Below are 144,179 nucleotides of genomic sequence, written 5' to 3' on the forward strand. Positions count from 1 at the left end.
TATTCCTGTCCTGCCCCTAGGTTCTTCAGAACCTTTTATTTTTTTAAATTAGATTCCATATATATGTGTTAGCATACGGTATGTCTTTCTCTTTCTTACTTACTTCACTCTGTATGACAGACTCTAGGTCTAACCACCTCACTAAAAATAATCCAATTTCATTTCTTTTCATGGCTGAGTAATTTTCCATTGTATATATGTGCCACATCTTCTCTATCCATTCATATCTCGATGGACACTTAGGTTGCTTCCATGTCCTGCCTATTGTAAATAGAGCTGCAGTAAACATTTTGGTACATGACTGTTCTTGAATTATGGTTTTCTCAAGGTATATGCCCAGTAGTGGGATTGCTGGGTCATATGGTAGTTCTATTTTTAGTTTTTTAAGGAACCTCCATACTTTTCTCCAGAGTGGCTGTATCCATTTACATACCCACCAACAGTGCAAGAGGGTTCCCTTTTCTTCACACCCTCTCCAGCATTTATTGTTTATAGATTTTTTTGATGGTGGTAATTCTGACTGGTGTGAGGTGATACCTCATTGCAGTTTTGATTTGCATTTCTCTAATGATTAGTGATATTGAGTATCCTTTCATGTGTTTGTTGGCAATCTGTATATATTCTTTGGAGAAATGTCTGTTTAGGTCTTCTGCCCATTTTTTGGATTGAGTTGTTTGTTTTTTTGATATTGAGCCACATGACCTGCTTGCATATTTTGGAGATTAATCCTTTGTCATTTGCTACGTTTGCAAATATATTGTCCCATTCTGAGGGTTGTCTTTTCATCTTATTTATGGTTTCCTTTGCTGTGCAAAAGCTTTGAAGTTTCATTAGGTCCCATTTGTTTATATTTGTTTTTATTTCCATTTCTCTAGGAGGTGGGTCAAAAAGGGTCTTGCTGTGATTTATGTCATAGAATGTTCCACTTATGTTTTCCTCTAAGAGTTTTAAGGTGTCTGGCCTCATATTTAGGTCTTTAATCCATTTTGAGTTTATTTTTGTGTATGGTGTTAGGGAGTGTTCTAATTTCATTTTTTTACATGTAGCTGTCCTGTTTTCCCAGCACCACTTATTGAAGAGGCTGTCTTTTCTCCACTGTATATTCTTGCCTGCTTTATCAAAGATAAGGTGACCATATGTGCATGGGTTTATCTCTGGGCTTTCTATCCTGTTCCATTGATCTATATTTCTGTTTTTGTGCCTGTACCATAATGTCTTGATTACTGTAGCTTTGTAGTATAGTCTGTAGTCAGGGAGTGTGATTCCTTCAGCTCCGTTTTTCTTTCTCATGATTGTTTTGGCTACCTGGGGTCTTTTGTGTTTCTATAAAAATTGTGAAATATTTTGTTCTAGTTCTGTGAAACAGGCCATTGGTACTTTGTTAGGGATTGCACTGAATCTGTGGATTGCTTTGGGTAGTATAGTCATTTTCACAATGTTGATTCTTCCAATTCAAGGACATGGTATATCTCTCCATCTGTTTTGTATCATCTTTCATTTCTATCATCAGTGTCATAGTTTTTTGCATACAGGTCTTTTGTCTCCTTAGGTAGGTTTATTCCTAGGTATTTTATTCTTTTTGTTGCAATGGTAACTGGGAGTGTTTCTTTTATTTCTCTTTCAGATTTTTAATCATTAGTGTATAGGAATGCAAGAGATTTCTGTTCATTAATTTTGTATCCTGCTACTTTACCAAATTCATTGGTTAGCTATAGAATTTATCTGGTAGCATCTTTAGGATTCTCTATGTATAGTATCATGTCATCTGCAAACATTGACAGTTTTACTTCTTCTTTTCTGATATGGATTCCTTTTAGTTCTTTTTCTTCTCTGATTGCTGTGGCTAAAACTTCCAAAACTATGTTGAATAATAGTGGTGAGAGTGGGAAACCTTGTCTTGTTCCTGATCTTAGAGTAAATAGTTTCAGTTTTTCACCATTTCTAACAATGTTAGCTGTGGGTTTGTCATATATGGCCTTCATTATGTTGAGCTAGTTTCCCTCTATGCCTACTTTCTGGAAAGTTTTTATCATAAATGGGTGTTGAATTTTGTCGAAAGATTTTTCTGTACCTATTGAGATTATTGTATGGTTTTTATCCTGCAAGTTGTTAATATGGTGTATCACATTGATTGATTTGCATATATGGAAGAATCCTTGCATTCCTGGGATAAACCACACTTGATCATGGTGTATGATCCTTTTAAGGTGCTGTTGGGTTCTGTTTGCTAGTATTTTGTTGAGGATTTTTTCATCTATGTTCATCAGTGATATTGGCCTGTATTTTTCTTTCTTTGGGACATCTCTGTCTGGTTTTGGTATCAGGGTGATGGTGGCCTTGTAGAATGAGTTTGGGAGTGTTCCTCCCTATGCTATATTTTGGAAGAATTTGAGAAAGATAGGTGTTAACTCTTCTCTGAACATTTGATAGAATACGCCTGTGAAGCCATCTGGTCCTGGGCTTTTGTTTGTTGGAAGATTTTTAATCACAGTTTCAATTTCAGTGCTTGTGATTGTCAGTTTATTATTTTCTATTTCTTCCTGGTTCAGTCTCAGAATGTTGTGCATTTCTAAGAATTTGTCCATTTCTTCCAGGTTGTCCATTTTATTGGCATATAGTTGCTTGTAGTAATCTCTTATGATCCTTTGTGTTTCTGCAGTGTCAGTTGTTACTTCTCCTTTTTCATTTCTAATTTTATTGATTTGAGTCCTCTCTTTTTCTTGATGAGTCTGGCTAATGGTTTATCAATTTTGTTTATCTTCGCAAAGAACCAGCATTTAGCTTTATTGATCTTTGCTATTGTTTCCTTCATTTCTTTTTCATTTATTTCTGATGTGATGTTTATGATTTCTTTCCTTCTGCTAACTTTGGGGTTTTTTTTTTGTTGTTCTTCTTTCTCTAATTTTTTAGGTCTAAGCTTTTGTGTTTTATTTGAGATTTTTCTTGTTTCTTGAGGTAGGATTGTATTGCTATAAACTTCCCTCTTAGAACTGCTTTTGCTGCATCCCATATGTTTTGGGTCATCACGTTTTCATTGACATTTGTTTCTAGGTATTTTTTGATTTCCTCTTTGATTTCTTCAGTGATCTTCTGGTTATTTAGTAGCATATTGTTTAGCCTCCATATGTTTGTATTTTTTACAGTTCTTTTTCTTGTAATTGATATCTAGTGTCATAGTGTTATGGTCAGAAAAGATACTTGATACAATTTCAATTTTGTTAAATTTACCAAGGCTTGATTTGTGACCCAAGATACGATCTATCCTGGAGAACATTCCACGAGCACTTGAGAATAAAGTGCATTTTGTTGTTTTTGGATGGAATATCCTATAAATATCAGTTAAATCTATCTTGTCTATTGTGTTATTTAAAGCTTGTGTTTCCTTATTGATTTCCATTTTGGATGATCTGCCCATTGGTGAAAGAGGGGCGTTATAGTCCCCTACTATTATTGTGTTACTGTCGATTTCCCCTTTTATGGCTGTTAACATTTACCTTATGTATTGAGGTGCTCCTATGTTGGTGCATAAATATTTACAATTATTATATCTTCTTCTTGGATTGATTCCTTGATCATTATGTAGTGTCCTTTTTTGTCTCATAATAGTTTTTATTTTAAAGTCTATTTTGTCTCATATGAGAATTGCTACTCCAGCTTTCTTTTGATTTCCATTTGCATGGAATATCTTTTTCCGTCCCCTCACTTTCAGTCTCTGTGTGTCCCTAGGTCTGAAGTGGCTCTCTTGTAGACAGCATATATATGGGTCTTGTTTTTGTGTCCATTCAGCCAGCCTGTGTCTTTTAGTTGGAGCATTTAATCCATTTACATTGAAGGTAATTATCAATATGCATGTTCCTATTACCATTTTCTTAATTGTTTTGGGTTTGTTTTTGTAGGTCTTTTCCTTCTCCTGTGTTTCCTGCCTAGAGAAGTTCCTTTAGCATTTGTTGTAAAGCTGATTTGGTGGTGCTGAATTCTCTTAACTTTTGCTTGTCTGTAAAGGTTTTAATTTCTCTGTCAAATCTGAATGAGATTCTTGATGGGTAGAGTAATCTTGGTTGTAGGTTTTCCCCTTTCATCACTTTAAATATGTCCTGTCACTCCCTTTTGACTTGCAGCGTTTCTGCTGAAGGATCAGCTGTTAAGCTTATGGGGATTCCCTTGTATGTTATTTGTTGCTTTTCCCTTGCTGCCTTTAATATTCTTTCTTTGTATTTAATTTTTGATAGTTAGATTAATATGTGTCTTGGTGTGTTTCTCCTTGGATTTATCCTGTATGGTACTCTCTGCACTTCTTGGACTTGATTGACTGTTTCCTTTCCCATGTTAGGGAAATTTTCAACTATAATCTCTTCAAATATTTTCTCAGTCCCGTTCTTTTTCTCTTCTTCTTCTGGGACCCATATCAATCGAATGTTGGTGGGTTTAATTTGTCCCAGAGGTCTCTGAGACTGTCCTCAATTCTTTCATTCTTTTTCTTTATTCTGCTCTGCAGTAGTTATTTCCACTATTTTATCTTCCAGGTCTCTTTTCCATTCTTCTGCCTCAGTTATTCTGCTATTGATTTCTTCTAGAGAATTTTTAATTTCATTTGTTGTGTGTTCATCATTGTTTGTTTGCTCTTTAGTTCTTCTAGGTCCTTGTTAAACATTTCTTGTATTTTCTCCATTCTATTTCCAAGATTTCGGATCATCTTTACTATCATTACTCTGAATTCTTTTTCAGGTAGACTGCCTATTTCCTCTTCATTTGTTTGGTCTGATGGGTTTTTACCTTGCTCCTTCATCTGCTGTATATTTCTCTGTTTTCTCATTTTTTTAAAATTACTGTGTTTGGGGCCTCCTTTTTGCAGGCTGCAGGTTCGTAGTTCCTGTTGTTTTTGGTGTCTATCCCCAGTATGTGACGTTGGTTCAGTGGCTTGTGTAGGCTTCCTGGTGGAGGTGACTGGTGCATGTGTTCTGGTGGGTTGGGCTGGATCTTGTCTTCCTGGTGGGTAGGGCCATGTCTGGTGGTGTGTTTTGGGGTGTCTGTGAACTTAGTATGATTTAGGCACCCTCTCTGCTAATAGGTGGGGTTGTGTTCCTGTCTTGCTAGTTGTTTGGCATTGGGCATCTGGCACTGGAGTTTGCTGGCCGTTGGGTGGAGTTGGGTCTTAGTGTTGAGACGGAGATCTCTGGGAGAGCTCTCACCGATTGATATTTCGGGGATGGGAGGTCTCTGGTGGTCCAATATCCTGAACTCGGCTGTCCCACCTCATAGATTCAGGCCTGACCCCAGGCTGGAGCACCAAGACACTGTGAGCCCCATGGCTCAGAAGAAAATGGAGAAAAAAAGAAAGAAAAAAAATTTTAATAATTAAAAAATAATAATAATAAAAAGGAAGAGAGCAACAAATCAATAAACAAATCCACCACTGATAACAAGCTCTAAAAACTAAACTAAGATAAACATAAAAATCGGAAACAAATCAGTCACAGACAGCAAACCCCAAGTCTACAGTTACTCCCAAAGTCCACCGCCTCAATTTCAGGATGACGCATTGTCTATTCAGGTATTCTACAGATGCAGGGTACATCAAGTTCATTGTGAAGATTTAATCCACTGCTCTTGAGGCTGCAAGGAGAAAATTTCCTTTCTCTTCTTTGTTCGCACAGCTCCTGGGGTTCAGCTTTGGATTTGGCCCCACCTCTGCATGTAGGTCACCCTCTGGTGTCTGTTCCCCACCCAGAGAGGAGGGTGTTAAAGTAGCGGCTAATTAGGGGGCTCTTGCTCATTCAGGCTGGGGCAGGAAGGGGTATGGTAGTTAAAATTGGAATGCGGGGCAAGTCTGTGGTGGCAGAGGCCAGCATGATGTTGCAATAGCCTGAGGCATGCCGTATGTTCTCCCGGGGAAATTGTCCCTGGATCACCTGACCCTGGCAGTGGTGGGCTGCACAGCCTCCCCGGGGGTGGGGGGCTGGGGTGTGTGTGTGTGTGTGTGGTGTGGATAGTGACCTGTGCTTGCACACAGGATTCTTGGTGGCTGCAGCAACAGTGTTAGCGTTTCATTCCCATCTCTGGGGTCTGAGCTGATAGCCGCAGCTTGCGCCCATCTCTGGAGCTGGTTTAGGCGGTGCTCTGAATCCCCTCTCCTCGTGCACCCCAAAACAATGGTCTCTTGCCTCTTAGGCAGTTCCAGATTTTCTCCTGGGCTCCCTCCTGGCTAGCTGTGGTTCACTAGCCCCCTTCAGGCTGTGTTCATGTCGCCAACCCCAGTCCTCTCCCTGAGATCTGACCTCCGAAGCTCGAGCCTCAGCCCCCAGCCCCCACCCCCGCTGGTGGGTGAGCAGACAAGCCTTTCAGGCTGGTGAGTGCTGGTCGGCAGTGATCCTCTGTGCGAGAATCTCTCCGCTTTGCCCTCCGCACAGCTGTTGCTGCACTCTTCTCCGTGGCTCTGAAGCTCCCCTAACCATACCCCGTCTCCACCAGTGAAGGGGCTCCCTAGTGTGTGGAAACTTTTCCTCCTTCACAGCTCCCTCCCAGGGGTGCAGGTCCTGTCCCTTTTGTCTGTTTATTCTTTTTTCTTTTGCCCTACCCAGGTACGTGGGGACTTTTTTGCCTTTTGGGAAGTCTGAGGTCTTCTGCCAGCGTTCAGTAGGTGTTCTGTAGGAGTTATTCCACATGTAGAGGTATTTTTAATGTATTTGTGGGGAGGAAGGTGATCTCCATGTCTTACTCCTCCACCATCTTGAAGATCCCTCCTGGTCTTTATCTTTTAGAAATAAAGAAGAAAAGCCTCAAGAGTAAACAAGGAAATAACACTACCAGAATTTTATTTTATAGAAGTTGCTTGGACTATAGTCTAAAGAATAGATTGGTGTGGAGGAAAGCACAGTTGTCAGGAGACTTGTTAGGTAAGGAAATAGAGAGCAATTAGGGGGAGTCATGGACATAGGGAGGGGTGGACTGGTGTGAGAGATACTTGGGAGGGAGAATTATCAGGACTTGGTGATTGGATGTAGGAGTTAGGAAGACCTCAAGGGTCCCTCTCAGTTTTCTGATTGGAGCAATGGATGGATGATGGGGCAATTCACTGAAAGACAGCACAGGAGGAGGAGCATTTTTGAGAGAGAGACCAGTTCAGTTTTGGACATGTTGAGATTCAGGTGCCTGTGAACCATCCAAATGAAGATGTCAAGGAAAGAGTTGTATATAGGGGTCTGGAGTCTAGAAGAAAGCTATCTGTTGGAATTTAGGAGTTATTTATATATGAATGGTATTTGAAGTCTCAGGGTGTGATTGCCGAGTGAAGGAATATGATATGAGGACAGCCTAGGATAGAGCCTGTGGTGGATGCTGTGCTGCCAGATAGATCCCCCTTCAGGATGGAAAGTCTTTTGTCCCTTGGCTGTTGGCTGACAGCCTTAGCTATTAACCCTCTCCAGGAATTGCCCTTGGCTGAAGAGTGACACTTTGGCCAAGGTCTTGCCCTCTTGGGAAGGGCGTTCACTTGCATCTCAACTCAGGACAACTATGAAGGGCCATCCCAGCTTTATAGGTACTTGTGAGATTGGCTGAGGGCTTTGTTGAGACTGTATCACCATTCAAGTTCTCCATCTAACCAATTCTGCTTCCTTCCCTTCCCTTCTTTATCCTGAGAGCGCTGCTGAATAAACTTTCTGCATTCAAACTCTCAAAATTGGCTTTTGGAGAAACCTGTCCCACAACAGAACTTTCCACTCAGTTGAGACTTATTTTACAGCATAGACTGGGAAGTATTTTGTTAGATGAGACAGATGAGAGGATCGATCATTTAACAGGAAGAGAGCCCCTTGGAATGCCTTTTAAACCATACATTTCCAGGCAAAATTTAAAAAATTCTCAGAAAGCCTTTATTCTTATCAGCTTATTTCTTTCTAAGTGGATCCCCAGCCCTTAATTGGAATGGTTCTTTGTAAGCCTTCCTGTATCAAGCTGATGTCAATTTTCACCCCCAGGGCTTGCCTCCTTTACAGTGTCTCCTTCTTCATCTATTTCTAGCCAACCAGAGGAGACATTTGCACTGGGTTTTCTGCCACTTGCCTTTCTGCTTCTCTATTGTTCTTTTTCCCTTTAAATCAAAAGTAGGCAGTGTCCCGTTCCCTTTTTAAGAAGAAAGAGAATCTCAAGCTTTTCATACCTTTCTGACTGATGTTATTTGAAATTTAAATATAGAGCTCCTAGCAATAATATGAGCATAGCTTCCTTTTATGCTTGCCTCTGGGAGAGTCTTAGGACAGATTTCTAAAAAGCTTATATTCCTATCATACCATTAAATTTGGAAAAAATTCTTAAACTGACAACTAAACAAGATTTATAATGAGACACCTAAAGGGTTTTAAAAAAAATTAATTAGTTAATTTATGGCTGTGTTGGGTCTCTGTTGCGGCACGTGGACTTTCTCTAGTTGTGGCGAGTGGGGGCTACTCTTCATTGAGGTATGTGGGCTTCTCGTTGCAGTGGCTTCTCGTTGTGGAGCACAGGCTCTAAGCACATGGGCTTCAGTTGTTGTGGACATGGGCTCAGTAGTTGTGGCACACGGGTTTAGTTGCTCTGTGGCATGTGGGATCTTCCCGGATCAGGGCTCGAAACTGTGTCCCCTGCATTGGCAGGCAGATGCTTAACCACTGCACCACCAGGGAGTCCCCTAAACTGCTTTTAGGGACCTCCCTGGTGGTCCAGTTGTTAAGCATCTACCTGCCAGTGCAGAGGACACAGATTTGACCCTTGGTCAGGAAACTAAGATCCCACATGCCATAGGGCAACTAAGCCTGCATGCTCTAGTGCCTGCATGCCACAACTGTAGAGCCTACATGCCACAACTACTGAGCCCATGTGCTCTGGCGCCTGCGCCACAACGAGAGAAGCCCACCCACTGTAGCTCTGTAGCAAGGAGTCTGAACGCCACAACGAAAGATTTCGCATGCTGCAGAGAGGGTCCCGTGTGCTGCAATTTGGACCCAATGCAGCCAAAATAAATAAATAAATAAATAAATAAATAAATAAATAAATAATTTTTTTAAAAGGTTACTTAACGTGACCTAGTCAAGAAATAAAGTCCAATTATAAAAGACCAGTAAGAGCAAAATACAAACAACAGAAGGAAGGGGTTGCAATTATATTTTACATAGAGAGGAATCCAAATCATGAAATATTAAATAGGACTAATAGGTTATTTTACATCTATAAGCAAAACCCATAAGAAGATGTGGCATCATGAAACTTTGTAGCTTTAATGCAAGGAGAAACATCACAATACTGGAAAACAGCAACACCCCTCTCTCATTTCTTGACAGATCAAGCAAGTAAAAAAGCAATGAAGGTATAGAAGATTTAAATAACTTAAGGAACAGACTTTATTTAATAGTTATGTATAAAAATCTGTATTTATATATTTATATAGAATATGACTTCTTTCCTTATGCTAAGAGAATTTTAACAGAAATAGTTCATATGTTAGGCTACAATGAAAATTTACTACATTCCCCAAAGCAGAAAATAAACAGAAAACACTCTTGGACTACATGTAATGAAACCAGAAATTAGTCTCAAGAGATGTAAATTAGTAAAAATGAAAACCAAGCATTTAGGAATTAAAATGAAACAATTATTTTACTGAATGACTCTTGAGTCAGAGAAGCAAATCTTCAGTTATACAATGTTTGAAGGAGGATAATAAAAAAGCAGCACTAATCAGAGAGATATTAAAGTAATAACATTAATTTATTTCATTATAGAACAGGAAGAAAGTAAATCAATAAACTAGATATTTGTTCCAGGAAGTTCAAAAGAGAAAAATGGAATACAAACAAGGGAATGAAGAATAAGAAAATAATTTTAAAAATAAGTTAATAAATTATAAAACTAAAAGAAAAACCCCTGAACTAGTTATAAAAAATGCTTATCTAATAATTGAATAATAAGAGTAAATATTTTTCACTTATAGGTGTTGTTCTAAGCAAAAAAAAAAAAAAAATATATATATATATATACATACTCATCTAATCCTTATAATGAGCCTATGAAGTATTACTTGTACTCTCAATTTACAATGAAGACATTGAGGCACAGAGAGGTTAAGTAACTTTTACCCCAAATCAGAAATCTAGCAAGTGACAGAGCTGAGATTTGACCCCAGAGAGTCTGGCTGCTAAGACTATGTCCTTAATTCTCACACTATACTCACATTTATGAAGGAAAATAGTTACAAGCTCATGGAAATAATAAATAGCAATTTAAAAATTTATAAGTGAAAACAATCCATATGATATTATGCTAAAAACATGGGTAATTTAAACATATTCTTTATAAGTAATATATGGTAACAGTCACCTGGAATTATCAGGTAATGCTCAAAAGAATAACTATTTCTTTGTTTCATCCAAGCCAGTGCCTATACCCTACATTAAGTGTGTATTATTAATTTAAAAGTAAAGTTGATAAACTAAACTGTTCATCGGGGAGAGCGGTATACACACATCTGTTTTGGTTTTTTTTTTTTTGAGTGCTCAACACTCCTTCCAACTTTTTTAATACTCCCTTCCTTTCTTCCAAGAAATGGCTTTGTCCCCATCAACCATCTGGTTTGAGTAGGGGGTCATCTTCAGATCTCATTTCTCTTGTCAGAAATGGGCACTGGATTCAGTTGTGCCTACCAGAGTCCTTCATTGGAAGTTTTGAACTTAGGACCTCAGAGAACAAGTCTCATGTTGTTCTTTGGTATGAAGGAGAAGATTATCTTAGCAATATTTCAGCTGAGAACAACTAAAATTTTGGTTAAAATAAAACCAGCTGCTTGAAACAACGATGAGATACCACTACATGCGTATTAGATTGGTTAAAATTCAAAACACTGACAGCACCAAATGCTGGTAAGAATGTGGAGCAAGAAGGACACTCATTCATTGCTGGTGGGAATGAAAAATAGTTCAAACACTTTGGAAGACGGTTTGGCAGTTTCTTTCAAAAGTAAATGTACTCTTACTGTTCTATCCAATAGTACTGTTTTTGGTATTTATCCAAATGAATTGAAAACTATGTTTACATAAAAACTTGCACATACATGCTTAAAGTAGCTTTATTCATAATTGCCAAAACTTGGAAGCAACCAAGATGTCTTTCAATAGGTGACTGGATAAATAAACTGTGGAACATCCAGACAAGGGAATACTATTCAGTGGTAAAAAATGACCAGTCGAATCATGAAAAGACATGAGGAACTTCAAATGGATATTGCTAAGTGAAAGGAGCCAATCTGAAAGGGCAACATACTGTAAGATTCCAACTTTATGTCATTTTGGAAAAGTGGAATTTATAATCTGTGGTTTCCACAAGGGATTTTTAAGGCAGTGGAACTCTTCTGTATGATACTGTAATAATGAGTATATTACATACTTGTACTAGTGGATACATTAAACATTTGCCAAAACTCATAGAATGTACAACACAAAGTAAACCCTAATGTAAACAATGGATTCTAGTTAATAATAATGTATAAATATTGACTCATCAATTGTAACAAAGGTACCACACTAATGTCAGATGTTAATAATAGGAGAAATTGTGTATGTGTTTTGCTGTGTGTGCATGTGTGGGATGGGTGGTGACAGGAGAGAGGATATATGAAAACTCTGTACTTTCCACTTAATTTTTCTGTAAACGTAAAACTGCTTTTAAAAACAAATCCTGTTAATTAAAAACAAAATAAAGCCCCAAAAAGCTGTTTGAAAGAGAGGGACCAATGAAGCAAGGAACTGAAGAGCTATGGTTCTGGAGGGAAGTTAATAATGGATTGGGGCAAGCCTCAGATTCTCTACTGCTTTCCTCCTTCACACTGCCAATTCTTGATGGCAGACCTAGAAGCTGAGAAGAAAGCAGTGGCCAAGAGCTTTCAGCAGTCTCTTGGGACTGGGGAATCAAACATTGGAGTTCATTGCTACCAAGATATCCAGGACTGGAAGGGGACATGTTCCCAGAGAAAAGGGAACTGCTGAGCAGTCAGCCCAAACTTCTCTACCAATTTTTTTCCTCAAGGTGTTTTCTGATTCCTAATCTGTACTTGAGACTGATGGCCCAAATGTAAAGTGGATATGAAGAGGTTAAGAAACTTAAACAGAACATTTGAAGCCTCCTGGTGCCACAAGAGACAACAATTGGAGTTCAATGTCTGCCTTGGAGGAGGAGTCTTGGTAAATGACCTAGGCTTCTGTTTGAAACCCCCAAGGGACCGTTGAAACCCCATATTGACCAGAACTTACAAGAACTGAACTCAGCCTCTATCTCAATCCCTAAGTGAACCAAGGTGAATTGCTCCTATTTAACTCCCTGTGAGAATTAAAGTAATTTAACTTTGTTAGAAGAAAATAGTATCTAGTTCCTTTATATGTTTTTTCATATACAATGTAAGACATTCAATAAAAAATTAATAGGCATGCCATAATCTAATTAGTAAAAGTCAGGAGAGAAAAAAACATAATAGAGATTCACATGAGATACAGATACTAAAATTATCAAACATGGATTTAAAAATATATGTGAGTAATAGCATCAAAAAATGACAAGATGCACAGTGTCACCAAAGACCTGAATTTGATAAAAAGAACTATAAAAACTATTTAGAAAAAATTTAATAACTAAAATCAACAACTCAATAGATGATTTAACAGTAAATTTGATAAACAGAAAATAAAACCCATAAAGATTACACAGATGAAAAGATTAGTCAAGTGGAAGATAGAAAATATTTAAAGTATGTAGAGGAAAAATAAAAATAGATGGACAATGCAGAAAATACTATAAGAGATATTGGACAAAATCTAAAGCATATGTAATTAGCAAGCCAGAAAAAGGATAAATTGGTGCTAATAAATATCTGAAGAAATAAAGTAACAGGAAATCAACAGAGAAAATCAATGAAACCAAAAGATGATTCTTTGAAAATATCAATAAAATTAATAAGCTTCTTACCAAGGTAACAAAGAAAAAAAAGAGGGAAGAAATAAATTACTAATATCAGAAATAAAAGAGGGTACATCACTGCCAATCCCATGGATATTAAAAGGATTATAAAGGAATACTATGAGCAACTCTTTGCTCACATATTTGATAACCTAGATGAAATGGACCAGTTCCTTGAAAGACACAGAAAAAATAGATAATCTGAATAGGCTTGTATCTATTAATGAACCTGAATCAATAATTAATAACCTTCCATAACAGAAAGCACCAGGCCCACATGGGTTCACCAGTGAATTCTACCAAATACTTAAGGAAAAAATGATACCATTCTCTACAATCTCTTTCAGAAGATAGAAGCAGAGGAAAAACTTCCAAACTCATTATCCTAGTCCTAGTCTAGAATCATCCTAACGCCCAAACCAGACAAAGACCCTACCAAAAAGAGAAAACCACAAACCAATATCTTTTATTGAACATAAATGCAAAAACCTCAATAAAATATTAGCAAATTGAATCCCATAATGTATAAAAAGAATTATACACCCAACCAAGTGGGATTTATCCCAGGTATGCAAGGCTGGTTCAACATTTGAAAATTAATGTAATCCATTACCTCAATAGGCTGAAGAAGAAAGGTCACATGTTCATTTCAATAGGTGCAAAAAAAGCATTAGATAATATCAAACATCTATTCATGATAAAAGCTCTCAGCAAGCTAGGAATAGAGGGGAACTTCCTCAACTTGATTAAGATTATCTGCAAAAAACTACAGCTAACATCATAGTTAATGGTAAGAAACTGGAAGCTTGCCTACAAAGATCAGGAACAAGGCAAGGATGTCCCCTCTCACCACTGCTTTTTGACATCATACTGGGAGTACCAGATAATACATTAAGACAAGAAAAGGAAATGAATGGTATACAAGATGGGGAAGGAAAAATTAAAACTGTTTTTGTTTGTAGATGATATGATTGTCTATGTAAAAAATCCAAAAGAATCAACAAGAAAATTCCTGGAATTAATACTCAATTACATCTAGGTTGCAGAAAACACATTAAATAGGCAAAAGTCAATTGCTTTCCTATATACCAGCAATGAACAAGTAGAATTTGAAATTAAAAGCACAATACCATTTACAGTATCACTAAAATATGAAATGATTAGGTATAAGTGTAACAAAATATGTACAAGATCTATATGAGGAAAATAACAAAAATCTGATGAAAACAAAAATATGATGAAAGAAATCAAAGAACTAAATAAATGGAGAAACATTCCATGTTCATGGGCAGGACAAATCAATTTTTTCAAGATGTGGGTTCTTCTTAACTTGATCTATAGATTCAATGCAATCTCAATAGAAATCCCAGAAAAAGTTATTTTATGGGTATCAACAAACTGATTCTAAAGTTTATGTGGAGAGGCAAAAGACCCAGAATAGCCAACACAATGTAGAAGGAGAAGAACAAAGTTGTAGGACAGAAACTACCTGACTTTAAGACTTACTGTAAAGCTGCAGTAATCAAGAGAGTGTGATACTGGTGAAAAAATAGACAAGTAGGGCTTCCCTGGTGGCGCAGTGGTTGGGAGTCCGCCTGCCGATGCAGGGGACATGGGTTTGTGCCCCGGTCCGGGAAGATCCCACATGCCACAGAGTGGCTGGGCCCGTGAGCCATGGCCGCTGAGCCTGCACATTCAGAGCCTGTGCTCCTCAACAGGAGAGGCCACGACAGTGAGAAGCCTGCGTACTACAAAAAATAATAATAATAATAATAATAGACAAGTAGAATAATGTAACAGAATAGAGAACCCTGAAATAGGGCCTACATAAATATGACAACTGATTTTTAATAAAGGAGCAAAGGCAATAAAATGGAGAAAAGAGTCTTTTCAACAAATGATGCTGGAACAATTGGGCATCCATATGCAAAAAAAGAAAAGAAAAAGAATCTAGACACAGATCTTATACCCGTCACAAAAATTACCTCAAAATAGACCAAAGAGCCAAATGTAAAGTGCCAAAATATACAGCTCCTAGAAGATAACATAGGGGAAATTATAGATGACCTTGAGTTTGGTGTTGACATTTAAGATACAGCAACAAACAAATGGCTCATGGAAGAAAGAAGTAATAAGCTGGACTACATGAAAATTAAAATTTCTGCTCTGCAGATGACACTTCAAGAGAATGAAAAAACAAGTCACAGACTATGAGTAAATATTTGCAAAAGTTGTATCTAATCAAGGATTGTTAACCAAAATATACAAAGAATTCTTAAACAGTAATAAAAAACCCAATTAAAAAATGGGCCAAAGACCTTAACTGACACCTCCACAAACAAGATATATGGATGGCAAATAAGCATATGACAGCACCAAATGCTGATGAGAATGTGGAGCAACAGGAGCTCTCATTCATTGCTGGTATGAATGCAAAATGGTACAGACACTTTGGAAGAAGTTTGGCCATTTCTTACAAAAGTAAACATACTTTTATCATTTGATCCAGCAATCGAACTCCTTGGTATTTACCCAAATTAATTGAGAACTTATGTCTACACCAAAACCTGCAAACAGATGTTTATAGCAGCTTTATTCATAACTGCCAAAACTTGAAAGCCACAAACATGTCCTTCAGTAGGTGAATGGATAAACTGTGGTACATGCAGACAATGGAATATTATTCACACTGAAAAGAGATGAGCCATCAAGACATAAAAAAACATGGAGGAAACTTAAATGCATATTACTAAGTGAAAGAAGTCAATCTGAAAAGACTACATACTGTAGGATTCTAATTATGACATTAGCAAACAGGCAAAACTATGGACAGAGTGGTTGCAAAAGATTGGGGGGAGGCTGGTGAATAGGTGGAATAAAGAGAATATTTAGGGCACTGAAACTACTCTGTATGATAGTTTAGTGGTAGATGCATATCAGTATAAATTTGTGCAAACCCATAGAAGGTACAACACCAAGAGTGAAATTTAATATAAACCATGGACTCTGGGTGATGATGATGTGTCAATGTAGATTCATCAATTATAACAAATGTACCGCTCAAGTGGGGGACGTTAAGAATGGGGGAAGTTATGAATGTGTAGGGGCAGAGGACACATGGCAAATCTCTGTACCTTCCATTTAGTTTTTCTGCTCTAAAAAAATAAAATCTATTTAAAAAATGAGTTAAGAAAATTTTTCTAATCTGACAAAAGACATCAAACCACAGACCCAAGAAGTACAATGAACCCTATTCAAGATAAATTAAAAACGCATTTTGGTACATCATAATAAAACTTCTCAAAATTAAGCCATGAGAAATATTAAAAGGATACAAAGTAAAAAAGAAATATTATTTCAAAGGAGAAACAATAAGATAGACAGTTGCTTTTTCAAGAAAAATGAAAACAATATGATACCACCTTTTAAAGTGCTGAAAAATAAAATCAACTGCCAACCAAGAACATTATACCGAGCAAAAATATCCTTTTTAATAGAAAGCCAATGTCAATCGAAAATGAGGGATCTTATTACAATAAAGCTATACTAAAGTAAATACTAAAGACTATTCTCTTTGAGAATAAATTTTGGAATAAAAATGATCCTAGATGGAAGTGCAAAATTCAGGCAGCAATAAAAAGTGATATAAAGGATAAACATCTGGGTAAATCTAAATGAATATTGACAATAAAACTTAATTAAAACAATAATCTATGGTGGGGAGGTTGGTTCAAGGTGACAGAGTAGAAGGACATGTGCTCACTCACTCTTGCAAGAGCACTGGAATCACAACTAAATGCTGAACAATCATTGACAGGAAGACACTGGAACTCACTAAAGAAAAAAAAAATACCCCACATCCAAAGACAAAGGAGAAGTCACAATGAGATGGTATGAGGGGCGCAATCACAATAAAATCAAATCCCATAAACTCTGGTGGGTGACCCACAAGCTGGAGAACAATTATACCACAGATGTCCCCCCACTGGAGTGAAGGTTCTGAGCCCCACGTCAGGCTTCCAAACCTGGGGGTGCAGCAACAGGAGGAAGAATTCCCAGAGAATCAGACTATGAAGGCTAGTGGGATTTGACTGCAGGACTTCGACAGGACTGGGGTAAACATAGAATCCACTCTTGGAGGGCACAGGCAAAGTAGTGTGCACATCAGGACCCAGGGGGAAGGAGCAGTGACCCCATAGGAGATGGAACCAGACCTACTCTCCTGCAGAGGAGAGGGGTGGCTATGGTTCACTGCAGAGACAAGGACACTTATAGCAGAAGTTCTGGGAAGTACTCCTTGGCATGAGCCCTCCCAGAGTCCACCATTAGCACCACCAAAGAGCCTATAGCCTTCAGTGCTGGGTAACAACCAACAGGAAGGGAACTCAGCCCCACCCATCAGCAGACAAGTGGATTAAAGTTTTACTGAGCACTGCCCACCAGAGCAATACCCAGCTCTACCCACCACCAGTCTTCCCCATCAGGAAGCTTGCACAAGCCTCTTAGATAGCCTCATCCACCAGAGGGCACACAGCAGAAGCAAGAAGAACTACAATCCTGCAGCCTGTGGGACAAAAACCACAACAACAGAAAGACAGACAAAATGAAAAGGCAGAGGACTATGTACCAGATGAAGGACCAAGATAAAACCCCAGAAAAACAACTAAATGAAGTGGAGATAGGCAACCTTCCAGCAAGAGAATTCAGAATAATGATAGTGAAGACGATCCAGGACCTCGTAAAAAGAATGGAGGCAAAGATCAAGAAGGTGCAAGAAAATGTCTAACAAAGACCTAGGAGAATTAAAGAACAAACAAACAGAGATGAACAATACAATAACGGAAGTGAAAAATACACTAGAAGGAATCAAGAGCAGAATAACTGAGGCAGAAGAATGGATAAGTGACCAGGAAGACAGAATGGTGGAATTCACTGCTGTGGAACAGAATAAAGAAAAAAGAATGAAAAGAAATGAAGATAGCATTAGAGACCTCTGGGACAACATTAAACCCACTAACATTTGCATTATAGGAGTCTGAGAAGAAGAGAGAGAGAGAGAGAGAGAGAGAGAGAAAGACCCGAGAAAACACTTGAAGAGATTTTAGTTGAAAATTCCCTAACGTGAGAAAGGAAATAGCCACCCAAGTCCAGGAAGCACAGAGAGTCCCAGGCAGGATAAACCCAAGGAAGAACATGCCTAGACACATAGTAATCAAACTGACAAAAATTGAAGGCAAAGAAAAACTGTTAAAAGCAACAAGGGAAAAATGACAAATAACATACGAGGAAACTCCCATAAGGTTAACAGCTGATTTCTCAGCAGAAACTTTACAAGCCAGAAGGGAGTTGCACAATATATTTAAAGTGATGAAAGGGAAGAAACTACAACCAAGATTACTCTACCCATCAAGCATCTCATTTAGATTTGATAAGTCAAAAGTTTTACAGACACGCAAAAGCTAAGAGAATTCAGCACCACCAAACCAGCTTTACAACAAATGCTAAAGGAACTTCTCAAAGTGGGAAACACAGAGAAGAAAAGGACTTACAAAAACAAACCCAACATAATTAAGAAAATGGTAACAGGAACATATATATTGATGATTACCTTAAATGTGAATGGATTAAGTGCTCCAACCAAAAGACACAGCCTTGCTTAATGGATACAAAAACAAGACCCATATATATGCTGTCTACAAGAGACCCATTTCAGACCTAGAGACACATACAGACTGAAAGTGAGGGTATGGAAAAAGATATTCCATGCAAATGGAAGTCAAAAGAAAGCTGGAGTAGCAATACTCATATCAGATAAAATAGACTTTATAAGAGACAAGGAATGACACTACATAACGATCAAAGGATCAATCCAAGAAGAAGATATAACAATTATAAATATATATGCACCCAACATAGGAGCACATCAATACCTAAGGCAAATGCTAACAGCTATAAAAGATGAAATCGACAGTAACACAATAATAGTGGGGGACTTTAACACCTCACTTATACCAATGGACAGATCATCCAGACAGAAAATTAATAAAGAAACACAAGCTTTAAATGACACAATAGACCAGACAGATTTAATTGATATTTATAGGACATTCCATCCAAAACCAGCAGATTACATTTTCTTCTCAAGTGCACATGGAACATTCTACAGGATAAATCACATCTTGGGCCACAAATCAAGCCTTGGTAAATTTAAGAAAATTGAAATCATACAAAGCATTGTTTCTGCCCACAACGCTATGAGATTAGAAATAAATTACAGGGAGAAAAATAAAAAAAAACACAAACACATGGAAGCTAAACAATACATTACTAAATAACCAGGAGATTGCTGAAGAAATAAAAAATACCTAGAGAAAAATGGCAATGAAAACATAATGATCCAAAACCTATGGGATGCAGCAAAAGCAGGTCTAAGGGAAGTTCATAGCAGTACAATCCTACCTCAAGAAACAAGAAAAGTCTCAAGTAAACAATCTAACCTTACACCTAAAGGAACTAGAGAAAGAAGAACAAACAAAACCCAAAGTTAGTAGAAGGAAAGAAATCATAAAGGTCAGAGCAGAAATAAATGAAATAGAAGCAAAGAAAACAACAGCAAAGATCAATAAAACTAAAGTCTGGTCCTTTGAGAAGATAAACAAAATTGATAAACCTTTAGCCAGACTCATCAAGAAAAAGAGGGCGAGGACTCAAATCAATAAAATTAGAAATGAAAAATGAGAAGTTACAACGGACACTGCAGAAATACAAATCATCATAAGAGACTACTACAAGCAACTCTATGCCATAAAATGGACAACCTGGAAGAAATGAACAAATTCTTAGAAAGGTATAAACTTCCAATACTGACCCAGGAAGAAATAGAAAATATGAACAGACCAATCACAAGTAATGAAATTGAAACTGTGATTAAAAATCTTCCCCCTCCAAAAACGTCCAGGACCAGATGGCTTCACAGGTGAATTCTATCAAACATTTAGAGAAGAGCTAACACCCATCCTTCTCAAACTCTTCCAAAAAATTGCAGAGGAAGGAACACTCCCAAACACATTCTACGAGGCCACCATCATCCTGATACCAGAACCAGACAAAGATACTATGTAAAAAGAAAATTACAGACCAATATCACTGATGAATATAGATGCAAAAATCCTCAACAAAATACTAGCAAACAGAATCCAACAACACATTAAAAGGATCATACACCATGATCAAGTGGGATTTATCCCAGTGATGCAAGGATTCTTCAATATACACAAATCAATCAATGTGATACAGCATATTAAATATTGAAGAATAAAAACCATATGATCATCTCAGTAGATGCAGAAAAAGCTTTTGACAAAATTCAACACCCATTTATGCTAAAAACTCTTCAGAATGTGGGCATAGAGTGAACCAACCTCAACATAATGAAGGCCATATATGACAAACCCACAGCAAACATCATTCTCAATGGTGAAAAACTGAAAGCATTTCTTCTAAGTTCAGGAACAAGACAAGGATGTCCACTCTTGCCACTAATATTCAACATAGTTTTGGAAGTCCTAGCCACAGCAATCACAGAAGAAAAAGAAATACAAATTGGAAAAGAAGAAGTAAAACTGTCACTGTTTGCAGATGACACGATACTATACATAGAGAATCCTAAAGATGCCAACAGAAAACTGGTAGAGCTAAGCAATGAGTTTGGTAAAGTTACAGGATACAAAATTAATTCACAGAAATCTCTGGCATTCCTATACACTAACAATGAAAGATCAGAAAGAGAAATTAAGGAAACAATTCCATTCACTATTGCAACAAAAAGAATAAAATATCTAGGAATAAACCTACCTAAGGAGGTAAAAGACCTGTACTCAGAAAACTATAAGACACTGAGGAAAAAAATCAAAGATGACACAAACAGATGGAGAGATATACCATGCTCTTGTACTGGAAGAATCAATATTGTGAAAATGAGTATATTACCCAAAGCAATCTATGCATTCAAAGCAATCCCTATCAAATTACCAATGGCATTTTTTACAGAACTAGAACAAAAAATTTTTTAATTTATAGGGAGACACAAAAGACCCCGAATAGCCAAAGCAATCTTGAGGGAAAAAAACAGAGCTGGAGGAATCAGACACCCTGACTTCAGACTATACTGCAAAGCTACAGTAATCAGACAACATGGTACTGGCACAAAATCAGACATATAGATCAATGGAACAGGATAGAAAGCCCAGAGGTAAACCCATGCACCCATGGTCAACTGATCTATGACAAAGGAGGCAAGCATATACAATGAAGAAAAGACAATCTCTTCAATAAGTGGTGCTGGGAAAACTGGACAGCTACATGTACATGAAATTAGAACATTCCCTAACACCGTACACAAAAATAAACTTAAAATGGGTTAAAGAACTAAATGTAAGACTTGAATCTATAAAACTCTTAGAGGAAAACATAGGAAGAATACTCTTTGACATAAATCACAGCAAGATCTTTTTTGATTCACCTCCTAGAGAAATGGAAATGAAAACAAAAAGAAACAAATGGGACCTAATGAAACTTACAAGCTTTCACACAGCAAAGGAAACTATAAACAAGACGAAAAGACAACCCTCAGAATGGGAGAAAATGTTTGCAAATGAATTAATGAACAAAGAATTAATCTCCAACATATATAAACAGCTCATGCACTTCAATATTAAAAAAACAACCCAATCCAAAAATGGGCAGAAGACCTAAATAGACATTTCTCCAAAGAAGACACACAGATGGCCAAGAAGCACATGAAAATCTGCTCAACATCACTAATTATTAGAGAAATGCAAATCAAAACTACTATGAGGTATCACCTCACACCAGTCAGAATGGGCATCATCAGAAAATCTACAAACAGCAAATGCTGGAGAGAGTGTGGAGAAAAGGGAACCCTCTTGCACTGTTAGTGGGAATGTAAATTGATACAGCCACTATGGAGAACAGTATGGAGGTTCCTTAAAAAACTAAAAATAGAACTACCATATAACCCAGCAATCCCACTACTGGACACATACCCAGAGAAAACCATAATTCAAAAAGACACATGCACCCCCATGTTCATTGCAGCACTATTTACAATAGCCAGGTCATGGAAGCAACCTAAATGCCCATCGACAGATGAATGGATAAAGAAGATGTTGTACATGTATACAATGGAATATTACTTAGCAATAAAAAGGAATGAAATTGGGTAATTTTTAGAGTCGTGGATGTACCTTGAGACTGTCATACAGAGTGAAGTAAGTCAGAAAGAGAAAAACAAATATCATATATTAGCACATGTATGTGGAATCTAGAAAAATGGTACAGATGAACTGGTTTACAAGGCAGAGATAGAGACACAGATGTAGAGAACAAATGTATGGACACCAAGGGGGGAAAGTGGGGTGGTGGTGGTGGTGGGATGAATTGGGAGATTGGGATCAACATATATACACTAATATGTATAAAATAGATAACTAATAAGAACCTGCTGTATAAAAAAATAAAATAAAATTCAAAAGAAAAGAAAAGAAAAGAAAAAATCTGTAGTGGGTTTTCAATATATGTATAATGTAAAATTTATGGCAGCAGGATCTCAAAAGTAGTAGAGTGTGGTTCAATTGTTCTAAGGTCCTTGAAAAATAAAAATTAATTTATATTAGACTATAATAAATCAAAGTTGCACATTGCAATCTGCAATTTAATGAGCAAAGTAATAAAAAGAATAATTAAAACAAATGTAGGTAAAACTAACAAAATATTTTAATAACACAAAAAAATAAAAAAGGAGAAAGGAATAAAGAATATATAGGACACATAGAAAAGAAATAGTAAGATGGTAGATTAAACTCAGATATATCAATAATTAGATTCAGTGTTAGCAAGTCAGTAAAAAGACAAAGATTTTCAGATTGGATAAAATTTAAACCCAGGTATATGCAGCTTGCATGGGGCATACCTCAAATATAAGAACACAGAGAGATTGAAGATTTCATCAAAGGCTGAAAAAGTATTTCCTGTACAAACATTAACAAAAGAAAGCTGGTACATCTATGCTAACACCAGATATAGAAGACTTTAAGACAAGATGCAGCTGAAGAGATAGAGGATAGTTAATAATGACAAAAAAGGGTTAATCCAACAGAAACAATTCTAAATTTGTATCTACTTAATTTTGTACACTCAAATATGTAAAGCAAAAAGTAACAGAAATAAAGACTTCCCTGGTGGTCCAGTGGTTAAGAATCCTCCTTCCAATGCAGGAGATGTGGGTTCAATCCCTAGTAGGGGAACTAAGATCCCACATGTCACGGGGCAACTAAGCCTGTGCACTGCAACTACTGAGCATGTGGGCCACAACTAGAGAGAAGCCCGTGCCACAATGAAGAGTCCATGTGCTGTAACTAAGACCCAACACAGCAAAAAAATAAATAAATAATTTTAAAAGGGATTAAATAACTAACAGAAATAAAAGAAGTAGGTAAGTCCACAATTACAGTAGGAAACTTTAGTACACCTATTGCAGTTATTGACAGAACAAACAGATGAAAAAAATCAATGTGCAGATTTGAACAATATGATAAACAACCCTAACCACGTTGACTTATACAGAATCCTGCACCCAACAATTCAAGGATACTCATTCTTTTCAAGTGCACATGAAACATTTGACAAAATTGGCCATAGGCTGAGCCATAAAGTCTGTTTTAATAAATTTCAAGGGAATAAAATCCTAAATAACATTTTCTTTGATCACAGTGCAATAAGGTATTCATTAATAACAAAAGAGATATCTAGAAAAATCCCCAAATGTTTGGGCATTAAACAGTACTCTTTAGAGAAAGGGAATCTCACTATCCATTAAGAGGCAATCCTGAAGGCTGTTGTTAAACTTAACTTTTGTTTTATGGAGGAAAATGATCTGAGAAAATAAAGTCAACACAGAGAGAAGCAGAAAAAAGATAGACAAATTAATCAATTGATCCATCTCTGTGGTCCCTACAGTTGGACTATTTGAGCAAATACATTTCTGATTCAATATAAGGTGACTCCACAAACTTGTTATTTGAAATCACAAGAGTCCTGATTAATGACAACACACAGGAAAGTTTTTCCTCACCTGACCTCTGCTCACTTCTTTTATTTCTTCTGCAGCTTTAACTCCATGCTCTGAACTCTGAACTCCAGCCAGACCAAACTACTCTGCATTCCTGGGAATTGTCCAAGCCTCAGAACATGTCTCTACCCTCTTTGCCTTCCTGTCTCTTATTTGTCCTCGGATCTCAGCTAAGACTTCCTCTGGGAAATCTTTCCTGTTCCTAGGCTAGTACTGGGTAGTGGAATCTCAGTAATCTTACTGTAGTCTGTGCTTCCCTTTATTATACTGGTCATGTTAGTGTCTGGATTCAGAGAGACTTCCAATTTTGTGACTTACTAGCTGCTTGACATTGGGCAGTCACTTCTATGAGTTTGATTTTTTTTCTTTTGTAAAATGGGGGTAATAACAGTATCTACACTATAAGGTAATTGTGAGAATTTAATGGTATACATGGTAAGTGCTTAGACTATTGCTTGGCACATAGTAAGTACTCAAAAAATGTTAAATATTATTATCATTATTTCAGAAGTTTGTTGTGAAGTGTAAGAGAAAATGCATACAAAATCTTTATCACAGTACCTGGCACACAGGAAGGACTAGGTATCTGCCTGCTAGTTGAGACTCTTAGTGGACTGTGACTTCTTCAAGATCTGGAACCATGTTGGAGGTGGGTTCAAAGCCCCATGTCTGACCTCATCATCCATGCTTTTTCCACTTCACATTATTGCCTCTGGGAAGTAGGTGAAGTTTACCTTTAAAGCATTTTAAGCTTCTTTCTTCCATTTAATCATGCTCAATTTCTTTCTCTATGAAGTCTTGGAAGGGGTCATAAAGATTCATTCATTCACACAAAGGTTGATTGACTTAATTATGTCCTCTTCTAGGACTCTAGTGGCTCATGATATTTGAACATCTTTTAATGTGTTTATTTGCCATCTATTCATTCTCTTTGATGAAGCATTTGTTTCAGCCTTTTGTTCATTTTCATTTTTTTTTTTTTTACTGTTGAGTTTTGAAAGCTCTTTATATGTTCTGAATACAAGTATTTTGTCAGGTATATATAATTTGCAAATATTTTCTTCAGTCTGTAGTTTGTCTTTTTAAAGTGTCTTTGGCAGAACAAAAATTTTAAAACGTGATGAATGCTAATTTACCAATCTTTTATACATTGTGATTTTGGTGTCAAGTGTATGAACTGTTTGCTTAACCCCAGGACACAAAGAATTTTCTCTTATGTTTTCTTCACAATGTTTCATAGTTCCATATTTTGCACTTAGATTTATGATATATATATTTGTATAAGGTATATGGTTTAAGTCGTTTCATTGTTCAAACACCATTTTTAAAAAAGTTTATCTTTTATCCATTGAAGTGCATTTGCACTTTGTCAAAAAACAATTGACTATTATTTATATGGGTCTATTTCTGTTGTCTCTATTCTCTTCCATTAATCTATATGTCAATCCCGTTACTAATACAAGTAACTGTATAAATAACTGTAGCTGTGTATAGTAAGTCTTAAAAAATGGGCAGTGTGATTCATCCAATTTTATTTTTCTTTAAAAAACGGTTTTGGTTATTCTAGTTCCTTTGCCTATTCATATACATTTTATGTTTTATATTTTTCTTATTATTTTTTTAAATTTATTTTTAATTTTATTTTACTGTTTTTAAAACAACTTTATTGGAGCATAATTGCTTTACAATGATGTGTTAGTTTCTACTTTATAACAAAGTGAATCAGCATACATATACATACATCCCCATATCTCCTCCCTCTTGCGTCTCCCTCCCACCCTCCCTATCCCACCCCTCTAGGTGGTCACAAAGCACCAAGCTGATCTCGCTGTGCTATGTGGCTGCTTCCCACTAGCTATCTACTTTACATTTGGTAGTGTATATATGTCCATGCCACTCTCTCACTTCGTCCCAGCTTACCCTTCCCCCTCCCCATGTCCTCAAGTCCATTTTCTACGTCTGTGTCTTTATTCCTGTCCTGCCCCTAAGTTCTTCAGAATCTTTTTTTTTTTTTTTTAGATTCCATATATATGTGTTAGCACACAGTATTTGTTTTTCTCTTTCTGACTTACTTCACTCTGTATGACAGACTCTAGGTCCATCCACCTCACCACAAATAACTCAATTTCATTCCTTTTTACAACTGAGTAATATACCAGTGTATATCTGTGCCACATCTTCTTTATCCATTCTTCTGTCGATGGACACTTAGGTTGCTTCCATGTCCTGGCTATTGTACATAGAGCTGTAATGAACATTGTGGTACGTGACTCTTTTTAAATCATGGTTTTCTCAGGGTATATGCCCAGTAGTGGGATTTCTGGGTCGTATGGTAGTTCTATTTTTGGTTTTTTAAGGAATCTCCATACTGTTCTCCAGAGTGGCTGTATCAATTTACATTCCCACCAACAGTGCAAGAGGGTTCCCTTTTCTCCACACCCACTCCAGCATTTGTTATTTGCAGATTTTTTGATGATGACCATTCTGACTGGTGTGAAGTGATACCTCATTGTAGTTTTGATTTGCATTTCTCTAATGATTAGTGATGTTGAGCATCTTTTCATGTGTTTGTTGGCAATCTGTATATCTTCTTTGGAGAAATGTCTATTTAGGTCTTCTGCCTATTTTTGGATTGGGTTGTTTGATTTTTTTATCATATACATTTTAGAATGATCTAGATTTACTTACAGAAATTGCTACTGAAGATTATAATAGATAGTTAATCCATAAATAAATTTTTAGAGTTGACATCTTTATTATGTTGACTGCTCCAATTCATGAACATGGTATGTCTTCAGTTATTTATGTATTTGAGGTCTTTCATAAGTATTTCATAGTTTTCTCCATACAGATTTGGTACATATTTTGCTAGATTTATACCTAAGTGTTTCATTTGGGGACACTATTTTAAATGATATCTTAAAAACCTTTTGGTTTCTAATTGTTCACTGCTAAAATATAGAAATATTAAGTTTCGTACATCCATGTATCTGCTACTTTGCTAGACTAGAGATTTAAATTTACATTTAGTCCCAGAAATGAAAGAATAGATTTCTTGGAATTTTCTATGTAAATAATCATGTTGTCTGCAAGTAAGGATAATTTTATTTCTTCCTTTCCAATCTGTTTACCTCTTATTTATTTTTCTTGCCTTGTTGCACTGGCTAGTACTTCCAGGTATGATGTTGACTAGGAGTAGTGAGAATGGACATTCTTGCTTGCCTGTTCTAGATCTTGGGAGAAAGACATTCAGTCTTTCACCATTAATTATGACATTAGCTTTTCTTTTCCTTCCTTCCTTCCTTCCTTCCTTCCTCTCTCTTTCATTCCTTTCTCCCTTTCTTTCTTTCTCTCCCTTTCTTTCTTCTTTTTCTTTCTTTCTTTCTTTCTTTCTTTCTTTCTTTCTTTCTTTCTTTCTTCCTTCCTTCCTTTCTTTCTTTCTTCCTTTCTTTCTCTCTCTTCCTTCCTCCCTCCCTCCCTCTCTCCCTCCCTTCCTTCCTTCTTCCCTTCCTCCCTCCCTTCCTCCCTCTCTCCTTCTCTTTCTTCTTCTTCCTTTCTTCCTCCCTTCTTCCCTCCCTCCTCCCTACCTCCTTCTGTCCCTTCTTTCTTCCTTTCTTCCTGCCTACCTTCCTGCCTTTATCTCTTTCTTTCTTATGCCCTTTATCAGGTTGGGGCACTTCCCTTCTATTCCCAATTTTCTGAGAGTTTTTATTATGAATGAATATTAAATTTTATTAAAATCATTTTCTCATTGAATTGCATCCCCATGGTAAAGCCCACTTGTTCATGGTGTTTCATTATTTTTGTCTACTGACAGATTTGATTTTCTAATATTTTTTTGAAGATTTTTGCACCTATGTTCATGAGGTATATTGACTTGTAGTTTTCTTGTCTTATACTGTCTTTGTCTGTTTTTGTATTAGCGTAATGCAGGGTTTGCAAAATGAATTAGGAATTGTTTCCCTCCTCTTTTATATTCTGGAAGAGATTGTGTAAAATTGGTGTTATTTCTTTAAAAATATTTGGTTACATTCACTGTGAAATCATTTGGGGCTGGAGATATTTTTTTTCTGGAAAATTTTAAACTACAGATCCAATTTCCTTAATAGTTAGGACTATTCAGGTTATACTTTCATCTTGGGCGAGTTTTGGTAATTTATGGTGTTTGAGGAAGTGATCCATTTAAACTAGTTCATCAAACTTATGTACATAGAGTTGTTTGTATTAGTCCTTTATTATCCTTTCAATGTCTGTATGCTCTGTAGTGTTATTCCCTCTTGCATTCATGATATTGGTAATTTGTATTTTCTCTCTTTTTTCTTTGTCAGTTTTTCAAGAAGTTTGTCTGATTTATTGATCTTGTCAAAGAACCAGCTTTTGGTTTCATTGATTTGCTGTATTGTTTTTTCTGCTTTCAATTTTATTGATTTTTGCTGTTTATTATTTCTTTCCTTCTGCTTGCTTTGGATTTATTTTGCTCTTCTTTTTTTCTGGGTGATGGCTTAGATTATTAATCTGAGACCTTTATTATCTTAGGTTATACACATTTAATGCTGTAAAGTCTCCTCTAAGCACCATTTTAGCTGCACTCCCCCAATTTTTATATCTCATATTTTCATTTTTGTTCAGTGCAAAACATTTTTAAATTTCCCTTGAGACTTTCTCTTTGACACATGGATTATTTCAAAGTGTGCTGTTTAATTTCCAAGTGTTTGGAGACTTGCCCATTATCATTCTCTCATTGATTTCAGGTCTAATTCTATTATGGTCAGAGGACATTCTTTATATAATTTTCAATTTGAAAAACTGTGTTCAGTCTTGTTTTATAACTCAGGATATAGTATATCTTGGTAAATCAGGATATAGTCTATCCTAGTAAGTGTTCCAAGTTCAATTAAAAATAATACATATTCTTCTGTAGTTGGGTAGAGTTTTCTATACATGTCAATTAGATCCAGTTGGTTGATGATGTTGTTCAGTTCTTCTATAACAGTGGTTTTCAACTGGTAGTGGTTTTGCCCTTCTTTCTCAGGGGACATTTGTCAATGTCCAGAGATATTTTTGATTGCCACAACTTGGGGGAAGATGCTGCTGACACCTAGTAGTAGAGACCAGGAATGCTGCTAAACATCTTACAGTCCACAGAACAGCCCATGTCCCCCACAAGAAATAATTATTCAGTCCAAAATGTTAATAGTTCTGAAGTTGAGAAACTCTGTCCTATAGCCTTGCTGATTTTTTAATTTGTTTTTTCAATTAAGGAGATAGGAGTGTTTGAGTCTTCAACTACAATTGTGAACTTGTCCATTTCTCCTTTCAGTTCTGTCAATTTTTGCTTCATGTATTTTGAAGCTTTGTTATTAAGTTCATACACATTTAGGATTGTTATGTCTTCTTAGTCAATTGACCCTTTCAGCCCATGTAATGTCCCTCTTTATCTCTGGTAACTTTCTTTGCTCTGAAGTCTACTTTGTCTGATAATAATATAGTTACTCCAGCTTTCTTTTGTTTAGCGTTATCATGATGTGTCTTCTTCCATCTCATTACCTTTTTTTGTTGTTGTCAAATAATCCTTTAGTGAAATATTTTCCTTTGTAGTTTTTAACTAGCTGGGAATTCTACTGTACCATTGTTGATGTCATCTATGATGCCATGAGGATGAAGGCCATCAAATCACAGCTCACCGACTAGTCAGTCCCCAGCACCTCTTTAATGTTTCTAGAGAGTTCTCTAGCTAAAGATCAGTGCTGCATCTCTCAAGCAATGTTGACAATCTCATCAAAAGTGATATTTTCACTGTGCTTACTGTTTGTCTGCTTCTTTCTGTCTCCGGGTTGTTCCTTGAGGACTTTAATGGTCAGAGCAGAGGCAGAATGTACTACTTCAATCTGGGTCTGTTTGTTCTGAATGGCTTCTCTATAATCCTAATACCCTTCCAGTAACCAGTTGTCTTGGTGATGTCATCACTAACATTTTTTGGAGACAGATCCAGCAGGATGATCTTGGGGGCCAGGGAAGATGTGGTACTGACTTCCTCACAGGTGTACCTGAGGTTCATGACTTTGATCTCATTGGGGTCACACTTGGGTGGCATGACAGAAGCAGCTAGTGTCAGATGAATCTAGAGGTGGGAGGACAGAAGAGAGTTGCACTTTGTCTTCCTTTGAGCTGAAAGCCTGAGCCAGTACTTTTATGCTACCTGTATCATTTTATTTGAAGTGAGTTTCTTGTTGACTTCATATATTTGGTTCATGCTTTTCCTTCATTTTTACAAACTCTTGTTTTTATTTGGTTTGTTTAGACCACTTACACTTAATGTAATTATTGATATGTTTGAATTTAAGGCTACTATTTCATTATTTGTTTTCTGCTTGTTCTCTCTTTTTTGTTGTTGTTGTTTCTCTGTTTTCCATTTTCTGCCTTCTTTTGGGCTATTTGAACTTTTCTTAGTATTCCATTTAAATTTATATATCACATTTTGGACTTTATCTCAGTATATTTTTGGTTATACTAGCGATTACAATAGCATAATTAAGTTTTCACAGTTTAGTTGGACTCAGTACTTTACCACTTCAAGTGGAATATATATTACCACCAGATTGGTCCCTTTATCCTTCACTTATTATGTTGCAGTTGTCTAAAATATTACATCTACGTCTACATACTTGGAGAACCTCATCAGAAAATATCATAATTTTTGTTTTCAGTTGTCAAACATCTTTTCCAGAGCTCTACAGGAGAATAATAGTCTATTATATTTAGCACCCCTCAATATAATTCTTCAACAAGGGGTTCTCCACCTCACTCTGGCCCCCTGTTTCTTTCTGCACCCTCTCTCCTGTCCTCACATATAAGGAAGCCTGGATTTTCCATTTCCATGAGACAGGCCCTTATCCTGGACCTTACTAAACTGTCAGGACCTGTGGCTTAGAGTTATTAAAGGCACAGTTTCTGCTTGTGAATCAATCACAAGCGGTGTTGAAGGGACTTCCCTTTTCCTTTGGAGGCAGCAATAATAGAATCAAATACAAGTGTTCACAATTGTTTCCATGTAGCTGTCTACATTTTGTTGTCCTTAGTCAATGCCTACACCTGAAAATCCTCCAGGTTTTTGGAAAAGCAGGGAGTGGGGGACTAACATTTATTGGAATACCTCCCTCTCATATATACGCATACCTCTATTAACAGAAGTGCCCTACGCAGCTCTGATGTAGTATAGCCTCTATTGTCTCAGAAACATCTCTCTCTTTTTACACACACACACACACACACACACACACACACACACACACACACACACACCTTTCATTCCTAAACAGTACAGGTAATGTATATATTTTCTCCTGGCCTTTTAGCTAGGAGACTATATGCTCAGTATGTGAACAACAACTAAGGTGACCAAATAATTTATCATGTAAGTCAGGATACTTTTGAAAGTGAAAGGGGATGCTATTACTAATGCCAAGACCTCATGAAGTGCATCATAAACAGCACTGCAGCTGGGAATGAATGGCCGAATGTGATTTGGACACAGCTGGGAGAAACCAGTGGAAACAGCCTTGACCTCGGAGGATTTGAAGGGCATGTAAGAGCAACTCCCAGGGATGAAACAATTCAGCCATTCAGATCCCTGTACCCGAACTAAAAGGGGTTTCCTTGAGTGCAATCTCTTCTCATATTCACAACCAGTCTACAAGGGAGGTGTTATTATCAGAGATAAAGAAATGGAGGCTTGGACAGTGAATGCAAAATGTCTATGATCCCCACAGCCAGAATTTCATAGAGCTGACACTAGGACTTTGCCCTCTCTGATTCCAGACACCAACCTGGAAACCCCGTAATGTCATGGACTGCATACAGACTTTGACAGCATTGGATCAGGGCTCAAATCCCAGTTCCTGGTGCTACACCAGCTCTGTGACCTTAGCTGACCTGCATGATGACAGTAGCATTGTGAGAATAGGAGCTTATGTTTATGCACTGCTTGCCATGCACCCTGCTCTGAGCTAAATGCTTTCCCCAAGTTATCACATTCACACCTCACACTAACCCCATCATGTAGGTACTCTTAGAAATCACAATTTGCAAATGAGGGAAATAGTCTGAAAGAGCCTGGCAAAGTCCCCACTGCATGGGAGATAATGAATATTAGTTCTCCTTCTCTCCTTATACAGGTCAGAGCACGATGCATGTCCTGAACAATTCTGTTTCATAATATTTTTCTGGAAGATCTTAGGAGTGGTCCGTTCTCCTAATGAATATGCCTCCTTCTCCAGTTTTTCTAAAGGCTCAAGGATTGCTTATAATATGGTGCGTATTAATTTTTTTATTTTTTATGGCCAGAATCCCTCCCACTCTTTTGAAACCATTTTGTCCCATCCTGTGGTTGTGGCCATGCATGAGAAACAGCAGGTGGTGCCAGATGACAGATGGTGTGGGAGCCCGTTTCCCAGTGGGAGGGGGAGCGAGCGAGCAAGCAAGCAAGCAGGCAGACAGCTGCCAGGAGCCCGCTCGCTTGCGCCTCGCTCTCAGAAGCTCTCACTCTAGACGCACGCAAGGCGCTGTCCTTTCAGCACCACAAGCTCCGGCTGAGGAGGGAGGACTCCTGGCCGTCCTCGTCTTCAAGTTGGCTTGAATCTGCTCTGACCACCCAAGAGTGCAGCACAGTAAGTAGGCATTTGTTTTTGCTATAACCACTCCCCAATGTCCTCCAACCCTTTCCCTTTCACTCCCACAACAACCCTATTTTGTCTAATAACGTTCCATCAGCAGGATTGACAAGAAAAATTCAGTTGTACTGGGCTTCTGGGGCAGGGGTGGGATCACCGTTTCACTTCCAAGGGAGCTGGAAAGAAATAAATGTGATTTGTTTATTTAGTTGGCAATCTTGCAATATAGGGATTGCTAACTTTCCATGGAACCAAAAAAAAAAAAAAAAAAAAGGCCCTTTGCTATTGAGGAAATGGAGGCATTCCATGGCTGAATAACAGGATCAGGTTCAAGCCAAACCTTTTTTGTTTTAGGAAATTGTATCTCCTGTACAACCTACATATTGAGTAAAAGGGTACACTACACATAGGGGCATTGAATATATTTATTGTATTTTAGGGAGATTAATGGAAAAAAACAACAACATAATAAAATAGCAACCAAGATGGTAAGCTGAAATTTATCATACTGCAGGGTGACCCAGAATAATAGGATTTATTTTTGCACTAAGAATAAGCTTTCCACTGAGATTATATGATTATGTTAGCTCTAGTGTCTTGGATTTTTTTTATGATTGTATATTTTGTATGTGAGCCTAGGATTTTCCTTGAGTTTCTTAAATTTGAAAGCTCTTAAGTGCCATGGGTAGGTGGCATATCTGGATGATTAAAGAAGTTTTACTGGATAATGGGAATCGTGTCAGGAAATCTAGCGGAAGATCGATGACTGATCTGTACACTGAAGCTGCTGGAGTGGAACTGTTGAGGACAGCGCTATTTTCTCGGTCGTCAGCCCTCTGTTTTCCTGCCTCACTTCCCACTGTAACTAGAATCCCACTGCTTGCCTTAGGTCTGGGAAGAAAGGCGTAAGGATGGTGAAGCTGAACAGTAACCCCAGTGAGAAGGGAACCAAGCCGCCTTCGGTTGAGGATGGCTTCCAGACCGTCCCCCTCATCACTCCCTTGGAGGTTAATCACTTACAGCTACCTGCTCCGGAAAAGGTAAAGCAGGTGCTCTTTTCCTCATCAGCCCCCCATGCTCCCCCCTTCCCAGGAAATAAAGCAGCAAAAAATTCCACCTCCCCCAAACCCTTTCATTCCCTCATCAGCCAAATACGTTCCCTTTCTTGTAAAATGTAGTTATTCCTTCCAGAGACATGACATCTCTTATGTTATTTCAGATTTATGGTAAGTGTTTATTCTTTTTTTTTGTTCACATATACGTACATGAGCAAGAAAATAATCTTTCCTCTTAAAAGTTTCATCATAGTAGATGACTACTAATAAGCTTCTAGATGATGAAAGAGAAAATTGTCTTGATTATTTTGGGAAGGTGTTTCAAAAATTGACTGCTACAGATTTGAGGACAGAGAATTGGATGCAGTCCAACAGGCATTTAGTTTGCACCTCCTAAGGCCCCATTCCTATGCTGCAAGTTGGTTATAAAAAGACACATTACAAAATCCCTTTTCAGTATAACACTTAAATTAATATAAAGCATCATGGTAAATGCAGTGCCTGAGCATTACAAAGATTGTGAGAGCACAGGAGTGGAAAAAACTAAACTCTGTTGTGTCAGAGAGGGGACTGGGGGGACAGATTAGGTAAGCTGCAGAGGAGAACATTTGAATTTGGCTTTTAAAGGTGAGTAAAAACCTCCCGGGTAGACCATTGGAGGAAAAGGCATTTAAGGCAAAGGGCACACATATGCAAAGGATGGAGAGCTTTTGGGAAATAGCATGACTGAAGTAGAGTGTCTTTGGCGGAGGCGTGGCTTGAAATGAGTGACTGGCTGATGGCACATCTCCTGACATGGGAGTAGTCCATGAAGAATGGAGGTGAGCAATTATACAAAAGTGGTGGAGTTATCCCATGGACATAGGTGGGAGAAAGGATATTGTTTAAGATACATCAGAGAGAACTTGGGGTTTTATAATGTGAGCTTTTACATACCATAAGAGAGAGATTTGGAGGCAAATGATGAAGTTCCCTTGCTGAAGAGTGAACAATGGATCATTCCATTTGTTTGATTTTCTCATCGGCATCTACAGGAGGGCATTGTGTGTCTTAACCAATTGGCTCTATCCAATGAAAAGAAGAGGAGCCAAAGCTAGATAAACGTCCTGGCTGATTGGCTAAGGCTTGAGTCATCTGTTTTGAAAGTGCAGAGATTGTCAGTATGAAAATGTGCATAAGGGTGGCAGAAATAAAGAATCCTTGAGCCATTCTGAGAAACTGGCAAGATCTTTTGAAAATAAAATTTGAACAGGCAGTTAGCACTAAAGAAATGTGAAGGAACAGTATTAATTGGGTATTGGCTACCTTTATAGCAGAGGTTCTCAGTTTTTGACTTGAATATTAGAGTCACCCGGGGAGCTTTTGAAAATCCTGATATCTGTATCAGAGCAATTGTATCAGAATCTCTGGGGGTGAGACCCAGGTGTCAATATTAATTAAATCATCCCAGGTGACTCCTGTGTGCAGCCAAAGTTGAGCACCACTGTGTTAGATGCACATTACCCAGGGATTATACATCCATGTTTGTGGGCAAAAGGTGAAGGACCAGAGAAATTTGGTTAGTTATCCAAATTCACAGAAGGAGTAAGTGGCAATGCTGGAATTTGATCCCAGATGTAATGGAAATTGAGGAGAAGCAGAGGGAATATTATCTCAAGATTTTGTGAAGTTTCAGGAAGAATCTTTACCCTTTGCAGTCTCGAAGATCTGTATGTCCCTGACAGGTATGCAAGGAAAAGGGATTGTGGTGAGGTCACTTCTCCTCTTAGCTCTACACACATCTGCAGGTCATCCAGAGGTATCATGGCCTCTGTCTCCCCTTACTCCCCACCCCATTTCCCACCTCCAAGGGCTTCTTTCTTTCCTTAAGAGAGGAGACACACCTGATAACCACTGCACATCTGGTCCAGATGTCCCAAAGCCTGAAGATAATACATTGTGGACTTGCATGCATGGAAAGGAAACCAAAGTATCCTGTAAGATGCAAAACTCTAAAGGAACACATTGCTACAGGGGCACATCACAGACTCACTCTGATGTTCATGATAAAGCCTTTGTACCAGGCAGACCTCAGTGTTCTCCGCTATGAAGTGGGGAGGATCACACCTACTTCACAATGGTTGGGGCAAAGTTAGATGTGGCCTTATAAATAAAGTGCCTGGCACAAAACTAACCATAAGAGAATAAAAATTATCATTTTCATGTGCCTCTTAAATGCTAGATGCTGCTGTAAATCACAAGTACACACACACACACACACACATACAATGTTCTTTCATCCTTGCAATAGTTAAAGGACCTAATAAGGGAGTTGCTACTTTGATCCAATTTTTAAAGACGATAAAACTCAGGCATGGAGTGGTAAAGTCACTTCCCAAAGTGCAGAGTTGGTAAGCATCCTGGCAAAATCTGGAGACTTTTGGTATTGGCTACCTGTTCTAGAACCTTCCACCTCAGCAGGAATAGGGAGCCAGCTGGTCTGGGAGTCCCCAGACTTGGACTCTAGCAAGAGCTCCGTCACCAACCTCAGCTCAACTCCTGTGAGTTGTTTCTCTTCCCTTAGACCTCTGTCTTCTCTTCTCTGAGTGGGAAATTATATCAGCAGTTTTCTGTGCTAGGATTTAGATTTTATAATATTTACAAGAGTAAACCAGGTTTTTCCCCCTGACATTAGAACAGATGTGTTAACAGTAAATTCCACTCAAGAAGCCAAATGCTGAGAGCAGTGTTGTGTTTACCAGCACAGACTCGGAAGCCCCTCTCTTGGGGGGTTCACTGCTCTACCTTTTATGAGCCTACCTTGGCTGAGGACTTGAGTGAGGTTCTCTAACTGGCTCAGCCTCAGCCTCCTCGTGGGTAGAGGGGGGACTCAACCTCACGGGGCTGTAGAGAAGGCAAGGTGAGTTCTGACACAGTTGTCAGCTCTCTCATTATGTCCAGCCAGATGGTGAGGGTTTGAAGCTAAAAAGGTTATCAGAAAGAAGTATATTTAACCCCAATGTTACATCATGGGTTTTCCTCTTGAAAATGTAAAATACAGAGTGTGCTTGGTGTGTAATACTGACAATTATCTTGTTCACTAAATACTCTTTAGTATGGAATGCAAGTTTCTGGGGAAAAGCTTTTGGAGGCTAAGTGGTGAGGATGAGCATGTCTGAAACTCTTGCTCTGGGCTAGGAATGGGCCATGCAGGGCTTTCATAACTGTCGTTTCAGTTAATCTTCCCAACAGCCCTGTGAGGTGGGTGTTAGTGCACCCATTTCACTGGTTGGGAAACTGAGGCTCAGATCAATGGAGTGACTTGTCCAGGCTTCACAGAGAGAGTGGAAGAGCTGGGGTTGGAACCCCGGTGCACCTGACACCACAGCTTTCCCCTCTGCACCATGCTACCTTCGATAATGAGAAGCCTCCCATCCCCAGGCAGTGCTTCCTCAAACTCTGCATTCCCTCATCTATGGCCATGGCTTCTTCTTGAGCTCTCCTGGACATGCAGGTGGGGCCTGGGGCGATCCTGCAGAGAGAATGTCATGGCCTCCAGGGCTCCTTCCCTACCCAGTGCTAGCGGGACTGTGCTTGCATTAGGAGACGAGATTGGCTGGCCTCGTGGTTGTTTCCCCACCTCTTCTATCACGCTAATCAATCCTCCACAGCGGGCCTGCAGTAGTGCCTCTGGACTTGTGACCAGTCCTTCTCCCATGGAAAGCCTTTCCAGTCACCCGCACAGGGTACAGTCCTCACATCCTGACCTTGGCGCTCCAGGTCCTCCATTATCTGCCCCACTGGCTTCCATTCCTATCACTCCTCCCTTTGTACCTTGAACACCAGCAGGTCAGAACTACCTAGAGCCATGGTTTTCAACCGGGGGTGTCTTTTCCCCCCAGAGAGACATTTGACCATGTCTGGAGACATTTTTGGTTGTGACAATAGGAGGAGGGATGTTTTGGGCCAGGAATACTGCTAAATATCCTACAATGCACAAAATTCCACCCCCTACCCCCCAAAAAAAGAATTGCCCTGCTCAAAATGTCAACACTGCTGAGGTTGAGAAACCCCGCCCTGGAACTTTCTACACTCTCCAGGGTATTTCTTGCTCCCTCCTCTTTGCCCACGCCATTCTTTCTGCCCAAAATGCTCTTCTTGCCTCTTTGCCTGTCTGATAAGCCAGTGCTCATCTTCCTAAGCCCAGTTCAGAGAGCAGCTCTCCTGGATACCTTCCCTAACCACCCACAATTATAGCTAAGGTTATACTTATTACACTGGAAGGTACTCACTCTCTCATCCAGCATGTCTATTGGGCACCTTCTATGTGCCAGGCCAGGCTATGCATATACAGCCATGAAAAGTCAGGCATGGCCGTTGCTTTCATGGAGCTTCCTGTTCAGTGGGGCAGAGGGACTTCAAACAAGCCAGCACACAAATAGAAATACAGAGATGCAAACTGCAAGAAGGGCTATTAAGGAAAGAATAAGGTGCTGTATTGTTAAGAGGCGATAAGACTTAAGGGGATTAAATTATGATGGGGCTTCCCTGGTGGCGCAGTGGTTGAGAGTCCGCCTGCCAATGCAGGGGACACAGGTTCGTGCCCCGGTCCGGAAGATCCAACATGCCGCGGAGCGGCTGGGCCCGTGAGCCATGGCTGCTGAGCCTGCGCGTCCGGAGCCTGTGCTCCGCAATGAGTGAGGCCACAACAGTGAGAGGCCCGCGTACCACAATAAATAAATAAATAAATAAATAAATAAATAAATAATGATGGCAGGATGGTCAGGGGAGGTCCTTCTGAGGAAGGAGCCCTGACTGAGAGATGGAGGATGGGTTGGTAAGGGGAGTAGGAGGCAGAGGGACCAGCATGTGGACAGGCACTGAGGGAATGGGAGGAACAGTCCAGAGGTCGGTTTGGCTGGGTCAGCTGAGGGAGGGGGAGAGACTTGGGAGATGACGTGGGGTGGGCACCAGTTCATGAGGGGCCCCATGCATTTTTCTGAAGAGGCTGGCTTAAAGAGGAGAGTAACAGGATCAGCTTTCTATTTTAGGAAGATTTCTCTGGCTGCAGTGGGCCACCCTAGGGCCAAGGGACTCATGCTTGTCTCCTGGTCTCTTCTTCCTCTTTTCTCCAATCCATCTTCCAAATGAGGCAGCACCAGAGAAAAGTCCCCCAAACAGAGGCTACCTGGTTTCCTGCAGTACCACCAACCCCCCAGCCCTGGCCATGTATGGTGGAAGAAAAGAGTGGGGGGTAGGAGATCAGCTAGAAGATTACTGCTGTGCTCATGAAGGGGATGGTGGTGGTGGGTACTAGGACGGTGGCAGCAGAAATGGGGCGGTGGATGGATTGATGGAGACTTGGTGCTGGGTCAGCACTGAGGAGCTTTTCCTACTAGGCCTGAGGGTCCTGGCTCTGTCTCATCTTTGTAGCCTTAGTCCTGGCCTATGGTGGGCAGCAGGAAATGGTGGCTGAATGAGACCCCCTGCCCCTTGCCTAGGGTAAGGCTGGGCTTAATTTTTCCATTTGAATCTAGGCAGTCTGGTGGCTCTCTCTAGGCCATGGGAGCAAGCTCTTGAGAAGCTGGAACATCAGTCTGTAGATACCAAATTCCAGGACGTGCCTTTGGTTTATCTAAGTGACCACGATAACCCAGATGTCCCCACAACTCCTCTGTGAGGTTGTAACCATGCAAAACAGGCTCAGAGAAGGGGAATGCTGTCCTAGGACACACCAAAAGAAAACAGTGCAGCCAAGATCTGCACCCAAGAGTGCTGGGAAATGCCAGCTAAGGGATGGCTGGTCTGCGGAAAGCAAGCCACAGACCGGCACAACCCCACCTTGGCAAAGCCCCAGATGAACTGTGTATTCATCAGGCCAGCTGCCAGGCTCTAGACAAAGGTACCTTTCCTTTCTACTGGTTACTAAGTCTTTACACATCCTAGAGGACGTTGGCTCACCTGCTTGTGGGAGGAAAGGAACGCAGACATTAAAAGATCAATTATTGATTTTTAACACCCTTCAGTTTGTGTGATAGACCGCATGCTCTTTGTTGTCTTAGCGACTTGGATTCAACTCTCAGCTAAACTAATTATGTGCTGTGTGGCTTTAGGCAAGTTGCTTGGCATCTCTGGGCTTCTTTTTTTTTTTTTTCTTCTGTAAAATGAACATAATAGCTACCTAACTGGGTTACTGTGAGGAAAAAAAAAAGTGAAAATTGTCTAATGGCACAAAGATGGTGCTCACTGATAGAATTTCCTTTCTTTCACTGGATATTCGGAATATGTCTCCTGAAGGTGACATTTTTGGAGGATGACTGTAAATGTGAGACATGCTGAGAAGGATGGGGTTTCAACAGCGGGGATGCAGGGGTCCGATGGGATGGATCTGGAAGCATGTTGGGCAAAGGAGATGCTTCTCCTGTCAATGAATCCTCCATGCCTTCTTGGTCATTCTCATGGCTTCACTAGAGGGTTTCTTTCTCTCCCTATGGCTTCACTAGAGGGTTTCTTTTTCTCCCTGATACACAGAATCAGAGAACTGTCAGCCTTTCCCTGGGGAGCAGAGAATGCACACTTCTGCCGATTCCAGGCTCATTGAGCCCCCTTGTTCTGCTCTTCAGAGACTCACAAGATTATAAATCACCCTAAATTGGGCAAAGGCTCTGACTAGGTGATTCCAGCAAATAGACAAAAAATGACCCATAAGCAGATTAAAAATTATTTATAATTTGAAAATATAATTTTAATGAAACATAAATTTTTACCTTTCTGATTGGCAAAAAAAAAGTAATAGTGCCTAGTGTTGCTAACACTGGGGGAAAGCAGATCTTCTCATTGCACTCCGGTTGGTTTTAAAATTGGATGCAATGGTTTTTAGAGGGTATTTGGATATTGTTTATAAATTTAAACTGTATATCCTATTTAATTGGTATGCTTGCTACTGGCAGGAATTTATTCTATGGGTATATTTTTCAAGTATGCAAAGGCATATATATATATACATATAAAGAACAATTGGAATGTTCCATGAGATTGGAGTGGTTGGATAAACGCTGGTGCATGGATGTGGAAGAGTAAGCAATTGTTATGAGGATTTGCTTGTGTTTGCGCTAATTTGGAAAAAGCAACAGACACATTGCTCTGTTAAAACAACTTTAAAGAGTGTGGTATAGAGTGATCCCATTTGTGGAAACACGTGTGTATATTTCATTCTTATAATTCGTAAAATAGTCTTGAAAAGACACACAAGAAACCATTAGATGGTTAGAGTATGGATGGAGTGGTTGGGTTCCATTTGAAAACTTTATTCTACAATTTTCATGCATTTTTTTTACCATGAGCATATATCAAATTTTCTATTTTTAAAAAATCACCTCCATCTCACAGATGGTGAAACAGTCTCAGAGAGCTGAAGTGACTTACTTACTTGCTCACGTTCACACACGGAGAGACCACTGTGGAACAAGCTAGTGCCCCTGCATGTAGAGGGAGGCCTGTATAGATGCACATGCATTATAGCAATGCAGTTTGAATTTGAATCCTAATTCCACCACCTACTCGCTGTGTGACCCTGGGCCAGTTTACTAACCACTATGTCTCTCTGTTTTCTCGTTGTTAAAACGAGGACAGGAATATCTTCCTCTAAGAATTGTTTAAAGGGTAAAATGAGAAAATGCATGTCGAATGTTTATCACAGTGCCCGGCAGAGAGTAACTGCTTAATGCAAGGTTGTTGGATAAACCAACAACCATCATCATCAGTTCAGTCCCAGAATCAGGATTGTCTTTCCTGAAGTGCACGGGTCTGGCCCCAGGCTGTAGGAAGGCTTGAGCAGAGAGGTGGGCTGGGCCTTACCCTATAGGGGACAGGCCTGGGTGGCAGAGCTGTGGGCCGGCCTTGCTGTAGTGACTCCGGCCCAGGCAGCTAGCCTCTGCTCAGAGCAGGAGCTGGCCGTCCCTGTAGGAGCCAATGAAGAGTCGCTCACCTTGCCCAATTCTATGTCTTGCCTGAGAGTTGGAGAGTCATAGACTTATTGGGCTAGCCCATCCATTTGAGGCCATACTGGCCAGCCTTCCATTCTGCCCTGAGAAATCAAAGGCCCAGCAAGTAAAAGAGACTCAGTTCCACAGAAAGAGCCCTGGACTGGGAGTCAGCATGTCCATACTAGAGTCCTACTTCTGACACTGCCTTGTTATGTGACCTGCAGCAAATCCCTTCCCCTTTCTGGGCTTCCATGTCCCCATCGGTGAATGGGTGGGATTGGACAACACTGCCACTAATGTACTCTGAGCACTGACATTTTACCTTGTGTTCTGGGCCCACTACCAAACTTCAAGGGTCCAGGGAAAGACTCCAACCCAAAGAGATAGAGTGTGGGTTGAGGAGTGAGGCAGTAAATGGGAGAAGGTTCCCAACTATGTATTCAGGCCCCATTGGGGTGACTTCACCTTGTCTCTTTAGATGAAGGATTCATTCATTTGTTCATTCAGTTAATAGCATTTATGGAGCATCAGGTGCCATAGGATCAGAGTTTGATTGTTACGAGTTTTGAATGATGACCTTACTAGTGGCCCTTGATCTGAGCCAGAAGCTCAGGTTCAAGCCTTGACTCTGCCTCTTAGTGGTTATGTGAGGTTGTGAAGTCATTTCTGCTCCCTGAGACTCAGGTTCCTATAAAATGGGAATAATCAGTCCTACCTCAAAGTGATTGAGAGGATTTACTGAGATATAGGATGTAAAGCTTTTGGTACAGTGCCAGGCACATAGTGGGTACCTTAAAAAAATGGTAGAAAAAAGCAACATGTTCTTGAGTTTGGATACCAGCTCAACCACTTACCAGTCATTTGATCACAGGTAAGTGACTAAAGTCTCTGAGGCTAAATTTCCTCATCTGAAAAATGGGAATAATAATGATCTTAAAGGAGAGATGTGAGGATCGGAGAGGGGGGTTTTGTGAACTAACTGAGGACACATCAGTAGGACCTGTAGGTCAGTGTCTGGTGCACAAGAGGTGCTCAGGGGCTAGCCTTTCATTGTACTGCTCCAAACTTCTCTCTTTGCTGCAGCAATGAGCCAAAGGATACAGCTTAGGTCTATTCTTGGCCTGTGCAAGTCCAGCTCATAAAAATACAATCATGCTCCTTGTCAGCACTTCTGCACTTTTATTTATTGTTCCTGCCAATCCTGGGGCCTCTCCATGTGGGAACCTCTTCATTATTGATAATTCTGGGAAGTAGTATTTTAAATTTTTATGATCTGTACTTTGCACCATCTGAACCACCATGTATTATCTGGCCTTGCCAGCAAAGGGGGAATATATCCAGATGAGGGGTCCTTTCAGATGAATAATTTATCCCATTTTCACAATGCCAATTATGTTAAATTATGTTCTTCATATCAGCTGCTGACCGAACAATGGGGACTGATGTATTGATATGAAAAGAAAACAAATGTATTTCTTTGCCCATATCCACAATGATATTTGAAAACCTGGAGTTTCATTCTCCCAAGTGTCTATAAAACCCCACTTTTAATAATAACAAGAGTAGAAAAACTTTTTTCCTCCCCTCTCTCCACTTTTTCCTCCCATTTCTGTTATTAATCAAGGAGCTCAGGGCTCTGTTTTGCTCCATTTTTTTTTTCAACTGCAGAAAATAGAGCCTTTCTTTGCACATTTATTTTCTCTTCTGTCTCTTTCTTTGCATATGCAAGCTGATTCCTCCAAGGTATAATTCATAATGATTGGCTAACATTTCTTATGCTTTCCCCTTCATAGTACTAAAAAAAGTGACTGTTACTATATCTCTCTCTTTTTTTTTTTTTGCTGTACGCGGGCCTCTCACTGTTGTGGCCTCTCCCGTTGTGGAGCACAGGCTCTGGACGCGCAGGCTCAGCGGCCATGGCCCACGGGCCCAGCCGCTCCGCGGCATGTGGGATCTTCCCGGACCGGGACATGAACCCGTGTCCCCTGCATCGGCAGGCGGACTCTCAACCACTGCGCCACCAGGGAAGCCCACTATATCTCTTTTTATAGAAGGGAAATGTTTCTGGCTCCAGTCCATGGGAGCAGCACACCACACTTCATGACATGCCCAATACCTGGTTGATTCCAGTAACTGTAGGGCTGGTTTTCCCTGCTCTCTACATCTCTCCAGTGTATCTTCACTGTGCCAGAGGCTTCTCCTCTACCTGTAATGCACACCTGGAGAGCCATTCTCTGGTTTATAATCCTTCCTCAGTTCCTCACTATTCTCAAGTTCGTCTTCAAGATGCTAGGCATGGCATTCACAGCCTCTGTTTATTGCTCACTTCACCTGCTCTGTTCCCTGGCCACTCAAAACTACCTCTTTGTGGTTTTCCCAGGTCCAGCCTCCTGGATGTCTTCTGAATGTTTGCTGGTTTATGATGCTCTCTTGGTCTAGAAATCTCTTTTTGTTTGGGTTTGGGGAGGCAAGGATGGAAACAAGGAAGCTGTCAGAGCAAAAGTTCGCGGAGAGAGGATGATGCTGTGGATTAGGGTGTTGGCAGTGTAACTGGACAAATGGGTTTATTTGAGAGAAATTTTTGAGGAAGCAGGAACTGGTGATTGGAGTGGATTTGGAGACTGAAGGGAAGGGACGGATTATGAGAGATTCCTGTATATGACTTGACATAAACAATGACATATCATGCTGCTATTTTCTTAGCTGGCGATTACACTGGGAAGAGAATGTTGAGGGCAAGATGGTTGGGGAAGGTGGGTCAGGGAACCCAAGTGCTTTGCTGTGGACGTGGTAAATTTATGTGTGTCTATCCAAGGGCAAATGTCCAGTAGGGTAATCTGAGTGCTGGGTGGGGTCTGAATTGGAGATGTAAATTTGAGAGTTATGAGAATAAAGATGGACTTGGAAATGATGGGAGTAAGAACACTCAGAAGGGACTTGTAGGAAGGAAGCATGCCCATGACCTAGCCCTGAGAGATTCTAACAGTGAGAAGTCAAGCAGAGCGGGAGGAACCTGAGGAGGAGCCTGAGGAGGGCTGGTCAGTGAGCAGGGAGAAGACCGTGGCTCCGGGAGGAGGACTTTTAAGGAGGAATGAGTGGTCAAAGAATATTACTGAGAGGTCGAAGAAGATGAGGCCAGCAGACTGCCCATTTGTTCCAGGCAAATGGGCAAAGACCTGCTTTTGTCATGGAGAAGGGGTTCTAATGAGCTAACACTTCCTTAGGGGCAAAGGTAAAATATTACCTGGGTTGCTTTTGGAGAAAATATGGTATAGCTAAAGAGAGGAGCAGATGACTGAGGACTGACACAGGGTCAGTCAACCTGTCTGTTGGCCTAGTTTGAACTCAGTGGTTTGAGAAGTGTTCTGAAGCCAAAAGAAATGTTTTCATTAGAAACTCACTCAGGGCATAAGCAACATCTCATAGGGGTTCAGGGCAAAGTAGTATATGGATTTAAAGGAGGGCTATGACCCCAACTCTGCTTAAACTCAACATCACTCCTGCAAATGGTAAATGGTATATTAACTATATATATTTATTCAGATAATATATACATTACTTTTTATATATTGAACTTGATATAAATGAAATCACACGGGACATAAAAAATACTTTTTTTGCATCAGATTTCTTTAGTTCAATATAAAGTCTGTGAGAGTCACCCATGTCTATGTAGCATTGCTGTGTAACATTCCATCTTATGAATAAACCACAATTTATCCATTCTCCTGTTAATAGACATTTGGGTTATTCTCAGTTCTGTGCTATTATGAAACAAGTGGCTATGAACATTGTTGTGTGTATCTTTTGGTGGATTCATAATATTTTGAGGTGATTTTTTGCTGGTGCCGAGAAAATCTATTGGTTTTGTTATACTTATTTAGTACTTGACCATCTTACTAAATTCGAATAGATTTTCAATTCATTTTTTCTTGGAACACATTTCTATCAGATAGAAAGCTTTTCACCTCAAGTACTAGAAAACACAACCTAAATTGGATTAAGGTTCAAAAAGTATATATTTGCTCCCCTCCCCGCCCCCATGACTGCAGGGTACAGCATGTGTCTGGTTTCAGGCAAGGTGTGATCCAGAGGGCAGGGTGTCATCAGGGCTCATCTTCTCTTCTCCGGGGTCCTCTTGGCTCTGCCCTCTTTTGTATGCTGCCTTTGACCTCATCTTGGCTCCTCCCCATAGTAGCAACAATTGCTTCAGCTGTTTCAGAAATAAGTCCTCACCACACCATCCAGGGGAAGAACATGTTCTTTAGGGAACACTCATAAAGAGCAAGGAGGTGCCTTCCCCCAAGTTCCCAGTCTGTATTGCCTCATATCTCTTTGATTCAATTTAGGTAATATGCCCATCTCTGAGCCAATCAAATTTTGTGATCAATAGAATAATAGGCTCTGATTGGTTTAACCTAATTAGGGTCCATCCTTGCCATCAAGAAAGGCATCAGTTCCATCAAACCACATGGCTGCCACATGGGACAGGGGTGAGTTCTTGAAAGCAATATCAGGCGGCAGGGGGGGTTTGATTGAAGAAGGAAATGGATGTTAGAGAAGCAACCACAAAATATTTATTATGACAATTATAATGATATTGGCTGTAATGGTTATTCATTGTCTCATTCCAATAGTAATATTTGTTTAGTTTTGTCTCCTATCTCAACATGTTGGCCTCTGCATGAGGTCTTGAAAATTTACATGGAATGATATAAATGGTTTAGGGCTTTTTGAGAAGTTTTGGGAAAGGTGTTTATAAAAATAAAGGGGCAGAGGGAAAGACTAAGAAGCTTAAGAAGAAGCTAAGAACTAAGAAGCTAAATGCTTCTTAACACTTGATGTGTTATGTTTGAGACCAGTCTGATGGCTAAGGATCTAGAAATGAAGGACTCAAGCTAAGAGATGGTTAAGATGGGCTTGGCAATGTGGGAAGGCATATTAGTTTTCTGTTGCTATGTAACAAATTATCAAAGCTTTAGTGGCTCAAAACAGCACAAGTTTATTATCTCACAGTTTGTATAGGTCAGAAGTTCAGGCACAGTTTAGATGGGTTCTGTGCTCGGGGGTCTCATGGGTCTGAAATCAAGCTGTCAGCTAGGCTGCATTCTCATCTGGTTCTTGGGGTCCTTTTCCAAGCTCATTCAGGTTGTTGGCAGAATTCAGTTACTTGTGGTGGTAGGACTGAAGTCCCCATTTTCTTGAGTGACCTGGCTGTTGATTGGGGTCATTTTCAACTCCTAGAGTCCACCCTCAGGTACTAGCTGCATGGCTCTCTCACAACATGTTGACTTACTTCTTCAAGGCCAGCAGGAGAATCTCTCTCCAGTCTGCTGTGACCGGGTTTGCATAGCATACTCATGGGAGTGACTATGCCATCATATTCACAGGTCCTGTCCTCACTCTTGAGGGAGGAGATTATACAGTGCATGTACACAGGGGTGGGAAGCTTGGAGACCATCTTAGAATGCTGTCTATCATAAAAGGCAAAAGCAGTTATTGCCCTAAGGCTTATAGGTCACATGGCACACTGACCAGGAAATTCACTATCTTAGAAATAGACGTTGAGATGTATTATAATATATTTTTATATATACATACAGACATTAGATATATACACACACACAACATGGGTGATTGGGAGAAGAAACTATAATTCCCAGTTTGTGAATATTTCTAAAAATGTGGATTCAGAGAAATGATCAGACACCTAAATTTTCAATATACTTCATAGCCTGTCAGTTGATCTAGTGATATTCCAAATATTTTTAATCATTACAATTTGTAGAATATATTTTAAGTTCACAAAACACCTGCACATACATCATTTCATTTGGCCCTTCCCAGAACGTTGTGAGTTTCTAATAGAAACACTTAGCCTGTGAACCATGCCTTGGCATTTACTCTTACATTTGTATTAGCTCTTAACTCTCACTAACACATTGAAGTTCACATGACACAAAAACAGCCAAATGTGTAGATTACATGCTATTTTACACTTTTGTTTATTTGACCATGTGGTGCATTTTGCATAAAGTATCTTGTCTTGTTCACCCAGCAAACTTCTATTCAACCTTGAAACCTTTTTTTTCAGACCACGCTTGAACAGTATTTTTCTTGAGAAATCCTTGCCTTGCTCTCAAAGGGCTGGATAGGGAGGACCTGCAGGCTGACAGGTGCAAGTGAGGCCCGATTCCATATCTGCCTCAGACATCTATTGGAAGAACATTTGGCAGCACTCAGAGTCAGTGTTCAAAAAAAACATTGTTATTGAATGAACAGTCTGAGTGCTTAACTTATATTAACTCATTTAAGCCTCCTAACAACCCAAACAGGTAGTGATGGTTATTTTCCCATTTAATAGATGAGAAAACTAAGACACAGAAGGCATAGTACTTGAGCCAGATTCAAACCCAAAGCACAATGTTTCATCTCCCTACAATATTGACAGTATCAGTATTTGCCCCACAGTACAGAATTAAGTGAGATAGTTCATGTCAAGCACTCAGTGTCTGCTGTATAGTAAATTTGCAAAGCATGAGGGATATTTTTATTACTTGTGGCAAAGAAGCTTCTGCTTTCCTATTCTTTGGAACAGGAGATAGAAAAAAATAAAAAGAACATTCCCCACCCCACTCCCCCACAAAACCCTCATCCTTGTTTAGCTGTACCATTGCTTTAAGGAAGCCAGGGCTCACTTTTTAATATTTGGAGGAGCAGAATCCAAAGGGGGTGGAGCACAGCAACAGAATTTACATTTGCAAATGAGTTCTAAATGTCAGGGAAGGAGTGATGTTCTAGATGAGCTGGGACCCAGATCCTCCTTAACTAACATATTTAAGTGCCACACCGTAGATGTTCAATAACAGTAGTTCCTCCCCATCCTTTCCTTTTTGAGCTATATTTTCTCCAAGGTATGCCTCACAGACCTTAAAGAAAATTCTTCATAGGATTCTTGCAGGAGTACATACACTTGATTATTGTCTCTAGGAAAACCTGGTGAAAGTTTTCAGTGAAAATTTGGTTAATTTAAGCACTAATGAGAAGAATGATCATAGTTAGAAGGTTGCTTCCTTTGAGCTGTGTGACCTTGGACCAGTGATTTGACAGCTCTGTGCTTCAGTTTTCCTTTCAGGAGAATAGAAATAGCAGTGGTATGTAGACAAAGTATATGGAGGGCTTGATCTAGCTCTGGCACATAATAAATTATTCCAAAAGTATTACCCACTATCATCTCATTCAACCCTCAAAACAGCCTTGTTAACTAGGGGTTATGATTATGATTATTGTCCATATTTTACAGCTGAGGCCTCAAGACTCAGACAGCTTCTGTGTTACCCATGACACTGTGACACTTGGCAATAGTTATTGATTATATGTCAAGTTTCTTTTTTCTTCCATTTTGCCTACACAGTGGGATGGAGTTCCATAAATGTCTTGGCAGGTTGACAGCTTATCTTGAAAAGATATTAACCACCTCTGCAAAATATTCAGACTTCAGAAAAATAAGATGATACAATAGATTCAATAGACCTTTATGTTTTTCTTTGTGGAAGTCCCTAAATGAAATTGGAATTAAGTATATGTGCAAAAGTTTTGTTACAAGATGTTCATCATAACTTGTTTATATACCCTGAACTGTGGAAACAACCTACGTGTTCAACCATCAAGACTGGTTAGATTAATTGTGGTATATACATACAATGAAATATTAAACTATATCAAAAGGCAAAATGAAATCATATACTTTTCTACATGGAGAAAATGTTAGTAGAGTGTTGTGTGATAAAATGAAGTATGAATCCATTTCATAAAAGTATATATTTGCATAAATAGCAAATACATATGCAGAATATGTGCATATATATGCATATAAAAACTGGAAAGGTGAGACCAAAATTCTCACCTATGGCTGTCTGCTGGAATTGGAAAGTATTATGGGTAATTTGAATTTTCTATTTTCTTGTGTTTGTTTGAGTGGGAGGCTCTTTATTTTCTGATCTTTATGCAATACACAGTAAATTCTAGTTACTAAAAAAAAGGAACAGAAAAGTCTTTCAAGTCTCTATGCATGCTAACACTGGTTGAACATTTCAGGTGATTGTGAAGACAAGAACGGAATATCAGCCCGAACAGAAGAACAAAGGGAAGTTCCGGGTGCCGAAAATCGCTGAATTTACGGTCAGTGTCTTGATGGTGTAACAGAAAGACTGGGTGTGGGTCACTGAGTCTGATCAAATAACTAAAGCTCTGCCTCTTGAGGACAAGTTATCCTCTCTCCTACTCTGAAATGTTCAATTTGATAATTGATAAATGTGTCTCATTTCTTCTTTTTCCTCCTGTCCCTGTCTCTCTGCCTTTCCATCACAATCTTCAGGAAATGTGATAGAAATGTATAAAGAAACGCAAATTTTAGACATTGGTTGATTGCAACAAATACAAAAAAGACAAAGGGAGAGACAAGTTGACTTCTTAGTGGTAAAAACCGAATGGTTGATTTTCTATTTATTGGTGGCCGGGTCACTAGGAGAACTGATGAATACATATCACTGTGATGAATTGTGTGAAGGAGTCATGAAGGCTGCTCTGTGAGGATGTATGGAGGAAGCTCAGGGAAGTACCCTGGGGAAGTCACTTAGATGGCTAAGGAGAGCACAGCTTGTGCAAAGGCCCTGAGGCTGGAGGGAAGTTGAACCAAACGTTGAATAGGAAAAAGGGCAGTGAATCTCAGCTCTAGGAGGGGTGTGGGGACCAGACAGAGATGAGGTATGAAAACTGGGCAGAGGGCAGACAGTCCCAGGCATGGTAGGCTGTATGGAGGAATTATTATTTTAGGCTAGACGCATGAAAGAAACCCCAAAGGACTTCAAGAAGAAGAAGGATATGATTAAACTGGGTTTTTGGAAAAAGCATGCTGGCTTTTACATGAGTAATAGAGGGAGGGTGGGGAGACTGCTGGGTTACTGCAAGTAAAAAAACAATAGTGGCTTAGCAAAGGAAGGTGAGTGGAGAGAGGCCTAAAAGATACTTAGGAGGCAATATCAGCCATGGAGGCGGTAGAATAAGTGGTTCTGTGGATGGATACTGAAGCAGTCTGGCTGGGTTTGAGCCCTGTTTCCACCTCATAGCAGCCATGTGGCCATAAGCTAGTCAATAAACCTCATTTATCAAATGACGATAATAGAAGGTTACTGTGAGAATGGAATATAGAATACATGCAAAGCACTTGGATCTATACATGATAAGTGCATGATTAATAGTAACTATTTTGTATCAACTGTGGCTGAGGGCTTTGGAAGTGAAAACAGCTGTTGGTTGGTTGTCTGTATGTATTTGTATAATGCATACTTGGTTGGAGTATGTATTATACATGCATAAACATATTGGTCCATTTCTGTCCCTATCTTTCTCCCTGCTACATGTATCAGAGCAGCTGGGTGTGTGAGCCTGGGAGGGAATATGGCACCTCTGTGTACATCCCCCCAGAATGTGGGACTTCCCTGGATGTTGACCCCCCTCTTTGAGGGCAGGAATTGCTTTTATTTTTGGCTGTAGCTTTAGTGTCTGGCACACAGCATGGGCCCAGTGAACGCTGACCTGGCCTGAACTGCATGCAGGTATCTGCAAGAACCAGCAGGTAGTTGTGAGGGGAGGGTGGGAGTATCTTGGTGCATAATGTATGGACATCAGGCCAGGGAATAAAGCTGACCTGTCCTCCTGGCAGCAGAGATCATCAGAAGTATGCCCAGATTCATGCACAAAAAATGTTTACTGCAGTGTTATTTGTAAAATCGAAGCATTGGAAACAATGTTAGATTTTCAGCAGCTTTCTCATGATTCCATATGTAAGACCACATGCATAGGATGGGCTGTTTCAACAGTTTCTTAGGAATCACTTTTGGTGGGAGAGTTATTTAGTTTACTCTGAATTATGGGCTTTACGAGATATTTTCATCTTTCTTTTACTTTCTCAATTTTACATGAGCATGAATTGTTACAATAATCAGAAAAAAATTAGAATATTTAAAAAATTTGCTCTTTTTACCAAATAGAGTGTTACAGTTTTTGATGGAATTATTCCTTATTTAGCAATCATTTAAAATGATGGTTATGAAAACATGCAATAATTTGGGCAAATACTTCATAGAGGAAGCTGAGTGAAAAAAGCAGAGATTAAAATTGTATGTTTTCTATGGTTGGAACTATGAAAAAAACCACAAGTATACACAGGAAAAAGGACATGGAAAGAAATGTCTCAAAATGTCGTTTGTGGCTGTGTTATCAGCCGTGGTGTTGGACGATGTTGTCATTGTTTTTTTTTTTTTTCCTCTTTGTTGGCAACTTTTGGTGATGTGGCAATTTTATCGTATTTGATGCCCACGAGTCCCTGAGAAGCTGATATAATCCCCTGTTTTTTTTCAAGGGGAACTATGGCTCAGAGCAGAGACATGACCTGCTCACCCACTAGCAAGTGGCAGGGCCAGTGCTGAGAGATGGCCCCCCGCCTTTCTGTTCACCTGTGCCGCCTGCTGTAGGTAACTATGGGTTAGAACAGAAGCGAGTCAGCTAAGAGAAAATGAGTGGCTTGTCAGGGTCCAGGGCCTGAGGAAGCGCCCCACGCAGCTTGACTCAGTTGGCCCTGGGGGGTGGGAAGAAAGGACGTTGGGGTTTGGGGGCAGCCCTTTGTCAGCACCGACTGTCAGGTGTGGGCCGCTTGGAACAAAATGGGAGAAATGGAGCAAAATTGTTTGCTCTTGTAGAGCTGTGAGCATTTATTAGCCTGGCTTTTCACTTCCTTAAAGAGTGCTACACCTGGGCCGCGTGGAGGATGCATCTGCTGGGGTGAAGGTGGATGCAGCACCCTAGGGAGGAGGTTGTGCTGCTGGCGATTAAGAAGAGTCTGAGGCGGAAATAAAGACGCAGACCTACTAGAGAATAGACTTGAGGACGTGGGTGGGGAAGGGGAAGCTGGGACGAAGTGAGAGAGTGGCATGGACATAAATACACTACCAAACGTAAAATAGCTAGCTAGTGGGAAGCAGCCGCATAGCACAGGGAGATCAGCTCGGTGCTTTGTGACCACCTAGAGGGGTGGGATAGGGAGGGAGGGAGGGAGGGAGGGAGACCCAAGAGGGAGGGGATATGGGGATATATGTATAAGTATAGCTGATTCACTTTGTTATACAGCAGAAACTAACACACCATTGTAAAGCAGTTATACTCCAATAAAAATGTTAAAAAAAAAAAAAAAGAAGAGTGTGAGGGTCTGAGCTGTCAGCTGCAGTGGGACTCGGGGGTTCAGCTGGGCTGTTATGGAGGTGGAATTGTTCCTGGTTGGAGAAAGGGGCATCAGGGGCTCCTCCGTGTTTGTCTTGGCTGACTGAGACGGCGGGGGGATGCTGTCCACTGGGTAGTGGTGGGGGACCGGGCAGTGGGAGACGCATTGAGTGGGAGGTGCCTGGGGACCATGGGAGGGGTGGGGCAGAGGCAGTCTGGCCACACTTGGATGTAACGGGTCTGGAGCTCAGAATGGAAATTTCAGCTAGACCACAGGGGCTGGAAGTCAGAGAATTCCCAGTTTATCTTAGAGAGCATAATGCTGGTAAACGGTGGCCGGGCTGCCCCTCCAGGATATTGCCCGTGGCAGAAGTAACCATGGGGATGGCAAAGATGCCTCCCTCCCTCATTCCAATATCTTCATGGAGGTGGAACAGCTTGTGAGTTCACATCTCAAATTTGACCTGGGGAGATCAGCTCATAACAATTCTCTATGAGAGAGTATGAGAGGAGAGAGCAGGGAGGGAGAGACGAACTAAGAAAGATTGAAAGAATCGCCTGGAACTTTTTTTAACATGAAGGCTCTTGCAGTCATTGCCAAGGGCCACAGACTTGAGAGGCTGTTCATCAGGCTTCTTTGAGAAGATGGGGGCATGCAGAGAGAAGCCCCTCCTTCTTTCTTAGTCCTGGGAGCTGGAGGTTCTTCTAAGGCTGATTATGCTATCGAAGGAGCTGGTGCATCCGGCCATGCCATCAGACCTGATTGTCCCCAGGCTCACCTGTGAGAAGGAACTGAGTCTTGCATTTGGAGGCTGTTTGCGCCAAGCTGATGAGAGCTTGGCACCTGCACTTTGGGGCTAGATTCACTTGGCAACTTGGGTCACACCCCTGTCACCTCTTAGCTTCATGACCTTGGGAACATCCCTTCACCTCTCTGAGCGCCTGATTCCTCACCAGTAAACCAGGACACAATAGCACCAAGTGTTAAGTCCTTGACGCACTCTCGCTCTCAATGAATGATCATTTTATTCTCTTCCTGTTCAGATCCCCTTGCTTCAGCCTGGGTTCTTAGCTTGCTACCTAATTAGCTGAATTTTGTGTGTTGGTTGAGACAGACCTGGTCCTCCCTTTCCTGGATTTTTCTCCCTGGAAATATGGCTGGGAAAACCTGGAGGAACTGTTCTAAGTGTAGCCAGTTCAATGTCAGGATCCAAGGGTGGCCTCTGTCTCTCTACAGTGACCTAGGGAGCTATCTCTTTGCCTCCTGGGGAGTGTAGGCAATATTTTTTGGTAGGCTACTTCTCAACACATCCATTATAAAATGAATAATCCTAGTACCTGTTAAAAATGCCTTTACATCCACTTTTTAGGCTAACAACAACCCTGTGTACTTGTTACCATTACTCTTATCCCCATTTTACGGACGAGGAAACTGAGGCTCAAAGAAGTGAATTGTCTGACAAGGCCACGCAGCGAGGACGTGTGAGAACAAAATAAGAACCCAGCCCTAGGGCTCCACATCCCGCTCTCTGTGCTACACCTGATGCCACCTTGCCACTGTCCTTGCCAAACTGTGGCCTGCCTGACTTCATCCCTTCCTGCCCTTTCTCCCCTTTCTTCTTTGTCTTGATCAAATTTGCTCTGGGCTGGGCTGGATGCCTGTTGCTGGGAGACACACGGATATGCAAGACAAAATCCTTGCTCTGGAGGAGCTTGCAAAGGTGTGGATTAGACAAGAGTGTTCTGGCCAATTTCTTGGAATACTGTCCCTGTATGGTCACCTCCTCTGGGATGCCTCCCTTGATCCTCTGAGCTGGGTTTGGTGCCTCCTCTGGGCTCTGCAGATCATACGGGGTTCTCGAATGCTGCTGTACTGTAACTGGCTACTCTGGCATCTTCAGCCCCCTCCAGCCTCTGGTCCCTGGAGGGTAGGGTCACACTGGCCCACTCCTGTGTTCCTAGTTCCCAGAAGAGGGCCTGGCATAGAGTGGGTGTCATGTGTGCTGCAACTTGAGCCCCAGCCTTTTGGTACCGCCTCAGTATTCATCCCCAATAACATGCTGAGTCTGGGTTCAGGAAATCTGACTCTGGTGGCTATGGCCTGGATAAGCTCAGATTAGAGGGTGTCTGGGCGCATGGGGAAAGATCCTGGGGATGCCTACAGACCAGACCCTGAGCACAGTCAGTGGGGAGAATCCAGAATGGGAGGGATGCATTAGTGTAAAGGGACCAGAACCCACCATTCCCGTCAAGCAAATGGACGTGTTAAAATAAAGCTGGTTGGGGAGAACTAGAAGTGAGAGGTTAGCAATTTTTTTTTTTTTTGCGGTACGCGGGCCTCTCACTGTTGTGGCCTCTCCCGTTGCGGAGCACAGGCTCCGGATGCGCAGGCTCGGCGGCCGTGGCTCACGGGCCCAGCCGCTCCGTGGCACGTGGGATCTTCCCAGACCGGGGCTCGAACGCATGTCGTCTGCATCGGCAGGCAGACTCTCAACCACTGCGCCACCAGGGAAGCCCCGAGATTAGCAGTTTTTAAGGAGCTGGTGTCTGTGGGCTATTATTAAAAACAAACGACAACAACAAACCAACAAAAGAAAAATAAACAAAAATCCAGTTGAGGCTTCAGGCCTAATATGATAGGTGCGGATGTTTCAGTCTTCCATCCAGTCACTGATCCACTCAACTGTTTGGGCTTCTGCTCTGCTCGTGACCTGACCTGTGACTGGCGCTTTGTGTAAGGTATCCCACTGAGTGATCCCAACAAACGGGGCTGGTGAGACGGTCGCCCCACTTGCAGGTGAGGGAAACAGGCTCAGAGAGGCTGGGAATGTTCCCAAGTTCCACGCCCAGGAGGCCGTGGAGCTGGGATGTCCTCGCAGGTCCTAAGCAGGGGGCCATGGCCGGGTGTAAGAGGTTAGGAAAGCTGCCGCCAGTGGAAGGGAGCCTGACGACCAGTGAATAGCTCCCGGGGGATGCTTCTGGACCAGTCTCCCTGCCAGATGTTTCTTTCCTTCTCTTTCTCTTCCACCCAGCCAGGGGATGGGGGTGTTTGCACTCTGTCTCAGGCCTCAACTCTGCTCACATTCCTTCTAACTCCAACCTGGGAAAGACATGGCAAAACACCAGAATCAGCCTCCCCGGCGGGCTGTGGGGAGAGGGCTCCATCTAACAGCCGGCTGAGTCCAGGCCCCTCTGCTTCCTGAGCGTCTCTGGTAACTGTGCTTCCTTCTCTGGTCTCTGTCCTCACCCATCATCTCCTGGCCCTTCCTCCTTCTGGGTCCCTCTGCCTCCTTTCTCAGTCCCCTCCTGCCCGTTCTTCTCACCTCCCCAGAGGAGGACTCTTTCTAACGTGCATATCCTGCAAGGACACTGCCATCCTCTCACCCGGCCGTAGCTTCCATCGCTCACCTGCCTTCTCCCTGACCTGCTCGAAGCCTTGGTCCTTTCCTCGTGACACCATACTTCGTACGCCTCCTTGTCTTGGTCGTGCTGTCCCTTCCCACTGGAATGCCTTTCCCACCTCCATCATTGGGCAAATTGGGCATCATTATTCATCCCTCAGCACCCAACTCAGATGGCTCTGGCCTGTGAGGGCTTTTTGCCTGCCAGCCCTTGCACAGTCTGTCCTTCCTCCTCGGGATTCTGCACCTGCTATATAACCCTCCAGTTCTACAGCGTTGGCATCAACATTACCTGCTGTGTCTCCTACTGACTTGAGGCTGGGATGGTGTCTTCTTTATCTTTGCTCCCCAAGAACCTAGCCAGTGCCGGCCCACACTAGGCACCAAATGATGTCTTTAATGACTAAATAAACAGGTTAATGAGCAAACAAAAATATCTGGCTGATGAAAAATGACACATTGATAAATACCAGAGCTCTGGCTGCCTCCTTTTCAATATCTTTATTTAAAATCGGGACTCTATCTTTGCTTCTAAGCTTCTTGCTGATGACACATTCTCATAAATGTCCTCTTCTTGATGTCACATTCCCTGGGAGGTGAGACCTCATTTATAGCTTTGCCATTTGCTTCTACCAATTTTTCATCAAAACCCCAGGGGCTGCCCTCCATTGGTGGGATTCTAATATTTGCTGACAGCAGCAAATGGGGATAAGCGATTTTACTTTATTATCCGTTATCTTGGTTTTTATTGCCCTCTTTTTTTTTTTTAACTTTTGAGGAACATTTAAGGTAAGTTATTAAAAACACTGCCTGCTGGCTTAGGAGCAGAGTCATCAGCTGGAACGGAAAGAATTTACATGTGAGTGCTTGGCGGAGGAAATCTGCAATAGTATTTGATGTTTATTATTGCACTTCTGGCTAGGGTTTTATCAAAAATCAGAATAAAGATGTAGGCCTATGTTTATGGCTGGGTGCTTTCTCCTGGCCTCATGGAATGGTACCATTAGAGTGACCTTCAAAAACATATATTATTGAGAACTGAAAAGCAAATGTGGCTTAATTTTTTTTAACAAACCTTTCCCTGGGAGAGAAAACAGCCGTGGTGCTATCTCAGGAGGAATGTGCTCAGGGTTTGGATGGGGGACTCTGGGAGATTCAGTGACCACTCCACAGCCTAACGACTGGGCTGCTTTTATTGCCAGGTTCTCATTCTCATTGACTCAAACATTGGCAAATAAATGCTGTAATAAAGCAAGTCACTTGTTTATAAGTTTAGTGTAGATGACTTCTTGAGTTTAGTGAATATTCTTATTTCCTATGGGACTCTGTAGGAGTTGGCTGATTAAAAGTTTGCACGCTGCTTGTTAAACTGTTGGAAATTTGTAGCCAACCATGGTGGGAGTATTGACACCATGGAAATGAGCAAACACTGTAAATCATGCATCACCCCCTTTTCTCAGCCCAGGAGGGTTTACCAGCACACTCGTGTGAAGGGCACTATGGAAAAGGGGAAATACATGGGCCGGGGGTTTGACACTGTGGGTGTGTACGAACTAAAGCAAGTCACTGCATCTCTCCGAACCTGTGCTTCCCAATCTGTAAAATGGGATAATGCTGTCTACATCATAGGCCTGGCCTGAGGACAAAATGAGATGCTATAAGCCCCATGGTAGCTTGATCAATGTGAGCTGCCTCTTGTTGTTATGTGATAGTTTCATTGCTGGGGAGTTGGTCATCCGGCTAGATGGAATGTTTCCACCCAGAGTGGGTCTCAGTGGGAAGCCACACCTGGCTCCATCTCACTAGGCCCTCTGTCTCGACTGACATTGCCCTGGCTCAGTAGCTCCTCCTCGCCCACCATTCCTGCCGGGCCAGCTTTTGACCTTCCAGCTTCATCCCACCTTCCCCTTTCTACCTGTTATGTAGTCAGAACGATCATCAGATCCTGCTTGAGAAATCTCTGATGGCTCCCCACTCCGACAGGCAACAATGTGAGGTTTTTGCGTGATATTGCAGGCTTTTGCAAAGGTGGTCCTTGCTGCTAAGTCCCTCCACCATTCCAGTGTCCTCAGAGCTCCAGGCCTCTCATGGCTCTGTAAAACCACCATGCCCTTTCACCCCTCCAGGTCTTTGCCCGTGCAGTTTCCTCTGGCTCTATTGCCAGCCCACGTTTTCCACCTTGTGGACCAGCTCACCTCCTCCAGAAACCTGTCCTTGATTCCCCAAGTCAATTTCTCATCTGGAGAATGTCCCAGCCTTTGCCTGCACCCACCACTGCTCTGAGATGCCACATTGGCTTCAACTAGAGTTCTCCTGCTACCTGGCTGGATTGCTGAAAGTAGTGCAGAAGGTAGGGCTTCATAAAGATTTCTCACAACCCATGCTGGGGTAATGAAAGGAAGATGCTTGTGGAAAGTAAAACAAGATTTAAAAAAATATTATTTGTAATTAATTAATAACAATAACTTCATTTCACTGAGCTCCTATTATGTGCTGGGTAGTTTGCTAGTCATTTTCTATTTTATCTTTAACTCTTGAAGTAGGCATTATTTTTGATAGCCAGATGAGGAAACCAAGGGTCAGAGAGTTTAATTAAGGTATTCAAGGTCATGCAGCCAATAAGTGGCAAGAGGCAGGCTTTTCTGGACCAGAGGGGTATGTATGTCTATGGTATGTGTATGAGAGTATGTGTGTATGTGTGTGTTCTTTTGTCTCTATCAGCTTCCAAAGCAGGAAACCCTGTACATATGGGTAATTGGCTAACTTAAACTAAACTGAAAAGTGGTTGCTAGAATACTAAAATTTTGCTGCCTATCCCTGTTACTTGCCAAGCATTAGGCCAATTTTGCTTTGGCTCTCTTCTTTTTTCTCTTTAAATACACTGTTTGGCCAAGTCCTAAATGCATTGATCCAAAAGAGAAGAGAAAAGCAAACATTTCCCAAGGAAGACATGCCATTTTCATCATGGCTTGTCATGTGGCTTGTCTCATGGTCTCCTCACACAGTGGGAGGATTAATCTCCTGACTGTCTTACTCTCTGGGCCTCTGCTGCTGCAATGTGTGATTATTTTAAACGGGATTAAAAAAAAATGATGATGTTTAAGCTCCTGGACCTGTCAGAGGAAGACAGGTCCTAACAAAGTGACTGTGTGGCTTTTCGTGTCACCACCATGTTCTATAATTATAAGAAAACTAGTCGTCATAGCAACTGCCACATAGGCCTGGCTTCCTCCTGGAAATGCTGGCAAGTTCCTCGGCTCTGTGATCCGAGCAGTTGCAGGCGGATTTGGTTCTCAGAGGGGATTCAACTCTCACTTGGGCGATAATCATGAACGCATTCTAAGACTCCACAACCCGAACTCAGTTTTACTATGCAATCTGACAGACCTGGGTTTGAATGCTGGTTCTAGAACTCAGTGGCTACGTGGGCAAGTCATCTCACTTGCATGAGCCTCAGTTTCCTCTTTAGTAACATGGGTATGCCAACGCCCGCTTTGGAGGGTTGTTGTAATGACTGTGTTTAGGATGCGCCTGGCAGAGTGCCTGGCACACAGGAACTCTGATATATACTAGACGTCTTCCCATTCACCTCTTCACTGTGAACAAATGAGAGAAGAAAAATGCTAAATTAGAGAAGGATGGATGTTTTCATATTCTTTTATTATTATTATCATCATCATTATTGTTATTAATTTTGGTAGCATTTGTAGCTAGAAAAACAAGTTAGTAAATCAAAATTCTAGGCTGAGTCATGTATATCACGGAGAGAATGAGAGAGATGAAAAGAGAGAAGAGAGAGAAAAAATAAATGAATATTCAGCTAGATGAAACTGATTTGATTTATTTTTTTCCTTATCTTTAAAAAATTTTTTTATTTTGCATTGGAGCAGAGTTGATTTACAATGTTGTGTTAGTTTCTGGTGTCCAGCAAAGTGATTCAGTTATATATATACATGTATCTACTCTTTTTCAAATTCTTTTCCCATTTTGGTTATTATAGAATATTAAGCAGAGTTCCCTGTGCTATACAGTAGGTCCTTATTAGTTATCCATTTTAAATATAGCAGTGTGTACATGTCAATCCCACACTACCAATCTATAGCTTCCCCCCACCCTTCCCCCGGTAACCATAAGTTTGTTCTCTAAGTCTGTGAGTCTGTTTTGTAAATAAGTTCATTTGCATCATTTTTTGTTTTTAGATTCTGCATATAAGTGATATCATATGATATTTGTCTTTCTCTGTCTGACTTACTTCACTTAATATGATAATCTCCAGGTCCATCCATGTGCAACTGATTTGATTTAAAATTCCTCCAACTTTTTTTTTTTGGAAAATTGCATTTCTCTGAGGCTAAGAAAAAGACATCTGATCTCAGGACTTCCTGGCGGTCCAGTAGTTAAGACTCCATACTCCCAATGCAGGGGCCGTGGGTTCAATCCCTGGTCGGGGGAGCTAGGATGCCGCATGCTGCATGGCGTGGCCAAAAAATAAATAAAATAAACAGTAAAACTGGAGAAAAAGTTCAAAAAAAGCAAAAAAGAAATATATCTGATCTCTAAAAAAAAAATTCTAAAATGAGTAAGGAAACCTGGTTTCTGGTCTCAGTCTCAGAGCTTCAGTTTTCTCATCTGTAAAATGAGGAAGTTGGGTGGGACAGTCCCCAAGGGCTCTTCTGTCTGAGATGTTCTAAGACAGTGGTTCTCAATCAGGGATGCTTTTGTTCCCCAGGGGACATTTGGCAATGTCTGGAGACATTTATGGTTGTCACCATTCTGTGTGTGTGTTTGTATGTATATGTGGTACTGGTATCTAGTGGGTTAAGGTCAAGGATGCTGTGAAATACCCTATGATGCACAGGACAGCCCTCCACAATGAAGAATTATCCTACCTAAAATATCGATAGTGCCAACGCTGAGAAAACCTTGGCCTAGGATTTATCGCCATATTTATTTGTCTGAAAATAGGAATTACATCCCACCACGACATGTCAGAGTTGTTGAGTATTCAGTTTCTTATCTTAGCCATCTCCTGGAGATTTGAAGCCCTAGAAAAATTAGTAAAAAGACAAAAGACCTCTCAAGGTCCTAAGGGACTTACTAAAATATGAGATGGTCACAGGAGGTGGGAAAAATTAATTCCTTTGAATTTTCTTTACCCTTGGTACTTCATAACTCTTAATGGATCAAAGGTGATTGTTCATGGGCAAAGTAAAATGTACAAAATGCAATTTTAAATCCATAAACAGCTTTATTATTTTTCTATATAGGATAAAAATATTTCAATTGCATCCCTCATTTTCCAGCTTGTCTTTGATTTTGACATTCCAAGTCATAGACAGACAGATGTCTCTTCTGAGAGTCATGTGTGATCAGTTCTCTCTCCTGCTTAAAGCCATTCTGGGGCTTCCCTGGCCTTCAGGGTGAAATCTGAACTCCTTAGTCTATTGTCCCTGGTCCTCAGAACCTCTTTCTCCTCTCTTCAACCTCCTCCCCTTTCTGACTTTACACCCCTCCCACCAACCAAAATTACTCGTGGAATCCTGGGCATACTCTGCCCTATCCTGCCTCCACTCCTCCAAATAGCTGTTTTCTCCGCTCTGAGTGCTTTTTTCTCCCCCATGGTCTAGCGGGAACCTTTTCGTCTCATAGGCTGGCTCACACATCACCTTCTGGGTGAAGCCTGTTCTAATAGCCCCTCCTCTCTTCCCCACTGTCAGATGTGGAACTGACCCTTTCTTCCTCTGGGACCTTACTCACTGGGGAGTTTGTCAACTTGACCTCCTCTGTGCAGTTATTTCCTTACATATGTTTTCCCATGGCCCGAAGAAAGCCTGGACTCTTGAGGACAGACACCACCTTTGATTCACTTCTAAATCCTCTACTATGACTATCGACCCTGGGACCTTGGTGGTCAGTAACTTTTTAAATGAGAGTAAGAATTGGATGAAGGTAGTCAAAGGAATAAAATTCAATTTATAAAAAGATAAATAAATAATAGGGATGTAATGTACAACACGATAAATATAATTAACACTGCTGGATGTTATATATGAAAGTTGGTAAGAGAGTAAATCTTAAGAGTATTTATCACGAGGAAAAACTATTTTTCTTTTTCTTTTATTTTGTATGTATATGAGAGGATGGATGTTCACTAAACTTATTGTGGCAGTCATTTCATAATGTATGTAAGTCAAAAGATTATGCTGTACACCTGAAACTTATTCAGTGCTGTATGTCAATTATATCTCAATAAAACTGGAAGAAAAACAAATAAAGTAAAAGTTTTGGAGGTTCTGTGTAATCAAATGCCCATTGAAGAGCATTCAGATTGCGGTGTAGAGTATATTCTACACAGATAATAAGTTGAAGGCAAATAAAATCTTCTTTAAACTATGAAAAAAGTAACACATATAGTACACGCACAAAATTCCAACACTATGGAAAGGCATAAACTGAAAAAAAATCTCCCTTTCTCTCCTTTCATAATCCTTCTCCCCAAACTATCCATTGTCTAAGTCTGTGCTATCCAAATTGGAAGCTCCGAGTCGCGTGTGGCTATATGCATTTAAATTAGTCAAAATAAAATAAAATTCAAAATTTAATTCCTCAGTCACACAAGCCACGTTTCAAGTGCTCAATAGCCACATGAGCCTAGCAGCTACCATACTGGACAGCTCAGATTTATAGGACATTTCCATATTGCAGAAAGCTCTATAGAACAGCCTAGGAATATCTCCTTATGTTTCTATACAGAGGCGTTTTCTACATGTCAGCATATTTGTATTTATATATGCATACGCACATTTGATATTCTTTTTCATTTTCTCAAATGGGACCATTTTATATACATTCTTCTGTACCTTGCTTTTTTTTCTCTTAATAATATATCTCGGAGAACTTTCCACATCACCACATTGAGATCCCTTTTTGTTCTTGTTAATGACTGTAGACTGAGGATTTTCACAATCTTTCTCAATCAGTCCCCTATTGTTTTAGCTTTCAGTCTTTTGCTGCTAAGAACTCTGCTTCAGTAATATTCCTAGTATGTGTATTTTCACACACACACACACATCTTTCATGTATTTTACAACTATATTTGTAATGTATGAGAATCTTTATCTTAAAAACTTTGCCAAAGTGAATGTGAATTTTCAGTTTTAATAGCTTTTGCCAAATTACCTTCCAAAAATTTCCCACCACATATATATCCTCCATTGCCAGCACCAGTTTTAACAAACTTTAAAAGTTTCACCAATCTGATATATAGAAAATGGCTCCTCACCTTTGCTTAAGTTTGTATGTCTTTCATTACTGGTGAGTTCGAGCCTCTTTCCATTTACCAGTTGCCTGTTTGTGTCCTTCCTGGAAAACGTCCTACTTGGTTGGACCACTTGCTGTTCCTTCCTGTTGATTTGCTTGGCCTCTTCCAAAAGCTGAGAACTTAGTCATTCTCACTTATTCAGTATTTTCTCAGTTGTTCTTTGCCTTTTTGTTTTGTTAATGGTGCAACTTCTTTCTTATATCTTCAGTAATTCTTACTTTTGCTTTATAACTCAAATTAATCACACACTCCACAAGGCATAAAGGAAATTATGGGTACATCTGACTCTATAAAAATCAAAGCCTTCTCTCACCCTAAAGTCATTTTTCTTCTGCTGCTTTTATGATTTTTTTTTTTATGTTAAAATTTGGATCCCTCTGGAATTTGTAAAGAGCAGGGTAGGAATCCAACTTGACTTCTTTTTGAATGGCAGTTTGACAGTTGATCTATGATTATTAGTTAATCCTTTCTCTCTTTGACTAGACATGCCACAGTTTTTAGATACTGCATTCCCATATGTATTTGAGTTTACTTCTCTGCTCTCTTTACTTCCATGGATCTGACAGTTATTTGCTATTGATAACAGAGACAATGCTAAATTGTCTCAATTACGTAGTTTTATAATACATTTTAAAATCTGTGTAAAATCTTCTTCTCTTATTCCTTTTACATTTCAGGAACTCCTAATACATTCTTGCACATTTACTTCTCCAGGTAAATATTAATATATGTTTTAGGTCCAAAAAACTCCTGCTAACTTTTTAAATTTGGGTTACATGAATTCAAAGATTAACTTGAAGAGAAGCTACATCTTTAAAGTATTGAGTCTATTTAGAAACAAGATTTAACTTTGCATTTGTTGACATCTTCTTTTGAGGTTCTCAACTGTGCTTTAAAATCATCTTTACAGTTCTTATTAAATTTATTCCGAAGTATTTTACCTACTTTTTGTTGGTATTGTAAAAGGCCCTTTTCTTCCATTATATTTTCTAATTTAATTTTTATTAAGTTTTTATTTATACTTAATAAAAATGTTTTTGAATTTTGTACATTTATTTGCCACTAGGCAGTTACCAACTTCTCTTGTTGTTCCAAATAATTTGCTAAAAAATTTGATTCTTTGGGTTTCTACATATATAATTGTATCATCTGTCCATAATACTAACATTGCTTCCCTTTTCTGATACTTAGTTTTCTTAGGTTATTTCCTTTTTGAAATTTTTAGACTCCTAATGTCATTTTCTTGTCTAATTGCATTGGTGAATACCTTCAGATCTGCTGTTTCTAGCATTTCACCATTTAAATTTTGATGGATTTTTTTCCCCCTCAAATGCCCTTTCTGCATTTATGGAGATGATCACATGGTTTGTCTTCATTGACCTAGTATTATGGTAAATTATACTGATAGAATTTTAAATATTAATGCATTCTTACATAGCCTCATTTGGTCATGGTGTACCACTGAATTCTGTTTGCTAATATATTATTTAAAATTTTTGCTTTAATAATATTGTGAGGTTGTGTTGAGTTTTCTTTTCTGTGCTGTCTTTGTCAGTTAAGGTTGTTAGTGTTATGCTGTGTTTGTAAAGAGAATATACATGCCTTTTCCTTTCTCCATGTTCTAGAAAATTGGAAAGAGTAGAGAAATAATGTTTCTTTGAGTCTTTTATAAAACAGAATTAACTCATAAAATCCTCTGGCTTAGTGTTATTGGGAGGGTGTGGGTAGTTTTCAGTAAATACGTGAAGAATTAATAAAAAAATTCCATTTGTACCCAGCTACCTCTCTAAAGCTTTAAAAGATGACATTATGAGATGCATCCACTGTCATTCTCCTAATTGTAACTCCCTTCAGTGATTTTTCTCAAAGTGGCCCCATTCAGTCAACAATTATTTATAGAGTAGCCACTGTGTCCCCGGCCTTGAGGTAGGTGGTACAGGTGATTCATGGAAGTACCTGACATGGCCCACAGTCAAATGTTCCCAGGAGCTGGCATACTGCTGAAACCTCCATTTATGTGAATTTGATTTGAAAGAAACATCATTCATCATTGAATATTAATAGAGCTCGGGGCTCTGTATTTACAGATCACCCTTTAGGCACACATTCGTCATTCTTGGATCTAGAGTAAAACATCTCACCCCAGGCTGCACACAGAGATGCAACAATTTGTCTTTCCTTTCTGTATTTGAGCCTGCTCCGTTTCTGATGCTGGTCTGCAGGGTAGGGCCACATCGGTCAGCAGTGGGTGGAGCCCGTCAGACCTGCCTTACTCGTGGACTTTCCCAGTGTGACTCACTTCTCTTTACCTCCTAGAACTTTAGACTTTTTAATCTGTAAGATGGAGATACTAATCCTGTTTTGTGATAGTTAAATGAGTATGTAAATGTAAAGCATCAAAACACAGTTGGCACCCATTTTTTTTGGTATTTCCCAAAGTACCTAGCTCAGCACTGGGCTGTGAAGAAGACACTCATGGAATACTCGTTTAGGTCTGGACTATTTTTAGAGCTCTCGACTGATTCTCCTACCTCCCAATTTCATCCCATCCAATTCAATTTCCACCCATCCAATTTCCATTTTAAAACAATGGAGCCATGTCAGTGAATACCAGATGTCAAACATCTGTTAGCTCTGGAGTGCTCACAATAAACTCTTTAGTCTGACACCCATGCTCCTTCTTGAGCTTGCCTCTGTTTACCTTTTAAGCGTCATCTTTCATGTACCACCCACACCTCCGTATCTTTGCACAGACTATTCTCTCTGCCTCAATTACCCTTTCTCCCTCTCTTTCCAGGCTGGCTTAAGAACCCCTTCCCCAGTGCTTTCTCCATCACAGTGCTGCTCACTTTGCCTTCTAAAGTCTTTCTTAAGGGCAGAGGCCACACATATGTCATCCCTGCATCCCATGTGCCTGGTCTAGACCTGCTATGGACCAGGTGTTCCACCAGTATCTGTTGTCAGGTGCATGATTAGTCTTTGGGTTACATGGTAAAATATGAATGAGATTTTCTCCATTTTAGTTCTCTGAGGAGCCTGGGGGAAACAGTTCTTTAAAATATGAAAATAAGACCAGGAAAATCAATTGCATTTCTTGGCTGCAGGAGACGATGGAAAAGGATGACTTTCCTGAGCCTCCTAGGGCACGGCCCCATAATGGGACGTTAGAGGCACGTTTCATTTTAACGTGGATTTAAGTGGGGCCCAGGCTGGAACTCACCGAACAATTCAGCCGCCCACTGCTTGTGAAATTCGGGAGCAGGCGTGCTTGAAAAGCCCTGCATAGCTCCTTTCTTCTTCTTTTTTTTTTTTTTTGCTGTACGCGGGCCTCTCACTTTGTGGCCTCTCCCGTTGCGGAGCACAGGCTCCAGACGCGCAGGCTCAGCGGCCATGGCTCACGGGCCCAGCTGCTCCGCGGCATGTGGGATCTTCCCGGACTGGGGCACGAACCCGTGTCCCCTGCATCGGCAGGCAGGCTCTCAACCACTGCGCCACCAGGGAAGCCCCTCCTTTCCTCTTTTTAGGCAACAATGAGCTGGCTGGGCAGCCTCGCTGATGATTTTACAGTTAAACACCCACACTCCAAGATACCTCCTTCAATAAGTGGAGGGGGAGAAAAGGCCAGAAATATGACAGGGTGAATAACTGATGGAGCATCTTCTGGGTTCCAGGCACTGGGCTTGCCGCATTTATCATCTCCTTTGACCTTCGTAACTGCTCTGTGTTGGGGACATTATTGTAATCACTCTCTTTGTACAGAAAACAAAACCAAAAGCAACCAAAGAACCGGAGGGTGAGAAAGAAGTGACTTGACCAAGGCCACGCATGTTAGATAGGAGCCTTTTGTGCATCTTCTGAGCAATCAGTTTGTCTTTATCTTCTGGACTCTTGAATGTTATAAAGGATCCGGTTCCTATCTGTGGCTAGGCATCCAGAAAATCTTGTACCAAGTTTTTGCCCCCCTGTTGCAAGTACAGGCACCGTTATAACACCTGCTTCTGATGTATGTCCATCCTTGTTCCTTTCATTTACTTCATTCATTTACTTTCATTTACTTCATTTACTTCACTTTCCTCATCTGTGCAATGGGGACTGTAATAATAATACCTATCACAAAGATTGCTGTGAAGACATAATGGGGAAACCATACAAGATGCTCAGGGCAGAACTTGGCACACTGGGAGCACTTACCGAATGTTAATGATTATTAAATCATGCACCTGAAATCATTTCTGGAAAAAGATAGGGGTGTAATGAAAATAAGATGAATGAAACTAGTTAGGGGCATTTATTTACTAAGCACAGATTTACTGAGCACCTACTGCAGTCAAGCTTTGGCCAAATGCAGGGGCTACCAAGATGAATCCTCAGGGCTGGGGCCACCAAGGAGGAAACAGCTCAGTCAAAATTCAAGTCCCGCATAGGCATTCTCAGCAGGCTTGTGATTTCCCACCATGGAGCCTCTAGCTGAGAACATTCTGCCTCTTCTGTCCTGCTTTATTTTCTGTACGCAGGAAGCAACGCTGACCTGAACCTCACCCCCAGCCCTGTGGTTTTCTGCAACCCTGCAAAGAGCAGCTTCGCATATCTATGAAACACAATGATCCTTTGCTCTGTGTCACCATGCCCAGCTCATCCTGCCAGGACTGCTGGGAAGACACGGCAGGAGGTCACAGTTGAATATGCACACAGACCGGGGACCCAGATTGCAGCCAGTATAGGGAACTCATTGAGGAAAGGAAGTTTCCTTAGGTTCCAAGCCCTTACCTTAATGCTCTGTGGAAAGGTCTCTGCAGCATCGTGGACTAGCTGTGTGTGCAACCCTGTGGGTCTATGGGTGATTTGCTCGTCTTTGCAGAGTCAGAATTGGTTTATAAGAGACATGAACTTCCATTGTTTGGAGCCAGGGATAGGAGACCAGAGGCAAGGGCCTGAAACATGGTTTCCCAGTGAAACCATGGGAAAGTTAATTAAAGCTGTGACTCAACAGACCGTTTTGATGAAATTAAGAGGTCCAGCCACGCATCATGCTATTTTAGTGACAGGGCATCAAGCAGGTGGTTTTATAGGTGACTGCTTACAGAATGTACTTTAATAATAACGACAGTGATGATATCCAACGTTGCTGGAAGCTTTACGTCCAGTGTCCTTGGGAGTCCTACCAATGTGCCTGGTAGTGGCTGTTAGGATTAATCCCATTTTTGCAGCTAAGGAGACTGAGGCTCAGAGAAGTGGCATCACATGCTTAAGGTCACACAGCCTGTAAGTGGTGGAGCAGAGACTGGATCCAGGCCAGTCTGGGGCTACAGCCTTGCTCCTTCTTGTACCACCTGGCACTGCTTCCCTTTTAGATGCCTGCATCCCAGTCTCTGCAGAGCTGAAAGTGGACAGCCACACCGCCTTTACCCTGGACCCTTGGACACCTTTCATTTTCTTAATAATAAGTAAAAATCATAATCACAGCAGCAGTAAACAAACTTCATGACCTATCTGCTCAAAGTCCATTTGCCTGCACATTGGGACAGATTTGTAGCTATGATCCCTCCCCATGGAAACAGCAAGGCTTGTGCAACATCTTAATTTACTGACTTCCACTTTGTGCAAAATAACCCTGGTAAGATTTGTGAGGCCTTCTGGCCCAGACCGATTTTTACAAAATACTGGTGATTGACCACACTGCAGTGGAAGCTCCAGGCTTCTCCTTGCCTAAAATCCGGGCAGGAGGAAGGTCCAGGTGTTTTGAGCAAATGTTAGAACAAAGAGGCTCAACCCGGGCTGGCTGTGTGGTCCTGAGAAGTCCCCTCAGAAAGACAGGAATAATACCATCTTCAAATAGTTGTTGTGTGGATTCAGTAAAGCAGTGCATGTAGAGCCTGGGGCCTAGCTTCTAGTAGTTGCTCAATAAATCCTAGGTCCTCCTTCTCCATGCCCCCAAATCCTTCCTCCATGATAGACAGTGCTGGGCCTCTTTGCAGCTATTTCCTAGACATGTGCTCCAGACCCCTCTAATCCCCCACCCTGCCGTGTACAGTAAGTGTCACAGGTGCTCTGGGTGCCACCTGGGCTGGCTCTCCACTCAGCCCCAGACCTGTCACACTCGCTAGCTCATCACCTTGGACCTCGTTACCTCCCTCCCAGAACAAATTGGGAGCAAGTCCTGGTTTCAGCTTTTACTGACTGTTTGACCCGGGACCAACCACTTTTTGGAACCTTATTTCCTATAAAATAGGGTTAAAAAGACTGACTTTACAGAGTCACTGAAAGGTTTAGAATGAATAATGAAAGAAACCATAGTGCTGTATCTGCTGCCCCCAATTTAAAAATTGGGACATTTCACATATGGGCAGAATCTCTGTCTTTTCTTGAAAAAGCAGAAGAACAGCCATATTAGGGCCTCGTTCCCATCCTTGACAATTGTCTGGGGCTGAGCAGCTACCCCATGTGGATGGGACACGTTTCCTCCATTCCCTCCCGTCTCCACACCTGGCCCTCTTGCCTCAGTTATGTGGCTTGTCTGCTGTGTGGTTGCACATAGTAGGTGACCAGGAAAGGATGGCTTCTCCCTTTGATAGGCTGTTTAGATCTAGGTACACTGGTTAAGATCTCTATTCTGCCTTTGCCTTTGATTATCGGCTGATAAAGACACAACCTTGTGAAGTAAGGCCTCAGCTTCTCCAACCTGTAAGAGGTTTACTCTCAAAGGTCTTAATATCCTCTGGCCCAAGCTGAACAATGGTTTGCCCTTGCAAAATGAAAAATACCTCAGGAGTCCAGAGATTTATCTCCTGCATAACCTGGGCCCCAGGTCCCCTGTTTCTTCTTTCTAATAATTATGCCAATAGAAAATTCAATTGGAAAATGAGTTATTGCTTTGGAATGTTCCAATTTAAATTGTGCCTTTTCTCTTTTAAGGTTTCCACTAATATAAATGAACTCCTGGCTCTGGCCAGGATCACACTTCTGTACCGCTCCTCCTTCCATGGGGAGCTGCCCTTTCTGGATTCTGAAAGAGACTCTTGAATTATTGCTCATATAAAGTTTGAGGCCACAGATGTTTCATTTTCCCTTTCCTTTCAAAAGGCAATTACCTCAGCGGGATTCACTGGGACCCTAGAGAATGGGCTTCTTTAATGGCTTTTGGGGGGCTTCCATGGGGAGCTGACCAAAGAGTCTGACCAAACATAATCTTTTTGATTTGGGATGGAGAGAACCTTCGTATTCCAAACAGCCACTCTGGTAGCAGCCATTCCAGAGGAAGTGTATGTACACGTAACCTTGGGGTTCACACCTGAGTTCAGCTTCTTCTCCACTCATTATTTGAGTTTACTTAGGCAAGTGACTTAACTTCTTTGGGTCTTACACATTCTTCATTTATAAAACAGGAAAAATGATAAGACCTACCTTATAGGATTGGTTTTAAAAGTTTTCAATAAGAAATAAAGCAAAACCATAAGCAAAGCCAACTCCTTCTTCAGGAATTGACCCCAAGTGAGGAATGAAACAGAATATGGGCAGTAAACAGAACGGATGCTCACCCTCCAGATCTGATCTGCCATTTCAGCACTTGCTTTTCTACCCAAGAGATAACATCTCAACAGAAATCATTCTGATACGTTCACTTAGAAGGCACTTAACTGAACACTGCTTCAGACCAAAGCCAGGCAGGTGATCTGTATGACCTCATGCTGCCTTTCAAAGCCTCTGGGAGCTAGGGATCATTGTAACTCCCATTTCATACATGAAGAAACTGAGCCTTAGAGATGTCAAAGAACTTGTCTGAAGTCATACAGATAGTAGGGGTGGAGCTGCCAATGGGGAGCATATAAGTTCTCAGAGTCTGCACTGGCTCCAGACTGGCTCTGGTTAGTAGCGATGGCCGTCTGCAGCCTCGTCCCAATAGTTCATAAAACCCAAAGGAAACGGTTTGTTTTCTTCTGATTAGTCCAAACAAACCAACAAAAGCATCATGGGTCGTTGTTTTGGCCCCTCTGGTTATTTCCCATTCACAGCTATGTGCGTGAGTCTGATGTGTCCAAAATAGGAGAATGAATTCATTAGCCTTGAGTGAATGCCGTCTGTTTGGCATGAAAAAAGAAATCACTCAAAGCATGGAACCATGAGACAGGCAGAGGGCACATGGTTTTAGACCCTGAGGCGTGTTCATTCTTTCCAGATCCTTGGGACGAACATCTCCGGCCACCAGCTCTGTGCCAGGTGTCGCCGTCTGTGTTTTCACATAGCGATCTCATTTCATCTTTACATCGGGGCTTCAACATAGTTATTAGGATCCCAATTTCCAGATGAGAAAACTGAGGCCCAGGAAATGTAATAAGAGAACCAGGAGGTGTTGGGATTAGAATCCAGACACGGGCATTTCTGGCTTCCAAGCCAAGGCTCTGTCCACCACCCCATTTTTCTCTCTTTCTTGAAACAGAACAGACGGATGGAAAGTTTTCCATCTGAGGCCACAGTGACACATGCATAGCTGGTCTGAGAACATTTGGGCTTGGAGGGTAGATTCAACTTCTAGGTGCTGCTTGACGGTGAGAATGGTGAACCCTTGACAGAGCCAAGTAGCTGAGGGGTCAGCCTACATACCCACAGCTGTAGATTGACAAGGGGTTGGAAGAGTTTTTGGTGCCAAAATCCTTCTGCTGTTTCCTTCTGAGGCTCCCTGCCAAGGAGGTCTGTACGTAAGGATGGACCCCAAATGGCAGATGAAGAACTGCCTTATTCACCTGATGGGCACCCAATAACCCAAGAGGCAGCTTCTCCCATGAGCACAGCTGGGCATGAGGCTCAGGATGGGAGGCCTAAGTGGTTCTCTAGCTTCTCACCCTGTTTTTTCCACCCTCACCTCAGGAAGGGATCTCATACTGATGGATACTCATCATCCCTGGAGGGAAAATTGTGGTGGGAGGTAGGAGAGAGAGTGTCTGTTCTCAATTCCTGATATCAGGTTCACCTAGAGATAACTTTGGTCAAGGTGCTGCAGGGGAGGGGAGGAATGGACGAGAAAGAGATGGCCCAGGCTTCTTGCATGTAGGAAGAGTGAGAACTTTACAGCCATCCTGACCATGAGGCAAGGAGTCAGAGAAGAGGTGTTCATGGGGCCTGGGCTCTGGGGGGCAGGAAGGGAAGAGTTCACAGCTAGAACCTGGTGCTGCCTTTAAGGAAGGCACAGGATCCATAGTATAGCATAGCCATTGCTGCCAGGCTCTGAAACATAAGATTCACGGTGTCTCTCCTTCAGGGGAAACCGAAAAGGGGACAGCAACGGGAGTTGTGTTGGAGGTCTCTGAGGCCACCCCCAGGTCGATGATTCACTAGAAAGACTCACAGGACTCAGGGCATAGCTGTAGTCTTGGCTATGCTTTATTACAGCGGAAGGGTACAAAGCACAGGCAGCAAAGGTAGAAGGTGCAGGGGGCGCCCTCCAGAGGAAAGCAGACAGGAGCTTGCAGAAGCCTCTTCTAGTGGAGTCACATGGGACACGCTCCCTTCCCCCCGCAACGAGTTGTGAGCACACTCATGGAGAGTGGTGGACCAGGGAACTCATTAGAGACTCAGTGCCCAAGGTTTCTGCTGGGGGCTGGCACCCGCTGCCTAGCACGTACCCAAGTTCCAGACTCCAGAAGGAAGGCAGGTGTTCAGCTTATACCACGTTGTTTGCACGGTTTAGGCAGGGTGAGCCCCTTTTACTAGTTCTGAGAATTGTGGGATCCCTCCTGATAGCCAAGTTCCAGGACGCCAGCCAGGGCTCAGCCTCCCAAGTGGACTTTTCCAAGGGCAGCTGTCTCAGGTCCGCTGTGTTAACTCTTTTTTGTGAAAACACTCCGGGACTCCTCCCAGGTAGGGAGTGTGTGTCTGTGTCTGTGTGGGTGTGTGTGTGTAGGGCGGGAGGCGTGAGGAGGTAGAAGGTTGGGTCGAGATTCCTTCCTCCTCATGGACAAACGTAGCAGAAACTACTAATTCTGAGTAGTTTCTGAGGCAGAAATTGAGGAGAGGCGGGAACGCTGCCTCCCCCAGAGATGGCCCCCTTCTGTCCAGAGGCGATCCTGCTGTGTATGCTGCTGTGTTATTGGCAGGCATGCGTTCTCAGCCTTGCGGGAATTATAGGAAGACGTGGAGCAGCTCATCGGGCTCAGAACCCCCCACTGGCACGCCTAGCGGTGCTACACATTGGAACTTGGAGAAGATGATTTCTAATTTTCCAAACCAATTTTGCTGACCTGATTTTTTTTTTTTTTAATCAATACTTCTGCCAAGAAAGGGGATTGAGAAATGAAAGTAGCTTTAATGGAACAGGCTATTTGGCCTGCAGGGTTGGTGTTTCCATGGAGATGCGGATGCAGGCTGCATCTAGAAAAGCCTCGGCTGGGATGCGGTGAGGCAGCGGTGCACCTCCGACTGTGGCCAGGACGCGTGTAGCCGGCCATCTGGGGCAGGAGAGCACCTGCCCTGCGCTGGGGCCTGGCTCTGGGCTGGCTGAAGCAAATGGATGTGAGGCCTTCGAAGCTCACAGATGTGCTCTTGGTGTGGAGCCCCAGCTGAGAGCAGCTGGGCAGGAGGTCAGTGAGGTACACTCCCTGCCCTTGAGAAGCTCACGGTGCAGTAGGGCGTGCTGACAGGTCTAGAAGTCATCATAACACAGAGCAACACATGTCGGTGGTGAGGATGGAGTGAGGGGGAACCCAGAGAGACCTCACTCCTAAGGGAGAGATCTGCGAAGGCTGCCTGGTGTGTGTGGGTGACACCCTCCAGGCGAAGACAGTGGAAAGGCATGCCAGTAGCAGAAAGCCTAGAACTTTCAGGAACTAAGACTGTACTGTGTGTGTGTATGTGTGTGTGTGTCTGCATAGGTCTGTGTGTGTCTGTGTGATATGTCTATCTATGTGAGTCCGTGTGTGTTTGTTGTGTCTGTGTGTCTTCGTTATTGTGTGTGTTTGTGCCCGTGTCTCTGTGTGTGTCTATATATGTCTGTGTGTGTCTCTGTGTGTCTGTGTGTGTCTCCATGTGTCTCTGTGTGTCTGCATGTGAGTCTGTGTTTGTATAACTGCGTATGTGTGTCTGCATGTGTTTGTGTGTGTCTCAGTGCATTTCTCTGTGTGTGTGTGAGGGCTCCTAGGGCCGAAGCAATTGGTGCTGTTGGACAGGTAAGTGGGGGCCAGAGGATGAAGACAGTGCAGTGCTGAGGGAAGAAAATATGTTTTGGATCCAGACAGACCTGGCTTCTGGGACTTGCTCCACCACTGATGGTCTGGAAAATCCTGACAATTATGCAACCTCTGCAATCCTCAGTTTCATCATCTGAGAAACAGGAACATGCACAGTACCCACTTTAGGGGACCCCGGGTAGGACTGAGCGAGATCTTCTATGGAAAATGCTGAGTATCTGACCATCAGGGACGTGAGCTCCTTGCTTTCTTCTCTTCAGAAGCCAAAGCATTTTGGCCCTCATCTTGATCTAACTACAGTTTCCAGGTCACTTGCACCCAAACCTCCTGGACTTGTGTGGAAATGCTGACCTGTGAGTGCTGGGCTGACCAAGGGAACCCAGATCTCTGGGTGCAGGGTCCAGGGCTCTGCATCTGATCGATTGCCTTTATTTGATGCATCAGGGCTCTGATGCTCAGTAAGATCCTGGACGCACTGTGTCAAGACACAAAATCTGCCCCAAAGCAGGCTCATGTGGGATCTTCAGCCCTACCGTGAAAGGTTCAGAGGGGTAATTTAATATAGGAAGATCCCATTGGTGGCCGGCAGGGACGATGGATCGGGAGTGAGAAGCAACAGAGACTAGGGAGGAGATGGCCCATGGCAGAGGTGCTTTTCTCCCCCATCAACATGAATCACTGGCAAATCCTTTAAATAGTAGGACCCTCAGGCCGTCAGAAGCCCAAAGACACATGGCACTGCCCTGCCCTTGAGGGGCAGCTGTTAGTTGGTCTGGGAGGACAGGTCACAGGTGATGGTAACACAGTGTAACAGCTGAAGGTCCTCGTGCTGAGGAAATAACTGAACCAAATTCAGCTCTAATGTTGTACAATTGTAATGATAACAGTGGTGGAAACAAGAAGCATTAGCTTATCATTTTTGCCTTTACATGGCAATTTGCTGTTTGCATTATTCATCTTGGTTGTACCTCATGACAGTTTTGTGTAGATCAGTGTAATGATTTGGGGCCACTTTGCAGATGGTGAAGTTGAGGCCTCTCTTCTTCTGGGGTGGCTCGGACTAGGCTTGTGACGATGTTCTATGTGATCAGAGAAAGTTGGATAGGCCACAAATGGGTGAAATGGGAAGGAGCAGAAGGAATCAGGATTTATGCAGGGAGGCACGTGGATAGGAGCAGCTAACAAGCGTGTAAAAACGGACTGGAGATGGTGGCAGAATTGTAATGGGTGTTTCTCCTCTTGGATTTCCAATATTGTTCTTATATTGGTACAATACATTTTTAATAAAAATAAACTCTAACATAGTTATAGATTTACCGGCAATATAGCATATGGTTAGGCAGCTGGACTTCTGAGTTAGACAGACCTGAGTTCAAATACTCAGTTCTCACCTCATATAGCTAAAGTCTTTCCATTTGCCTCTGATAGACCGTCTGTAAAATGGGCACATTGATAGTGCCTTCCCCATAGAATTGTGAGGACACAAAATGGTGTACCATGTGTGTGCTCCCCCTGGATGCTAACGAAGGTCATTACTTTGGGCCGGGCCTATGCTTGAGGGCTTCAGACACGAGCACATTCTGCCTCACAACAGCCGGTGGAGAGAAGTAAGCAGAGGATTCCAAAGGGCAATCAGCTTGCCCAGGAACACAGTAATAAGTGACACAGCTGGGCTTTCAGACTGACAATCTGGCTCCAAAGACTCGACTCTATTCATTACTTGGTGCCAGGGAGAGGGCCAGGGAAACCAGGGTGTCCTTTGGGCAGAATTTATGGATTCCGTGATGCCTTCACACTTTCCTCTTAAGCCCTATTGTCAGGGTCTTTGGGGCAGAGCCAGGAGCAGGGTGCCGGGTGGTCTAATTCTGTCTCTGGAGGTTCCAGCTGTCACATACAAAAAAGGAATGTCTGTTGGGCAGCTCTGTTTTTATCTCCCCTCAAAGTTTAATTTCCCTGTTATGAGTGGTTCTATTGCTTTGAGATTTCCAGGGTTTGCATTCTTCATAAAGAAGGACCGTTTATTTGGTATCGTGGTGCCGAGATGCTGCAGCATATGAATGTTAATGAAGTTCATGTTTCCTGGCATAATGAAGGTCCTAGATCAGCACCCTGGCTTGGTGGACAGTGGGAGGGTTTTTGTTTTTCTCCTCTCTCTTCCTAACTCCTGGGGTTTCATGTCTGTGGTGACACATCCTCCTAGAATAAGTTTACAGTACACATCGCCTTGCTTCATTGCACTGTTGCAAGCAAATGCAGCAGCAGGACTGAGGAATATTTATCAGAAAGTCTGTTAAGATAGTGTTTAAGATTGAAGGCTTCAGAATCAGATATTCCAGAGTTCCAGTCAGGCTCTGCTACTTCAGTAACCACGTGAGCTCAGACAAGTTACTCTGTGCCTTAGTGTGCACGGGGGGACTGTAAAATGGGGGTAATACTTAGGCTTATAAGGCTATCATGAGGATTAAAGGAGATATTACATGAAAGGCTCTTGACACAGTACCAGTGCACTATTACACTCAGTAAGTGATTGCTATTATTGGTTAAGCCCAGAAACCAGGAAAACACTGGATAATTTACACACATCATCTCATTTAATCATCACACCAATCTTGTGCGGTGGGATTTTTGTTTCCATTTGACAGAAGAGGAAACGGGAGCTCAGAGAGGTGAAGCATCTTGCTGAAGGTCACACAGCTCATCAGAGGCAGAAGCAGAATGGGAACCTTGTAGGGATGGGGCCACAGCTACTGCAGAGAACTGCACGGACATTGACTAGAATGAAGGCCTAATTCACCCAGCCATCAGAGAAAAGCTTCCCGTCTTTTAGGGCATAGCAGGCAGACAAGGAGATTGTTTCAGGGGCAAAATGAATCATTTCCCGACATCATACAGACTACTTCAGATGACCCAATGCAATGATTTTATCCAGTTGCCCTGTCAGGTGTGGAACAGTTAAAAGGGGCCCTAAAATTCACTCTTGGTAGTGTTTTGTGCCAAAAATGAAGAAAGAGGTGTGGGGGTAGGGAATGTGGGATGTACATTCTGCTCTGTGCCAGAAGACACACAGAAGCAAACATACAATAGAATGGACCACAGAAGCAAACATACAATAGAATGGATAGTCGTGATACAGGGGGCTGAGTGCTAAGTGGTGAAGGGAAAAAAAGTGTGGTGAGAACACAAATTGGCAAGGGAAGTCTTCCCAGAGGAGGTGAGATGTGAGTTAGGCTTTGAAGCATGACCAGGAGTACTCCAAGGAAAAAAGGGCTGAAAAGGTATACAAGAGAAATACATGTTGAGAAATGGCAGTCTTCCTGAGTGGTTGGAGCCTTTGAAGTACCTGCTTAGAAGCATGGCAGATGATACAGAGAGACGGAGGAGTGCATATCTATATAGCACATATGCCAGACACTGTGGGAAAGCACCCTGGGGCTGCCACAGCCAATGACCACACACTGGATTAATGCAACAGAAATTCATCCTTTCACAGTTCTGGGGATCAGAAGTTCAAAATCAAGGTGTTGGCAGGGCCATGCTCCCTCTGAAGGCTAGAGAAGGATCTACCCTTGCCTCTTCTAGCTTCTGGTAGCTTCAGGTGTCCCTTGACTTGTGGCTGCATCACTCCAATCCCTGCCTCCCTCCCTATTCACACGCCCTTCTCCTCTCTCTGTATGTTTGTCTCCCTCTGTGTGTCTCACATAACGGGACTTGTCCTTGGATTTAGGACCCACCTGCACAATCCAGGGATGATTTCATCTCAAGAGCCTTAGCTTAATTACATCTACACAGACCTCTTTTCCAAATGAGATCATATTTACAGGTTCTGGTGATTAAGACGTGCGCATATCTTTTGAGAGGCCACCATTCAATGCACTATAGGGCTTCCCATCCGTTATCTGATTTAATCCTCAGAACTCTGAGGGGCAGACACTACTATTACTCCCCTTTGCAGAAGTGGACACTTGTTGAAACAGTTAAAGGTAAACTTTACGGGAGCAGGGACCTCACTGTCCTCCTCAGCACTGTACGCCCAGTGTGTAGAATTCTCTCTGGCACATGTAAGCGCTTAATATTTAGTGAATAAATGCTTTATGAGAAGTATAGCATAAGCTACGATCCCAGGCCATACTTTAGAGAGTTAGACTCCTGACTATATTACTTAATTAGCTGTGTGACCTTGAGAAAATTATGTAACCTCTCTGTGCCTTAGTCTAAAAAGTGTAAATGTACCATCTTGTAGGGCTGTTGTAAGAATAAATCCACTTGAATGGATAAAGAAGATGTGGCACATATATACAATGGAATATTACTCATAAAAAGAAATGAAATTGAGTTATTTGTAGTGAGGTGGATGGACCTAGAGTCTGTCATACAGAGTGAAGTAAGTCAGAAAGAGAAAAACAAATACCGTATGCTAACACATATATATGGAATCTAAAAAAAAAAAAAAGGTACTGATGAACCTAGGGGCAGGACAGGAATAAAGATGCAGACATAGAGAATGGACTTGAGGATGTGGGTGGGAAGGGTAAGCTGGGACGAAGTGAGAGAGTGGCATGGACATATATAAACTACCAAACGTAAAATAGATAGCTAGTGGGAAGCAGCTGCATAGCACAGGGAGATCAGCTTGGTGCTCTATGACCACCTAGAGGGGTGGGATAGGGTGGGAGGGTGGGAAGGAGATGCAAGAGGGAAGAGATATGGGGATATATGTATATGTATAGCTGATTCACTTTGTTATAAAGCAGGAACTAACACACCATTGTAAAGCAATTATACTCCAATAACGATGTTAAAAAAAAAAAAAGAATAGATCCACATCCAGTGCTGAGAAGATTGGCTGGCACAAAATCAGTGCTTAGTAAATGGAAGTGTGCTGTATTATTCCACACTGCCTCTCAGGAGGGGAGGCATACAGGTGGTGGTTAATTAGAGTGCTCTGGGAAAAGTGTCTCAGGAGCGGTGAGCAGACAGGGCAGTGGCTAAATACCACCTGAAGACTTTGAGGAAGAGAAGAAACTTGACCTGGGTCTAGGATGAGCAGGAGCTTGACGGACTTGGGAGGGGAAGCTGGCATTCCTGGCAGAGAGACCAGGAGGTGCCGGAGCTTCGAGGTGGGGGAAATGAGGGTGCAATCAGACAGTGTGGGGAGGGGGTGGGGCTGAAGAGGCAAATCGAGTTTCCATCAGGAAGGGCCTTGTCTGCTCTGTAACGAGTTCAGACTTGACCCTGTAGGTGTGATGGCTCATTCACCAGGGAAGCAGCATACTCAGGTTGGCTTGTTAGAAAGTCTAGGGTGGTCTTAGAAACCGGAAGGCTGGAGGCCAGGAGAGCATCAGGGAGGCCGCTGCATGCAGGGGTGAGGTGATGGTGGTCCTACCCAGGGAAGTTATGATGAAGATGGTGGAGAGAAATGGACAAACCACACCAGAGGCAGGAGCGCCGGGAAATGGTGGCTGATGGGTGGGGCTGGGGAGAGAAGTGGGATGGATGACAGGGTTGGCTGCAGGAGGGCGAGGTCCAGAGGCGAGTGGGCAGAGCTGCTTCCCACCACAGCTGAGGGGAAGACAGCAGGCTGGTTCTGGCGTGGTGAGTTCAAGGTGCCCTTGAGGTACCTCAAAGCATTGTTCATACTTATCTTTTACTAAATGTGGGACCTGAGGCAAGTCACCTAACGTCTCAGAGCCTCAGTTTCTCCATCAGCAAAATGGGGTTAAGAATTCTACGTTCTTCGTATGATGGTGGTGTTATTAGTATACGGTAAGCTCCCAATAACTCTTAGCATATTTTGTCACTGTGACTACCGCTACTGCTGCTCTTATCACTATATGGAGGTGTGGATCACAGGGCGGTCACGATGACTGCCATTTCAGTGCACCTTCACCAGAGGCCCTGGCTGCACATGCTGTTTTAAGTTCTTCCTCTATTCTCTCCCTGACCTATGCTCAAAAGCTGGAGGAGAGATCTTGGCCAGGTCTTAGCTGATACTAACCCAAATCCTGAGTTTTTTCAAGGTTAAGGTACTTTATTTTGAGCATGTGTATGGGCGGGTGGTGGAAGGGGTTGAGACTAGGGGCTGGAGAAGTACAGATATTTCAGTGCCCCACCCCATCCCACGTGATGTGGTTTGGACCAGGTTGAGTGTCTGCGTGTGTGTATGTGGGGAGAAGGGGTGTGCATGTGTGTGTGTTCACGTGTATAAGGGTGTGTTCATCCTCCAGGTCTTAAGTCAATTCAGCATTTCAGTTCAGGAAATGTTTACGGGTGCCCCCCACTGTGGGAGCCATGGTGCTGGGTACAGAGGAGAGGATGAGATTGCTGGCTGCCCAGTGCACCCCCAGCAGAGGGAGGGCTCAGAGGTATGAGGAGGTAAGGACGGCATGGTGGGTCCCATCAGGGCAGCCCAAGCAGGCCCCAGGTACAGAGCAGGGCAGGATCAGGTGTTCAGGGAAGGGGCCCCAGGGCTGGACCAGGAGGTTGATGAGGAAGGACACGGTAGTGGGGATGGTGTGTTCCAGGGCTGGGCAAGGCACGGATAAGCATGACAGCAGGAGCCCTCAGCAGCCTGGGGGTGGGGGGCGGCTGGAGGGTGGCAGAGGGGGGCCAGGCTGAGCAGGACGTTACCCGGAAAGCGCTGGATGGAAGCTGGAGAAAGCTCCTCTCCTGGGCAGGACTAGGGTAATCTTGGTCTCCGAAGGCCTATAGGGCCTCACCTCAGCACTCTTTCCCCCTTGCCCCTCCTCCCATCTCAGTCAGACTGCTTCTTCCAGGTCCACTGAGACCCTGAGCTCCTCTTCTTTTTAGGAGTTTGGGGCTGTGCCTCAGTCTAGGTGGCTCTGGCCCAGGGTCTTCATGTGTGGGGCTCCTTCTCCCACCCCTGCCCACCATATCTGAGGCTCCCCTCCTATTCGCTGTTCCAGATCCTGCTGTGGTCTTGTTTTGAAGTTTATTATTTGGTGATTTGCTAGTTCGGCGTCTGACCCTCTCCCTGTATGGCGGCATCTGGCTCACAGTGGGTCCTTTAATAAACATGTGCTGAGTGAATGAAGGGATGAGCAGGGAAACGGGGAGCAGGGAGGACCAGATCTCTAAGGAAACACTCAAATCAGCATCTAGAACTTGTTTATTTCTAATCCCAGGCTGTTACATTCAGGAGGTAAAGCCAAGGGCTTTAGAATGTTTCCAAGCAACAAGGTTATATAAACGGAGTCAATCAACATTGATGTGCTGCTGGCTTTCACATTCAGAGGTGCTCTATGGGGGAAGTGGGGACTGCTCTCCCAGGTCCTCTGAGGCTCCCCTGCCACATCGGGAGCTTTGCTGCAGGGACCAAGCACTAAGACCTCTGACTTCCAAGAATCTAATCCGTCGGAAAGGGAGAGGCCAGCTTCAGGATGCCCCACGGAGACCCGCCTTCAGGAAAAATCTCACCCTGGAACCAATCAGAAACCTTGGTCTCCCCATCCCACCCCAGCCAATAGCCAACACTGACTCTGTCATTAAGAACAGGAATCCAGACCCAGCTCAACATCCTCCTTTCTCCCGGGAGTCAGCCCCTTCTTCCTTCCTTTTCACACCACTCTGCTCACCTCCCAGGCCTTCTCAAGCCATTGACCCCTTCTACCCTTACAGCCCCAGGTCTGGCCTATTTAGGGCATATATCCTGGTGCATCAGCCTCCCTGCCTCCAGTGTTGCCCCTGCAAACCCTCTTCCATGTCCACCTCCCTCCTCCCTTCCCCCACCATACCATCTTTCCAAAACGTAATTCTAATTCTGTCATTCCCTTGCTTAAAACCTTCAGGGGCTCTCTGCCACCTTGGGGATAAAGCCCAAGTTTTAGCTTGGTCCTTCCTTATCTATTCTCTTCCTACCTACCCGTTGCCCAAGGCCTGTCTCTCCCTCACTTGCATCCTCCAGACCCGCCATGACAAACCATATGATGTTTCCAGAACAGCCCCAGCTTCTACACTGTGTCATGTGTGACTTCCCCGCTCAGAACCTTCTTCCTCCCCTATCCTGGCATTCTTCCCTGAAGTCACTTCCGGAGTCACCTCCCACAGGAGGCCTTCCCTGATCTCCCCACCCGCAGGCTGGTTAGGTCCAGCCGCCCTCTGTGCTGATGTCCTCACTCATGGCGCCACCCTTGTGTTACAAGTGCCTGTGTCCTCCTGTCCACCTCTCCCCCGCCCTGTGGGCTGTGAAGCCTTGAGGGAGGGCTTGTGCCCGATTCACAGCCCTGAACTCTCTGACCTCCACAGGCTCTTAAGGAATGACCGACCTCTAGTTGTTGCAGAAGTTACCAAGATTCAGGGCGGGGAGGCAGACTTATCTTCACCTAAAACAGCCTCCCGTCACCCTCGTTCTGGGGCTATGGAACACGTGGCAGAAGTTAGCCTTGCTCGGAAGAATGCCCTGAGGTGGGCTGCACCCCTGGCGTCCCAGTCAGCAGCAGACCTTGACTCTGATGGTCGTATAGGCCACCTGCCTGGGGTCTGTGTCCCGCGCTCTTCTGGATACTTGCCTGCACACAGCAACTGCCTTGGGATTCTGATGTAATTGGTCTGAGAGCTTAAAACCCTGCCCAGGTGATTCTAAGCTCAAGAACCCTCATACATAGTCATACTGGAGTAGTCGTTCTCATGTCTTGTTGTACATTAAAATCACCTGGAGAGTGTCCTGGACCCACCATCCCTGACCAGATAAATCAGAATCCAATAGGGTGGTGGCCATCTAGGCATCAGCACGGAATCCTTTAGGATCCTCCCTCTCTCTCTCCTCTCCTCCCTCTCTTTTCTTTTTTCAGAAACATTTGCTGTGCTCACCCCGTCAAGCCATAGGAGTGCTATGGTGAATCAGATCCTGCCCCTCCTAGGTGGAGGCTGTTAACTCAGGGCTGTTAGGAATGAAAGAGGTCCCCCCCAACACACACCAAAAAAAAAAAAACAACACCATAAAGGGAACCTGTCTCACAGCCAGACTGCCGGGCCCTGCTTCAGCTCCCAGCGCCATCACCAGCCTGCTGGGAACCAGGAGAAGCGTCCAGCCCTACCTGGGGACGCCCACGCTGGAGTCTTGTCCTGCTTCCGAGTCAGTTAAGAGGCCTGGCTCTCTGCTCAGTCGGAGACTGGGGCTGTATGGGGTCCTTTGGAGGGGGAGCTCTCTGAGGGTTCCCCCAGATCCTGCATCAGGTCGTGGCAGGGCGGGCTGCAGCTCTCGACTTTTCCTTTGCATGTTCAAGGTCTGCGGCCATGGAGGTGACTGTGAGTGTGTCTGTCCCAGTCTTGGGGGCAGCTTTGATGAGGGGATGCTAGCAGGAGTTTAAGGTCCATTTGACAAAGTCAGCTGGAGCTCTGGGCATTTTTTAGAAAGTTGAGGTAAAATTCACATACCATAACGTAGAGTGAAAAATCCAGTGGCATTGAGTACATTCACAGTTGTTGTGCAACTATCACCTTGATCTAGTTCCAAAATGTTTTCATTACCCCAAAAGGAAACTCTATCCCCATTAGCAGTCATTCCCTATTCCCCGCATCCCAGCCCCTGGCAACCACCAGTCTGCACTCTGTCTCTATGGATTTACCTATTCTGGATCTTTTGTACAAATGGAAGCATACAATATGTGGCCTTGCATTTAGCAGGTTTTCGAGGTCCATCCACATTTGTACGAGAACTTCATTCCTTTTTATTGCTAAATAATATTCTATTGTACAGATAGACCACAATTCGTTTATCCATTCATCAGTTGTACCACTTTGTACACAGGCGGTGGGATGGGGCCAGTGCAAACCTGGAGGTGCCTCTGAAATTAGCTACTTAGTCCTTTCTGGTAAATCCTGGTGGTGACTTCAGTTTGTTTGGTGTTATATTTTTTTTAAAGCTTACTTATTGATAATGGTTAGGAGCTGGGCTTTCACTATGAGCAATTTGGAGACCATTAGATGCTTCTGAGCAGAGAAGGGACATGCCTTGACTTCAAGTTTGAATGGACTTCTCAGGTTGCTGTGTGTGAATACATGTAGGGGTCGAGGAGGCCCCTAGTTAGAAGGCAGTTTCAGTACTGCAGGTGAGAGGTGATGATGGCTTTGGCCACAAAAGAGATGATTTAGGGGGTCAGAAGTGATTGGATTATGGATGTGTTGGAAGGCAGAAATGACAGCTTCTGCTGGTAACTAGGATGTAGAATGTGAGAAAAGGAGAGGGTCAGAGTTGACTTCAAACTTTTTGGCCTGAGTGACTGCAAAGGTGGGGTTGACATTTCCTGAGATGGGTAAAAATGTGGGGCATGGAGCAGGTTTGGGATGGGAGGGAAGCAGGAGTTTGGTTTGAGAACGCACTTCAGGTGAGTCCTGGACGTCCAAGTGGAGGTGGAATAAGCACTGATACCTGAGACTGGAATTCAGCAGTGGCAGGGAGGGAGGTGACAGAAGGCAGAAGCCCCATACGTGAGGGCTTCACGATCGTCCCTCTGCCCCCACAGAATTAACAGGAAAAGTAAATGGGGAGGGGGTGGAAATCACACATTGGGCCAAGACGGAGCTTCCGAGAGTTTCTGGAAGAAGGGGACACCGAGGCCCAAAGACTGCAGATGGTTTGCTCAGGCTCACGCTCCAAGTTGGTGACAGAACTGAAACAAAGCTGGTTCTTTGGGCCCCTGGCCACCCCCTACTCTTTCTAACATACCAGGCTGCCTATCGGCTCTGGGTTTCAAAGGCTGCACCATGTGGGCTGAAGGCAGGCAAGCTGAGGCTGGAGGATTCTGTTTTGTTTTCTCCAGGTCACCATCCTCGTCAGCCTGGCCCTAGCTTTCCTCGCCTGCATCGTGTTCCTGGTGGTTTACAAAGCCTTCACCTATGACCACAGCTGCCCAGAAGGATTTGTCTATAAGGTAAGGGGCTTCTGGCAGGGGAGTGGCCCAGGTGACTGTCAGCTTCAATTAAAGGGTTTATCAATGTCTTCTTTTCATTGACATTTAAATTCTGGGTATGGCAACCTCCCTACAGACTGTTTAAAATGTAATATGTGTCCGAAGAAAATGGAAACACTAATTTGAAAAGGTACATGCACCCCAATGTCCATAGCAGCATTCTTTACAATAGCCAAGACATGGAAGCAACCTAAGTGTCCATCCATGATGAATGGATAAGGAAGATGTGGTACATATATACAATGGAATAGTATTCAGCCACAAAAAGAATGAAAGTTTGCCATTTGCAGCAATATGGATGGACTTGGAGGGTATTATGCTACATGAAATAAGTTAGACAGAGAAAGACAAATGCTGTATGATATCACTTGTATGTGGAATCTAAAAAATACATCAAACTAGTAAATATAACATAAATGGAATAGACTCACATATATAGAGAACAAACTAGTGGTTACCAGTGTAGAGAGAGAAATAGGGAGGGGCAAGATAGGGGTAGGGGATTTAAAAGTACGAACTACTATGTGTAAAATAAGCAAGTTGTAATGATATATTGTACAGCACAGGGAATATAGCCAATATTTTATACTAACTATAAATATAGAAATTGTGACTCATGAAACTATACACCTGAAACTTATAAAATATGATAAATCAACTATACCTCAATAAAAAAGAAAACTTTATGCATTCAATAAAGGCGTTGAAATACGTAAAAAAGTTAGTATAAAGAAATGCATAAGTAACACCAAAACAAAACTGATGGTGGCAATCTAAAATTATTTTCTAAAAAGTTGTATCTTCACAATAAATTTTGATATGAAATAAAAAATTACAAGAAAGAAAAGTCCTATATGTCTGGCAAGGAGTTTTCAGGCTTGCATGAAGGACTTGGTCTCAGGTAGGCAGTAGAGGGCCTCCTCCCAGCTGGCCCTCGCTCCGGACTGCCCATCCGCATCTGGGAGCGCTCACTCCTGCTCCAAATAGACTGTTCCGCCTCCAGAGTGCTCTGCCTAGGTGTGAGTCTTTCTGTTTTTTTTTTTTTTAATTTTTTTTATTAGTTTCTGCTTTATAACAAAGTGAATCAGTCATACATATACATCCGTTCCCACATCCCTTCCCTCATGCATCTCCCTCCCTCCCACCCTCCCCATCCCACCCCTCCAGGCCGTCACAAAGCACCGAGCTGATCTCCCTGTGCTCTGCGGCTGCTTCCCACTATCTATCTACCTCACGTTTGGTAGTGTATACATGTCCATGCCTCTCTTTCGCTTTGTCACAGCTTACACTTCCCCCTCCCCATATCCTCAGTCTTTCTGGTTTGACGGCTGGTTTCTTGTTCCTGCAGAGACGTGAAGACAGGGAGCAAAGCTTCTGAGGTGGCCTCCCCCAATCCTGCAGCTGGGCCCTTTGCCCGTCACCGTCACTCTGATTGTGCTCCTTCCCTTGCAAAACTGAACTGGCTGCATGAGCCCCGGGCATCCCCTCGCCCCTCTGAGCCTCAGGTTTCTTGCCTGCAATGGGCGTCAATAATGTCTGCCCACAGGATTTTGGAGAAAATTTAAGCAAAATCGGTCAGCAAAGGGCCTGCTAGAGAATGGGCTCTCGACAGATGTGAGTGGTAGTAACATTTCAGAGCTGAAACGAATATTTATAAATTACCATTTACTGGGTACCCATTATATGTCACCTCCTTCCTAGACATTTTCATAAACAGTATCTCAGTTGAGCTCTCCACCCATTCTGAAAACTAGGTTTTATTGCCTCCATTTTACATCTGAGGAAACAGAGATTAAGAGCGTTTTGTTATGAGTTTTCTAAGACATCACAGATGTTATGTTTCAAAGTGAGGGAATCAAATGGAGACTGTTCTGTCTTAAAAACACATCCTGGGCTTCCCTGGTGGCGCAGTGGTTGAGAGCCCACCTGTCAATGCAGGGGACACGGGTTCGTGCCCCGGTCCGGGAAGATCCCACATGCCGCAGAGTGGCTGGGCCCATGAGCCATGGCCGCTGAGCTTGCGCTCCGCAGTGGGAGAGGCCACAACAGTGAGAGGCCTGCGTACCACAAAAAAAAAAAAAAAAAAAAAAAACCACACACAAAACCCCCCAAAACCCCACATGTCCTTTGGTTCTGCTACATGACTTCCTAAGATGACGTTTTTGTTAGAAGCTGAGGTTCTGAAAGATTGGCAACAACTGTCAATAGGAGACAATGGAATAAACTATGATGTATCTGCACAATGGAATTTCAAACAACTGTGAAAATGAGTGAGGGGGGGCTCCAGACATGGACACAGAATACCCTCCAGGATAATAGTGAAGAAAAAAAGGTGCTAGGTTTGAGTGAGAAAAGGGGAGGTCAGGGATGTTTACTGCTATTTTCAGAAAGAAATTCTGGATGGATAAATTTAAAAAACTAAGAAAAATGGCGACTCAGGTGGGCAGGGAGGGGACAGAAAGAATCGGGGTGGGGAGCAAGGCTTCTCTGGATGTATCTTGCTCTACATTCGTCCTTGATGTGTATCAATGTTTGAGGTATTTGTAAAAATAAATAAATAAAAAGTAATCGCTGAAATTAAAAACAAGCTAAAATCTAGCTGTATATCAAGTTGGGAACATAAACTTGCCAAGAAAATAAATATTCCAAATGACTGTAGAATGCAGTATATTGACTGTACACCCTCAGTGGACTATATTCTAAGGACACAGAGAGCCGCAGAGAAACCCTATAGTTCCTTCAGTAGTCTAACTATTACTCATAATATTGCTGTTATTTTTGTGACCATTTGATATATATTGTAGGATAATGCAAATATATAATTATATTAATGTTGTCAGGAACCAAGGCTTTTGGTATAAGAGAAAAGAGTTACAACTATCCAATCAAGGGAACAAAATGGACAGCAATTGGCTGCAGGCAATGGCCCAGAGAAGGAGTTAGGGGATGGGTGAATCAGCCAGGTAAAGAGCTACCAACCGTGTCTACTGTAACCCCACAGTCAGTAAGCAGAGGATGTTGACCTTGAATTAGTATCATCATCAGCTTCTTCCCTCCCTCTCTCTCCCTTTTTCTCTTTCTTTCTTTCTTTCTTTCTTTCTTTCTTTCTTTCTTTCCTTTACTTTTTATTGAGGTGTAATTGGCATATAACATTATATTAGTTTCAGGTGTACAACATAATGATTCAATATTTGTATATATTGCAGAATAATCACCACTATATGTCTAGTTAACATCCATCACCCTGCATAGTTGAAAATTTTTTTCTTGTGATGAGAACTTTTAAGATCTACTCTATTAGCAACTTTCAAAAATGCAACTTTCAGTATTATTAACTACAGTCACCATGCTATGCATTACATCCCCAGGACTTATTTATTTTATAACTGGAAATTTGTACCTTTTGACCACCTTCACCCATTTCTCCTACCACCTCTGGGAACCTACAACCTAGCATCAGGTTAGTTTCTTCTGGCTTCAAGTAGGTGGCAGCTTTGATGATGGTGATGACGCTGGGGAAAGCCTGATGAGGGCCAGGCACAGGCCAGGTACCATCCCCTGCCCTCTGGCTGAGAGCCTGGCGTGCCTGTGGCCCCCAGGTGGGGTGGCCGTGTTGCAGGGCGGGTTGGAAGCGGTCCACTGAGCTGCCCCTGACTCTGTCTCTCTCTTCCCCAGCACAAGCGCTGTATCCCGGCCTCCCTGGATGCTTACTACTCATCCCAGGACCCCAGTTCCAGAAGCCGCTTCTACACGGTCATCAGCCACTACAGCGTGGCCAAGCAGAGCACTGCCCGGGCCATCGGGCCGTGGCTGTCGGCAGCCGCCGTCATCCACGAGCCCAAGCCGCCCAAGACCCAGGGCCATTAGAGGCCCACCCCCGGCCAGAATCGGGGGCGGAGAGGGGGACCCCCCGTGGGCTAAGCCAAGCTCCAGTTACAAGACAACACTGTACTCCCGGGATATGGGGGCGGGGGTGGGGCCGGGGGTGGGGGTTGGGATCTCACCGAAAATCTCCTGCACTGGAGTTGTCTGAATCAATATTTCTTTTCGTCCTTTGGTATGGTTGATTCGTCCCCGAGTCAGGCTCATGTACAAAGGCATGTTTCGTGTTGACTGTTCCCATGTAAGATATTTTCAAAGCCACTGCTTATTATTTGTTAGGAAAATTTAAAAACAGAAGAGGAAAGCAACAAAGGAAATGAACCAAAAAGGGTTAGACTGGCTGCACCTGGAAGACACTGAAGGGTATTAAAGAGCACAGATGCTCTGGGCTTCTCACACGAGAGATGGTAGCTTCAGTGTGAGCTTCGGAAGGTACAGAACTTGTGAGTGATGCAGGCGGGGCTGCTTGCTTGGCCTCCGGTCTGCAGGGGAGGAATACCGGAAGTTAGGAACTGCTGAGTTGGAGAGAAGGACTGATTTTGGCATTTGTAAGCCCAGGATGCATACAACCCAGAGAGAAAATCCTCCACCGCCTCGTGTGTTTTGCAAAGTTAGCACAAACTTGTCTGTATGGGCATCGGAGCTGGGGCCGGGCTGCATGGCCTAGGGATGTGTAGGGTATAAGCAAACACTGAGCAGCGGACAGACTTTCTTTGTCTTTCTCTTGTGTTTCTAGCCCTACACCTGGGTCCTGCCCAGGACACAGAAGGGGTAGAAAGAGAAGGAAGGAGAGGCCTGCAGGAAGAAGAAGGCACAGCACGGGCCTGTGACATTTGGCCAAGCTATCAGCACAGCACCCAAGTTTAAAATTTGTGTCTGTTTGCTGTTTCCCAAAGTGCTAATAACACGAGGGAGAACAGGAAGGGTCCTAACCAGGAACCTCAGGTGACAGCCAGGGAGACTTTCCACTGGGGCTGCAGCAAAGCCAAATCATTTCTAAAGGAAGCTAAGACCTGTGGCCGTCTTTTGGCCACTCCATTGTGTTGACAGGGGGCACCGTCCAAACTCCGCAGTCTGGTTCTGGAAGCTCCTAGCCAGGAGGCAGCATCTGATATTGCCCAGGCCTCCCGTGGCCCTGGTCCCACTTCAGGCGCTCCCACGCAGCTCTCCTGCAAATGTTTTGGGGAGAGCCCCTCTGTGTGGTGTTGGCTCCAGGTCCAGCAAAGCCAGCACTGGCTGGGAGAGGCTGTATGAGATGTGGTACTGGCTCCCCACGAAGCTCAAACAGGCCATTTAAAGGGCATTTTGTTGTGTGTGGCTTGCTATGATGCCGAAATCATCGTACATAATAGCTGGGTAATAAGACAAGCATAACTCAAACTAGTCTGCTGAAAGCTATCATCTGACTTTTCCTCCCTCCCCATCCCCACCTTTCAGTCACCTCGAGTCACTTGTAAATTCATTTGTCATCTAAAGCGGAATAACAAGTTGTCCCTAGCAAAACTGCTGAGCGCTTTATAATTTTGTGGTGTATTTTTGTCAGTAGGTAGCAGAGGCTGAAGTATTTTTTGGTGTAATCCTTGGACTTTTCTGACAGGAAACAAATAAAGATAGATGTGTCTGAGCGTCTTGACCTTCCTTTGCATTTTTCTTTATCTTCTGCTCAGTGAGCCTGCTGGGGAAGATGTTGGGGGCAGGGGTCCCTGAGGATGGGTGAGCTCTGGGGGCAAAGTGTTCTGTTAGGCTGGGGCTGGATCTGGGCTGTGGAGGGAACTCCATCCTCAGCTGACACGGCCTGAAATGATGCTGAGGTCAAAGGCAAGGACCAAGAGGTGCACCTGGCTCTTATCTTGCAGTCCAACATCCTTCATCCTAAGAGCATCTGCTGAACATCTGCAGAGGGCCAGGCTGTGCTGGGCATGGGGCATTCAGCCACGAATGACACATATTCACTCTCTGAAACCTGGAGGTAGGGTCGGATGTGGAAACAGACATTGGCACAGGAAGAGTCTGAGGGTGCCATTGACAGAATGCATTTGGCCAACAGCTTAAGGAGGAAGCTGGTGGGTGATAAGTGGTCCCTTTTCATAATGAGCTCATTTAAGACTTATTATTACCTAGACAGGTAGAGATTATTGGTCCCCATATGACAGATGAAGAGACTGAGGCTCAGAGGGATGGAGAGATGCCCTGGGGCTACAGCGGATGAGCTGGGATTCAAACCCAGGTGTGTGTGTATGACTACTTTATCCCCCTCGACTGCTTCTGTAAGACCCCAAGCAATGCTGTCAAGGTTCATGCCTCAGAAAGTCAAGTCATGCTTATAAAAGCGAACTAGCTTATTCTCAGCCTGAATTCAGTATCAGCAGTGAATGTTAAGGATAGCAAACATTTAAAGGTCCCTTTCTACATTCCAAGCACTAAGCGTTTTGAGCATCTTGGTTTCTGTAACCCTTCCGCCAGCTCCGTGAGGTAGGTACCCCGTACTCAACATCACCGTCATCATGTTATCATCACCCCTATTTTGAGATGAAAGAGCAGCGCAGTACCTCCACACGAGGCCTGAAGTTAGGAAGCGGCTGAGGCGTGGTTCCACCCCACATATTTGGGCACCAGCTTCTCAACCACAGTGCCATTCCAGCAGTAACCGCTTATCTCTGCCTTTTGCTTGGGAGTTTCTAGTTTGTGTTCACAACCCTTCTCAACCTCAGATGGCAGACCACTGGGGGACAGGTCACGATTTACTGTGGGCAGAGCTGGAGGCTGATTCCCCAGCCTCATTGCTGCACTGGGGGTGGTGGCCACGCAGGCATTGCTGCAGGGAAGGAGGAGAGAGGTAGCACGGCTCCTGCACAAAGGCGGCTGAGCACAAACGGGCCTTAGACAACCCCACCTGCACCCATAAGGCCTTAGATTGCAGCCTGTGTTCAGGGACTGGTGAGCTGGGCAGGCAGGGGCCAGGCTCTGGGCTGGCCTCCCACCCTCAGAGGCAGCCTCATCCATATGGCCAATGCATAAACACCCACTATTTTTCTCAATTACACAAAGTCAGCTAAAGACTTAGTGAACACATGTTCAAACATTCTGTCATAAATGGATTTGCCACTCCATTGCCTCAGAAAATAAACCAAAGCTATCTTTTCTCTGGAATGAACAGGCTCTGGGAGTACGACGAAGGAAGGGAGAATGTCAGGGACAGGAGACGGGGATAGAGATTTCTGATTTTAGGAGCGACCCTGGGGCCATGTGCTATTCCTGGCGGAGTTGGAATTTTCTCATCAGAAAAAAAGGAGGATTCTTAACTCCTCCCACAAATATCCAAGGAGTGGGAGATTGGCTCTAGAAGAGTTTAACCAAAGGGGGTTTGGTCAGGGGAAAGCTGCCCTGGGTTTTAGAGGATGGGGTTTTGCAGGACGCTGCTGGCTGACAAAGGGCCAAAGGGAACCAGGAGATGATGATAAAAACAGTGCCTTGGTTTGTAGAACAAGATCTGTTCATGGCTTTTGCACATTTTTTAATCTGCTCTCCAGCAGTGGGTACCTCTCTCAAGATGCTCACAGTTTATGGGGAGGTCAGACAATCAGGCGTGCAGGAGAGGAGCTGGGACAGAAGTTCTCAGGAGGGGAGAGCGTGGCAGTGGGGTGTCAGCCTGGGGTTCTTGGAGGAACTGAACTTAGACCTGGGCCTTGAAGGATCGATTGCATTTTGACAGGAAGAAATCAGGAGGTGGAGAGAAGACACTGCAGAGCCGTCCTCCCAGGCCATGGGAACAGTGTCATAAGGGTGCCGAGGAGACAGCCCAAGGCTGCTCCTCACAGATGCCCCTGGGATGTCTCCCCAGTGCCAGTGCTGGATGCAAAGTTTAAGCAGGTACAGGAAGCTGCTGCCACTGCCCTGGGGCTCACGGTCCAGGCCAGGGAGAAGGGGAGGGAGATAAATGAAGACACAATTGCTTCACCTTGGGGAGAGGCAGCAATGGCGCCTGGAGTGATCCCAGCAGTAAATCAGGTTTGAACATATTAGGGAGATGTACATTTTTTCTGGAAAATTGCAAGACCACTTGGAGCTGCTGCGAATCACTTTATCCCCCCTCCACCCCTACGATGGGCTCTAATCCCAGGGGGAACTCATGTGGAGGAAGAATAAGAAATAAATCTCCGATAATTTTTTCAAGAAGTACACAACACTGTCTCTTTAGAAAAATGGGTCTCGGGAACCATTGAGGGCTGGTTTCCTTGGCAACATCAATGCCATGAGATGCAGTCTGGCACAGAGGGGTGTTCATCTGACTCTGCTCCTTTGTCAGAAATGATGTGTTTCTGAGAACCCAGCCCCAGAGACCATGAGTCCGAGTTGCCCTGAGAGGTGGCCACAGCTCTTTCAGACTCTCTGCTCCGTCTCTTCTCTGTCTTATCTGTCCTTGTCTGTGCTTCTGCCTCCCTGTCTCCTTCCAAGGGAAATGGTGTCTGGAGGTGCGGAGTGACTTGCTGTAACTTATGCTTCAATTCTAGGTCCATGGTGGGCTCTGTGCTGGGTTTGGGCAGGGTGTGAAGTGGGGTGCGTGGCAGAGGGTGAGACAGCCCCGGAGGAGTGTGGCTCCCAGGCTGTGCTCCTCCTGGCTCTGTAGCCTTGGCCAGTTCCCTTCCTCTCTCTAAGCTGCAGCTTCCCCATCTCTAAAACGGGCATAATAATTGTATCTACCTTGTTTTGCAAGAATGCAATGAAATAATAAATTTCTACCTGTAGCGGGCACTCAACAAATTGTGGCTGCTATATCTTAATAAGTCTCACTCAGTTTCCTCATTCGTAAATTGGAATTATTTATAAATAACCCCCTCCCCCGCATAGGGTTGCTGTGGCTTAAAATAATGCAGTGGCTGTGAAGTGCCCATAGCCCAGAAGTCGATTTCCTCCCATGGGCCCTTAGGAAGCTCATGGGCACACCCTTTTCTTTCCAGGCCTCCCAGAGATCGTCAGAGCAGACTCCCTGACACAGAGCCACATGCACCCCATCTTCCTCTGTCTACTAACAGTTTTTATTTGCTAAACTAAGACACAAATATATCATTTTAATGAAGATATTAAATATTGCTTTGAGGTCTCCATCACATTTCCAGAAACAATTTTGACCAAATTCCTTACATGCATTAAAAAAAAAAAGAAAAGAAACAACCAAACTACAGACTTTATTTAGATTTCACCAGGTTTCCACTAAAATCCTTCCAGGATCCCATGTTACATTTAGTTGTCTCCTTAGTCTTCTCTAATTTGTGACAGTTCCTCTGTCTTAACTTGTCTTTCATGACCTTGACACTTTTGAAGAGAACTGTTCTGTAGACTGTCCCTCAATTTGGTATTTGTCTGATGTTTTCCCATAGTTACACTGAAGATATGATTTTGGGGATTCTGAGGGGATATGCCGTGCTTAGTGCATCACGTTATGGGGTATTGATATTGATATCGATATTGATATCGATACTGATATTGATCTGTCTTATTCTTAGTGTTGTTAACTTTGACCCCTCAGTTTAGGTGGTGTTTTCCAAATTTCTCCATTGTAATGTGACCATTTTTCCCTCTGTAATTAGTAAAAATTTGGGGGAAGGTACTTGGAGGATGTACAAATATCCTGTTTCTCCTTAAACCTTCTGACACTAATTTTCGCATTCATCAGTGGGTCTTGCCTGCAGCAATTACTACACCACTAACATTACTACATTACTACCTTACTACATTACTACATTACTACATTACTACCTTACTACATTACTACATTACTACATTACTACACCACTTAGTAGTGTTCTAGTAGTAATTTTCTATTTCTTCTATTCCTTCTACTTTTATTTATCAGAATTCTTCTGAAAGGAAGAGTTGTTTCTTGTCCCCATTTATGTGTTGATTCAATCATTCGTTTTATTAGTGTGGACTCAAGGATATCTATATATTCTTTGGGTTATAATCAAATACTCTATTTTGTTGCTCAGATTGTTTCAGCTTTTGTAAATGGAAGCTTTTTCAGGTTGGTTCCTGTGTCCTTTTGACACATCCCACTTTTGTCTTCTCCACTTTATTTATTTTTTTTAACTTAAAAAAATTTTATTGGAATATAGTTACTTTACAATATTGTGCTAGTTTCTGCTGTACAGCAAAGTGAATCAGCTATACGTATACATCTACCCCCTTTTTTTGGATTTCCTTCACATTTAGGTCACCACAGAGCACTGAGTAGAGTTTCCTGAGCTATACAGTAGGTTCTCATTAGTTATCTATTTTATACACATCCCACTTGTTTTCAGTGCTTTCTTAGTTTCTGGCACTACAAGATGCTCCAGGCTTATCTTGTGTTCTCCCTTTCCCAGTCCTGGAATCAGCCATGACTCCAAGGTGCTCTGATTCTTTTTTGTTGAGGAATCGTATTTAGAAACCAAGATCTGGATGTTAGTTGTGTTAGAGGAGTGTCATTGTTTCTAGTTCCTCTCAGTGGACAGAGTTAGGAAATGATGGAGCTACAGCAGTCCATGTATGCACACACACCTCTCTCTCTCTCTCTCTCATTCTCCATCTCTCTCTCTCTCCATATTTCTCTTTTATCATCTATTATCTATCTATCTCTATCAAAATCAAACATAAGTTTATTTTGATACCTCTGGTTCCAATGCAAAGGGTTTATTCTAACATCCTCTCTTTGCTTGATTGTAACTTCTTTCTCTGACAGTGAGAATGATGACTATTATTTACAATATATTTACTTATTCATCTCTCGTATACATGTAATGTCGTTTCAGATACATGCCTTTTTTGACATTTAAAATTTCTGACATCACTAGAGACACGTTTTGATTCATTAACTTTGTGTTTTAGGGTAACCGTCTTTTTTTTTTTTTTTTGTGGTACGTGGGCCTCTCACCATTGTGGCCTCTTCCGTTGCGGAGCATAGGCTCCGGACGTGCAGGCCCAGTGGCCATGGCTCACGGGCCCAGCCACTCCGCGGCATGTGGGATCCTCCCAGACTGGGGCATGAACCCATGTCCCCTGCATCGGCAGGTGGGCTCCCAACCACTGCGCCACCAGGGAAGCCCCAGGGTAACCATCTTGATTTGTGTTTCATCGTAAGACATATATATAGAACCACTTATTTTCTGAAAGCTAACATTTTTGAACGGCTCAATGTATTGTGTTATATTTAAGCTGAGTTTCTCAGGCCTCACCACTGAGAGTAATGATGGGGTCTTAATAACAATAGCACCTTAAATGTCATAGACACCTGCCCCCATCTGCCTTTGGGAGATTCCATCCTCTTATGAAGACCACTCTTCCTAGCCCAGGTGGACTCTCACATGTGCTAGAGAACAGGTGTGAACCTGCTGGGGTCTGTTATCCACTGAGCTCCCTGGATACCCAGAATTTCTCAGACTCTGATGGGCAGGGCCACTGATGCCCTGGGGTCCTGTAGTTTCCACTTTCCTCAGGCTCTGGTGGGGTAATGGGAGAAGATGCCCTTTTCCCTTAGTATTTCAGTCTATCATCAGAAGACCACTGCAGGACTGCTTGTGTTTCCTGTGCCCTACAGAGTTTTAACCAAACAGCTCTTTTATTCTTTTATTATACTGACAACACCTTTACCTCCTCCACACTCTACTTGGGACCCCAACATGAATCCATGGGGCTTCACTAAAAGGCAAATTTGAGGAAGAACTATCAAGCTTGGGTTGGAAGTAACTGGCCACACACCCTAACTACTCCTATCTGCACCCATGGAAGACTGTGAATCTGTCACATCAGCTTTCTTACTGAGCCCTATTGCAGCCAAATCATATTTTCCTACAACAGTTCTCCATGCTCCTTCTATTGCTCACTTTGATGCTGAGAGTGACAGAGATCGCTGGTTCTATTGAAAGTCCATGTCCACCTTCCATAGCATGGAGTTGTCACCATGAGGGCCTCAGTTGGTAAGGGATCATCTTTCTCACCCCCTCTTGTTCCTAAGCTTCATTATATACTAGTTTTCAGCATTTGACTATGAGTGGAACGTGGAAGTGATGTGTGTCCCTTCTAGGATGGCACCTTTAAGCAGGTAGTGCAGAATCTCTATTCTCTCTTCCTTCCCACTCCTCCCTGCTCTGCGATGTTGTAAAGCTGAGGACCCTTGAGGGGATGATGGAGCCACAAGATAGAAGGAGCCTGGATCCCTGAATCACCATGTGGAGAGCCGCCTGCCTACATTGGGCTGTTACATGAATGAAAAACAACTTTTATAGTGTTATTAATGAAATTCTGGGTTTTATTTGTTACAGTAAAAAGAATTACCATGACCAATACATAAATGAAATCCATCTTCCATCTGAACACCATGCCTTGTTTAGGACTGGTTGTGACAATGACTTTCCTCTGAGGTTAGGTTCATGATTCCAGCTCCATTCTCAGGTGAGCTCCTCAGCCTCCAAGTTCTCTCATCCATCAAGCACTTTCCAATTCACACCTCAGGACTCAGTTCAGGTGTCACTTTTTCTGTCATCTCCCTGATCTCTCCAAACTGAGTAGGATTCTCCATAGCAGTTCCCCCCCAATCCTGTGTATCCCTGTATCACAGAATGGCTACAATCTATTTTTATTATCAGATTACTTGTCAGTGATCTCCTGGATGGATGGTTGAAGGGATGGATGAAAAAAAAATCTCTATGCCAATAACTTCTAAATGTCTGTTTCCAGCCCAGATCTTTCTATTGAGATTCATACTCATATATATCTCTTCATGCTGTTTCTTGCTAACTGAATATCCTTGCGGGCACCTCAAAGTCAACATGTTCCTCTGAACCTTCATCTTATTTCCCCCAAATATGTTATATGCCCATGTCCTTTAAATTGGGTGATGATGTCACCAGACTGGAAACCCAGGTGCCATTTTAGATGCTTCCTTTTATATCAATGAACATTTTATCGGCTGCTAAATTCTGACCATTCCAGTTTCAAAGTGACTTGAGTTGGCCCCTTCCTTGGCCAGAATCTGAGTGCAGGTCCCCCTCACTCCTCTCTCAGATGCCTCCTTACAATCTCCCTCCTTTAGTTTTTCTTCCCATCCAGCCTTCTCACTGGCTTAAATTGACCCCATGACTCCCCTGTCTGTAGCCTCTCAATACTCCTCCTGGTCCTCAGGATTAAATCCAGTCTCCCAAACTTGACATTGAAAGCCCATTGCAGTCTGCACCCTGGCTCCTCCCATCCCCTCATGTCTTCCATGGACCATACCCCCCTCACCACACACACTCAGTCCCACCAAGATGGCCCTTCACAGCACCCACAGCCTCAAATGCCCTGTAAGCTGGGACACTGTTTCATGTTTTCTCCTCCCTCCATCCTCCTAACCATGCCTTACTGAAATAGGTATCCTTCTTGTGTGGGAAAAGGATAAGGCAGGAAGGAAAGCAGACAGTGCTTTCCTAAACTTCTTGCTTTTGTTTCCAAAATCTACACCACAGAGGGGAGATAATTCCTGGGTAGAGATGAAGTGTTTTGAAGAAACATGTAGAAAGATTTGTCTCATTCCAGAAAGGATCTCCTGGGCTGAAGGGAGCAGGGGATGGAGCAGAGAGGTTGGGGATCTCAGAGAGAAGAGGGACCCTGCATGCTAAGGGCACCAAGTGCCCCCTCCCCCACCCAAGGGCACCTAGGACCCAGAGAGCAAAGGCCTGTCCGGAGAATGGACATGCTGTACAGTCTTCATCCAGAAGACTGTAGGGGTTCATCTGTGGCTAAAATCAGACTGAAAAGACCATGGAGACAGGCATACTGTGTCTCTAAGAGATGCTTCAGATCCCAGAACCAAATTCCTTGAATGGCTGAGGCTACAGCTCCTGCTGGCCCAGCAGAATGAAGGCTCAAGATAGCAGTTTAATTGAGTTTGGGGAAAAAAAGAGAGTGATCTTGCCCACCTGAATGTATGGAGTGAGGTTCATACCCTCCCTGCCCTTCTCACTATCCTCAGGCTCACTCTCGTCAGCCTCGTGGTACAGACTTGTCCCTCTTCTGGGCCTCCATAGCTCCTTGTCTATTCCTCTATTACATTACTTATTTTATAATTCTTTATATACTCAGTAGAATATGTGGTAGGCATTATTATTCTTTCATTTTATAAATGAAGAAACAGAGGCTCAGAGGGGTCAGGTGCTGGAGTTTACACCCGCCCTGCTGCTCTGCACCCTTGTGTGGAGTCCATTTGTGCCCACCCTCGCCATCCTGCATCCTCCTTGTGGCCTTCTGCCATCTGGCTTGGAGGCCCCTAGTCCCGCTCTCCTGCAGGATGACAGCATCCACAGCATCTCCACAGGTCAGCTCTTTCCCCTGCAGCTTTAAACAAACACATTGATTAGGAGGATGTGTCTCTCTATGTCGGCAATTTATTCCCTTCTATGCACATTGTCCCACTAATTAACAAGGAAGACAACAACAATGACACAATTCAGACCAGCGAGCTCTTGAAAGAGAAAATGAAGGGGGTATCAGCAAATAGGCGGCATCCAGGTCCTGGGCTGGGAGTCAGACAGACCCGGATTTGAATCCCAGGTTCACTGCTCTCTGCCCACCGTCCCTAGGTCAGGTCACTTCACCTCTCTGAGCCACACTTTCCTCATCTGTGAAGTGGGGGTGCTGATCCCTACTACATACCATGGCTAGAAACGTACTTTGAGAAAGGATCCAGATGTTTTGGGAATTCCAAGGTGCTCTGGCAGTAGGGGAAGAATATTCCTTTACATTATATTGCAGAAAAACACACAAGTAGGCGGTGCATCCTCTTAGGACCCTAGAGCATAGGGTCCTACTGCTGGAAACTTACCTAGGTCTGGTCAACTCTCTTTTGGGTTGAAATGTTTCCCTGTCCCCCCCCCCCAACAAGGACACTGGCAGCAGAAGTTCTGTTGGCATGAGGCCTCCTGGAGCCCACCATTAGCCTCACAAAAGAGCCTATAACCTCTAGTGCTGGGTTGCCTCAGGCCAACAAACAGGGAGGGAACTCAGCCCCACCTATCCGCAGATAAGCGGCTTAAAGTTTAACTGAGCACTGCCCACAAGAGAAACACCCAGCTCTACCCACCACCAGTCCCTCCCAACAGGAAGCTTGCTCAAGCCTCTTAGATAGCCTCATTCACCAGAGGGCAGACAGCAGAAGCAAGAAGAACTACAATCCGGCAGCCTGTGGAACAAAAATCATATTCAAAGAAAGGTAGACAAAATGAAAAGGCAGAAGGCTATGTACCAGATGAAGGAACAAGATAAAATCCCAGAAAAACAATTAAATCAAGTGGAGATAGGCAACCTTCCAGAAAAAGAATTCAGAATAATGATAGTGAGGATGATTGAGGACCTCAGAAAAAGAATGGAGGCAAAGATCGAGAAGATGCAAGAAAATGTTTAACAAAGACCTAGAAGAATTAAAGAACAAACAAACAGAGATGAACAATATAATAACTGATATGAGAAATACACTAGAAGGAATCAATAGCAGAATAACAGAGGCAGAAGAATGGATAAGTGACCTGGAAGACAGAATGGTGGAATTCACTGCTGTGGAACAGAATAAAGATAAAAGAATGTAAAGAAATGAAGACAGCCTAAGAGACCTCTGGGACAACATTAAACACACTAACATTTGCATTATAGGAGTCCCAAAAGAAGAGAGAGAGAGAGAGAGAAAGACCTGAGAAAATACTTGAAGAGATTATAGTTGAAAACTTCCCTAACATGGGAAAGGAAATAGCCACCCAAGTCCAGGAAGCACAGAGTCCCAGGCAGGATAAACCCAAGGAGAAACACGCCAATAAACATAGTAATCAAACTGACAAAAATTAAAGACAAAGAAAAATTATTAAAAGCAGCAAGGGAAAAATGACAAATAATATTCAAGGGAACTCCCATAAGGTTAACAGCTGATTTCTCAGCAGAAACTCTACAAGCCAGAAGGGAGTGGCACAATATATTTAAAGTGATGAAAGGGAAGAACCTACAACCAAGATTACTCTACGAATCAACGATCTCATTCCAATTTGACGGAAAAAACAAAAGCTTTACAGACAAGCAAAAGCTAAGAGAATTCAGCACCACCAAACCAGCTCTACAACAAACGTTAAAGGAACTTCTCAAAGTGGGAAACACAGAGAAGAAAAGGACCTACAAAAACAAACCCAAAACAATTAAGAAAATGGTAAAAGAACATATATATTTATAATTACCTTAAATGTGAATGGATTAAAGGCTCCAACCAAAAGACACAGGCGCGCTGAATGGATACAAAAACAAGACCCATATATTTGCTGTCTACAAGAGACCCACTTCAGACCTAGGGACACATGCAGACTGAAAGTGAGGGGATGGAAAAAGGTATTCCATGCAAATAGAAGTCAAAAGAAAGCTAGAGTAACAATACTCATATCAGATAAAATAGACTTTAAAATAAAGAATGTTACAAGAGACAAGGAAGGACACTACATAATAATCAAGGGATCAATCCAACAAGAAGACATAACAATTATAAATGTATATGTACCTAACATAGGAGCACCTCAATACATAAGGCAAATACTAACAGCTATGAAAGACAAAATCAACAGTAACACAATAATAGTAGGGGACTTTAACACCTCACTTACACCAATGGACAGATCATCCAGATAGAAAATTAATAAGGAAACAAAAGTTTTAAATGACAAAATAGACCAGATAGATCTAATTGATGTTTATAAGACATTCTATCTGAAAACAGCAGATTACACTTTCTTCCAAGTGCACATGGAACATTCTCCAGGATAGATTGTATCTTGTATCACAAATCAAGCCTCGGTAAATTTAAGAAGACTGAAATCATATCAAGCATCTTTTCTGACCAAAATGCTATGAGATTAGAAATCAATTACAGGGAAAAACTGTAAAAAAACACAAACACACGGAAGGTAAACAATACATTACTAAATAACCAAGAGATCACTGAAGAAATCAAAGAGGAAATCAAAAAATACCTAGAGACAACTGACAACGAAAACACGATGATCCAAAACTTATGGGGTGTAGCAAAAGTAGTTCTAAGAGGGAAGTTTAGAGCAATACAATCCTACCTCAAAAACAAGAAAAATCTCAAATAAACAATCTAACCTTAAACCTAAAGGAATTAGAGAAAGAAGAACAAACAAAACCCAAAGTTAGTAGAAGGAAGGAAATCATAAAGATCAGAGCAGAAATAAATGAAATAAAAACAAAGAAAACAATAACAAAGATCAATAAAACTAAAAGATGGTTCTTTGAGAAGATAAACAAAATTGATAAACCTTTAACCAGACTCATCAAGAAAAAGAGGAAGAGGACTCAAATCAATAAAATTAGAAATGAAAAAGGAGAAGTTACAACAGACACTGGAGAAATACAAAGCATCCTAAGAGACTACTACAAGCAACTCTATGCCAATAAAATGGACAACCTGGAAGAAATGGACAAATTCTTAGAAAGCTATAACCTTCCAAGACTGAACCAGAAAGAAATAGAAAATACGAACAGACCAATCACAAGTAATGAAATTGAAACTGTGATTAAAAGTCTCCCAACAGGGCTTCCATGGTGGCACAGTGGTTGGGAATCTGCCTGCCAATGCAGGGGACACGGATTCGAGCCCTGGCCTGGGAGGATCCCACATGCCGCGGAGCAGCTGGACCCATGCACCACGGCTGCTGAGCCTGAGCTCTAGAGCCTGTGAGCCACAACTACTGAGCCCACATGCACCACTGCTGAAGCCTGTGCGCCTAGAGCCCATGCTCCGCAATGGGAGGGGCCACGACAGTTAGAAGCCCGAACACCGCAATGAAGAATAGCCCCTGCTTGCCACAACTAGAGAAAGCCCACGAGCAGCAACGAAGACCCAACACAGCCAAAAATAAATAAATAAATAAATAAATAAATAAATAAATAAATAAATAAAATCTCCCAACAAACAAAAGTCCAGGACCAGATGGCTTCACAGGTGAATTCTATCAAACATTTAGAGAAGAGCTAACACCTATCCTTCTCAAACTCCTCCAAAAAGTTGCACAGGAAGGAGCACTCCCAAACTTATTCTATGAGGCCACCATCACCCTGATAGCAAAACCACACAAAGATACTACAAAAAAAGAAAATTACAGAGCAATATCACTGATGAATATAAATGCAAAAATCCTCAACAAAATACTAGCAAACAGAATCCAACAACACATTAAAAAAAATCATACATCATGATCAAGTGGGATTTATCCCAGGGATGCAAGGATTCTTCAATATATGCAAATCAATCAATGTGATACACCATACTAACAAACTGAAGAATAAAAACCATATGATCATCTCAATAGATGCAGAAAAACCTTTTGACAAAATTCAACACCCATTTATGATAAAAACTCTCCAGAAAGTGGGCATAGAGGGAAACTACCTCAACATAATAAAGGCCATATACGACAAACCCACAGCAAGCATCATTCTCAATGGTGAAAAACTGAAAGCATTTCCTCTAAGATCAGGGCAAGAGAAGGATGTCCACTCTTGCCACTATTATTCAACATAATTTGGGAACTCCTAGCCATGGCAATCAGAGAAGAAAATGAAATAAAAGGAATATAAACTGGAAAAGAAGAAGTAAAACTGTCACTGTTTGCAGATGACATATTATACATAGAGAATCCTAAATATGCCACCAGAAAACTACTAGAGCTAAGAAATGAATTTGGTAATGTTGCAGGATACAAAACTAATGCACAGAAATCTCTTGCATACCTATACACTAACAATGAAAGATCAGAAAGAGAAATAAAGGAAACAATCCTATTCACCATTGCAACAAAAAGAATAAAATACCTAGGAATAAACCTACCTAAGGAGGTAAAAGACCTGTACTCAGAAAACTATAAGACACTGATGAAAGAAATCAAAGATGACACAAACAGTTGGAGAGATATACCATGTTGTTCCACTGGAAGAATCAATACTGTGAAAATGACTATACTACCCAAAGCAGTCTACAGATTCAATGCAATCCCTATCAAATTACCAATGGCATTTTTTTTTTACAGAACTAGAACAAAAAGTCTTAAAATTTGTATGGAGACACAAAAGACCCCAAATAACCAAAACAATCTTGAGGGAAAAAAACGGAGCTGGAGGAATCAGACTCCCTGACTTCAGACTATACTACAAAGCTACAGTAATCAAGACAATATGGTACTGGCACAAAAACAGACATATAGATCAATGGAGAAGGTTAGAAAGCCCAGAGATAAACCCATGCACCTATGGTCAACTAATCTATGGCAAAGGATGCAAGGATATACAATGGAGAAAAGACAGGGTCTTCAATAAGTGGTGCTGGGAAAACTAGACAGCTACATGTAAAAGAATGAAATTAGAACACTCCCTAACACCATGCACAAAAGAACCCTCAAAATGAGTTAAAGGTAAATGTAAGGTCAGACACTGTAAAACTCTTAGAGGAAAACACAGGAAGAACACTCTTTGACATAAATCACAGCAAGATCTTTTTTGACCCACCTCCTAGAGTAATGGAAATGAAAACAAAAGTAAACAAATGGGACCTAATGAAACTTAAAAGCTTTTGCACAGCAAAGGAAACTATAAAGAAAAGGAAAAGGCAACCCTCAGAATGGGAGAAAATATTTGCAAACAAATCAGTGGACAAAGGATTAATCTCCAAAATATATAAACTCATGCAGCTCAATATTAAATAAACAAACAACCCAATCAAAAAGTGGGCAGAAGACCTAAATAGACATTTCTCCAAAGAAGACATACAGATGGCCAACGAACACATGAAAAGATGCTCAACATCACTAATTATTAGAGAAATGCAAGTCAAAACTACAATGTGGTATCACCTCACACTTGTCAGAATGGCCATCATCAGAAAATCTACAAACAACAAATGCTGGAGAGGGTGTGGAGAAAAGGGAACCCTCTTGCACTGTTGGTGGGAATGTAAATTGATACAGCCACTATGGAGAACAGTATGGAGGTTCCTTAAAAAAGTAAAAATAGAATTACCATAGGACCCAGCAATCCCACTACTCAGGATATACCCAGAGAAAACCATAATTCAAAAAGACACATGCACCCCAATGTTCACTGCAGCACTATTTACAATAGCCAGGACATGGAAACAACCTAAATGTCCATGAGCAGAGGAATAGATAAAGAATATGTGGTACATATATACAATGGAATATTACTCAGCCATAAAAAGTACGAAATTGGGTCATTTGTAGAGACGTGGATGGACCTAGAGACTGTCATAAAGAGTGAAATAAGTCAGAAAGAGAAAAATAAATCTCATATATTAATGCATATATGTGGAATCTAGAAAAATGGTACAGATGAACCTGTTTGCAAGGCAGAAATAGAGACACAGTTGTAGAGAACAGACGTATGGACACCAAGGGGGGAAAGCGGGGTTGGGGGGGATGAATTGGGAGATTGGGATTGACATATAGACACTAAAATGTATAAAATAGATAATTAATAAGAACCAGCTGTATTAAATAAAATAAAATTTTAAAAATGTGTTCCCCTAAAAGATAAGTTGAAGTCGTAACCCCTAGTGTCTCAAATTGTGACCTTACTTGGGAATAGGGTCTTTAGGGAGGTAGCCAAGTTAAAGTAAGGTCATTGGTTGCCCCTAATCCAATGTGACTGGTGTCCTTCTAAAAAGGGTGAGTTTGGGCACAGAACCAGAGACACGGGGTGAGCACCTTGTGCAGGCAGAGGGTTGGAACGATGCATCTACAAACCGAGACACGCAAAGACTGCCTGCAAACCACCAGAAGCTAGAGAGGGGTGGGGCAGACCCTGTCCCACAGCCCAGACCCAGTCAACCCACCAACACTTGGATTTTGGACTTGTCCTCCAGAGCGATGAGGACAGTAAATTTCTGTTATTTTAAGCCACTCAGTCTGTTGCCCTTGTCCTGGCAGCCCTAGCAAACGAACGCAGACCCCAAAGGCTGTGCTCTTTCTCTGAGCTGTGTGTAGCAACTGGTCACTGTGTAGCTGTTACAATAAATGAATACAAAGTTGAGTGATCCATCCACTTCAGTGTTCACTGATCACCTCCCACATGTAAAGTCTCCACTAGAAACTGGGGAGCCAGTGACGTCTAAAATGCAGACCCCACCTTCAAGGAGATAGTGACAGATGCCAAACACGTACAGTTACAGAAGGATGCTCTTTCATCCTTTTAAATGTCCCGCAATCATTCAGGCAGTGCCCAGGCTACCTGGATCAGCTGCTGGGGACTCACAGGTGGGAGGACCTGGTGCCACCCTTACAGAGCTCCCAGATTGACCCTTGCAAGGCAGGTTGCAGTGTTACACACAGCTTAGAGGGGGCCATGGGAAGGGAGTCCGCCATGAACTCTGGTGCTGGGAGTTTCACAGTGTGGTGAGGGGAGCACACTCCACAGACAATAACAACTGCCACACCTACCACCGCAGCCCAACCGTGAGCTGGTCAGGAGGAAAAAAAATAGGAGAAAAACTTCATGTGGACTAGATGAGCTGGAAAACAAACTTTCTCCCTAGCATATTTGCTGTTAGCTCTACAACGCTTTTGTAATCATGAATTAGATAAAATAGCATCAGCTATTTGGACTTGAGATTAGTCAAGGTGGTTGGCATCTAACTGCGTTTGGAAAGAAAACAGGAAAATCTTTTAGAGTCATTACTGTATTTTCTCCAGCGTGAGAAGTGGTGCTTTTAATTACTTGTTCTTTGACCTTTTTCTCAGCAACACGCATGAACAGTGGAGCTGGGCTCGAGCCAGTCCTGTAGTCAGGTGCATCCTCTCTCCACGCTTCCTAAGCAAGCAGAGGGGCCACTGCCGATACGGACGCCTCCTCGCTGGAAGAGAGCTGTCCTCCAAGTGAAGGTGGCAAAGTCTTGTCGGTTGAAAAGCAGCAAGCGGTACTTTTTGGTTGGGCTTCGGCCTGCAGTCCCTTCCTGCAATTCTGGTAAGAAAGCCTCTTTCAATGGAGGCCTTTGGGATATGGATTGGCCGAAAAGAGCACCCTGTGACTCTGTTGGTCTCTGATATGTCCAGTCTTTCATCAAGGCCCATCAGGCAGCTTTATTGTGGCTGATCAAATCCTTTGCAAATGCATTTCCTTTCCCAAAAGCAAAGGGACAGCTTTATCATTTCTTTCCCCTTAAATTATGAGCTGGGGAGAATTCAATTCTCCAGACTTCCTTCTGAAAAGAGCACCATAGTATTTATTTGGAAGAGACACCTTGAGAAGCCAGTTTGGATGAAGAGTGATATCCCACGGCAGAGGTCTTGGAAAATTTTACTCCAAATCCCCCTGAAACAATAAGAATTTTCAAAGCTTTGTTTTCTCTTGCACACTTTTTCAGGTTAACAACATAAATTCTTTTAAGTCACGAGTTTAGATGCTTGTAAAAGATGTACCTTATAATTCATTGTATAAGTATTTGATTTAGATATATTTTCTTTGAAATCTTGAAGCTGACATTTAGTGCTTTCAATTTTGAACAATGTCAGCCCCCATGCCTAAGTGGCAAGGTCACTTACTGAAACTATCAGCCAAATCAAGTGTTTGAAAGAAAGCATCTGACGTCATCGCTTAGTTCAAATAAACTTGACCATGAGACAACCATTGCACTTCTGAATTCTAACTCTAGGTTAGTATATAAAATAGATAACGAACCAGGACTTACTGTATAGCATAGGGAACTATACTCAATATTTTATAATAAACTATAATGGAAATGAATCTAAAAACGAATATATATATATATATGCATAACTGAATCACTTTGAAACTAACACAACATTGTAAATCAACTATATTTCGATAAAAATTAAAAAATAAACAAACAATTCTAAGTTAGACCGATAGATGGAAAGACAGATAAATAGATGGTTGAATAAAGTTAGAGGGACCCTGAAAAGAGGTTTCTCCAGTGTTCCTCACTATAGGTCTTTGCTAAGGGGCTCCCCGACTCTGGAGCTGTCCTTCTGACATTTGCCCCCTTTATTTGGTCCTGGAGATCTTTGCCCTTTATAGCAATAATAAGCTGGAGGAGAAGCAAGCCTTTCTTTTGTTAAGTGCAAGAGGTGTGATTGTGAAAGAGAAGGTGGGAAAGAACAGGCAGACCCTGGAAGTTACCAGGGGGCCCATTTTAGAAACAAGGGCTTTTGGAAGCTGAAGATCTGGAAATTGATTCCCTAAAGCCCGAGACTTTGCATCCTCTCAGGGATCTGCACCCTACCCCAGTTTGAAGACTGCCAGCTAGTATAGGAGAAAAAGGGATTGATTACAATTTGCTAAGGGGTTCCCAGCTTCATTGAGAGGGCTGGAGACCCCAACACAGGCTTAGCTTTCTGGGCAGCACACACACCCTGCTGCTGGGAGCTGCTGGGGAGGCCATTCACTGCACCAGCTGCAGGGCGGTGAAGGAATGGAGAAACAGCACGGAAATGTCCTCATTTCTCAGCCCAGACTGGCCCCCCTCCAATATTAAATAGGTGAAACCTCGTTAGAGTTAATAAGAGAATACACTGGCACAAATGTTAAAATAGTCCACATTTATAAGTCTCTTTTCTCCCAAGAAATTACTGTCTAAATTCAGAATGAAGACTTCTCTCTCTCAGCCCTGTCTTGTGTCCTGGTAGTAGTTTGGGATTATTCTGAGCACACACACACAGGATCAAAATCCTGCTGCATTATAAACCTTTTAAAAAGAAGAGTGAGGTCTTGGTGATTTGGAGGCACTTGTGCAGGTCCTGTCACCTACTCCAGGATGTTGCAAAGGCCTCTCAGTCCATCACCTGCCTGGTCTGGGCCCTTCCTCCTCCAGTTTACTTTCCCCAGAGGCCACCAGGGTGATCTTCCTTTTTCAAAATCTTAGGAAATTGAAGGGAGTGTAGAATGATTTATCTACTTTGTAGAACATTCTGGAGTTTTTTTAAAAAATAAAACTAAACATATCCCTACCGTATGACCCACAATTACATTCCCAAGAAATATGAAAGCACATGTGCACACAAAGACTCGTGTAAGAATATCTGTAGCAGAGTTTTTCAGAACAGCCAAAACACAGGAAACAGCACAGGTGTCCATGAGTAAGAGGATGGGTAAACAAGCTGTGATCTATTTATATAATGGAAGGTGACTGAGAAACAAAAGGTACGACCTACTGAGACATGCAATAACATGGATGCATCTCAAGAACATTATATGAGTGAAAGAAGCTTGCCTCAAAGAGTACTTACTGTCTGATTCCATATATAAAGTTTTGTAACAATCAAAACTTGTCTCTAATGATAGAAATCAGGACAATGGCTACCTCTGGGGAGTAGATGGATGTGGAGATTGACTCAGAAGGGGCATGAGGGAAGGTTCTGGAGTGATGGAAATGTTCTGTGTCTTGATAAATGCTTGCATTTCAGTGGTATCACTTGTCAAAACCCACCAATGGGTGCTTTTAAGATTTGTGCATTTCACTGTACTAAATTTTATCTCAAAATAAAAAATATATTGAACTCTGGTTAATGATATGCATGTTGAAATGTTGAGGAGGTAGAGTATTGATGTTGGTGACTTACTTTGAAGTGCATTAAAAATGAGATGGAGTAACAGAAGGCTAGAGGGGGTGGAGAGGTGGAGAGGTATGTGATGGAGGAGATGCAGCAAAGCACTGATCACATCTAGGCGATGGGCGTGTGGTGGGTCACCATACAACTCTTTTAAGGTAAGCTTGTTCTAAGCACCACTCTGTACCCAGCGCTTAGCACAGTGCCTGCTGGGAACTACTTACCAGGCATTTTGCTCACTGAATCATCGGGACAATCTTATGAGGTCTGCATCAGCCTAGGTTACAGATGAAAAAACAGAGGCTCATGTATAAATTCATATAGTTGGTTCAGTGTAAGCCTGGATCAGAGCCCAGGCTGTCCACCTCTAGGACCCACCTTCTAATCCTCTCGACAAGCCCGCAGCCCATTGTTTTAGGGGTCAGTTGCTATTCTAAGTCCTGGGAAAGAAGGTTGGAGAAATCAGAAGTGTTTTCTGTTCTCTAGCTGTGGACCAGGAGGCATCACAAAGGCTGGCTGGCTTCCGTGCAGTTCATTTTGTTCTCTTACATGGTCCGTACTGTTTCTCCTTTGAACATTTTGATTTTGAGACAATGACTGCTATGGGTTGAATTGCGTCCCCACAAATTCATATGTTGAAGTCCTAACTCCCAAGAACCTCAGAATGCAACCTTCTTTGGAAATACTGTAGGGTCTTTCCAGATGATCGTTAAGGTCATATAATCCAATATGACTGGTGTCCCAATGAAAAGGGGAAATTTGGACACAAAGACAAACATGCCCTAGGGAGAATGCCATGTGAACATGCAGGCAGAGATCAAGGCGATATATCCACAAGCCAAGGAATGCCAAAGATGACTAGCAAATTACCGGAAACCAGGAGAGAAGCATGGGATGGCTTCTTCCTCATAGTCAATGGGTGGGACCAACCTCACCAACATCTTCATCTCAGACTTTTGGCCTCCAGAGCTATGAGAAAATCAATTTCTGTTGTTTAAGCCACCCAGCTTGTGGTAATTTGTTACTGCATGCTTAGAAAACTAATACAACCTCAGAGCAATTCTTAGTCCCAGGCCATTTCATTGTGTGACTTGTTTTGAGAACCATCACACACACACTCAAGTTTGTGATATTATATGTTTCACTGGATTCTTAAAGATGATAAGACTTAGAAATATGCTCCCAGAGAAACTTAACTCTGATAGCATCATGAAGGTCAGGGGAAGACAAGATTTAATTTATAGAAAAGTATTTTCCAAGCGACCTTTCAGGAATTAATCTATACATGATGTACTCCCAGAAAGATTCTGGGAGTGAAAATTAATCTGCTTAATAAAACCATAAGGTTTTCACTGCCTTATGCTGACTATCCATATAGCTGTGGAAAAAGTAGTTCATGCTCATTTAAAATAATGAAACTTAAGGATGAATCGAATTTTTCTCACCTAAAGGAAAGGAATAGGGCACATATTTTTCCTCTGTCCCTTTTTCCTACCTTTCTTCCCTCTCTCATCTGAGCTCCTATAACATATTCAGCCCTGTGTGAGATGTTGGTGACAGCGTGTGGCAGACACCATCCATAAGAGATCCATGCATTCATTCCATGGTGTAGAGTTGTTGCGAAGAATCAGCTGTTGAGCTTTGGACTACATTTCCCAGACTCCCTTGCTTCTGGGAGGGGTTCCTATGCCTGAGTCCTGGACAACTTGTCCGACAACCATTTTCCCACAAGCCTGGTTCTTAATGATAAATTAGAACTACTGGGCCCCTTAACTGCAGAAACCTCATTTTGTTATTATGTTTTTGGTTTCAATGATCAGAAACCTATTATTAAACATAGATTAAGGAAAAGAAAAATAAAAACCTGTCAGAGGGAGAGAGGAAAGATTTATTAGAACACTAGCTTTTAAAGGTACCACTGAGACAGGGAGGTGCTTTTAGGAGGTTGGAGAGAAGGCACTATATAACATTGAATCACACCAAGAAAGGGTTACTATCTATCTCCCTAAATCTCTATAAATCCTGATTACATTGAGAAGAAAGTCTCAGTTTAAGTCTACTCTGCCTGAATGCATTTCTTCAGCATGTGATGGTATCTAGTTAACATTTACATCGTTTTATTTCTATCTACTACCACCATTACCTCTAGGTATAGCAAATACTGCTAACTTTCTACTTATAGTCTTGATATGAAATTTCCTCTTTAAATCAAAAGTTTTAAGAAAAAATATCTGGTCAATTGAAAGAATAGTATTAAGCAAATGGCAGTAGATGTGGCGAAAGGATGTGGTTAATTTAAAAATGGTGTTTGAATGCCCAAATATGGCTTTTTGTAAGGTAACTGGAAAATACAAGTCAAGAATATGCTGGGTTGTTCTATGGAGCTGGAACTCAGGAACCAGAGAATGGGAAGGAAATTTGTGATGCCCTCCTATCCTGCTCTTCCTCTGCTTCTCTCCACATACCTATTACATTTTAGTGTCATCCTACAGGTCAGCTTTATCACTGTAGAAAATAGTCATCAACAGCTCCTAAATTTGATAGCCACCTGGAAAGAGACTGATTGATTTGCACTCAGTCCCCATTTCACCTCCCTTAATAATGGGATCACTGGCCCAGTGGGGCCAGGTGCCCACCTGTGACCCAATTTGCCAGATGCCCACCTGTGACCCAATTTGTGTCCACAAAGCCAAGATAACCCTGAAGGCACGTGGCTGTCTCAGCCATCATCACATGGTTAGGACCGGGAGTAAACTGGGGGGGAAAGGGGTGTCCTGACAAGTCATAGAGCAAATCTGGATGAATCTGACATTAAAATGGAGGATTTGTTCTCAATGAAGAATTGCACCAGAAAAGTTAATAGACAAATGACAGGCTGAATAAAGATTTTTGCAGTATGTCTTATCAACAAGTTGCTGGTACCTGTAATATGTAAAAAACTCTTACAAATCATTTTTTTTTAAAGACAGAATTCAATAGGACATTGGGCAAAGGAGTGGAACAGAAGAGGAAACTCATATGGCTAAGCACTATATGAAGAAGGGCTCAAAGTCACTAGTAATGAGGGAGATGGAAGTGAGAACAATACTGTGATAATGGATTTACATGTATTAATTTGGCAAACATTAGTAAGTGAATAATTCCACATGCCGATGGGGATGTGGGGAGACCAGAACTCCCCCGTTCAGAAGCAGGAACATAAACTGGCAGAGTCCTTCTGGAAAGTGCCCTGCATCACTTAGCAAAATGAAGCATGTGTATGTCCATAGGCCATATGTTCCCGTTAACACAGTCCTAGGTATACAGCTCAGATAAATCCCTTCCAAGGTCTGCAAAGGAGCATGTCCTAGGATGGTCATTGCTAGGCTCTGAATGGAAGGGGAAGAGAAGATGGAAGGCAACCTGAGTGGCCACCGTTGGGGCAAGAACAAGTAAAATATGGTGGATGTGCACTGTGGAATACTCTGCAGAAGCCAGAAACCACAAACTCGGTGTATTTACAGCTACATGAAAAGGTCTCCATGCAACGAAACTGAGAGAGAGAAGGAAAACCAAATGAACTTAATAGCATGATACTATTTATTTAAATTAAAACTCATTTTATACCAAGCAACCTCACTTAGCTGATAAGAATCAGCACATATTTAAGACCACATATGAGACACATTAGGCTGAGTGCCGAGGTGGGTGATGCTCATAAAGAATGAGGGAGGAAGGAGAGAAATGTGAAATAAAGAAAAATGCAGACAATCAGAAGGATGTGTGACCACTAGCCTAGGTGGTGTCGAAATCAGAGGTGGGAGACCAGGGGACAGAGGACGCGGTTGGGGGGCTATTGTAATAGTCCAGGAGGAAGAAGATAAGACCTGAACTAAGTAAGTAGTAGGGCTGCAGCAATGTCAACTGATTTAGAAGATAATACTTGAGGAGACGGAGATGATGAGGCACCTGCCAGATTGAGTGTGTGGGGGGTGAGCGAGAAGGAAGAGTCTAGAATATTCTTGTGTTTCTGGGCATCTAAGTGACTGTGCTGGCATTACTAGGACAGGGAACCTGGGAAGAGAACCAGGTTTGGAGAGCAAAAAAAATGAATTCTATTTTGGTTGTCAGTACATGATGGTGTGTTCATGATGAAGCATGTAAATGTTTCATCGCAGATAAAGATTGGGGCAGTCCATTTGAGCAGATTCTCCACTTAATCCTACACATGCTGCCATGATAAATTAGCCTTTTTAAACAAAAATAGTTAGGAGACTTAGTAAAGCAAATTTCTGGACTCAAGAAGAAAGCAAATCATATTTATACTCCAGTGAAGGTTAGAAAATTGAGCAGACCCAGACTGAATATGAGGTTTTTATTTGAAATTTGAACAGAAATACTGGAGTTTATTTTAAAATATCTGAGTTATAAACCAGGATTTGTGCAAAGAACTTTATTCCTTATTGACTCCAAATCATGGGGAATATCAATATTTTAGGGCTCTCATAATACAATGCCAGAGTTTACTGAAGGAAATAATACTCATGACAGTGACAAAAATTTCCTTTCCCAACCAGTTGGCAGCCACAAAGACAGAGGACTGGGTGAATGTGGGTTTGAACATTTATAAGGAGTCTCCCCATCTACAACAAGAATGGCTTTGAGTACTCATCTTTGGGGGGGTGTTGTGGACTCCACCAGGGTCCTGCTAGATACAGGGAGTAGAAGGCAAGAAATTCCATGAGAGGCAGAGGAGAGGTACTGAACTCACTGCTAAGAGGCCTATTTCTGCCACAGACTCTCTGGGGTGGGGCTTGGGTGCGTTTCCTCTGGCTTATTTTCCTGAATCTCATGTTTCCTCATTTTATAGGTTAAGCTGTTCAGTGATGACGTCTCTGAGCTTTCCCCCTACTTGGATCCGATTTCTTCTGCCCCACTTCAACCTTCTGGGTTCTAAAAACATATTCCAAAATACACTCAAATGCATGTGAGCCTTTATAAAAGATTTTTCCATGCACCATCTCCTTGGGTCCCTCATCATGTATCTGTAAGGTAGCCTACAAGGGTATGTCTCACTTCCTAAGTGAAGAAAGTGAGGCTCGGAAAGAGGAAATCATTTCCTGAGACTACGCAGCCAAGACATTGGGTGACCAGCTGCCTCAGTTGACCCATGACTCTCCCAGTTTTTTTTTTTTTTTTTTTTTTTTTGCGGTATGCGGGCCTCTCACTGTTGTGGCCTCCCCCGTTGTGGAGCACAGGCTCCGGATGCGCAGGCCCAGCGGCCATGGCTCACGGGCCCAGCCGCTCCGCGGCATATGGGATCCTCCCAGACCGGGGCACGAACCCGTATCCCCTGCATCGGCAGGCGGACTCTCAACCACTGCGCCACCAGGGAGGCCCGACTCTCCCAGTTTTAATACCCAAAGTCCCACATCTCAAGAAACACTCAGTCTGGGATGGTTGTCATCCTAGGGAAGTATAGTCTCAAGGATTTAAAATTGTGCCTCTCAAGCTTCCCTGGTAGCGCAGTGGTTGAGAATCTGCTTGCTAATGCAGGGGACACGGGTTCGAGCCCTGGTCTGGGAAGATTCCACATGTCGCGGAGCAACTAGGCCCGTAAGCCACAACTACGGAGCCTGCGCGTCTGGAGCCTGTGCTCCGTAACGAGGCCACGATAGTGAGAGGCCCACGCACCATGATGAAGAGTGGCCCCCGCTTGCCACAACTAGAGAAAGCCCTCACACAGAAACGAAGACCCAACGCAGCAAAAATAAAATAAATAAATTATTAAACTCCTATCCCCAACATCTTAAAAAAAAATTGTGCTTCTCATTTTTCAAATCTAGCACTCTTGTTAAATAGATATTTTACTATATACTCAGAGGAGTGGTCCTCCCTTCTTTCCTTCTGTTTCTCAGTCCCACTCCCCATTATCCTTACCTCTATTTCCCAGGAGATTCCTGGAAATCCTTGGAGCATCTTTGTAAAGTTTAGCTTAGAATTAAAGCAGAATGTCAGACAAGATATGGAAGCAACCTAAATGTCCACTGACAGATGAATGGATAAAGAAGATGTGGTATATACAATGGAATATTACTCAGCCATAAAAAAGCATAAAATAATGTCATTTGGAACAACATGGATGGGCCTAGAGATTATCATACTAAGTGAAGTAAGTCAGACAAAGAAAGACGAATATCATGATATCACTTATACGTGGAATCTAAAAAAATGATACAAATGAACTTATTTACAAAACAAAAATAGACCCACAGACACAGAAAACAAACTCATGGTTACCAAAGAGGGAAGGGGGTGAGGGACTGATAAATTAGGAGTTTGGGATTAACACATACACACTACTAGATATAAAATAGATAAACAACAAGGTCCTACTGTATAGCACAGGGAACTATACTCAATATTTTCTAATAACTTATAAGGGAAAAGAATATGAAAAGAATCTGAATCACTTTGCTGTACACCTGAAACTAACACAACATTGTAAATCAACTATACTTCAATTAAAAAAAAAAAAGCAGAACAGCAGAGCCTGGTTAGTGGTTCACCAAAGCATTCCTTTTTTCTCTTCCTTCTGGGCACAAGCTACACTACACTTCTCAGTCTCCTGTGGAAAGCATGGACTCGGTGAACGAGTCCTGGCAAGTGAAATGCCAGCACACTACTTCAAGCCTACACTGTTAAATCCTCTCTCCCTCTTGATCCTTTATCCTCTTCCCCCATTTTCCATCTGTATAGAGAAAGCTCTAAGGATATGGAGGAGGGTTTGGAAGGAACCTGGGCCCTTGAGTCCTTGCTTACTGGGGAGCTACTCTTGGGAGATTATTTCATGGGGCTTTCTCCTTTCTGTATGTCTTGTGAGCAGAGGCACTGACAGCTTTTGTTCCAGACTATTTTTTCAAGGATGTTTGTACAGTGAGCAGCTTTGGGAGATAAAGATGGTGTCTGCTTCTGGAGCAGAGGGAAGATTTGCTTGCTGCCTAATAGAATAAAGATAATACTTCCTTTCAGGGCAAAGATCAGATCGACTTACCACCCAGGCCAAAAGGTTTGGGTTCTAGAAGCATGGGGCTCCTCGTCTGTGATGTAAGCCCGCTGTGCAGCACCCACCTGGGCTGCTCTGCATCTCCACTGTGGAGCTTGGGAACAAGGAGAACAAATGTGAACTTGACACTCACGTCCTTTGCCTCTGACTCAGAGTCCTGTGCCTTCTGCCAGCATTCGCAGAATGGTGGCAAGCCAACTTGCTAGCTTGCAAGCAGGGTAATCTCTTAGACCCGCACGGTTCTTCCTTATTACCCAGGGAATCTACCCCCAAGGAACACTCACTTTGAACTTCTGTGTGAATAAGCCAGAGCCTTTCTCATGATGATCCACTGAAATGTGTTTGTTACAGCAACTAGTCTATCCTGACACACGTGAAGGATCTAGAAGGACTCTGCAAGCCTGCAGCCTATTTAGCGCTTCCAGGCTGGGGGTGGGGGAGTGGGATGGGTGAGGCGTGACTGTGTCAAAGGCTGAGAAGTTTAATGCCTTTGGGTTCAAATTCTGGTTCCTTTCTGAGCCCGGCACCCATGCGGGCACGTGGCAGAGCGTGGGAAGTCTCAGTCTTCCACCCCACCACCTCCTCTTACCTCCCACCACCGACACCAGAGAGGCAGAGAGATGCCCCTCTTGGGGGTGACTGGCATGCAGGCCCTGGGGCCCGCTGCTGTTCAGGCAGAGGTAGCAGGCAAACAGTGTGTGCCTCTGAAGTGCGTTTGAAGTCAGGGAAGGCAAAACCATCTCCAGTCACAAGATAAGGTCCTGACTTTCACAGCCTTTGAAAAAAGATTATTGATTCATATCATCAGCAGGAAGGTGGCAGCTGTGTGGATCCAGGCAACAAATCCCACTAGACACTGTTTTGAGAAGGTCTTTTCTGTTTTTATGGACTCTATTTATTTCATTTTTTTAACTAATTAATGAATTTTATTTTTTGCTGCGTTGGGTCTTCGTTGCTGTGCGAGGGCTGTCTCTAGTTGTGGTGAGCCGGGGCTACTCTTCGTTGCGGTGCGTGGGCTTCTCATTGCGGTGGCTTCTCTTGTTGCAGAGCACGGGCTCAGTAGTTGTGGCACATGGGCTCAGTAGTTTTGGCGCACGGGCTCAGTAGTTGTGGTGCACGGGCTTAGTTGCTCCACGGCATGTGGGATCTTCCCAGACCAGGGCTTAAACCCATGTCCCCTGCATTGGTAGGAGGATTCTTAACCACTGTGCCACCAGGGAAGTCCGAGAAGATCTTAAAGGCAAATGCTTATGGTTGGAATCTGAAAAAAACAGTTCTCATGGGTCTTCACCTTTTCTCCAAGGCCAGCCTCTTGTGTTTTCCAGCATACAGATATCTGCTAATTTGGGCCAGAGACAACTCTGATATTATCCATACTTATTATAGGTTTAATTGCATCCTCTAAAGATATGTTGAAATCCTAATTCCTGGTACTTGTGAATATGACTTTACTTGGAAATAAGTAATCAAGTGGAGGTCATTAGTGTGGGTCCTAATCCAATTTGACTGGTATCCTTATTAGAGGAGAAAAAAAAGACAGAAGACACAAACATATGAGGGAGAAAGCCGTGTGACAATAGAGGTAAAGATTGAAGCTCTGCAGGAAGCTTGGACAAACCAAGGAATGCCGAAGATTGCCGTCAAATAACCAGAAGCTCGGAAGAGGAAAGGCAGGTTTTCCACTCCAGCTTTCAGAGAGAGCACAGTTCTGCTGACACCTTGACTTCAGACTTTTAGCCTCTAGCACTGTGAGACAATCAATTTCTGTTTTAAGCCATCCAGTTTGTGGCACTTCGTTACAGCAGCCCGAGGAAACTAACATGGTACAGCGATCTTTCTAAAACACCAAGTTTGGTCTGTGGTGGCTCTCGTTGCATAGAAGCTAGAGCTCAAATACCCTCTTATCCGTGCAACGTCTGCTCCAGCCATTACCCTCACCGTCCACCCTAAATTCCAGCCACAGCCGTGAGCAAGCCAGACCCACACATGTGAGCCTTTGCCCATAAGGACTCTCCCACGTAAAGGGTCTTCTTGCCCCAACTCCATCATATCCCATCTTTCTGGGCCATATTTTATTCATCTCATCTCCTCCCATTTTTCCTCTTCTGAATTTTCCCCTGGCCACACTGATCTTCCTTCCCCTCTTTGAACATGCCACGTTGGTTCCTGACATCTTGGGAGACATCCTAGTGGGAAGTCTTGAGCTGATTTTTCATGCATTCATCCAGGGTCATCGGGCCTGCCGTGGCCAATGTCTGGCTCTCTCTGTTTCCAGCTCTTCCCTGGCTGGCTTCTCCTCATCCTCAGAGAATTAGCTCATCTAAAAGGCCTTTCCTGAGCAGACTATCTAAGTCACCCGCTCCTCTGATGTAGTTCCATCACAGCACTTACCACTAGCACACATTATCTTGTTCATCTATTGTTTGCATCCTTATTACTTATCTTCCCTCCCTAGAATCTTAACTGCATGAAGGCAAGGATTTTGTTTATTTGGTCCCCTATCACGTCTCCCGTGATTAGAACCACGTCTGGCATGCAGTGCACCATAATACACAGATACTGAATAAGTGAATCTACCACATCGAACTCAGAGAGCACTTGCTTTTGTGGTAGGTATGGTTTTAAGTACTTTAAATATATTAACTTGTTTAATTCTATAACACTCCCATGAGGAAACAGAGCTTAAGAGACTTGGCCAAGGTCACACAGCTGCTAAGTGGGCAGAATGGAGATATGAACAGAGAGTTGGCACTCGTAGCCACATCCTATACTACCTCTTGGGAGAAGGAAGGAAGGAAGAAACACTGTTACAGTCATTTTGTCCTCTGAGAAGTCTTTCAGAACTCTTCTCCTCTGCTTACCTAGGGATACCCACAGCCCCCTGGACAAAGCTCAGCCATAGCACCTGCCGTACGGCATTATTATTATGACTATAATATCATAATCTAGGTCTCCATCTCTCTAACTAGACTGTAATCCCCTTGAGAGCTGCTGCTGTTCACTCTCCCCGTACCCCATGCTGAGCACAGGGTCTGGCACACAGAGTATGCTCTGAAGATTCCTACAGCTATCATCTCCCACCTTGCCCTTGTGTTCTCATCCTCCTATCCCCTGGCTGTGCCAACCATGCTCGCCACTGGGCCACGGCTCACACAGTCTTTGGCCTAGAATGCTTTTTCCCTCCCCTCTTCCCGGCTCAGTGCCCTTTCCCACTTGAAGTTCATCACCTCCTCCAGGAAGGACTCTCTGGTTTCCCAGGCTTGGCTTGGGTGCCCTTGCTGAGGGTCTCCTGGTCTGTTAATTATTCTTCCACCACAGCCTCAGTGTCATCGGGGGCTACTGTCTGTTTACACAGCTGCCTTCCTCACCAGCCTGGAAGCAATGAGGTCATAGCTTATTTATCTCTGCATCTTCCACGTCCAGAATCCAGAACAGAGGAGACACTGAGTGAAGGGTAGTTATATAAGGCCAGAATCTTTATTTATACTTTCAGCCAATATCTGTCTCTTGGGTATTTGCAGTGTGCCAGACATTGTTCTCATGCTTTCCCTGTGGGGACTCACCACCACCACCCAATGAGGCAGATGCTGTTTTATTCTCAGTTTACAGATTTGGAAACCAAGGCCTAGAGAGGTCATGTGACTTGCATAAACCTGCTCAATTAATACGAAGCAGGGTTGACTTTCGAACCCAGGCAGTTCCAGAGTCCACACTCTCAGACTTACTAAACTAAATCTGCAAAGGACCAACAAGCTCGCTGGGAGCACTGCCTCAAGGCCCCTCTGTGGGCTCCCTTTTCCATGTGCTGGGGCAGCCCTGTGTTGGCCAGGACACAGGACAGGATGATGCCAATCATCACGTCAGCATCCCTGGCCCATGCCCTGAAAGCCACCACTCTAGTCTGTCAAGAGGCTTCAGTATGCTTTTCAATAAGCACCATCTCTCAAGATGCTTGGAAAGGAGGATTTGCAGCCTCTCTTGCATCAAGCTGTCTCAAATTTACTAAATCTAAGGTCTCGCCAAAAATACGTATTCCCTTTTTCATTCATTCATTCATTCATTCATCCATTCCTTCATTGATCCAGTGCTTTATTGAGCACTTACTATGTACCGGTCATTATGCAGAGGGCTTTGCAGGCCTCATCTCTTTCAATCTTCACAGCTATCATGCAGGTACTGTTACCTCTATTTGCAGGTGCAGAAACTGGGGCTCAGGGGCTTAGCAGCTTGTCCAAAGTGGTTGAGTTGAGGTACCAACTCAGATCTGCCCGACATCAAAACTTCCAATGAATGGGCTGGTGAGAAAAACAGTGAAATGACCATTTACTCGTTGAGGAAGGAATGCTAAGGAGAGGCAGCCCCACCCCATTTGGCTATGCATTTGCTCAGCTGGGGTGATTCCTAGTCATTCCCTCATTCATCAAATATCAGGAGACTAGTATGTTCTAAGAACTCTGCTTGGGGGAGAGGGCCTAGGAGAACTGACCATGAGGCTCCCTAAGCAGAGTGAGGCGGAGGACATCTTTGATGGGTCTTTGTTCCCCTCTGCCATATGTTCTGGCAACCTCCCTCCAGCTTTACCCATTCAAAGAGGAGAATTCTCTGTTCCTCTCTTCCCTCCCCCCCGCCTACTGAGCCTGTTGTAATTTCAATTAGTTAACTCACTCACACACTCATACAGACATTTGTTCAGTAAATACTTACTGGGCACCTCTGCTGTGTCAATCACCTGCCCAGGTTTGGGGAATATAGTAATGAACCAGACAGGAAGGAGCCCTGCCCTCAGGGAGCTTACATTCCAGTGGGGGAGATGGGACTCTACTTTGGAGGGACATTTGGAAGGAGACTGGAGCTGAAAGAGGAGGAGCCACGGGAAGGGCCAAGGATGGGGTGTCTGAGAGGGCACAATAGATTTGAAAGCCTTAGAAAGGAAGAGGCTGGAAGGGTTCTGGTAGTTGCAAAAGGCAGAATTTGCTGACCACCCCCATCCTAAAGAGAATTAATCAGCTTTCCGTCTGTGTCCCTGCAGCATTGTGCTTCCTTCTGTTCAAGCTCGTGCTATATGATAATTGATTCATGTCTTTGTCTTCCTGATGGAACTCGGAGTGCTTCTACATCAGGGACCATCTGTAACAGGTGATTAATAATAGTGCAAGCCTTACAAACCTCACAGGGCCGCTGGGAAGATTAAAGGACATCACCCATAGGAAGCCTTTAGCACAGTTTCTGGAACTGTAAAAGTCTAATAAATGTTAATCGTTATTATTGATAATAGCCTAGTGCCCACTAGCCCAGGTATGGCACATCAAAGGGATTCAGTGCTGTTTAAGGATGCCTGGAAATGAAGGAAGCAGGTGAGCTGGTCCAACAGAAAATCATTGAGGCTGTTGAGAGGTTGCCACCAACTGGCTGAGGATTTCTGCTTCGAGGAAAGTGTGCCTACTGAGAATCTCAGACCACAAGCTTAGGGCAAGAAACATAACGTCATTTTCTATCAGTTACATTAATAGTATTTTTAGTCCCCATTCTAGGGTGGTGGACACGATCAAATATTCCCCCGCTTTCTCCTAGGGTGGAGCCTAAGATCTGGAGAAGGGGCTGGCTACTCTGGTCTTTGACTACATCCTTTCAAAGTCGGGGGCTGCCCTGGTGGTGCAGTGGTTAAGAATCCGCCTGCCAATGCAGGGGACACGGGTTCAAGCCCTGGTCCGGGAAGATTCCACATGCCACGGAGCAGCTAAGCCCGAGAGCCACAACGACTGAGGCCTGTGTGCCTAGAGCCCGTGCTCCGCAACAAGAGAAGCCACTGCAGTCAGAAGCCTGCACACCGCAATGAAGAGCAGCCCCTGCTTGCCGCAACTAGAGAAAGCCCAGGCGCAGCAACGAAGACCCAACGCAGCCAGAAATAAATAAAAATAATAATTAATTAATTAAAAAAAAACAAACTTAGGATTTTACTTGACTGGCCCTTGGTTGGTTGCCAACATGGGACATTTGTTTATCTAATAAATAGTCATTGATCACAAAGGAAATGTCAAGCATTCTCCTAAGTGCTGAGGATACAGACATGAAAGAACTAGACAAAACCATGCTTTCAGAGCTTATAGAGATTGGGTTCTCAGGTAGTGTTTGAGCCAACACCTGAATGAATTAAAGGAGTAAGGTCCATGCCAGCCTGGGAGAAGTCCAGATCCTGTGCAAAGGCCCTGAGGTGGGGTGTGAGCTCAGTGTGTCTGAGGAGAACTAGAGTGGCTGGTGCTGAGTGAGCACAGAGGATGTAACTGGGAGATGAGTTCTGAGGGGCGGGCAGGTACGACCTTGTAGGTCACAGAGAGAATTTGCATTTTGTGCTGCGTGAGATGAGAAGCTGCTGTAGGATTCCGAGCAGAGGCAGAATGTCATGATCTAACCTGTGTTTTTAAAGGATCACGTTGACTGCTGTGGCCAGAAAAACTGTAGTGGAATAAGTGTGGAAATAAGTTAGGAGGCTCATGCAGCAATTCAGGTGAGAGACGGTGATGGCTGGGTCCAGGGTGTGAGGATGGTGAGAAAGTCGATGTGAAAATAATAATACGAGTGGGACAATCTCTTATGTAGATATGTTTTGAAGGATCAGACTGAGATTTTCTAATGGTGTTTGTGAGTGTGTGTGTGTGTGTGTGCGTGTGTGCGTGCACACGTAAAGAGACAGAGAGAGAGATTAGAGGGAGGGAGACAGAGAAACAGAGGGAGTGAGAGACAGAGGAAGGGAAGGAGAGAGAGAGACAGAGACAGAGACAGAAGAGAGGATGAAGGGATGCTTTCCTTCAGCAGTGCTGATTCTGCTGGCGCCTGACTGAGTCTCCGGCTCTTTGGACGCTCAGAGGTTATTTCATTGTTTCCGCAGCTCCTGGCCCCCGACACATCTGTGTGAGGCTGTTCATAGACTTGTTTCCAAGATACACCATGTATCACTTTCTGTGGTCTCTTTCCCCTCTCTTGGGCTCCTGTGGGCTGCAAGGGGGCAGGTCCTCTCTCCTCTGGAATTGCACAGATATCTCGGGGATTTGGCTCCCTTCCTGGGGCTTAGCCTGGAGAGAGATCGGGGATCTTTCTTTAGGACCCACCCAGAGTATCTTGATTCTCCTCTAAGACCCACTCTTCAGAGGAGAGCTATCCCCAGTCTGGAAAAATCGGTTCTGATCTGAAGGGTGGTGAGCTACAAAGGAAGGGGAGACCTTGTTCGTACAGCTTCATGTTTTTCTCCTAAATATTTTGTCTGCTCTGTGAGGAGATTTCCTTGCCCTGACGGTTTAGGTTTTTAAAAGCCAGGAGGAAGTCTCCCTTTTCTCTGCTTTAGTTGCCCACGTTTAGCCCCTGAAGCTGCCAGCAGGATGGGCCCAAGGGCAGGGGAGGGGATGGCAAGGAGCAGAGAAAGTAATGTGAAGATGGGGAGGGAGGAGAGAGGATACTAGTCACCAGGTTCAAAGATTATCCCCCTCCCAGGAGCAAGAGAAGTTTACCTGGGATGTGAACACGCCTTCTAAAGCGACTGTGCTTGTCCACTTGGTTATCAGATCAGATATACTTTAAAGTTTTGCCACGAGACTGTTGTGTCTTTCTTGTTTGAAAGAAAGTAGACAGTTAATTCTATTCTCCAGGGGAGGAAACTGCGAAGGCTAGGAAGCAAGTGAGGAGGCATCTGCAGATGGAGGAAATCACTGTCCCCAGGCCTCTAGGTCTTTCTGGACAAGTTTGAGGATTAAGAGCCTATTAAAATACAGGTGAGGCTAGTTTATTTCTCCTCCAGATCTTTGCATCTTTGCTTTCAGGAGACTCCTAATTCTTGAAGACAGAACGATACTCTACAATGAAAAAGATATAGTAGTGATAATATATAATAGATGAAAATAATGATGAATAAGCAACATGCATGGTATGAAGAAGACACGTTGTGATTTCAGAACAATCTTTTCAAGGGCAGAAAAGGAACAGACAGTCCTGGGTTCAAATCCTACCTCCTCCTTCTTTTGGTAATTGATATGGAACTTCATTGAGTCTGTTTCCTGCTCTGTATCATGCTAAAATGCCAATATATGTTTTTCTAGGCTCATTGTTGAGATTCAAAGAGACTGTGCCTATGTCATCAGTGGTGGGACCTTTGACTCTGACCTGTCCACCTGAGTCCTAGATGCTGGGGCCACCCTTCAGCACCAAAGCATCCCCTGTGGGTGTCACAGGCCCTAGCTTTCAGTCTAGGAATATGGTGGGAGAGCTTATATGTGACCCTGGCTGCTGGAAGGAGGTGTCCTCCTGCAGTGTTCTGGATGTGGCTCAGCTTCTCTAAGTCTCCGCTGGACCATCCACAGGTGGGGTTGGTGTCACTGCCTCTGGGGGTCCCTGGCTTGAGAATGGCAGGTACCCTCCTGTTTTCCTGATGCTGGTCTGTGCTTCTCAGTGTGGTGTCACATTCCACCTTATCCTCCACACCCTGGCTTCCCTCCTTCCATGCCTGGGGCACAAGCAGGGGCAGGAAAGGCTTAACTGTCCCCCTCTTCTCTTTTCCAAATCTAGGTCCATAAACTCTGCACCAAGCTTCTTTTTTTTTTTTGGCGGTACGCGGGCCTCTCACTGTTGTGGCCTCTCCCGTTGTGGAGCACAGGCTCCGGACGCGCAGGCTCAGCGGCCATGGCTCACGGGCCCAGCTGCTCCGCGGCATGTGGGATCTTCCCGGACCGGGGCATGAACCAGTGTCCCCTGCATCGGCAGGCGGACTCTCAACCACTGCACCACCAGGGAAGCCCTTCACCATGCTTCTTGCACAACCTCCCCTGTTGATTCTCCAGAGCTGATTTTGGGAGTCAGTACACATCCACCATGTCTGTCTCTTGGTCTTCCTGCTTAAACAACCCAGATTCCCCTCAAGGCCATGCCAAGGGCTCTGGCTGTCTAAAGAAAGGTCAGTAGAACCCAGAATGTGAACCAGCCCCAAATGACCATCTAGAGACATCATTCTGCTCTTTGTGTATCAGTTCTCTGCACACAGTAGGGGATCAACAGCCCAGGATTCCCCTTCCCTTCCTTCTTAAGGAGACTTCTGGGCAATGGGAACCAAGCAGTCCCCTTAGCCAACCAGGCAGATGGTTTGGATGGAGGAAGAGGAAGTAGAAGCAGCGGGGGAAATTTTGAGCCAGACGTATCTAGCTCTGCCATATGCTAGTCACTCTCTCTCTGAGCCTCAGTATTCTCATCTGTAAAATGGGGATGGTATCCCCTCCTTGAAAAGTTGGCTATGAGGATGTAAAGAGCCAATATATGTGAAATCATTTTATAATTATAAGGTATTGTTCAAAGATGAGTTGTTACTCCCGATGGCTGATTGATTAGTTCAATGTGTTTATTTGTCTACTTATCCTGAACTGACGAATTACTTTAGAGACTGAGCAGTGACTTTGTGGGCATGGTGACCACAGCAATCTAAAATACGAGTCCCTTCACAGTGTATGACCAGTGATCCAGTCAATTTACTGACAAGATTCTGGGAAATGTATTTTCCATAATAAAAAGGAGGCATGTGAGGATAAACTCTGCTGCACCATGCCACTACTATTCTCTGCCTTCTGCCTTTGAAGATGGTCAAGTGAGGCTGCGATGCCTGGTGCCATGACAGCCATCCTGCAACCATGAGAAGAAGGACAAGAGAACTCAGGGGGTATTGATCTAGCTCACTAACATTGCTGAGCGGATACACCAACCCTGGGGCACTTCCTTTCTGACTTTTTCTATGAGAGATAAATAAATGTTCTTAGTACAGGAACCAGAGTCAGGGCGTTTTTTTGTCATTCCACCTGAAAGCCATGCAGTGGTACACTCCTGGACCATCATCAACTTCAATCCCATCATCTTCGACTTCCCATTAAGCTCAAGTTCTTGCCCATCTTTTCAGCTGGTCCATCTCTCTGCCACAGGTCCAAGAAGAGGAAAAGAAGGAGGAAAAAAACAGGTTCAAGGAGGGGATACCATCCCCATTTTACAGATGAGAATACTGAGGCTCAGAGAGAGAGTGACTAGCATATGGCAGAGCTAGATTCGTCTGACTCAAAATTTCCCCCGCTGCTTCTACTTCCTCTTCCTCCATCCAAACCATCTGCCTGGTTGGCTAAGGGGACTGCTTGGTTCCCATTGCCCAGAAGTCTCCTTAAGAAGGAAGGGAAGGGGAATCCTGGGCTGTTGATCCCCTACTGTGTGCAGAGAACTGATACACAAAGAGCAGAATGATGTCTCTAGATGGTCATTTGGGGCTGTTTTTTTCCTTATCTAACTTTGTATGACCCTCAAAAAAGCCATGTCAGGTAAAAGTGACCATGGCGGACTCCAGCTACACTTTCCTTCTTATTGTACCTCAAGCATGAATCCTGCTAGCTTCTGACTCAAGACCTTTGCTCTTGTCATACCCTCTCTTCCAGTCACATGGCTCCACCTGCGTGCAAATGGGAGGTCCCTCTGTGCCTTGGAAACTAGACAAATGGGTATGGTGAGTTCCAAGCCTGTCTTCTCTGCAGTGGCTCCACTCCAGCCCACCTTCATGGCTCGGCCCTCTGTCAGTCGTGGTCAGCTGGGCAGGGACAGCTCTGTATTATGGATATATTGTTAGAACCCCAGCAGGACACCATTCTGCCACTCTGCACCTATGAGGACATGATTTGTCTGCCTTCTCAACAAACTTGGATGGAGTAAACACTAGGTATCAGGCCTATACTTGGAAATGAAAATGCAGGTATAGAAGTTGATGTCACAGTGAGCAAGATGACACTCATCTGTTTACCCACACGTGCATTTTGCAAACATTTATTCAGTGCCCAAGCTGTGCCCAGTGATGAGAAAATGGCCATAGGCTCTGCCACATGCCGGCATGGATCCACATGATGGACCTGATATGCTCGGTCTTCACTTACCAGTGTGACCCTGTGTGAAAAAGCCCACCTCTGACTCAGTTTTCTCACCTGTAAAATGAAGATGATCACATGTCACGATTCAACAATCTTGCATAGAAGGCATCTACAGTAATAGCACTTTCTTGGCTATTCATTAATTGGGATTTTCCTTCTCTTCAAGAGCTTGGACCGTCTGCTTTGAAATTCTCATTTTAAAGCCAAGGGTTTTTCCAACAATTGGCACCAGAAGAGAGGGAGAAAAGCAGGTCACAGTTTATGTCTCCACACTCTCAATTTAAAGTATGAAAAGGAAATTAGTGCCTGAATCAGGAATGAGGAAGGATTTTAAAAAATCTTTGATGTTAGCGTAATTAGCACAGAAGAAAAAAGATAATTTGTTCTCTTTACTACTGACATTTAGACAAGACAGAATTTGGCAACAAGAAAGAAAGTCCCCCTTGAAGGTGAGCTCCCAGAGCAGAGTCTTGGTAGGTTGGGGCTGCTATAACACCATACCACCAACTGGCTACCTTACAAATGACAGAAATGTGTTGCTCATGATTCCAAAAGCTGGAAGGCCAAGATCAAGGTGCCACCATGGTTGCCGCCATCCAGGGAATGTCCTCTTCCTTGTTCAAGCCAGCACCTTCTCTCTGTGTCCTCCCATGGTGAAAGGGGCAAGGGAGCTCCCTGGAGCCTCTTTTAGAAAGGCACTAATCCCACTTATGAGGGCTCCACCCTCATGACTTAAGCACCTTCCAAAGGCCCCACCTCCTAATATCATCTTTAGGGATTAGGATTTCAACATATGAATTTTGGGGGAACACATTCAGACCATAGCAGGCAACACAGTTTTGTCCCTTGCTATTTTCTTTTCTTCCCCTCTTTCCAAAACCTGTCCCCCACTGAGTCTTCTGGGAGGCAGGTGATATAAGGTGAGGAACTTGGATTTTAATGTCAGAAGGAACTGTGTTTGATTCCTGGCTCTGCCCTCCATGTGAAAACTTGGGCAGATTCTTCAACCTCTCTGAGCCTCAGTTTCTTTGTCTGTTAAATGGAGAGAATAATGCCCACCTTGTGGACTGAGCGAAGCAATGAACGAAAAGTATCTGGCATGTAGTAAATATCAACATGTGGTCTCATCTCCTCCCTTTCTACCTGGGGAATCTAGACTAGTGCTAACATCATAAAGCGGAGGAGTTTTTCATGCAAAAATCTCTCAGTTCTTCTTTGTTCCTAATTTTGTTCTCATCTTGACTCTAGACATTCTCATTCCCATCTCCTTATCTCTCTGCCCTTGCCCCATTCAGGAGACCCTGCCCCTCTCCTGGACCCGCCCCCTCCTGGACCTGCCCCTCTCCTGGAACCATCTCCTCCCTGGACTCCCTGTCTCCAGTCACCCCCTCTCTAAACCACTGCACCGAAGTGATCTTCCCAGCTGTGATTGTGATCCCATCACACTCCTGCCCAGCGCTCTCAGAGCACCACATTGCTCTTTGATGAAGCACGCAAGTCCTGACCTTGCATTTTAGGAACAGAGCCCCAGCCTCACTTCTTTCAGTGCTCCAGAGCTCTCTCCCTATGCTGCAGCCACAAGGAACAGTGTGTCCTACCACCAATGCACCTCGTCGTTTGACACCCTGGTTCTTTGCACCACAGTTTCTTCATCCACCTGGCTAACTCCTACTCACCCCGCAAGGCCCAACTCAAGTCTCTGCCCAGGGAAGCCTTCCTGGACTCCGTGGAAGCAGAGTTCCTGCCTCTTCTTGTTTTGTCCTTACTATTCCTTGTTCATCTGTTATCATGATCACATTGAATTGATACCTCCTGAATGCTTGTCTGTTGTTCCCCAGCAGACAGAATTCTTTGGGTTCAGAGGCTGCACTTTGCTCACCATTTATTTATAAATTCATCCAACAAACATAGATTCAATATCTCATATGCCAGGCCCTGGGCTGGCACTGGGAACCTAGTGGAGAACATGACAGAGAAGGCTCTGTTCTAGCAGGAGAGTACAGATGGGGAAGAAATGGATGAATAAAAAACATCTGGGGCTTTCCTGGGGGCGCAGTGTCTGGGAGTCCGCCTGCTGATGTAAGGGACACGGGTTCGTGCCCCGGTCCGGGAAGATCCCACATGCTGCGGAGCGGCTGGGCCCGTGAGCCATGGCCGCTGAGCCTGTGCTCCGCAATGGGAGAGGCCACAACAGTGAGAGGCCCGCGTACGGCAGAAAAAAAAAAAAAATCGTCTGATAGTGATAAGCCGGAAAGAAGGAAATATATCAGCAGGAGACAGAGTAGAGGGGTGCCGTGTGTTGGGACTATGTTGGGTGATCTCTCTGTTTCTCCCGTAGAAGGCACTAGAATGCTTGCTGACAGAAAGAAGGAGCGGGGGGTGGTGAGAGCATGTACCTCTCTTGCGTGCACATGGCCTTGTGACTACCTCGTTAGTGAGGAGTCTAAGTGAGCGCACCCTTGGTCTATATTTTTCCAGAATGACAATTCTCAGATTGGATTGGCGTCTTCACAAAGCTGACAAATATTCTCTCTCTCACCACAGCCACTGTGATTAACCCACAGCAGGAAGATCCAGAGCGTAGGAGCTGATGGGGAGCGAGTGTGGGTTCTACATCAGAGAAGCTCCGGAACAATTTGTGCTGTATGACAGCCTCCTAATGACAGCAATTACTACAGAAATAACCCTCACTGCTGCACGTAGCTTTCCATTTCAAAAGTACATCCATAGCCAATATTGTATTTGAATCTCCCTGCAGACCTGTGAGACCATAAGCCCTATTTATGGAAAGGGAGACACTGGAACGCACAGGAGTGAAGAGGCTTCCCCAGGGTCATGTGCTGAACTGAATATCCAATCCAGGGCTCTGATTCCAAAATCTGTGTTCCAGAGAGGGTCATCTTGGGAGGTGGTAAACTCTCCGTCAGTTGAGGTATGCAAGGAGAAGCTGAGTATCCCCTAAACAAGGAGACAGAGGAGGCAATGGAGTGAGAGTTAAGCTATGTGGCCTCTTCTGCCCGCTCTCAGGGTCTGGCTTTCTCATTGTAAGATTGTGCAAACAGCACATCTCCAGGTGCATAAAGGCTCTCTGTCCCCCTGTCTCTGGGAGATAACCAGAAGCAGAGCCTGCCCTCTTTCAGGCTCTAATTGAGAGGTGTGTGGTTCTTCCTGCTGGGTGAGAAAGAAGTTCTGAAAACTAGTCCACGTTTTGGCAGATGGACCCAAAGCATTTGAACTTTAACGTCTGATGGGCCGCACACCGATGCCAGAGTCTAAGTCCTGCACATTCTCCTGTCCTTGAGCCCAGGACAAAGGGCCAGAAGAGACGGCTTTCTTGGTGACCATTGGCGAGGTCATTGTTTGACTTCCAGCCACAGCCAGCCACCCGATGGGGTGTCTGTTGGGTAAGAGAGGGGTGTGGAACAGGACTTGCCAAACAGACAAGTTCAAGGAGGGTGTTGAAGGCAGAGCTCTGAGTGGAAGTCCTGAGCCAAGGAGCCAGGCCCCTCCTGCTTTCCGGTGCCTTGGCCTTTGTGACATCTCATTAAGGGGGTGCTGGAATCATCCAGCTGTGACTGACTGGCACTTTCATTCACTCCAGGCCTTTGGCCTTCCTCAGATCTGGAGGCCTCAGAGGGCTGTGGGGCAGCAAATGGATGGCATGGGGGTTAGGGACATGTGCCACACCCTGAAACAAAAGGCAGTCCCCAGGTTTGGAGGGCCCCCTGCATCCCTGTGTCCCTGCAGTGCAGGTGGGAGCATGTTCTAAAGACGTAGCCTCAGAAAAGGAGTGCCTCTGACTTCAGAGCAGGCGTACAGCTCTGGCCACAGCCAATGACAGCCTTTCTGGAAGTGCCTGGGGAGATGAGAGGAGGGGTCAGGTCTCGAAACGCCCCTGAGCAGCTGCCTTTATGTCAGATGGAGCAGGTTTGTGTCCTGGATCTGCTGCTCGTTCCCTGGGGGACCTCAGCCACAGTGCTTCGCTCTCTGAGCTTCAAGTTCCCCATCGGTCCCTGACTGGATGCTCCTGAATGTGAGAGCTTATGCACGTAAGGCACTTAGCAGAGTGAGAACTAGGTGGAAGATAGTGGTTACCTATTATTATTGTTATTGTTATTGTTTTTTAGGGGAAGCGTCACTTTGCAGGAAAAGGCTGTGAATTATCGGGCTGAAATTTTTTCTCAGCAGAGTAATGGCATTGACTTCCAGCGATCACAGTACGTAGGTTTTTATGGAAGACATAATAAGCTGAGAACACCTGTTCAGGTATTGGGCAAGCCCTTAATTTTGTTCTTTTTTTTGATATTTAGCATTTAATATAGAGAATATTGGAGGATGTTATTCCACAAACTATCAAACATAACAAGTTATATTTAAAAATAAAATACCAGAAATTAAAAAAATCCTGCTCAGTGTTACTCAGGAAAGTCACACTTTGGAAATGAAAGAGTCTTTGGAAACAAAAAAGAAACATTTTATAATAAATAATAATAGAAAGCATAGTAATACCTGATAATCATTGAATGTTTCATATATGCTGGGCACTATGATAAGCAGTTCCTAGTCAGTAACTATTTTTTTTAATCAATTTATTTATTTATTTATTTATTTATTTATTTTTGGCTGCTTTGGGTCTTGGTTGCTGCACATGGGCTTTCTCTAGTTGTGGCGAGTGGGGTTACTCTTCACTGTGGTGCGCGGGCTTCTCATTGTGGTGGCTTCTCTTGTTGCGGAGCACGGGCTCTAGGCACACGGGCTTCAGTTGTTGTGGCTTGTGGGCTCTAGAACGTAGGCTCAGTAGTTGTGGTGCACGGACGTAATTGCTCCGCGGCATGTGGGATCTTCCTGGACAAGGGCTCGAACCCGTGTTCCCTGAATTGGCAGGTGGATTCTTAACCACTGTGCCACCAGGGAAGTCCTGTCCACGTGTTCTTATTAACCCCATTTTACAGATGAGGAAATGGAGGCATAGCGAGGTTAGGTGATCTACTCTAGGAAACAGTATTAGTTATCTATGGCTGTGGAGCAAATTACCCCACAATTTAGCAGCTTACAACCAACGTTTATTATCTCACAGTTTTGGTAGGTCAGGAATCCCGGAGTGAATTAGCTGGGTGGTTCTGGGTCGGGGTCTCTCATGAAGCTGTCCATCTAGGTGCTGGATGGTGCTGTGGTCATCTGAAAGCTTGATGGAGAGTAGGACCCACTTCCAGGATGGGTGTGTGTGTGTGTGTGTGTGTGTGTGTGAGTGCATGTCTGTAAGCACGTGTGTGCATGAATGTCTGTGCATGTGCTGTGGGCAGCCGGCATGGGGACTGGATTGTGAGGGATCTTGCAGGCCCTGGTAAGAAGTTTGGGCTTCAAATTGTGGTTGGTGGAGCCATATAGGGTGAAGCAAAAAGTGCCGTGGTCAGGGCTTCCCTGGTGGCGCAGTGGTTGAGAGTCCGCCTGCCAAAGCAGGGGATACGGGTTCGTGCCCCGGTCCGGGAAGATCCCACATGCCGCAGAGCAGCTGGGCCCGTGAGCCATGGCCGCTGAGCCTACGCGTCCGGAGTCTGTGCTCCGCAACGGGAGAGGCCACAACAGTGAGAGGCCCGCGTACCGCAAAAAAAAAAAAAGTTCCATGGTCAGATTTGGCCTTTGGAAGGAGCTGCGGGGTGGGGCATGGGGCGGGAGGCTGAGGCTGGCCTGGGGTGAGCACATACCGTCCAGGAGACCATGGCTAGAAGAGCGTTGGACAGACGAACTGAGAAGAAAGGGTGATTTGGTGAGTGGCTTTGAGGTCGAGGAGGAAGGGAAAGGCCCACGATGACACCTCCTTTATTCGACGTGCCTGCCGGTAGGTACTGGCGCCATCACAGAGAAGAGGACTCAGGAGGGGTGGGAGGTGGATGAGGGAGGGAGATGAGCCCAGTTTGGATCCTCTGGAGTGTGGTGCTCGTGGTTCCTCCATGGGTCCCAGGAGTGCTTGGCTATTTGGGTCTAGAGCTCTGCAGAGAGGTGACGGTTGGGGAACAGGATCTGGGAGGCACCCTGCAGCATAATGACAAGAGCATGGGCTTTGAGGCTAGCTAGACTCTGACTGTGAATGGTATCCTCTCTGGGCCTCGGAGTCCTCCATGGTAAATTGAAAAAGAACCGTTCTGAAGATGGCACACATCATGCACACAGAGTGCTCTGGCATACAGTGGGCACATAATCAACTCTTTGTCTCCACCTTGTACCAGAAGGCCCAGGGGATGGTCCCCTGGGGGGAAAGCACGAGCTAGAATTGAGGCTGGTCCCTCCCTAGAGCTAGAATTTGGGTGTACATGATCCCCCCCCACCCCCCACAAAAGTCTCTGCTTCCACCAATTCCCAAAGACTGGCTGTGAGTCATCTCTCCTGCCGCCTTTGTTTTGAGGGTGCCTGATGCGGCCTGGCTCCGCAATGATGCAGAGGCTGATGCTGTTGCTAGGCAACGGAGCTACAGCACAAATCCTTGGAGGCCTCTCTGCCACTCACCCCTCAACCCAGACCTGCTCACAGCGGTTGCCTTGGAATTGGCTGGGAAAATGGGGAGGGACTTTGAACTTCACATACCTTGAAGTCCAAAGGTATATTAGGGCAGTGGGTGATTTCACCCACAACAGGGAGGAAATTGTAATAGCTTCCGTTTACCGAGCAATTGCTCTGTGCCAACCACTGTCCATGGATCAACTCATTTAATTTTTTATAGCGACTCCAAGATGCATCTTATAACTACTCCCATTTTATAGGCGAGAAACCCATGATTTAGAGAGGAAAAGTGGCTTATCCAATCCCACCTAAATATTCAGTGGTGGAACTGAGATTTAAACCGAGGGCCTTCTGATTCCAGGGCTCACGAGTGGAAGGGGAATTCGGCTTTGATTTCCTGCCTGATTTCAGCACTCCCTGCTTCATCTACCATCCTCAATTCATTCTCTGCAAAGCAACCAGAAATCAGATCGTGTGCTCCTGCCACAGCCCACGCACACTGCCAGCGCCCTCAGGATACTCCTTAAGTTGAATAGCACTGCTGCCTGTGGCCTGAAGCTGCCAGGTGCTCTTTTTTTTTTTTTTTTTTGAATGTAAGTTTTATTGTGTGTGTGTACCACAGGTTCAAAATATATGAATTATGTCAAATTGATTACATTGTTTTTCAAAATAAGGAATTTTTGATATTCTATATCAGCTTCATAATATAAATGCAGAAACACTATATTATTTTTTTCGAAAGTTCCTCCCTTTTTAACAGTGAGTGGTTTATAGTGTGCCGAGTGAGCCAGGCACTCTTTGATGGGATGGCGTTGCTTCCCGTATTCATGCTTCCTCCTCCCTCCTTTGTGTTTGTGCTTCCTTTTCTCTAAGCGTCATGCTTTTGGTTGCCCCAGAGCACATGACATCCCCACCTTCACCTTGGGAGCTCCTCCTTCTCCTCCAGGTCTCAGCTCAGATACCCCTCCTCTCAGCAGCCTTCCTGGAGGCTGACTGGGGGTGACTTTTGACTGCCAGGTCATCCTGCAGCGCCCTCTCTGCCCATTCACATGACTCTCCTTTACCAAGAACTGGGATTCCACATCTCACTTACACTTCATTTGCTCCAATATCTGGTCCAGGCCCTGGCACACAGGACAGGCCCAAGAAATACTTTCTGAATGAGTTGACAGCTGAAGAGTAGATGTTTGAATCTGGGAAGCGAGCTTCCTGGGGTCTTACATTCATTTGGGAGAAAGCTGAACATTAGCATTCAATCTGCTGCTCTTCTGGGCCAGACTTTCTGTGGAGGTCTAGGGTCCATCCGAGGGTAAGCTCTCAGGCTGAACAAGTAGCCCATTTTTCAGGTGAGGAACTGAGGCTCAGAGACAAGAAGCAACTTGCTCAAGGCAGCACAGCTTGTAACTAACAGGATCTAAGCCCAGTTCTCTCTGGCCCCATAGCTCTGCTGTGAAGTTGCAGGTCTCTCTGAAGAGCATTTAAAGTCAAATGAGGCAGAAGGAAGAGCACTGACATTTTCACAAATCCACAGTGTTAGATGACACCTGCCAGAAAATGAAAAGACCAAATAGGGGGAGGGAGCGGAGAAGTGTGGAGAACAGCGGGGTTAGGGAGTTACAGGAAAGCACAGGGAAAGAGCAGCAGCTCTGTCCTGCAGAGGCCCAGCCCCTCCACAGGACACCAGGAATGCCACCTCCCATCCACCATGGAGAGGGTGGATGGGAGGACGGAGGACAGCTCAGGGTCAGACCACTGGGACCATTTATCCCTCTTCAGGGCAGCATCAGAGGCAACGTTCTCTCTCCATGACCTGCACAAGCTCATTTGATCTTCTCAAAGGGAGGAATTATTATCCCCAGGTTAGAGAGGACATGGGGCCTCGTTCCTTCGTTTGTTCATTCATTCATTCATCCAGTGGGCTTTATTGAGCATCAGTTGAGCCTCCTCAACTTCACGAGGCTGCCTCATAGCACTGCAAACTTTCCTCAAACCCATCCGTCTTCCAGGCTTCCCAACTCCATAAGTAGCTCTCCATCCACCCAAGACGTGAACAATTATCAGTCCTTCTCTTCCACAGCCCATTCATTTGTGTCTACTACCTCTCTACTTCTGATATGCACTAACTGGATTCTCTGATTCTAATACTCACCCTCTGGTCCTAGTGGCCCTTATCTCCCACCAGGATGACTGCGTCAGCCTCCTGGTTGGTCCCTGCTTCCACGCCTCCCTTTTGTAGATCACAAACTCTATCATGTCCTGCCCCTGACGGAAATCTCCCGAGGCTGCCTGGAGCCCTTAGAAGGGCATGCCGTCCTTACCTGGGACTGTGTGCCCACGATGGCTGGCCCTTTGCCCACTTCTCTGCACACTCATGCTTTGTCTCTGTGATTTCCCTGTAACACCCCACTCCATAGTTGCACAGTTGACATTCATGCCACAGCTCATGTCATTGTCACCTTAAAGGCTTCCCTAGCCTAGTCACTGTCTGTCACATCACCCTCTTTCCTCTTGTATTTATTGGTAACATTTAATTTATTGTCTTGTTTATCTTCCCCCCTCCTTACTATGATCTAAGCTCTGTGAGAGCAGGAACTGATCCTGTTTACAGCGCCTAGAACAACGTCAGGCATGGTACTTGCAGGGCTGAAGCACCGCACAACTCTAGTTGGCACAATTCACATCTAATCTGTATGAAGGGTGCTCTGGGGTAGTGCAGTGCACAATTTGTTCAACTGAACATGGCAGCCCTGGGGTTACACTAGTGAAGATAGAAACAGTTCCTGGTCTCCGACGCTGCAGTTTGAAGGGCTTAATTCAACAGTTTGAGGCTTTTATAGTAATGAGTGCCAGACATTACCAGACACTTCACATTTAAGATTTTTCCTAACAAAAGCCACCCTTTTACAGATCAGGAAATTGAGGCTCAGAGAAATAAAATAACCTGCCTTGAGGTCACTTACCTGGTAAGGGGCAGAGCCAGGACATGAACACACTTCAAGCTGGTGGCAAAGTCCAGATCCTTGGAGATGCAGAAGGTAGAGGGTCCCAATCCTAATAGAGCTGGCCATCTTCTTGGGGCAAGGATCTAATCTTTATTGTGCAGTTAACATGTGCCCATAATGATAACAAGCAGTTTATGTGCAGTTTTCTTCCTGTGTTTGAAACCTTACAACATTGAGGGCTAGAGACCCAAAGAGGAAAAGGGACTTCCCCAGGGTCACACATAGTGAGAGAAAGAGCTTGGAACAGGAACCCCAGATTGTCTGATTCCCTGGTTCTTTCTACTTGTGCCACTGACCAGGAATGATCATAATTAAATTTGGCAGCCTCTGTAATTGAGGGATGAACAAGGTGCTGAGGAGCAAAGAGGAAAATGTCTAACTCTGCTGAGAGTGAGACAAGAGTCACAGAAAGGGGCCTTGAAACAAGGAGAAAGTTTCCAGGCATTCCAGAGAAAGGGCCAGACTTACAGCCTTCATTAGAGGTGGCACTGGGGTCAGAAGGCAGACCTCCTGACTCCAAGGCCAACCCTTTGCTTAGCCCAGGACCCCAGATGCTGTTGACACTCATCGCCCCTCCCCCTTCCCTTCTCTACTTCCTCCCCACAAACAGGAAGTTCATTAGACAGCAGCTGGAATCAAAAATGTGGGTGATTTCCTAGCCATCTGAGCTCGACTGAGCTCATCCACACTGAACATTCCTGGTTCCATTTCTTTCTAGGTGCTCCCAGCATCTAAATAAAGGTCTAGAAATGTAACGGCTGGGACTTGAGGGAAAGGGAGCCTTTTGGTGACTCTGCCTCCAAAGGCTTCAACTCCTTGTCAAGGTTTCTTTGCTGTGAGATCGTTGTCATTGGTGCTGGGACTCCAGGTTTCATGGGACTCCCAATTGCCCCTCCACGGATGCCCCAGCTGGCTTCCTCCGTCCCCTCTCAGCAAAAGGCATCGTCTTCCACCTTTGCTTATACCAGAGAGCTGGGAGTATTTATGCCTCCTTCCTCTAGCATTCTTCCCACATCCACTTCATCTCCAAGTTCTGTTAATTCTGTCTCCCAATAAATCCCAGCCCTGTGCATGGCCCTCCACCCTGCAGATATTTCCCTCCAAAGTTCTTTCAAGAATGGGATGCTGCTGATTCAGAGCCAGTTATAATCCCAGGAAGAGCTGCTGTAAGGAAGCCTTGGCGTGAGGAGGAATCACTAGGTTTTTCTGGGGGTGGGACAAAAGGGGTGGGATTTGAGCTGAGCCTGGAAGGCTGGGTGAGGAAGTGGTCACCAGGCTTACAAAGGAGCTGCTGACCGAGGGCCCCAGGAAGTTCTAGAACCAAGCATCGTCTATCCCGGCCCCACTGCCCCTGTTCTGGGTGGGCAGAGAAGGCACAGCCTGGACAAAGTTCTACAAGTGGGAAGAGGGCATGAAGGGTGCTCTAATTTCCTCCTCTGTAGAGCGGATGGAGTTGTGTTTGCCCCGCCAGGCCTGTGGGAGGGTTAAAGAGGCTCATGACTGATTGCATCCTGCTGGAGGTGAGGAGAGCAGGGTGGCCATGGAGTGAGACCTTGGGGCTCGGGTGTGTGCATAGCAGGGCTTTCCCTGACGTGGAGGGTGGGCTTGGGAGCCAGGGTCTGAATCTCCCCTCCACCACTCACCAGTGGGTGACCTTGGGTAAATTAATCGCCCTGGTGCTTATCATTTCCCATATCAACGAACACACAGAAAATGTACACATTTGTTTGTTGCCAGGGAGAAGACAGATGAGTTTGCCCAGTCAGGAATTCAATGCCAAGGCCATCCATACTTTCTCAGCACACCCTTAACTGAACTGGGTGCCTTGGTGGGAAGCCTGACATACCTCTCTGAGCCTCCGGTTCCTCATCTGTGAAATGGGAATGTTGATAAAAATAGTACTCTCCTCCTAGCTTTGTAGTGAGGATCAAATGAGAAAATCTGTGTAAGTGCTTCTCATCCTAAGAAGACTTGCGTACACGTTCACCATTTTCCTTGTCCTTTCCCTCGCTTTGCTCTGCTGCTGAAATCCATCCATTCCCTTACCCTGCCCTGCCTTAGTCAGCTTCTGATGACCTCCAAGAACGTCCTTATTCAATGGCCCAGTCCCTCTTTCTCAGGGCATGACAGAACATGACTTCCGGTTTATGCATCCAACCCTGGTGAGTCTGATGGATTCTGAGCCCAGTTGGCTCCATGTGCTTCACCAAGTCCTGTTTCTGGTTTTGCCAAGCTGAGGCCAGTCTCCTGACCATGATGGGTGTATGAAACACACACACACACACACACGTGCATGCACGCACATGGCAGGGGGAGGGGAGACAGTGAGAGAAATTTACTAAATGGCAGCCTCTGTGCATGATCTTACTTGATTCTTTCAATAATCCTGTGGCATCACTACTATTATAAACACTATTTTTGCAGATGTGGAAGCAGGGGCTGGGACAGGGAAAGGTACTTGCCTGAGTTTGCATAGCTGCTTAGAGGCAAAGATGGCTCGCTCAGATCTGTGTGACTTCTGAGTTGAGTGGCCATCCATCTGACCATGTGTACATCCATCCATCCAACCATCCAACCATCCGTTCAACCAACTATCCAATCATCCATCCTTCCACCTGTCCATCCATCAACACAGGCACCTATCCATCCAACATTTACCAAGATTTGCCAAAACCGTGTCAGTGCCTATGAGGCCCTGGTGCAGGGGCCCCTGCCTCTCTCTCATCTCTACTCTCTCCCCTTCCCTGCTTGGGCTGAAGCCACCTGATTTCTTTACAGCTTCTCCAAGAGGCCCACCAACTCCCTGTCTCAAGAGCATCACATAGGCTCTTCCATCTGCCAGGAACATACTTTTGCCTGGCTGGTGCCTTCTCAGATTTCAAGTTCCAGCTTAAATGTCCCCTCGAAGAAAGGTACCACATGACCCTTTCTAAAGTAGGTACTTTCTCATTTTTTCTATTATTGAATGAAGTTAATTTCCTTCCTACCCATTGTCACAGTAGTAATTAAATTTAATAATGAAAATAATAGCCACCTCTTACTGAGTGCTCACTATGTGTCAGGCACTGACATTAGTATAACATCATATAATGTTATAAGGTTGTTAGGTTATAAGGTTAAAAGGTCTATTTTACAGATGAGGAAACTGAGGCTCAAAGAAGTTATGTTTACTTATCTACGAGATTATTATCTTTCTCTCCAGCTGTACTGTAATCTTCATGAAGGCACAGTCATTGCCTAGCTCTTAATAGGTGTGCATTACATATTTGTAGTGAAATAATTATTTTGAAAGAATGAATTCTAGGCTCTGTGCTGGGTGTTGGAGAAGAACGAGACATGAAAAGCCAGTTCTGTGAAAGGTACCCATGTATAGAATATATCCATGGAGGCCAGAGGAAGGGAGAGTCCATGATGCCTGGGGAGGTCTTAGAGGGCTTCACAGACAACACAAAATTTGAGCTGGATTTTTAAAAATCAACTTCCTTGATGTATGATTTATATACAATAAACTGCATCCATTTAAAAGATAAAGTTCAGAGACTTCTGACAGATGTATGCATCCATGAAAAAGTGTCACAATCAAGATACAGAATTATTTCTATCATCCCCAAAATATGCCTCATATTCCTCTCCAGTCCATGCCTCCTTCACCCAGCCAACGGTCCCAGGCAACTGTTGATCCGAATTTCATTAATATACATTAATTTGCCTTTCCTAGGATTCCATATAAATGGACTCATGCAGAATGTGTATGGCTACTTTCAGTCATTATAGTGATTTTTTTCTTTTTTTAAAAAATAGGGCTTCCTTTGTGGCGCAGTGGTTGAGGATCTGCCTGCCAATGCAGGGGACACGGGTTCGAGCCCTGGTCTGGGAAGATCCCACATGCTACGGAGCAACTGGGCCCGTGAGCCACAACTACTGAGCCTGCGCTCCGCAACAAGAGAGGCCGCAACAGTGAGAGGCCCACGGACCGTGATGAAGAGTGGCCCCCACTCGCCGCAACTAGAGAAAGCCCTTGCACAGAAACGAAGACCCAACACAGCCAAAAATAAATAAATAATCTTAAAAAATAATAAGGTATGATTTACCTTCAGTAAAATTTACCCTTTTTAGTATATGGCTCTGCAAGTTTTGACATATATATAGAGTTGTGTGACCATCACCACCATCAAGATATAGAACAGTTCCATTAATCATCCCTCAAATTCCCCCAGGTCCCTTGTAGTCAACTCTTCTCCCACTCTCAGCCCCTGGCAGCTACAGATCTGTTTCCTGTCCCTATAGTTTATGTTTCCAGAATATCATATAAATGGAATTATGCAGTATATAGCCTTTTGAAGCTGGCTCCATTCACTTACCGTGATGAATTTGAGATTTTTCCATGCCATTGAATCTTGATCATGTACCAAGGGTTAGTTTCTTTTTGTAGTCGAGTGGTATTCCATTGTAAGGATGCACCAGTTTGTTCTTACATTTACCAGTTAAAGAATATTTAGGCTTGTATTTGGATTGTGTTGGTTGAAAATAAAGCCACTATAAACATTTGCATACACATTTCATTTCATTTGGGTGAATAGCTAAGAATGGATTTGTTGGGTCCTGTGATGTGTGTCTATTTAACTTTACACGAATCTGCCAAACTGTTTTCTACAGTGACAGTAGCGTTTCACACTCCTACCAGCAATGTATGCAAGTTCCAGTTGCTCCTCCTCCTCATCAACACTTGACGTTGAAAGGCAAAAGAATTCTTTAGGTATCCATTCTAATACATGCAAAGTGGTATCTCACTGCGGCTTTAATTTGCATTTTCTGAATAACTGACAACATTAAGCATATCCTCATGTGCTTATTTGCCAGTTGTACATATTCTTTGATAAAGTGTCTGTTCAAATATTTCCCTCATTTTTTCTTGCATTGTTTGTTTTCTTATTATTGTGTTTTGAGAGTTCTTTATATATTCTGGATCCAAGTCCTCTCTCAGAGATATGATCTGTAAATGTTTTCACCCAGTCTGTGATTGTCTTTTTTTTGTTTTTTTTATTTTTTGTTCTTTTAATTTATTTTTTGTCTTTTCATTTTTTAAGCAGTGTCTTGAAGAGCAGAAGTATCTATCTTCAAGTATGATATTGTTCAATATTATATTGCTTGTGGTGTAAGGACCTTACAATAGTACACAGCCAATTCTTCCCGCCAGTATTTCGTGCTACTGTTAACATATATTTTACTTTTTTTTATATGCTATAAACACACAGCACATTTCTACTCTTATTGGTCTAGATAGTCAGTTATGATTTGATGCAGCTAAAAATAAGAAAAAATGATCTTGATATTTAACTTCATTTTTTTCTACTTTTAGTGCTTCTTCCCCCCAACCCCCTATTTTTTTTTTTTTTGTAGTTCCAAGTTTCTTCCTGGGATTATATTCCTTCCGTCTCATGAACATCTAACATTTCTTATAATGTAGGTCTGCTGGCAGTGAATTCTCTGTTTTTGTTTGTCTGAGAAATTCTTCATTTTTCTCCTTTTTAACAGGTGTCTTTGCTGGGTATAAAGTGCCATGTTGGCAGCATTTTTCTTTCATCACTTTAAAGATGTTACTCTGTTGTCTTCTGGATCACATAGTTTCTAATCATACCTGTAGGACTTCTTATCTTTGTTCCTTTGAATGCAATGTATTTTTCTCTCCTCTGGCTACTTCCAAGGTACTCTTTTAAGTTTTCAACAACTTGAATATAATAGGCCCAGTGTCTGTATGCAATGAATTCAAGAAGTGTTTTTAATTTTTCTGATTGTCTGGATTTAGTTGTGGTTTTCGTAAAGGTGAGAACGGTGTTCTTTCCAGCTTTCTATATCCCAAGCTAAAGATGGAAGTCCAATATTATCCACCTAGTGTATTTTAAATTTCAAATATTATGTATTCTGGTCTGGATTTCCCTTTTGGTATAAACACACACACACACACACACACATTCTATTTCTCTGTTAATATTTCCTTTTCACCTTTAGCATATTTTCTCTTCCCTCATTGAACACAATTATAGTTTTCTTCTAATGATTCTAACATCAGAATCATCATGTGTTTTACCACTTTCAGCTTTCTTTTCCCTTGCAAATGGGTTGTATTTTCCTAGTTCTTCATATATTGAGTACTTTTGGATTTTACCCTGAACACTTTGGTTTTCATGCTGTGGAAACTCCTAATTGCTGGTATAACCCTCCCAAGAATGTTGATGTCTTTTTTTAAGCAGACAGTTAGTTAGATTCAGACTGTC

General features: G+C 43.3%; 1 protein-coding gene across 1 annotated transcript; it reads left to right on the forward strand.

Annotated features, from left to right (window-relative positions):
* Positions 1-33,689: 33,689 nt before the first annotated feature.
* NSG2 (neuronal vesicle trafficking associated 2) lies at positions 33,690-89,783 on the forward strand (the record flags this gene model as incomplete). Its single annotated transcript, XM_082622584.1, has 4 exons — positions 33,690-33,833; positions 49,910-49,993; positions 85,767-85,877; positions 89,592-89,783. The coding sequence occupies exons 1-4, from the start codon at positions 33,705-33,707 to the stop codon at positions 89,781-89,783; spliced, it is 516 nt and encodes a 171-aa protein (XP_082478710.1). The 5' UTR covers positions 33,690-33,704.
* Positions 89,784-144,179: the final 54,396 nt, after the last annotated feature.

This window comes from Mesoplodon mirus (genome assembly GCF_964341445.2).
Source record: "Mesoplodon mirus genome assembly, chromosome: 5".
Classification (NCBI taxonomy): domain Eukaryota; kingdom Metazoa; phylum Chordata; class Mammalia; order Artiodactyla; family Ziphiidae; genus Mesoplodon; species Mesoplodon mirus.